The sequence below is a fragment of the Amblyomma maculatum genome, chromosome 9 (assembly GCF_055883805.1).
Source record: "Amblyomma maculatum isolate TAMU_Amacu chromosome 9, ASM5588380v1, whole genome shotgun sequence".
Lineage (NCBI taxonomy): Eukaryota > Metazoa > Arthropoda > Arachnida > Ixodida > Ixodidae > Amblyomma > Amblyomma maculatum.
The window spans coordinates 68,164,299-68,303,543 of NC_139352.1; the positions used below are offsets into that span (position 1 = coordinate 68,164,299).

The following is a 139,245-nucleotide window of genomic DNA, read 5'->3' on the forward strand; positions in this document are numbered from 1 at the left end:
GCACATAAACCACCACCGTAGTAATGGTGCAGGGAGGGTGACCACCGGCGGCGGCTCCGCCCTGCACCAGTAATGAGCCCCGAGAGAAGAGAGAGAAAAAAAAAAAAAAATGCGTCCCGGGTGTTCGTCGTAAACGGGAAAAAAGCGGCACTGCTCTGGCCTCGTAAACAGTGCAGCCTTCGGAAGCTCTGTACCAGCGTCGCTGTAACTTCTGACGCAGTTTACTAAGTTATTTGAGGCATGCCCAGTCACCCGAGAATGCGCAAGAAAAAAAAAAAAAACATGATTTGTTCAATTTCATTTGATTTGTTAAATTTCATTTCATTTACCCTAAGACGGAAGTAAAAGCTTGTAGATTATAGTGAGGTAAAGGAGAAAGAAGAAACGGGAAACAAAAACGAAAAGGCAAAGCTCAAAGCACTACATTTATGCGGACTCCGCTGATGTCTAAGTAGCATATAATTTGATATAACGCTGCATTGTCAACATCGTGTGTGTTAAATAGCCCTCTTAATGGGAGCTTCGAATAATTCCAGCAAATTTTTGAGTATCTAGTGCTGTACAAACAGAAGCGAGACTTATGGTCAGGGTAAGGAAAAAAACAAACTAAGACACTGATATGTTAATTAGCGGCGGGAGGCTTCCGTCTACCTGTGCTAAATAAAGTAGTACAAAATAGCATTCGCATTCAATTAGACTACGTCATTCGGAATAGAAAAAGAGAGCCATCCGCTCTACAGGTGTGCCAAAATGAATTGCCTCATTTGTATACCTTTCGCTATTCATGACTAAACCATTTATTCAGATGGCTTAGTGCAGATGTGTCGTACTAATACTGTAGCCAAGATGGTTCGTTCTTAACGCCTGATTGACTAAATTTCTGACGGACACATCGCGTAGAAGTGCAGTGCAGTGCACTGGCTGAACTGCAATTGGCTTGACAATTTTGATGGCAAAAGCAACCTCGTACACCGCTCGCGATCTGACGCAGTTTTAAGAAATCAAGGTACAAAGTCCGCTTTGTCATCTTTAGTTCTTGATGTCATCAGATGAACATTTAGTCACAAAGGCATAGAGGGTGACAATGCCCGTTGCGTCACTTATGCGTGTTTGTCACGGACAGCTGACTCCGCGGACGACTAGTCTAAAAAGGCAAGTTCACAGTCCCTCCTTCATCCCCATTCGATGACGCCTCCACCGTGCTGCACTTTACTGTAAAGAAGACTGTGACCCTGATGCTGGGCGCCTAGCCTAGTCCGTGAAAAGACGTCCCCCTACCACCACCGACCCTCTTTTCCATTTCTTCTCCCCTTCATTTCAACAGCCATACACCCCGTCCCCTGGAACAGAAACTGCAGTAAACACATTTACGGCCTTTCGCGTTCGCCTTTTTCTCTCTCGCCCGCTCACCATCAGCAAGCAACGCGACCGCATGCAGGCAGGGCATAGGGGCGTTCTTTGGCTGACAACAAACGGACGAGCCTGGGACAGACGCGGGAGCAAAATATCCCATCACCGTTCTCCTCCGCCCTGCTAGGAGGATGTCTCCAGAGCCCACCGGACGACGAAAAATTCCTCGCCGCGGCCGGCGGTCGCAGTTTCCAGATGGCTGAACAAGCATCGCCGCTGCCCTCCGACGCAGCAGCACCCGCCCTGTGCACATGCAGGTACCGTATCGACGCGAATTTAACGCCACCCGCCAGAAACACAGCGTTTGAGAGGAAAAATTTAGTGGAAAAGGAATAAAACGTTCAAGTAGTAAAATAGAATATAGCGTCGAGACAGAGAGAGAGTCGCACGCGTTCAGTCAAAACATTTGCAGAATAACGTTTATGCACTTTCTGGCCCTTCACCAAGTGCGTCGAAGACTAGAAGTTGGCATTGTGTTCAGAGTAGGATTATACGGTTATGAATTAGAAGGTAAAATAGGAGCGGTGTCATATAAACTCAATATCGAAAAACAATGCCCAGAGAACGCCGGACTTTATAATTTTCCTCCTGTGCATCTCTGATTTTTGGTTCATATGTCATTATGAATAATCCCGCCTTCTTTATTATGGCGCTGCGCTATTCTGGCACACCAACATTACGCAGGGTTGATCAAACAAAATAAAAATTTTTAGAAAAATAGATCACCTCGAAATTCCTGAAGCTATTATAGAGAGGCGGTTGCTAATAACGTACATGTCTGTATTAGCGGCGCATAGGCAGTACTGCTCGAACTGGCGTTTCGGTGTGGCGGGTGCCGTTTCTGACGGCTTATTAGCCCCCATCTGTTCAAAACACCCTCTGAGCATGTGTTTTTTAGTTTCGAAGTGTAACTGGTCACAGGCAGGGGTCAAGTGGATGCAGCTAGCACAGAACCGGGTCAATTGGAGAAATGTGGGAGAGGCCTTCGCTCTGCAGTGGGTATAGTCAGGCTGATGATGATGATGAACTGGTCACAGGGGGCAGGTTGAAGTTGGCCTTCATCGTTGTACCGCGATATGACGAAAAAAAAAAAAAAAAGAAGACGCCACTCTTTCCCAGAAAACAGAAACGTTATGAGCTCGAAAGGTTGAAAAATATAATACAAGCGTCGGCATCACATGTCTTTTTATAGCCTGCCAAATAAACACCAGCCCAACTAGAAACACTCCTGGAATATATTTTATTCAGCACAGCTGCTTAGCGATTTTTTTCCGCACGCTGTGCTCACTGTGTAAGCGTTGATACGGTACATTGTCCGGAGTTATGCGTTTTGCCTGCACCATCGGCCACTGACTGTCGATGCCCTTGAGGCAATGGAGATCACCTCTTGCTTCCTTTCGCGAATTTCGTTCAAAATTCCGGCGTTCAAACAATGCGTCGTTAAGCCAGATGTCAGTTGTCTGTGTAGGCTTTTTTTACGGCGGAGAGCCGGGAGAGCGTGAACAAGAGAGCGGGACAGATGGTGCTGCATTCGGTAAGAATTTCCCACCACTTCTTACGGAGAATGCCGCAGTGACGGGAGCAGAAATCCGGCATCGCCGACGCTCGTGTATGTGTTTGCGAAACGGTTCAAGGACTTCATTCTCGTACAGTCCGGGGGGGGGGGGGGGGGGGGGGGGCATCATTGCTACGTGCACGCCTGGACCCTTACGCTCGTGATTCTTGTTTGATACACTCGCACACAAGCCCCCTCCAATTTTTTTTTATTTTTTTTTCGTGGGAAGAATGGAGCGCACTCTTGAAAATAGCGGACACACGCATGACTCCGCCAAAGGAGAGTCGGCTTGAATTTCGTTAGCCCTTAGCAATACACTATGTAGCCACAAGTATTAGTTTCTGCAAACTGAGTCAAGTAGTGAGGCGAAAGCATTTAAAGACTCATGCTGTCGTGGAGAAAATGTGTCCCGCTTTAGCGGCGTTCTGATTGGCCGAGGTCGAGACCATAGAGGTCTCGACCAATCACAGAGCACCACCACAGTATGCGCGAATGCGTGCCTTATATGGCCATTTGATAATCAATGATCAATTACTAAATAATGAATAAATTAATAATTACTAGTTGATGACTAATAATTAATCAATTGTTAGCTAATTAATGATTAAATGATTCCTAAGTAATTATTTATTTGCCTATCCATTTACTATATAGTTAATTAACCGCTTAACTGAATTAATTTGTAAAGAAGATGAAGAAACAACGCTGCGGCATCGCCATCACCATCGCTGGTCTCCGGCGGTGGACTTGAAGTGACTTCGGCATACGTGCGACGCAATACTTGAGGAGGAGCCGGCGCGAATGCTGGAGCGTACGTAGCTCAGTGGCGCAACGCCGGACGATGAAACTGTGGGCGTGGAGAACGGCATTGAAGGTGCGACCGGAGCTGATTGAGGAACAGGATTAGGGAGGACTTCAGATACATGCTGCTGGATTGCATGGCGAAGCTCCGGAACTAGGTCAGTTGTTGACGTCTCCTTAACATATGGCTGCAGGGACAGTTGTCGCGCGACTTCCTGGCGTACAAAAGCCTTGATGTCTTCAGAGAGGCTAGATGACTCCCTCTTCGCGGCTAGTCTAGCAACTGATGTATGAGGCTGGCGAATCAAAACACGCTCCTTCCGGAGCTTGTCGTAGCTTTGACAGAGGTCATAGATTTCCTTGACCGTAGTGGGGCCTTTCGCGATGAGCATGTGGAAAGCGCCGTCATCAATTCCTGCGCGGACATGACGTATTTTAACGGCCTTGGTCATGGTCGGGTCAACGCGACGACACATATCAACAATGTCCTCAATGTAACTGGTGAACGTTTCACCAGGCAGCTGCAGTCGCGACCGAAGACGCTGTTCCGCGCGGAGTTTTCGGACGGCGGGGCGGTCAAAGACATCAGAAAATTTCGTCTTGAAATTCGCCCAGGTGGCAAAGTCCGACTCGTGGTTTCGAAACCACAGATTAGCGACGTCGCTCAAGTAAAAGATGACATTATTGAGCTTACGATTGTCGTCCCAGTTATTGTGACGGCTGACCCGTTCGTAAGTGGTCAGCCAATCGTCGACGTCGTCATCGCTGCTTCCACTGAAGGTAGCCGGGTCCCGTTGAAGCGCACCTGTGCAGGTGACGGGCGGAGGCAGGTGCAATGAAGTCGGCTCCGTCATTGGGGTAGTCAATGTTCTGCTGCGAAGTTCCAGGGCGAGATGGGTACAGGGAACCTCAGATTGACCTCCACCAAGTGAAATGTGGATTTAATGGTTGGTTGGAACGTCTAGCGCTGGCAGTAATTCGGGCACAGCAGGATCGGAATACCAGCCGCAGGGCACAGCTTCAGCGCGAGAGAGATGGGCGCCGGAGACCAGCGATAGTGATGGCGATGCCGCAGCGTTGGTTCTTCTTCATCTTCTTTACAATTGATTAGGTATATAATTACAAGTCAGTGCCTGTTGAGTAGCAGGATGCGGCACTCAGGCTTTCGCCTTTAGTTGTTAAAGTACCTCGTAATTATTCCTGATCTTACTCTAGATTAAGTGTGCAGAGATCCGAGAGCGGAGAGCTTAAAGACTTCAGTATAGGCAACCTGCAAGAAATGCTGTGTCGATCGCCGCGCCTTAACACATATCCTAGCAAGAAGAGCAAATACTTCTGAGGCGGCTTTTCAGGGCGTTTTTACGCCACCTGCATGAGCTGACAGGAATCGTATCGCGCGCTCTGTCGAAGCTTCGCGTGGCGTGTGTCAGATAACTGGGCTACATCCAGAGCGCCTGCGTAAGGACGTTATCTGTCACACGCGTATCTATAATGGTGCTGAACATGCCCGGTCGTTTATCGCGAACCAAGCGGCTAACAGCAGCATTTTTGAGTCACGCTGCGGGACGATTGCAGCGCTACCAATGCAGTGCAGGTTCCCTATACTATTGGAACGATTATTACTAGTCTTATTGTGGACCAGGATCCCACTTACGCTGTCGCTTTACTAAAGTGCCGATGATTTCGTTTAAGCAGGCAGGGTGAATTACACTGTGTAACTGCGGAATTCGAATAAAATTCAAAACGGCTACCGGCTTTCAAGAGAGGGATTTAATTAAACGCAGCGACAGTGTGGAACTTCAAAATGTTATTTTTCTTTCCTTGGGTAAACCTAAATATTACACAGCTTCACCTCAGCTGCTCTGCTAAGGGATGCCTTTCTAAAATTTCGGCATTGCACAGTACAAATGACGTCAATGAACGCAAGACATTGAGAAGGCCACCCGATGGCAAATGGGATACAGACATATGTTATCGACGCGGTACTCATGGGAGCATTGAGCGGATGAGAGGTTGGATATTATTTCCACTAACCTTTGCTGCAGCTGAGGAAACGATGTGCTGAAGGCCACACACACAACACTGAATCAATCTGTCGGGTCTGTCGGTTCTTGCGAAACAGGACGACAGTTCCTTAGGGCACCTAGTGCGGACCACCAAGTCCACACATGACCCACCCCGAAGCACGCGTGGTTGTACAGCTGCTGATCAAAGTGGACGTCTTCTTTCCAGATCATGTCTGCAGCACAGCACCACACACACAACACTAAATCAATCTGTCGGTTCTTGCGAAACAGGACGACAGTTCCTTAGGCATCTTGTGCGGACCACCAAGTCCATGCATGACCCACCCCGAAGCAGGCGTGGTTGTACAGCTGCTGATCAAAGTGAACGTCTTCCTTCCAAACCATGTCTGCAGCACAGCGCTGCACCTTCGGGAACGGGCTCGCTAATATATTATACGACCCCCGATACTGCTGCACGGCGTCCGTATTAGGTGACACTGTCTCCAGAAAAAAAGAAAAAAACAGAATGCGATTATAGCGAGGCGATAACAGTGGACAGCCCAATCCCACTCCCGTCTTGCTGCTTCTGCAGGCAGCAGTTTGCCGGTTATGGAAAGTTGGGCCGTCACGATTAGGCTCCAAGTATGCCCGTCAGCGTTGCTGCCAGTGGCGATGACATTCATAACTCGGATTCCGGAAAGCAGGCACTGGTATGCACTGGTCTAGCAAGCGCCAGTGTCATTCGTGAGAAAGGAGGAGTGCTGCCGTTGACCAGTCTTCTCGTTATCGTCGCGGACCCAGCGGTAGGTGTCCGATCGAAAGCGTGATAACCGCGTGACGCCGCTCGCTCGATGCCGTAGGCCTCTTACGATGTGATGCCTTGATGCCCGCTCGTTGTTCTTTTGCAAGGTACCAATACGAGGTCCCGCGCAGACTGCGCGGACGCCTGTCTGTTGGGATCATGAAGTTCACAATCTTTGCCAGAGACTGTGTTGCTGCTTCCTAAAAGAAACAAACTTTGCGGTTGATGTTTGATTCGTAAGGAATTAGCGTCCCAAAGCGACTGAAGCTGTAAGGGACGCTATAGTGGAGGGCTCCGGGAGGGGTCCGGTTAACTTCGACCAGCGGGGGTTCTTAAACGCGCATTGTTATCGCACAGTGTTTGGGCCCCCTTCCTTTCCCCTCCCCCGAAACGCGGCCCCTGTTGCCGGAATCGAACCTAGGCGTCGCGGTTTAGCCTTGTGTGTAGGCCATTCTTCCACCGTGGTGTAGGCGAACGCCTTTACGACGGAGCTCTTGTGGACAAATAAACTTCTAAGGTGCAACTAGAACCACGCCTTAAAATAAAATGAAAACAACTGAACAACAATTGGGACGCATAGTGAGCTGCTAATAGCACGGTCATATCGCACCTCAGGAACCTGTATGAAGGGCGAGAGGCCACAGTCAGAACTGGGCATGGTCTTACTGATTGGTTTCCGATTGAGAAAGGGGTGAGGCAAGGCTGCATACTGTCGCCCTGCCTATTTAACCTATATGCAGAGTGCATCATGAGGAAGGCCGGTCTGGACGAGTCTTCAGCTGGAGTGAAGATTGCTGGAAAACGTATCAACAACCTTAGATATGCGGATGATACCACTTTAATGGCAGAAAGTGAAGTGGAACTCAAGAGACTTCTGATGCGCGTACAAGAAGAGAGTGAGAAGTTTGGGCTTAAACTGAACATTAAAAAGACGAAGATCATGGCGTCTTGCCCTATCAAGTCCTGGAGCATCAATGGACAAGAAGTGGAAGCTGTGACAGATTTTCTGTTCTTGGGCGCCAAGATTACCTCGGAAGGAGACTGCAGCCATGAAATTAGGAGACGCCTGCTTCTGGGAAAGAGAGCAATGGTTAGCCTTGACCGCCTAGTAAAGAGCAGAGACATTAGTCTGCCAACCAAGATCCGTATAACCCGTGCTATGGTCTTTCCAGTTGTGATGTATGGATGCGAGAGTTGGACTGTGAAAAAGGCTGACCGCCGAAGAATTGACGCGTTTGAATTGTGGTGCTGGCGAAGACTCTTAAGAGTTCCTTGGACTGCCAGAAGATCAAATCAGTCGATATTGTCGACCATAAACCCTGACTGCTCATTGGAGGGTCAAATTCTAAAGTTAAAGCTCAGCTACTTTGGTCCTCTGATGAGAAGAGAGGAGTCGCTGGAGAAAGATTTGATGTTGGGAAAGGTTGAGGGTCGCCGGAGAAGGGGTAGGCAGCGAACGCGATGGTTAGATGGCATTCTCGAGGCATTGCAGATGAAGCTATGTGATGTTAAGAAGATAGTGAGAGACCGGAAAGCGTGGCGTGACATGGTCCATAGGGTCACGAAAAGTCGGACACGACTGAACGCCTGAACTGAACTGATCGCACCTTCGCAATAATAAATAACCACTGAAATATATCATCTCCCTCAAATGAAATCTTTACATGCTAACCCGGCTCTGAATCGTGGGATTGAATCCTAGCTGTCGCGCCTTTAGGCAGAGGTGAAAATACGGCATTGAGCTTCGTGATGCGAGTGCACGTATAATTAATTACTCCCAGGCGGTCGACATTAACCGGGAGCGACCCACTGCAACACGTACCCCTCACAGCTAGAGCAGCTCTGGGTTGTTAAACCCGTGCAGATGACGCATGCCCGATCTTTCTTCTTATGTTCGAGTTTGAACTGGGCTTTTCGCGTTGCGTTTGATGCCAATAATATATCTTCTGGAAAGAGTGGCTAAGTAAAAAAGTAATAAATAAAAAATACTGCAACGCTGGCTAAACATCACTGCCATTGCCGACGTCAATGCAGTTATAGCAAAAAATGAATGCAGCTGTATTAAACAATAAAACAACCTAACAGTGCAAGTCTGGTTGCTCGCAAAAACCTCAAAGGATGATTCTTTTTCCTTACAAGTATACCGATGCAAAAAAAGAAAAAAGAAAAAAAAAAGGGGTAACAGACTATAACAGAAAGATGAGATCTGCTGCGAATTTATTTAAGGCGAAGGTTGGGCCGAGTCCGTAATTTTGGAAATGAGCAGGAAGATTAGCGAAAGAAGCTTGGTTGGTTCGGTGATCACTACACGAGCTTCAGCCAGGGCTTGAGGTATGGGCCACTCTTGTAGGGGGCAGGCCAATGGTCGACTCTTGGTGTTCAGCATGGTTCCCCCGTTAAACTTTCTCTCTTGCGTTTAAATCATAGCGGGGGGGGGAGGGGGGGAGGAGGTTGTCTAACCTTTGCTTATATTTAAGCAAGAAGAATCGTCTTGTTCCTCTATACTACCAAATAAATTTAACTGACGGGAAAGTGTTCCTCTCTGCATATAATTTTTCTAGGTCGGTGTGTTTATCGTGTCACCAGCATACATCACTCTACCAGTAGCAGCTGTCGAAACATGCCGACTTCCGTATGATGCGGACTGCACCTTTCAGCTCAGCACACGTTGTCATACAGAGCAGACAGCATAGATGTATGCAATGTCAGCCCAAACGATGGAGACACATTAAGAACACACAGAAATGACCAGTCAAAAGAAGGCTTTAAGTGTATCCCCTGTTTCCACACAAACAAAAAAGGAAAAACAAGGGAATACCAAAACAGAAACTGGAAGGAGGGCCACCCGGAAATGAACCTGTTAGGGCAAAACATGCGAGTCACGCAGAGGGAACAGCTGGGAAGCGGCGAGGGCCCGCCTGGTAGTAGCAAAAATTAAGAAAAGGTAACATATAGAGAATTCGAAAGACGAAGAGAGAAGGGAAAACAAAGAACATTGAAAAAAGCGGAAGAGGAGAGCCATGCCTCAAACCTTGCCCGCACAAAGATCGCGCTTTATATCCTCTACTCATTGCCTGCTTCCGTCCTTCTCTCTTTCCCCGGAACAGGCGGTTGTTCGGCTGGGATGGTGGGCTGACGTGCCGTCGTTCTTGCGAGCACACTACACTAGAGGCGGGTGAGGGCTCGGAGCTCGGCGTAGGCAGGGAGGGGCTCAACGAAGCGGAGCACGGAAAATCTGGAGATGGGAGATACCGAAGAAATTTTAAGTAATATAACAAAGAAAAAAGATGCGAAAGCGAAAAGACGAACAAAGGGAGAGGGAGGAGCGGGTCCCTTTCTACACTTCGGTCCCGGGTCGTGTCACGACCTCGACGCGTTCCTCTTTAAAAATCCTGTAGTAGTAGTAGAGTTTGCAGTTAGACACCTCCCCCCCCCCCTCCCCCTTCTTCCTCTCCTCCTCCACCTCCGCAAACCCCTGCATCTAGGCTCCAGGCCTTGCCAACTACCCAGATGCTCATCCAAACACTCCTACCTCACTCTCTGCCAGCCTTCTCATTCTGCTCCCCCTCAACCTCCTCGTTACTATTTTTAAACCCCCTCCTGCTCCCTACGACATTGGGGGATAACTGCAGTCGTCGACCGCTGAAAAAAAAAATACATATAATGAATTGGCAGAACAAACATAACTGCTAGGCTTGGGGCGCCAACAAGTGAGCGTACTACTGAAGCACATATGCATGACGAGAAAAAGAAACCAAACAAAAAGAGTAGACACGGGACAGGAGTATGAGAAAACAACTCGCCAGAAAAACACACAAGAGGGCCGCATTCTTGCACCGTGAGACACAACACGTCCACGTGACAGCGCGCTAGGAGGCACGCCAGCTCGTTTTTGTCGCATAGTTGGAAGCCACGCAGCATCCCACCCGGTGTTGTTCCAGGGGAGTCTCAAAGTCATTAGCTATGAAAGGATAACAATAAAAAAGGAGGACAATAGAGCCAATCGTTTAAGCTGAGGGCTGTAGAAGTAACACGGAAGGCGCCTTGCAGTGCAGTAAAAACATAGCCGTTACTATGTTTGCGGTCTCCTATGGGCTGAGACAAATAGTCGACACAGAGTCAGTTCAAGATACCTGCAAACATTTGTTTGCATAACCTATCTTCGGGGGCGATTTTCGTACGCTGAAAATAGGAATATATTGGTTTTCCTTCATTTCTTGCAACGACTATAAGTACATTGTACTCTAACACTTGAAGTGCTCGTGTCGATCTTTATATCCTGAATCAAGCCGTGTTCTCTTAACGGTCGAAGCTTTAAAGCGCTACTAGACAGCATACGAAGTCACTTGTTAGGATGTGTCTTACCAGTGCCCACTACTCAGTCATTGTTTGACTTCAATTCCCTTCAATACAGTTCGAAATTTCAAACTCCGGAAAGAAATGCAAGCTGTTCAACTCAAAAACAACTTTAGTAGCTTCGCCCGAGAAAGCTGCAACAAAGTGGACATGGTGACCTCTCTGTTGTCAAAGTGATGCGCTACAGACATCGACATCGTAAAATTATGCTCCTTTGCCAGCAAACGCCACGAAATATTGTTCCGCCGCCACTGAAAGCCGCTGTTCGTCTCAAGAGGAACACATGGCGGCCGGCACCAAAAGACAGTGTCGTCGACTGTCTCGTAAATTCAGTGGCGCCGTCTGGCGATGGAAGATGGCGTCTGCGAGCAGGCAGCCGAAGATCGACACGCTCCGTGCAAAGTCTGTGACGAAGCGCCTGCTCCGAGACACGTCCTTGCGTGGTACCCACGGTACTAGAACCCACTGCACGGACAGCCTGACAGAGCACGGCGCTGCCCTTGCTTCTGAAGACCTCCAGAGCCGACACCAGGGTTGCGGGCGACGGAGTTGACGCGCCTCTTTCCGGCCTTCTAAGCGACCCGTATCTCCCCACTCAGCCCTCCGTAAAGTACAGAAAATAAGAACGAAAGACTGAAGTGTACGTGTCTTTTCCGAGAAAAACATGGCGGTCCTGCATTATGGCGCTGCTGCTCCCGCTTCCTGTGCCACCGCCTCTTAAACTAAGACAGCCACTGAAGCCCGCAGTCTGTGGCTGCACGCCATATGGGCAAGAGATGGTTTTTAACGATGCGGAGTAAGAGATAGAGGGACGGAAAAGAAGTGAAAGAAATATCAGGACCAAGCGGCGAAAGCGACAGTCATTGAAGGGAAACTTGAAAACAGCCAGGCGTCAGTGGCGTTTTCGGAGTGCCGCCCATTTGATTTTTAATATTTTTTTTTTTATATAATTCTCGTCAGATGAGGCGCTGTTGCGTTCGAAGAAAGACAAGCGCTGTCTTTGGAGGAGGGCTACGGAGAAAAACACGCACGGATACGGTAAAGCAAGCCGACTGTATAAGCGCCTCTCCAGGCGAACTTGTGTGCTATGTATGACGCTTTTAGCGGTGGTCTCGATGCCGCAGGTCCGACAGGCGAACTTGTGTGCTATGTATGACGCTTTTAGCGGTGGTCTCGATGCCGCAGGTCCGTCAGCCCCCAAGGAAAGCAGATGAGGTAGAGCGGGTGATGTCAGTGACGGAGTTACAGAGCGTTGAGGTTTCGAAGGTAATTATGTAAGTCTCGCGCAGAAAACATTGGTTATGAGACATTAATTCGCCAATTTAATGGACGAATAAATGCAACGTCACAGTATCTTTCGCTCAACGAAAATATTGCTAGGAGATTGTTTTTCATCGATGTAGGTTTTTGCTTTATAAACACTGATAGGCACGTCGGTTCTGACCGTGTTAGGCTGTTGTATATAAGGAAATGCTTACATTGTACACGTGACAGTTTTCAGTTACATTAAGCAATTAATTGACTGAATTTAACTAGTCAGCATTTTTATCTTACGTTTAAGGTTCAAGATTATATTACGGAAATGTAAGCAGTTTACATCGTAACCGTTCCCAGAAATTTCTCTAAATTGGCATTGTAACGTGTATTGAAAGTCAAAAACACGATTTTAAAGACCTGTTGAGTTGGCTTTAACGCATTTCCGATTCACAGAAATGAATTGCTCTACTTTTTTACGCAGGTGATATGATTGTGTGTATGTTCTTATGCCGTGGATGAATTTAACGGGGTTTCGGGTACAACACCACCCGCAGCAAGTCATCATATAATTGCGCAGCAAGGGAAAGACAATCTCACGTGATTTCAATACACTGTTTTTGACGCCTAATATTTCAAACCGCGATACCCATTCAGACAGTACAAAATCTGAACGCGTCTTTAAATTTGTCTGTCTTCAAGTTAACAATATATGTTCCTACGTTTTAACGCCGCTAATTCAGTAATTATTTATATAGTGAGTTAATCACATATTAACTGAGCTCTCTCGGATGCATGAGGTGCGCGCCGTGCTGTATGATCTACCTGCATAGATCACACCGCCGTTTTCTAGCTCGTCGACATAAACTTGTTTATTCCTTTCCTCCTCCTCCTCCTCCTCCTCCGCCATTTCAGTTGTCAACTCTTCGCACAAACTGCCACGACAGCCAAAATCATGTTGTTCCCCAGCACGCACGTATCATTCCTGCACCTTCACACTGATTGGAAACTTCAATATAGAAATTAAGTTACAACCCTTTTTGTAATAGCTAGAGGAGTTCAATGCCAGACCCTACCGCGCCCACAGGGTTAACTTCCATTTTATAGCAAGCGTGGATAGACTTTTGCTCCGGAACCACGACCTCATCCAGACATGTAGGCTAGTGCGCATATAAATGCAACTACCCAGCTGGACAACTAATCCGCTCTAACACGCTAATTTATCCTTAATTCTTGACAAAAATACTTCGCGCGACACAGGACTTACCGAAGCTACATGATCCGATCAAAGGAATCAATACTTACCACCGCGCTACAAGTGACTGTCTAGTGTATTGAATCACGCCATATTTCGCTGGATATCGTCTTACTCCAGGCACATTATACCGTCTGTCAACATTTTGCTCATTGAAGAACCGCTCGCGTTCGTCAGTGATATATGAAATTAGCCGAGCTGTGAAGCAATACCGATATATTTAAAAAAAAAAGAAAAAAGAAAGACACACAATTTGGGGGCCCCTATTTGCAGTGCAAAATAGCGAGCCCCTATATATACACTCGAACGCTGTTCGAGCTATGCTCGCGCGCACTGCCCCTCGTTTAAACCCCTATGCCCACAAGGTCACTGTCTTCTGAAGCTTTCTTAATGTGTGCCTAAGCTACAGCATCAGAATGAGTGCCCTCGCTTCTGTTAGTCATTGCAGCGTTCTTCTCCCTCTCTCTCTCTTGCGGACCCTTCGCTTTGATACGTGCGGTTCGCGTCATTGCATGTGGGCGGTCTTTCATCTGTGGAATCCTTATAGATGTCATTGCGCTCAGTTGGGTGTAAATAAGAGCCGGTTTCATGTTCTCGTCAGGAACTAAGAGACTTCGTAGTGTTCCCGCTGAAAAAGCGAAATACACACCCACACTCACGCTACATGCGCGCACACGCACCACTCGCTCTTCGTCGAGTCTCCAACTGACCCCTGGAGTTCACCAGCGCGCGCCTCACTCGCTCGACCATCTGCTCGCGTCTGCGCAGAAAAAAGCTGAATCGCCGACGTTGTAAAGTTCAACGGGAGAGGAGGCCGAGACCTCCATCCACTCCGACGTCGAGGGCAAAAGCAGCAGCGCAGGAAAAGGCCGAACAACAAAGACCGCGACGTTTTTATCGCTGTGGGTTCCCGGCCTCCCTTCGAGGCAGCGCGAGTCCCGTGGTGGTGTCCCACCCGCCGTATTTATGGACGGGTGTGTTTCCAAACCACAGGAGTGGCCTCGTCGGGCACCCCGGGTTCCTGTCGTCGAGTGCTTAAATGCCACACGCGACAGACCCTGACGCTGTAACAGCGCGCTGCAAGCGTGGTTTGGACATCGGATGAAAAGCCACAAGGGCAGCACCGTAGGTCACTGCCAAAAAGAACAAAAAAAAAAAAAAAGAAAAATACAGATGAGAACCATGAGGATGAGTTTGGCGCAGAGGTAGACATAGGTGCGCCCCATTGGCAAAGAGGTCAATAGTAACAACTAGGCAGTTTGGTTGTCTCAAGCTTATCAGATAAGAGGACGAAGTTACAACAAACAAAAACCATATGCCGCACGCTTCCGTGTCTCGTACTATTCCCTGCCTGTGTCTTGACCACTACCCTTTGGTGGATGGTGCAATTTTAAAATCAGGCCATCAACAACAACGTACGCCGCACGTTGACGTCATGGCGGCAAAATCAAGGACATCAATCCTGTGTCTTGACCATTACCCCTTGGTGGATGGGTGCAGTTTTGATATGAGGTCATCGTCATCATCAACAACAACGTATGCCACATGTTGACGTCATGGGGGCAAAATCAAGGACATCAATTTGTACTAAATCTCAGCGGCCCCGTTATGCTACGGTCACTGTAGCGAACTAGTGGTACAGAAGAAAATACTTCCTCACAGGAATGGAACGTTTGCTCGAGGTATGATTCCTGATAAAAAACGTTGTTGGGCTAGTTGGTGCATTGGTTTAAGTAAAAATAATACCATCCAAAGGAAGGTCACGCACACGAAAGTGGGAAGAAGACAGAAAAGAGGCAGCTACCGGCAGCTGTTTATATAACAGATGAGGGGTCAAGTATACAAAGGCTTCGCTTATTTCTGATTTGCGATTATTTATTTGAGCGACAAAGCAAATTGTTGGGCGGGTTGGTGACTATCTTCTATAGCTACAGCGCGACGAATAAGGCAGCAGATAAAGACGAGACACAGCAGTATGTTCTCTCTCGTCCTGCCTGTAACCCTATAACTATAGAAGATTTATTTGAGCCCTGGTCTTTAAAATAAACAGCTAACAGTCCAGCTTCTGTCCTGCCTTTTCCTAGTTCCTGGTGCGTGTCTTCTTTTGGCTGGTATTAATTTTACTTAAAGCATGTTTGCTAAGCAACATGTGTTAAAGCAAAGAGAATTAGTAAATAATGTTCGAGGGTATGGAATTGACACTATGTATCCTAGTCGATTTTTTGAAAGTATGATAGAATTGGCCATGTATAAAAAAATTAGAACATTCTGATGTCCTGAAGTCCAGCAAACTTCTTAACTTGCATTGAAACCAACGTCATAGGTGTTTTGTAGTTAGTAGATATTGTCCGGTACGAAATGTTACTTCAGGCGCTGTTTAATGTTTACGTAAATAACATAATAAGCAAGATTGATTTTGCCGATGACACAAACCTTCATTGTTCTCTGATTAGAGTAATATGTGATCTTGTGCATTCCAGTGGTGTTACTCTAGGAAAACTGCTTCTCTGGACTAAAATAAATGCCCTGGAAAATAACGCAGCCAAAATACAAACCCATAATATTTAGGCCTGTACAAGTCTGACCACGCTTTTTATGCCTTGTAGGTTAGAAACATGCTCCATATCAAATTTTTAAGAAACGCTCGCGAGCGCACGTGTGTGTGTGTGTGTGTGTGTGTGTGTGTGTGTGTGTGTGTGTGTGTGTGTGTGTGTGTGTGTGTGTGTGTGTGTGTGTGTGTGTGTGTGTGTGTGTGTGTGTGTGTGTGTGTGTGTGTGCGTGTGTGTGTGTGTGTGTGTGTGTGTGCGCGCGTGCGTGCGCGTGTGTGTGTGTGTGTGTGCGTGCGTGCGTGCATGCGTGCGTGCGTGTGCGTGCGTGTGCGTGTGCATAACTGAACGGGATTGAGGGAGATTGATATTTATTATGATACACGAAGGAGAGAAGGCAACAGACGGCGAGGCAAAGGAAAGCGCAAGGGATCAACCTATATTAGTACTGTAATTATTTAATGATAAAGATAGTTAAATACAAAGTAAAAAGAAAAACAACGTGCCGATGGTGGCAACCGAACCCACGGCCTCCGAATATGGCGTCCGGTGCTCTTACCAACTGATCTGCATCGGCGGTTGTCCAACCTTCCTTTCTTGGGTATTAATGCTGCCTATAACCGAGCCTTGAGAGCGTTCACTAGTGCCACCGTGGTTCATAGCGGCGCACGTGACACATCCTGTGTTATCGCGAAAGTTACATCGAACGTGATCGACAGGAAACGCGGAAGCTGTGAGAGAACTCTCTTGCGCTGCCTATATAGGTTCAAGACTGCCAGAACAGAGACCCTGGCATTGGTTTAAGGGGCACTAAAGAGAGAAAGGAAGTGGGTTTGCATCGATAAAATGCCAGTTCCTGATTACAAAAAGACCACTCTTACTGAAAACAGAGCTGTTATAAGGTAGTCAAGAAGAATAACAGAAATACAGGTATCGCCACCACAGCCAAACGGCCGAGGCTCGCAACTACAAATCACGTGACACGCTAGGAATCCCGGAGGCTGACAAATGCGAATTACGTTGCATGTTTGAATGCGGTAGTACGTTTTTTCTCAAACATGATAACACGCTTTTATCATGCGTAAACGACGGCGAAAAGACAACTTAAACGTTGCAAGGGAAATACAAAAATATACTTGGAGGGCGCCCACTTCAGTTTTGGTTATGTTTCGGCTCAGGCATTTCGTGCGCACTCGGATAGTTTGTTTGAACCTGCAGCGCCTGAATTACGAGCTTGGAGCAGCAGATGCGCCTTGATGGTTCCCATTTGAGCATTCGGAGGCACGAGCGAGCGAAATCCGCTACCGCCGACACACTCCCTCGTTCACACTTCTGCGCCAACAAATCGCCGCCGTTGCCGCTTCGACTGCGACCTGACCGCTTGACTGCAGCTACGTACGCCACGAAAAGCATACATATGCTAAGTACCGAAGGAAAAACGCATTAACATTGAATTGTTCACTAAATCATGGCACATCTGACCAACATATACTGCGTCAACAAGACCTTCAACGTGCTATTTGCAGGTGAGGCGTCGTAAACAAAAGGGGCATACTTGCCGCTCATACCAAGGAGAGCGTCGATATATTGCGCTCGTCGCCCGGCGAAAAAAAGGGCCTCGGGTAAAAAGTAAAAACTAAAAATAACGAATAAAAAAAAAACAAAAAAAAAAAACGCTAGAAGCGGTATGACTCGAACTCGCTACTGCTTGCTCCGGAACGCTCGGCGCTAACCACTCGGCTACGCCGCGCCACTAGAACCTTAAAAATATTTCTGGTTTTTATGTCATGGCCCCATTTACAATAAAGTGTTTCTGCTGCCGGTCTAAAAATTACAACTTCTTGATCATCGGCGCATGCTGCCTGCTCTCACGTCTTGCAGCTAATGTTCTCGATGCCTATGCTCACTATATTGTGCACTGGATCCATTTTAACATGTGGAATTTCACAGCGCTGGCAAATGCAGTGGCGCCGGCACTTCGGTCATGTTCTGCTACCGTAGACGTAATTTTCGCTGAACACGGAGCTGTAGCACAAACCTTGAAGGAAAAAAGTGCGACGAAGCTTCAAAACTGACAAGCGCAGCAGCGAGGACACTATTTTGCTGGTAACTAAGTCTTATTTGTATGTAAACATGTCAGGAAGCGTTGCGATGACCGAGGGCTCGGTTTGTTTATACACAGTGCAAGAAGGAGCGCAAAAGCTTGAGAAACATGTAAAGTATTGTGCATTACAAGCGCTCTGTTTTTTTTTTTCTTCCTTTATGGGCCCATCGCTCGGTAAATTACTCTCTTCATCGTTTTATTTATTTCGCCTGAGGCCGTCATTGCGAGTACGCTGTTGCCAAGTTTGCCCTTGAGGGATGCGACGCCGCGGGCCGCGCCGGCTCGCTAGCTATCACGGAGTCTCCGCTTACGTCATAGTGTGCGTCACTCAACTCCAACTACGTAGTTGGAGGCCACAGTTCGAATTTGACCGGCGGGAACAAGAAAAAACCTCAACTTCTTATCGCAATATCTCAGCAATTATTCGATTTTTTGCTGCCGGATATGCGGCGACAGTGTCACCAAATGTAGTTTATTAGATTTTCATACCATCTTTGGCTGTCTTTAGTGTCCCTTTAAAAGGGTCTTGGTTCTGTAGCATTGACCTGGCGGAACTGTGACAGCACATGCGTTTTTAACTCTGCCTATGCAGTGACGAGAACATTAAAGGGCTATACTGCATCACTTTTTGAGAATCCCGTGATATTCAAGGATTCAGTTATATAGGCCGAAGTTAATGTATGCAAAGTGTTTTATTTTCATGCGCTAGTACTCAAACTGATGTCGTAAATGACGATTAAATCTCAACCTTCTCCTTACAGCACCGAAGGAATGCGGAGAAGCTCGGTCATCGGCGATAATTCTCATTTACGCTGTCATCGCCCACACCTTGCGGTACCTTATCTGATGGCGCCAAGTAACGCTTCTAGGGCTTTGCGTTCGGCAGCGCAATGACGTCATCATGAACCTCCAAACAACACTACATGCAGAAGCACGCAGAACCAGTTAGTTTACTTACGTCATGTTGTTATCTCGCGAGTTTAAATTGCCCCGACGTTGCCTTCGGTGCAGAGGCAAGCTCATATCCCGCAGGACTGGGATTTACATAACTGTTGTGCATTGTTAATCGCACGTACTGCTACTATTACAAGACTGTAGATGGCACAAACCGCGTGTTAACTGATCCCACCGATCGCAAAATTCGGTCATCATATTTTTTACCGTGACACTTCCCACAGGGCAACGATAGCAAAGAGATTGTCTTTAATTATAGACAATATACTATAAAGGAAATTTATGGCCTAGCTTATGTATATAGAAAATGAAAATATTATGTTTTTATATTACTGCATTTGGTTCTCGCCTTATTGAGAAATACTTGATGAATATTTTGAAATGATTTACTTAATATAACGGCTAATTGTCAAGGTGATATCTTTCCTGAACTCATGGGCAAACGTCTGAACATTCCAAAAGTGGAATTAGTAGGGCAATTGGTTAGATGTACCAATTACCCCGGCTAGTTCCAATCGCAGCACAAAACACGGGACTTTGGTCCCGCTGTTTTACTGTCTGCACATTGCTGCCCCTCGTTTTTCAACTTCGCATATACCAACCAGCATGGTGTTGTATCCGCCCCCCCCCCCCCTCCCCCCCACCCCCGCCTTTTTTTTTTTAAATACGCACTTCTAAAAGCAATTCGCTCTTAGTGCTTTTCTGTTTTGTTCCTCGTAAGGCCTGTTGTACAGCTCAGTAATGTGGCGTCATTGATTATCGTTGTTGGTGTGTTCATGTCATGTAAGAACCTTGTAAACAAATGGCTATGCCCCGTTCATGCTTTGCTTCATTCTTGCTGCTCTTGACCTATACATGCATGTATACCTATATACAGCTACCACTTTATTTTCGTCGCTTGCTTTTTTTTTTTCATGGTAATACTAATACTGTCATTGTTATTATTATTTATTTATTTGCCATTTCATGGGGAGATTATGTTGATTCAACCACAGCACCTCTCTTTTATGCGCTCGTCGTCATTAGTTTACAAAGGCAAACGATTAAACCACCCGATTCACTGAAATTAACTGTGCTACACGGTATGTACCAGATCATTATACGATTTCAAACCTAATTCCAGATTTCCACAATGGCTTTCTGATTTGTTTAGAACAGTACTGACGCTGATGAATCAGTGTTCCTCGAAATATGAAGTTAAAAAGACGAAGCCTGGACTGGAATTAATTGGGCCAATAATATGAAAACTACAGCAGGGTGCTGCTAACCTATCTTTCGGCTCCAAAAGTTGTATTCTCTCGTACACAAGCACTTCGAAAGAATAAGCGTCACTTTTCCTGTCTTAACATCAATATAGACTAATTGAGTATAAATACCATCACATTTGCCTGTGCTCAGAAAACATCTTGGAAGCCAAAGAGGAAACCATTTTTTTTTTAATTATTATTCGAGATGTTTGCCATGAGGCATAGCGGAAAGAGGACGAGGTGGTGTGGGGGAAAGTTAGAAGAAACAGTGTAGACTGGTCTCACTTAAAAATTCGGAGGTTTTTCTAATCACACTTATGCAGCCTGAATACCAAAAATCTAGTTAAGAGAAAAAAAGATCCACTGTTGTGGAAGAGGTCGTGGAACCTCCGGACGTCGGCCCTGGTCACCTCGAAGCACGATGACCCCGTGAGACCCGCGCACGACCTCAGCACATATCCGCCATTCTTCGGCCCCAAAATCTACGTCACCTGCGGCCGATCTTCATGGCTGTCGTGCCATGAATGGCTGCCATACGTTCCGACTTCGCTACCTGCGTCGGCCTTCCCCTCTCTTCCGACACCTTGCCTCTATTCGAGAAAGAAAGGAGGAAAGAGCGAAATATCATCCCTGCTACACCATTCTTCACGCCACGCATACGTTCACACACGCGCGCGCGCACCTTCGGAAGCAAGGGACAGAAAACCGGCGACTCCTGAAAGAACCCGGGGAGGTGCAACTCCGGACCACTCCGCTTATTCATTCTTGAGCAAATGCGGGAGACGTCAAAGCTCGTGGCAGAACAAGCTTTATCATGCCACTTCTTCCGACTTGTGTTCAGACTGTGCTTCCTGCTTACTTTTTACTATCCTTCAGCATTCGGGCACCCTACTTCCTACGTCATCTGCGGGACCCCTCCTTCCTCTTCGCCGTTTCTGGCCTGTTCCGCTTCTGCCTTCCCTGACTAAGCTGGAAGAGGAGGAGGGATGGGGGGGGGGGGGATGAGGTGGCGTAGTTGATAGAATTGGGAGTACATGTGCGTGTGGACGGGGGAGGTGTGTGCGTGTGTGTGGGGGGGGGGGAGGGGTGGGGGGGTGGGTATTGGAATAGCTCTGGCAGGGTCTCGTATCGAAGTGCGCCCCCATTTCATAGGGAGCATAGGTCTGCTCTCTTTAAAGGACCAAGGCGTTGCCTTGAGATACGCACAGTTGTGGTGCTGAGTTTAGGCTAAGTTGTTTTGTGCGTTGTGTTCGTTCCTTCATCTTGTCAACGCAAAAATGCCCGAGCCGCAGTGCGGTACAATGCTGCACAAAGGGCGAAAGAACCAACGCAAGCCGTAAAAACCGACTTCGCTCGTAAAAGAGACCTTAAAAGCGCGCGACGAGCAGAAAACGTAAAAAATAAACATAAGAGAAAGGCAAGTTACGTAAAAGCTAATTCGCTCACGGCACTGGGGTCTTCAAAAAGAGGGGCTCTATACACTGGAGTGGCGTTACAGCTATGGGGCTGCGTTTAAAACGGAAGGTTAATGCTGTTTTATATAACACGTCATATCGTGGTACATACTTTATTTTAATGCTCAGTAGCTCGTCTTGAAGTGTCAAATCTCGTGTGCAGTTGGAATGTGTATAGTTCTTCTTGCTGATTCTGTCAAGACAAGGTAGCCAGCGATGGCGTTAGATAAAATTTCGCCGCGAACATTAGAGAAAAAATATCTCCTTCCAATTCTTTTTCTCACAGTACAAGATTGAGTATATGGCTCGTTCAGTCTAACTTGAGGTCAGTCCGACAGAAAAGAAAAATGAATTTGTCGTTGAGAATATTAGAAATAATCCCCCCTTCCCCCCCCCCCCCCCCCTCAATAAAAAAAAAAATCTTCCCTGCTTCCTATCGACTAAACTCGTAATATCCTCGGCAGAAATCGGCGTCGAAGCGTGCGTTTTGCTTGAGAAATCGGCCAGAAAGAACAACACCTATGTTTCGTTTTCCAGCCTTGTCTTGGCTATAAAATCTCGCTTTCTGAGGAGATTGGTCCCTATACTTGCAATTAGAAAGCAGTATACCCTATCAACACGGTTATATATATATATATATATATATATATATATATATATATATATATATATATATATAAATAGGGAGGTGGTTGAAGCTCGAATGGGTCCGGTAGGTCATAAACTTGAAGTAGGTGACACACGGTGAAAAAAACAACACTTTAATCCGACGTTTCGGCCGGAGTCCGGCCTGTGTCAAGGAATGTAGCAAGGAATGTAGGAATGCTACATTCCTTGACAAAGGCCGGACCCCGGCCGAAACGTCGGATTAAAGTGTTGTTTTTTTCACCGTGTGTCACGTACTTCAAGTTTATGACCTACCGGACCCATTCGAGCTTCAACCCCCTCCCTATATATATATATTCCCTAAATCTCTGTGCACCGCTTCTGTGTCAGCTCAGCGCCGCAACACCAACTCTATTCATTAGGGATTTAGCTTTTCAGAGACGTACTGATCTAGACGCCGCATACCGGTTTAACGGAGTTCTTCTGCCCCACCCCACCCCCGTCACCCGTCCTCCGCCATTGCGCGGATGTAGCCAACGCAGCTGGTTTCCAGGAAACCGCTATACATCTATGTCAGTACGTCTCCGACAAGTTAAATCTCTCCAATGTTAATAACCGTGCAGTCACAATCGCGACTATTAATTTATCCAAGGAAAAAGCAACCGAGAGCAACAGAGGTAAAACGTAGCGATATTTAATTAAATTAGACGTAATAAAGTGGCTGCGACTGACTCAAAAGTACACCTGGATGGATGAAAGGATGTTAAATAATAGCGTCCCCTTTGAAACGAGGCGGTGGCAGTCGCCACCACGCTCGATTTTTTTTCTTTTTTCTTTGCATCTTGAATCTTGTTATTAATTCGTGAAATACTTCGTCATTTCGGTTACTGTTTTTTTATACCCTCCTAACCTTATGTAATTTTTCTACTTTTCGTCTACCAATCTTCCAATCGCTTGTGCTAACACCGCGCAGATTCATTCACGCGACCACTGGTGACTAGGGCCTCATGACTGGATGCATGAACCTGCATGACATCTGGGTGGATACCATCACATTCGAGTATAGGATGTTTAATTGTTTCTTCGGATTTACGGTGACACTGCATCTTCTTGGTCAATTTATTTATTTTATTTTTGTAGCTGTGCATTCTAAGGCACCCAGATCTAGTTTCAAAAAGTAGGGCACTGCCTGTTACCAAAGAAAGATTCCTTCCTGATCAGCCTTTTCCACTTTCGATATACCTCAATGTCATGTGCAGCGCCACAACTTCGATGAAATGGCGCGTCGCAGACACCGCAAAAGGACGCACATCCTTCCCGAGATAGCCTGCCCCCTGCTGCCCTAGATCCACCTGAACGAACTATGCCCCCCCCCCCCCCCCGATAGTCAGCGGAACCACAATGGCCTACTTACCCCCCACCCCACCTCTGCCCCTCCACACACAGACTTGCCCCCACCTCATCAAAAGCGTTTCCCCCGGGCCTCGTCATCATCCGTTGCCCCACTTCGCCCTAGCTACAGGAATAACAGTCCCCCCTGCTCGCCTTAGCCGATGCCCCTCCTGTTATTTAAAAGTAAAACGAATAAAAATGCTGTGAAATCCCTCCGCCACATGCATATCCGGCACCATTCTCTTCTTTCAAATCTAGGTCGCGGCGCCCGACGACTGCTCGGCACGACCTCGGCAGCCTGTTTACTTCCCCACGCGACGAGTGTGGCACCTTAGTAACAGGGAACGGCGAGACCGTCATTACTCCGGAGCAGGATGTGGTGTAATGATGAACGCGACGAAAAACGCAGATAGCCATTGAAGGTATAGTGCAACATGCGGTCTTTGCATGGCTCTCAGTATACCGTCATATTTTCCTTTAACGTCGGCTATCTACAGATCATCGCTGATAACGCGCGCTGTTCAATTTTAAAGCGATATAGCGTTCAGGTTCCTGTGCAGCAGAAATCCCGGCGGCGTTATAATAGTTGTAGTTTATTAGTTCTAGTAGAGCAGTTATGAGCGAAAAATAACGAGAATGCATGCCTGTTTCGCAGGTGACATGGAAGGGCTCTGATTTGTAGCAGGATTGGCCTAGTTGGAAGGAACTACCAACTGCCAACTCGAATATCTTTTTGCATATATGGAAAAATGAGATGGGAATCGCGCACACCAAGACCTTTGCTCTGCTCAACTGACACCCCCCCCCCCCCCCCACCTCTTCCCGCCGTTTGAAGTCTCGAATCATCAAAAACTTCCGAGCACGCATGCTTCTGGCTGACAGGAGGTAGTTGGCAGGTGAAATGGCCTGGCAGTGATTGGAAGGAGGGTCGGAGGCGCTATTTCCTAAGGAAACTGCACCTAAGCACAGAGCGCTTCATCTGTAGCAGTTTTCTAAAAGGAAATAGAAGCACCACAACATATGGTTCTCAGAGGACCATTATTAACTAATCATTTCTTTTTACATCTTTGCGATAACATAGTCATGTATAGCATGTTGCGGAATAATGCTCACGCATGTATGCTGCATGAATTTAATTGATAATATGTGATCATTTTTTTATTATGCGTTGTAGCTGTAATATTAGTTACCGGTTGCAAGGAGGAATAAATTATGGACACCCCAGCGTGGCTAAGCCAAATGCCAGTCAGGTGCCCCAGCACGTCTCTAACCAAGCGACAAATCCGGCGAAGGTGTATAGTGAGCGAAAAATCATAAGCTCAATTGCCTAAGACAGGTGGTACGTATAGCAGCTGGTTCCAGGCATGACCGGGTGCGATGATTGGTCGTAGGGTTTTCTGATGTCACACGACCACGTGACATGGTCGATTTTGCAGAAACCTGTTGCCACACGGGGCTCTAATGTAAAAGATGAGACCCTTCCGGCACACTTGCATTCTTGACGCTACCCATACAGGCCACGCTGTTACGCTCGTTCGGCTTGGTTGGGTCTATTTATATGTCGGGTAGCCTTTCCTATGCTACTGTGTGCTAAAGAACATGTGTGGTATATGAGAAAAACAAACTAAGGATTTAGCAACTGAGGGAGTAGCGTGCACGCGAAGAAGGGTCCGCGAGGACAGTTGGCAGACGGGATTGAGCCATTATAATGCCTTCGCACCATGCACTTTAGGGTGGAGTTTAAGTGTCCAACCAAATTTTTCACGTCGGTTTCAATTCGAGGCTCAGTTTTCAATGTGAAGGAGGCTTCAGACAACGATCGGCGAAATCGGTGACTGAGAAGTTTAGTGGTAGCGCGCTACAATATTTTTGGGCCCGCTTATAGTTGACCCATGAATACAGAAATTGCGATAGTGGTGTAATCCATTCCGTAAGGAGGGAATCCGATGAAAGAAAAAAAAAGATAACAGTTCACTAGAGAAATTGCACTAGGAGAATGAAAGCATTAGCGCTGCCGCTACATTTCTGTAATTTTCACTTTCTTTTACTTTCTTAAATGTGTTTATGTTACAATGAATTATACTTTTTATTCCTTTATTTTTATTTTTTGTTTGTGCTTTTGTTAGCCTTGCGAACTGTTTTTATTTTATTTTTTCTCACTTTTCTTATTGGCCACTACTATTATTACCGGCACCACTAATTATCCTTATCAGTTCAGTTCAGGCGTTCAGTCGTGTCCGACTCTTCGTGACCCTATGGACCATGTCACGCCACGCTTTCCGGTCTCTCACTATCTTCTTAACATCACATAGCTTCATCTGCAATGCCTCGAGAATGCCATCTAACCATCGCGTTCGCTGCCTACCCCTTCTCCGGCGACCCTCAACCTTTCCCAACATCAAATCTTTCTCCAGCGACTCCTCTCTTCTCATCAGATGACCAAAGTAGCTGAGCTTTATCCTTATCCTTATACTTATCCTTATAATCCTTTATCCTTATAATTATCCTTATACTTACCTTTTTACATAGTCTACGCGTTAGTATCAATAAGGAAGGTCACGTGGACACTTGAACCGTAGTGGCTTCCTTTTTTTCGTCCACATTTCGACCTCACCGACATACAGCGCTGCCGAATCGCGCGAAATTTCCCATTTCGTGGGAAATGCAAGCTTCTGAGGGAAAAAGGGGAATTTATTTTCAACCCCACTGAAAAAATTGTATGAGGCAATAACCTCCATTTTCTCACACAGCCTCACTGAATTCTCGTATGAAATCACGTACAAGTCGCATATAATAATAATAATAATAATAATAATAATAATAATAATAATAATAATAATAATAATAATAATAATAATAATAATAATAATAATAATAATAATAATAATAATAATAATAATAATAATAATAATAATGTTTTATTTACACCCAATGTGTACATAGGATGAGGGAGCACAGCAGTAAAAGCAGCAGAGTACAGCAGTAATTGCGTAAGATATCATAGATTCTTGCACATTAACTTAAATAATGGACGATATTTTATGATAATGGTGTGCTCCGTATGAGAGTCTATATAATTTGATGAGATTGTGTGAGGTTATTGCCCGGTAGAACTTTTCGTTTTTCAGTATAGGAAACCCATTGAAAATGTGGGAAATTTCTGCTGTTGCTGGAAACTCCTGTTACCTATACGTTTCCTCGAGAAAATGTGTAGAGACGCAGTGAAAACGCCGAGCTGGCCATTTTTGGGGAGCGGAATTCCGGCCTGTCTTCACTTTCATGCCTGCCCTACTGAAAAACGAAAAGTTCTACGGAGCAATAACCTCACACAATCTCGTCAAATCACATAAACTCTCATACAGTGCACATCATTATCATAAAATACCTTCCATAATTTATGTTGCTGTTTAAGAAACTATGAGATTTCACGCAATTATATGCGACTTGTATGTGATTTCTTACGTGAATTGACTGAGACTGTATGAGAAAATGTGAGGCTAATGTCTCATACAATCTTTTCAGTAGGGTGGCCTTACCTTGGTTGCAAACTCAATGAATTGCAATTGCGCGCACGGCACATCACACAATTAAGCACCCACAGCGTGACATTCCGGATTCACTTTTAGGAAGATCGGAAAGGGACAGCTTTATTTTCACAGAGTAAGCGTGTGATATCTTTCCCCGTACACACTGATCCCCGGAACGGAATCATGCAGACGCATTCTGAACAACTTTCTGTGGCTCTGCAGCAAAGGTCGGGGAAGAAGAACCATTTTTCCCCTTGTGCCGTGGACACGATCAGGCCTCGATTCAAGGGCGCGGAGGGGAGAAGAGGGTAAATAGAGAGTTTTAGCTTACCGTGATCCGCGATCCGCTACCGTGATCCGCCACCGCGCGTTCCACTGCGCATGCCCAGATCCCCTTGACGCCGATAGATGGCGCCACATACTGGATGTCGGCACATAGACCTGCCGCGTCGGGACCAATCAGCTTGTGTGCCCCTCCCACCACGGTAGCGGGTCGCGGTGGCGGATCGAGGATCACGGTAAGCTAAATCTCTCTAATAAGTTGGAGAAAAGGTACGAGGCCTCTAGGGGCAGGGGTTAGCACAGGCCGCTAGAGTCAAAGTTCCTAAACAGTATATCTGGAAACTCTAAGGCTAGTGTCAGCCTTTCGATAGCTTCGGGAAGGCGCCATGAACTATCTCCTTGATCAACATTATGAGTAGCATTTATATTTTTTTTTTTATTGTGCTACTTTTCCAATCAATTTGATTGCAGGTGTTCGCTCTAAAGTTATTCTTTCACGAAAAAAATATTTCGTGGGAAAAAAAGAAAACTTTTTTATTGACATCTGGGAAAATCCACCTGACCAATGTGACAAAACACTGCCGGTATCGTCTATCTATTATTTAAGCACAACGCGAGAGACTAGCGGTTAAGCGCGTGGGATATTCGGTTGCAGCGATGGCGTCTAATGCAGTGGAAAGCGGAGCAGCCTTTGTTGGCGCAGCCTCGTCATCACAATAACGCACTCGCAGCGAAAAAGTGTTTGTGACAAAGTCTGAACAGGATTCTTCGAGGCCGGTGAGGATCTGTTCTCTGCTGCTTCTGTGCTGTTGCTTCGATGCCCTTTGTTTTTGCACATCCGGATAAGGTCTTAAGGGTCACTTTGGCGCAGTCGACAGGACATGGGACAAGTTTGTGACACACTGAGACCGTAGGAGTTCTTAGTGATCATGGTGAGCATTCCCAGCACCGAAGTAATCACGCCCGTTGACTTCGGCGTGTTATCTGCTTAGAATAAGCAACTTTAAATCCGAGACTCTGGACTAATATCTAAATCGAGGATTATAAAAAAAAAAGAACTAAAGTTAATTGCTTTTGAAGAGGATTTCTAGGTGAAAGAAAGCTCATTTATAAAGATGTATCTGCACATGCCAGAAAAAACACGCGAGGATTCAGATGTGAACGAACTGCTAAAAACGAAAGTTTGCCAGTTTACAAGTTTCCCGAGAGAAATATACTGTGAGAAACCCCAGCTCCAGTTATTTTTTATCTCCACTCCACCTTAATCGGTCGAGGCTAGGAAAACTGCGATAACCTCGGTGAATAGCAGACGAAACGCGGAAGGAATAAGTCGCGTGCTTCGAGCAGAGCCGGGATCACAAATGCGACTCGAGGTCATCGTCTACTCTGAGAAAGTAAAAGAAAAAAAAAAAGCTATTCCGGCCCGCCATTTTGCTGTGTTTCTTACTCAAGGATTCCGGCGCCATCTTTTTCTTTCTTTTTTTTTTTTAATTGACAGGAAGCAGCGGCTGTCCACTTTCACGCGACAACCGCGGATATAGATAGCAGGAGCGAAGAGTACACGCAGTAAAGAAACATCCTGGGAAGGACGGAGTCATAGACACGCTTACACGGGAAGGACGCAAAGATAGCGACGCACGGCGAATAGGCAACAAAAAGAGCCGCAAGAAAAACAAAGACAAGACAAGCCCTCACATTAGCCGCATCCGCGACCGGTCAAGAGGGGGCACGCAAAAGGACGATCCAGCCCCAGACCTGTTGCGAATCCGCCCCAGGAAATTTCACAGGCGGCGGAGACCTGTATCACAGGACGCGTGAAAATAAAAGGCAAAACAGAAACAAGAAAGCACGGTTACGGAATGGGCTTCCGTTCCTCGCGATGAATGAATGAATGAACGCATACTCTAAAACCTACTACACCTCCTCCTCATCCTTAGACCTCCGCGTTCCCAGCCCCGCCTCTAGGCTTTGCCCAACACTGACGTCGCGTATCTCGCGCATCTCGTAAATACCGAGCGGAGACGTCGTCGTGACAAACTTCTCACAGGTCTTAAGCATTCCTTCCAAGGCTGGCAGCTTCCCTTGTGAATGTGGATCATGCAAGGTGGCCATCCGCACTCCACGGATGTTACCCTGTACCTCGTCCTCTATTTTCAAATGCTTCTTGAGGGGCATGTTTTTATACCTCTCTCTCATCTCTTTGATTTCCTCTACCGCTACCTCACTATCCCTTTATTTCCGCCGCCTCATTTCAGGTGTTTCATATATCAGATAGCAGATAATGAGGCTGGCAAACATCTTTTCTTTCCGCTTTTGATATCTAATAAATAACCACATAAATAACTATACTACTACTTGAGTGGAGAAGCAGGCTTCATCGCCAGTTTATGGATGGCAGTAAAGCTTATGAACCTAAGCTGTGCAAACTACCAGATTAAGTTTTAGGTTTCGACACTCTGACAGCGTCAAGTCACTTGGAGCGAACAAAAGCTGCTATATAGCTTTAACAACCAGTCTCGTTATCATTGAAGTTCTTGGGATGATAACGGACCAGTTGTAACGAACTTAAGAGTGTCATTCCGTTTACTCAAAACTGCAGCAGCCCAGGTAGCAGCGAGCGTTTATCTAATCCAATCTTATCTTATCTAATGACTCCTCCAATCGTCGATAACAGTGACGCCTATCGTGATAAGAAAACGTTTACGTGCGTGTGCATATGCTAAAGGAAATAATCGTACTTAATTCAATTCAGCGAACATTCACTGCCCCTTTTGCTTCTGCGCACGTTCGATTTATCGAGCATGGAAATAAGCACTCGGTCGAACATTACTATTACAATCAAAACTAGCGTTATTGCAATGTTTGAAGAAAAAAAAATGCTTCTTTTGTATTGCAGGCATAATTTCACTGTTAAATAAACGTTTTCTAATAACCTTCTACATGTCATTATATGTTTCAAATGTCTATAAAGCAAGTGAACATATATTTCAAGCATTGTTTTAATGCTTGCTTCTACCTAATGATTATCGACCGATTGCAATTCTTCCTTTTTTGGACATAATTTTAGAAAAAAACTAATTGAAATAAGGTTGTCAGGGTATAGTGAAAAAAATTAACATATTGACAGATAGTCAACGCTTCTTTCGGCGCGGACTATATACAGATCTACTGCAATAGTTTCTCTCATAGATTATGTTAGGCTGGCTATTGATAAAGAAATTTTCTCAGGAGAAGTATTCAAACATTTCAGTAAAGCATTTGATTCCATCGATCACTCCATCTTGTTTCACAAACCAGAATCATATCGTATCACGGGGACTCCTTAGTGCTCTTGAAGAGCTTTCTTTGTGACCGAGAGTACGTTGTCTCTATTAACAACCACACATCTAACATATACCTTTAATTTCCAAGGGGGTTCCACGGGGTTCTAGTCTAGGCTCTGTATTGTTTATAATCTATATTAATGATTTACCGTCCTGTTTTAGGCATTGCAATAGTATACTATACGCAGATGACTCCGCGATGATACCATTGCACTAGGAGATTAAACAGCTCATATCTAATCTACAAAATGACCTTAATTCTCTTGAGCATTGGTGCCAAATTAAACGCCTGTCTCTAATCATTACGAAGACTTCAAATTTTCCACCCCCTCAGAAGCCATTGCCCACTATACACCACTGCTAAACTTCAATTATGCTGCATTTTCGTCGCAAGACCGAGTTTCTTTTCTGTGTGTTCTCATTGACCCTGTAGCTGAAACCTGCAATAAAATTTGGTATGGGTTACATGCACTAATTAAAGCCCGAAGCTATTTTCCAATGCAACCTTTAGTATCCCTTTATTATGCATTAGTCCACAGCCATCTAAATTATGGAATCTCATCCTGAGTAACGCATATAATGTTCATCTGTTGCCTTTTAATAAAACTGCAAAAACAAGCCATGCGCATCATAACCCGATTCCCTCGAATGTTACCTTCGCGTATTTTGTTCATGGATTTAAACGTTCTACATATCTCGGGCCTTTATTTTTTATAATATTGGTATTCTATTTTTTTTTTTTTATGATTCTTCATCATCAACTCCAGCTAAGAACTTTTCCTCCCGGTACGATCATAAACAACAGCTTCACGCGCTTTGCGATGCGTAACAACCTTTTACTACCTAAGGTGAGAACTAGCTACAGGAAACAATGCCTTTATTTTTCTTCCATAACATTTTGGAATTCATTAAACTTAGACATCAAACAAACTAATACACTTACTTTGTTTAAGTTCAATTTAAATGTTTTCTTTGTTAACACGTGGTTTTATGGTCATTTATTCTATGTATCGCGGCATCCGTGAGTGCATTATTGTACCTTCTGCTTTATATTGCTTGTATTAAAATCTTTCTGTAGCTCACATTACACTATCTATCTATCTATCTATCTATCTATTTCTTCTCTGTGTAGCTGAGTAATATATGTTTTGTGCATTTCTATTTTCTAGCTTATTGAAATTTATTTTCGTGGGTGGTACCATCTTCTGCAAAATAGGTACATAGTGTAATATACATTACAGAAAGATTTTAATGCAAACAATATGAAAAAGTAGGTACAAAAAGCACTCATGGATGCCACGACACATAGAATAAATAACCATGAAAATCACATGTAAACAGGTTGCTTGTAACTATTTTTGGATTCTCTAAAATACTTTCAACTTTCAACCTATATGGCCACAGCTATGAGTAAACTGAATGGCGCGAATTAAGGTCGGTGTTTAGAACAGAAACAGGGTAAGTTGTTTACTAAATTATTTTCCGTGATGTCACGTGGCGATCTAGTGTATTTATACGTCTTTATGATTATAACGTGAGTCTGAGTCGACAGATATGTTTTTAATAAGACAAGACATGAAACTCCTAGGTTGGCTTAGATTCGAGGGTGTGTATGCGTAATTCGTGATACACGACGAGAACTCATTGAAAATAGAAGAACGGCAAGCAGGCGCTGCCCTTATAAAACTCCGCCCGAATTAAGACAGCAGTGTAGCCAGCTAGCCATTACTACTCCTAGTCATAGCCGACGAAAGCACTTACGGAGGTAGCTCTGACTTCATGCATGAATTCTACGGGTCGTGGATATTCGTCCTGCAATGTGACCTGGCAGCCTGTCCTCGATTCTTATTGCGGGAATATGATTGACGGAGTGAAAGCTGCGCTTGTCAAAGCTGGTACAGGCGTCGTGATCACACCTGGCGCCATGGCTACGGCCTCTTGACGCCAGCGTGAACACGGTTTTTAAGGATCGGCTGCGACAGTTTAATGCACTTTCTTGGTGATACGTGCGAGCTAACCGAAACCGGCCGCGTCAAACCCACGTTGCTTGGAGTAGTGGCGAGCTTGGTTGTTGAATTCTTGGATGATATTGGGGAAGGTTTGCTCGCGTACTCATTCTGAAATTTCTGAATTTTGAATTCTTTTTTTTTTTTTTTTTTCCCACCCAGGATGCCCGATCTGTAACAACGAAGATGTCGAGGCCGACATCCACCACTTGCTGTGGGACTGCCCAGCACTCAAGCCAACACGATTCCGGCACCTGAGAGTAGCTGGCCTTTCAGCAACCAATCCTGCCTCATACGTCACTTGGACGCAGGGACCTCATCATCGCTCACTTCTGGACTTCATAAAATCAGCCAACCTTTTTCCATTCATTTAATCACTTATTCATCCTTCATCTCATAACCTACTGATGCCCTGAGGCAATAAATATCGACTTAAAAAAAAAAAAAAATTGAATTCTTAGTGGAACATAAAAGTGTGTACTGCAGTGGTGATGTGATCGGAGCAGGTTCATGGCCAATAAGTGTCATTTCCTTTTTGTAGCTGTATTTCGGATGGCTTTTTCTGTTTGCTTGTTTTTCAGTCATTTAACTTTCCGGTGTCGGCTTCAAATCGAAGTGGGCTGAAGTTCGATCGAGTAAATACAGTATGTTTATTAATGTCCTACAAACCATCCCAAGGAAGAATAATTCCAAATAAATTTTTTGTGGAATGTCCAAGGAGTTTTTAAGGGAGCGAATAAAATGCACCTCATCATTATGGAGAAAATAAAAAGAAAAGGCCTCATAATGTAAGGATCGGGTACTGCAATATTAAGACAGGATTTATATTTTATTTTGACATTGACAACAGCATGTATGGATGGAAGAATGGAATTTAAGAAGGTCCCTTTTGAAACGAGGCGGGGCAGTTGTCATCATGCTTGCCCCCCTCCCCTTCCCCTTAGGTATTGAATTATGTTATAAATCCGTCAACTATATTGCGCCATTTCAGTTACTAAATTTTTATTTCTGCCAGTCTATCCGTTTGTCTTCTGCTTTTAAAACAAGCAGGAAGCATGGATGGATGGATGGAATATAAGAGCGTCTCCTTTGAAACGGGGTGGTAGCAGTAGCTATCATGCTCATTTTTCTACCTATAGTTTAATTATTGATTTAGATTGGTTAACTAAACTATCATTCTATTTATTAAATTTTTGTTTCTACATTACTAACATTATGTCACTTCTCTGCTTTCAAGCCACCAATCTTCCAGTCGTTTTTTGCTAGTTTCCACCACCGGTTTATTCACCCTGCAACTGGTATCCCTAAACCCCAGAGCTTCAGGAATAGTGACTGCGCCTGCATCAACTTCCGGTTGGATACCATTACATTCGAGTATAATATGGTCAATTGTTTCACTGGAGTTACCACATACAGCACATGCGTCATCTTCATTGTTAAATGTCTTTTTGTAGCTGCGTGTTCCAAGGCACCCTGATCTAGCTTCAAAAAGTAGGGCACTGCCTCTTGAGTTATCAAAGAAAGCTTCCTTCCTGATCTGCCTTTTCCAATTTCGGTATAATTCCACACTCTGTTTCTTTTCCAACGAATTTATCAAATTTTTACCTGCTGTGTTTGTCACCTGTTGCTTAACGCTCTATATTTCTTCGTCCTTGTGACCAGCATACTTACTGGTATAGTTTCCTAGTTCTTTTCCTCCATTGTGAGTCAACGCTTTTTAGGTATAGGTATTTAAATACATTCGCTGCCCATCTGTTACTGTCCAATTTCCTCAGGCGTTCCTCATATAATATTTTACTCTGAGCTCTCCGTACTTCGAAAGATGCCCAGCCCATAAGCATAAAACGAGCTGAAGCGCCATCTCACGAAAAAACCTTGCATTATTAAGACGACCCTCTTTTTTATTTCAGAAGCATTATTCACATCTTATTATTATCTCTAGAGTGCTCTCCGAAGCAAAACCACGCTTCCTTTGCACCGCCGAAGTTCCTCTAGCTTAGCAGTAGATGCCACAAGGTTTCGGATTCCTTAGTTGAAGCGGTAATCACGGTTCACTAAAGCTACCATCGACGGCGCGTCCTGCCGCGGCAGTTCTAGATTCGCCCCTCAAACAAACGCTAGATTATGATAAAGCTATCTAATTACTGCCTGGCAGCATGGGACTCAATTAGTGTCTAGTTGGTCCATTCTAACGGCGCGAAGCCGCTACTGCATTCGTTTATCGTGGTTTTCAGATTCGCAATACACAAAAAAACTGTCTGATCCACTAGTAGAACAAATAACCGATCAACATATCAGCTACGGAATCTATAAAAAGGCAGCTGCTGACTCGAGCCTTTTAGTGCGCCGAAATATATGGGTCCTTAAAAACCGGCTCCCGGTGATTTTAACGTCCCACTATCAACTATACATGCAATGTTTAGTGATAGTTGCTAGTCTTCATGAACCGAACAGTCAGAATCTCCTAGGACACCGGTTGAGTGCGCCACACCCGTTTTGACCTACTGGTCAACAGTGGACGCGCAAAGCATCCATCGATATCGGAGCAGCGCCATTCCATTCTTATCGCGTTCCCTCCTTCCAGGTATGTTCCCCGCCGTCCCGCCACAGCGGGTCGCAGTGGACGTTGCCGCCAACCAAGGCGGCTAGGTGGGGTGAGCTGACCGCAAAGTCTGCGGGGCGACGCAGAGGCGGCCGAGCATCCGGTCCGAGCCTGTCTGCGGCGCCGGATCCATGCATCAAAGGCTGCGGTGAACACCGCGGACGGCGATGGCCAGGTCGGGTCAGGGCGAAGCAAGAAAAGCCCGACAGTGTAGAACGAAGTCGAGCAAGAAAGAGCAATGCGGCCTAAGCCGGAGGAGACCTACAGCTGCTCTAAACGCGAAGGGCCCGCTATACTTCCGGGGTGCAGAAGCAAAGAAAACCGGGGGAAAAAAAATCACAGCAAAAGCTGCAGTTGGCCGCTAAAGAGGAGCATAAAATGTTCAAAGGGACATGATAGGTTCGCGAGGTCTCGGTATAGCCTACAGAACGCGTGCATTAGAGAAACAAGGCGTGCGTGACACGACCTTCAGGGACTGTTCAAGAATTGTCAAATATGAATAGAAAAAAAAAACAAAAAAAAAACGAAGTACCCGCTAGACGAGTCTCGATCTTCAGCCGCCATTGTAAACACACGTCCCTTGCGAGCCGCACGCTATACATGAGCTAAATGTGCGCCATGTAAACCTTGATTTGGCTAAAAGAAAAAATAAAATGAAACATGTCCTCTAAGCAGTGTGCACCGTCCTATGGGAGCGCCAGGGTCCAGTATCGACTGCGGCTCCGATATAGAAACTCGGGCACCGCCCTACTCTAGACTATGGGTTAAGCGCATGGGCGGTACCCGGATCACACAGCAGCCGAAGACTTCCGAAATAGGCCCGTCCCAGGATAGTTCCTCATACCAGATGATGAGGATATTGCTGCCTGATCTTAGCTTGCGTTAGATGAATTTCATATATCCAAAATATCAAACTGACGCGCTGTTCCGCAAAGCTATAGGCAGGCTGAGAACGCTGCAAGTGATGTAATCGATTAAGGTGTATAGGTGCCGCATCTTGAGAGAAGGTTCTAAGTCTATCAAAGTCATATGTGTCGACCTTGGGCCTGTGTTCTCAGTTCACTGCAATCTAACTAGAAACGATACACTAAGCTCGCAGTGTACGTACGACCACTCGCCTGCAATCCTGAAAGAGATTTCCGCCCGAACAGGGAAGGTATCAGAGCATTCGTGAAAAAAAAGAACAAGGGGCCAGCAGTGAGAGTACGAAGTTTTCAGGGTGCATCGGGTCTGCTCTCTAAAGCCTCACAGTAGGTCCTGTAGCACATGATATCGTATCCTGCCGACTGAGCCAATATGCTGTATGAAACCCTCCACATATGCTAGTCACCAAAGACCTCTACAGTCCTGTTGCTTGCTACAGGGTGTGTACCTATCATTCAGTCGGTATATAGGAACACTGAACAAGGCTAAAGGGGGTACGCCTCAGTTCGCAGGTCGAGCCAACGTTTCGGCAAGTGAACTTGTCTTCGTTTGGGCACAGCGATCATCACCGGCAGGGGTTTAAATACGCTTTTGCTTCCGAAGAAGAAAAGCTGGGGAGGGGGAAAGTGGGTGAGAAGAAAGTAGGTCAAGGAATAAAAATGTTTCTTCAGTATGGATTTCTCAGCCTGGAACCAGGGATCCTGTGGTCTGCAAAAGAAATAAAAGCGGCAGTACCAGGAAAAACTACAGTGCGGGGTAGATGATTAGTCACTACTTGGTTTGGTTTGGTTTGTGGGGTTTAACGTCCCAAAGCAACTCAGGCTATGAGAGACGCCGTAGTGGAGGACTCCGGAAATTTCGACCACCTGGGGTTCTTTAACGTGCGCTGACATCGCACAGCACACGGACGCCACTTCGTTTCGCCTCCATCGAAACGCAGCCGCCGTGGTCGGGATTCGATCCCGGTAACTCCGGCACAGTAGTCGGGCGTCTTACCACTGCACCACCCCGGCGGGGCTAGTCACTACTTGAGCAGGTTTGTGCAGATACACCTGACAAAGGGATCAGCTTTGCAAAGGGCCCTGATAAGGAATATATCTAACTTCCTGCAAAAAGGGTGGGTAGGGGGGGGGGGGGAGAGTAGGACAAACAGAGTAATAAGTGCACAGTGAACCACAACTGACATGCAAAAAAAAAAAAAAAAAGTTCGAGAGCAAACTCAAGTAACAAGTGATAAGGAGGAAATGTGTTCGGATAAACATCTGCAGCTTATGAAATTGCAGAGGGGAATAGAGTGTACATATGCTGTGAATAAGCTGTACAATTAACGCTATGTGGGATTGTTTTCCCGAATAGTTATGGTGCAGAGGGAATATACTTAAGGGATTCTAACGGTCCTTTAGAGATATTAATTCCTGCTGGTTCCAATTCCTGCTGGTTCAAAGTCGACTTTTAATTGCGACGACTGAGAAGTGAATTTAATGCCACTGCGATTAGTATTAAGATGCGAGACGAACGACTGGAGTGATTCTGATCCATGCTGCCATATCATGAAAATATTGTCAATATAGTGAAGGTATATATATATAAGTGACTTTCCCGCAAATGAATTTAGTATATTCGATTCTAGAACTCCCATGAATATATTCGCGTAAGTCGGCGCGAATGGAGCACCCATGCTGGTTCCAAATATTTGCAATTATTAGGATGGATCGAACTCGAAATATTTTAAAGTTAGGACTAGTTTAAGAAGCGAGAGATAAACTTCGGAGGCATATGCGGATGAGGGTTGTTGATTAATACTTGAGAGAGGGCATCGATACCTTCATCGATAGGAACATTAGTGTAGAGTGCCGCGACGTCAAGTGTTACAAGTATACAATCATCTGCAAGATTGGTGGTGTTATTAATACGCTCAATAATTCGGAGAAAGTGAGGTGTGTCCTGCACAAACGAAGGAAGCTGTGTCGGGAGGTCTGCTAGGTGATGATTTAGGAATATATTATTACATGCATGACCTTTTATTCAATCGTTCTCAATCTAAATTATTCAATAGATAGAGGGCAGGGATATGAAATACATATGAGCTTTTCATGGCTCGTATATTACTGGGTATTCCTCTGTCAAGGGGAACAACCGCAATCCGCTATCTCATTTAACCATCAAGTCTGCAGTGCTCAATTGGGAGTGGGTTCAACTTTTTCTCACTGTGAGCATTTCAAACATCGGGAACACTGTTTTCAAAGAGTGCCTGCACGGAGCACCCCTCCGCTGATGTACCGTGAGGTCTGACTAAACATTTGTCTTGATGAGCCGGTGCTTCGATCGTTCTATCTTCGAGGTACATAACGTCTATTTCGTGAGACGCTAAAGATCACTAACTTTGCCTGCTCCGAGGTTCTGAAAGTAAAACATACATTTGCTAGAGGAAGGCAAAAATAGGCCGAAATCGACCGGAACTTCCCACTTACTCTTTGAGAGCGCCCTTGAACACAAAATACGTATACGCGTTTTGCTTACTAAAGTGTAGTATTATATATGGCATTGCATATATTTTGTTTGTACTGACACCGACTCTAAATTAGTTAATATTTTAATTCACTCGAGAAACAAAGATCCCAGAGTCGACGGTGTTACCACTCAGCGGCGGTTTTCAGTAGACGATATCGTCAATTCGCTGGCGCTCGATTTTTGAGTGCATACAGAATGTGCCAAAAATTTGCTAAATTACCCAGTATCGAGGGGGGGCAGCGGGGTTAAAATACGTTATCATTTTTTACACTGCGCCTACTAAATGATCCATACGAGAGAGAGAGTAGAACTTTTTATTTAAACCAGCTGATGAAGAAGCTCCGGACGCAGGACAGCAGACGGTGTTGGCTGGCGGATAGCTGGAGCCCAGGGTTCGGGCAGCGCAGCCCGGTCTCCCAGAGTTGGGATGTCAGATTTAGGCCCCTCCCGGGAGAAAAGGGACAGTCTAAGATGATGTGCTCAAGGGTCCCTTTCGAGTCGCAGTTTATACCTAATTCTGATCATTCTGCTGGGAGGAGGAGCGGGTGTGGGAATGTCCCAGTCTGGAGGCGGTGCCACGCGCCGACCTGCCTGCAATTTAGGCTAGGAGCTGGCGCAGCAGCCACCAGTATACATAGTCGATAGTGCTTTGGAATTTCGTCACAAGTTTTGCCACCCTCTCCGCTCCAAGCACTCCTCTCTGTCGCCGGCTTGGCGGCCTATCCTTCGAGCCAGGGCATGGACGGATTGGTTACCGGGAACGCCAGTGTGCGCCGGATCGAGTCTAAATCAGCTGTGCAGGTCGCGAGATTGGAAATTAGTGTAATATTCGATTCACATGGGGGGATGAGCCACGGCTGAAATATCGTGTGGAAGTTTTGCTGTTGAAGACCACAAAAGGCCCCTTCTCCTGGGCGCAGGCTAGAGCTACAGCCACTTCCTCAGCTATCTCCGGATATATACAGTATTCAGGGGAACCACGGGGATATATGTCTATTATACTCATAAAGAAGCAATGTCAGTGAAGTGGGGTGCAAAATACTGGTAAATGTGCCGTTCGTACCTCTACTCTAGAAGTATGCAAGGTAAAAACAGCCAACAAAAAAGACGCCCACAGTACAGAAGACTTCACGTACCAAGGCTGTGTACGTGGACTCTTCTGCACTGTGTAGAGCCTTTTTGTTAGCTGTTTTCGCCTTCCATCATCAATCAACTAGCTCCGAAACAAATCGTTCTCTGGAAGTATGTCATGACTATGCTGTAACGTCTTTGGCAAAAGACAACAGGCTGAAGAGTTTGTTTCTCAGCCGTATTTGGAACCCTTGATCTACCCCAAAAGGCAAAAAAAAAAAAAAAAAAAGCCTTCAAAGATAAAGGCGAGTTGCTTTCTTTCCGTACATGTGATCAAAATTTTAAGATGTCCCATAAACGGTGCTCTACAGGGCTAAGGAGCAAACAGCGCAGCCTGGTTACTTTTGGCAAAGACAAAAAGTCTTTAATAATGTACAGCTACAATATTCAACTCATGCACCCGTGGCTGAGAAGTTAAGAGTATTTGCTGCGACGCAGTATTCACAACCTGCACTGTTGCATCTTCTCTAGTCATTTATTACAAAGGGAGCGGAAGGTGACAGTTTTCATCGCAACCCCGACGATTAATGGCGGTAACTTGCCTCTCTCAACATGTATTCGGAACTCTAAAAGAAATGATTAGAAAGACTCCTACGAAGAATATCACGCTCCAAGCGTACAAGGAGTCATGGAGAAGACATCACGTTAAACCGGCTGCTGCGTTATCGTGTTGTCAACTAGCACAGCTGAAAGGAGCACATAAGAGGAAATCGAAGCATGCCTGTATTGATAGATTATCGGGTTCGCAGAACGACGTCCCTTTATTAAAACGAAGCTTTTAAAATTAAATAAGACAAGGAAATGCACCTGCCGCTTCCAGTGCCCGATATTTCATATAAACTGTTTGGGTGTCCACACCGAATTTTGTGTCTGATGTCGAAGGCTAGGTTACGCCGCCCTTCACAAAACGGTGATCACGGAGTTCTTTTCGGCATGAGCGTAACGAGTTTGAATGAAGAGGAGAAAAATAGACAAGTTTTTGTCGACGAAAGAGGGTTATGGCATAGCGCGACTAGCAACCGTAATCCGCTTCTGCAGGTGCCGCTGCGCATGTGCAGAGTATGCTCCGTCCACTAGATGACGCCGCGTGCTGGCTCGCGGTGCGCACGTCTATCGCGCCCAGAGTACTTCGCGCGTGCACTCTTGCGGCGCTCGGTAGCGGATCGCGACCGAGCGATGTTGTGATCTATAGCTTTGTAATATTCACTTGCTCTTCCGCGACCTGAGATGGATGGAAGCCAGTCTACAATTGACTCATAACGCAAGACTAATCAACCAAGCCAAGCTTTAATTTAGGCTAACAGCACTTGAATGCGGGTCATTTGGTGAGGCATTTTGCGCACGAAAAGCGTTCCCGTGTCCTATCATTTCTCTAGCGCGTGCGCAATGCCTTTCAAGCTTCAAATAAGTTAGGGTTGGCTTTGCACTGTTTTCTTTTCAAATTTTCAAACATATACCGCTACAATCCTGCATGATGGGTCAGCGCGCGTGGCCACTGGCTCTCACCGAGCCATGCCACGTCTTCTCGGGATGCGCTCCGGCCACTTCGGGCCGCATTCGCCATGCACGCAAGACTCCTCGTCTTCTTATTTTTCTTGCCCTTCGCAGGTGTGCATAACAGGCGGCGAGTGTATATACTACACAGGACGTCCTGTTGCTGGGAGCAGCGGCCGCAAGTCCAGAGGCGATGGCCGAGGGTGTTCCGGGCGCCCGCCTTCCACCACACCACCGGGCTGGGCAACCTGTTCTTCGAAGGAAGGACGCCCACGCGCGACTCCGGGGAGAACGATTAATCCTGCGCGCCGGTCGCGCTCGCAACGCTCGCTGGGAGGGCGCGTCGATTTCCGCGAAGCTCACGACACCGGCGATTTCGGAAGGCACCGAGTTTTCTGTTTTGCCCCTTTTTGTTTCGTGGAGCGTTGAACTCGGCCTGCCGGTGGGAAGCGAACGAGTGCGTGGATCTCGCTTCGTCCTTTTATCGTTGGTGGCGTAAAACAAAATGTGCGCGACTGCCAAAACAGAAACGTGCTATACTGTTATGCATACCACTCTGCGTCCTTATACCCCAAAATCAAGCTCGTCCCTCCAAAGTGGAGTAACTTAGATGGCGACACCTACAGACAGGTACATACAACCACCAGCCCGTTTAAACAATGCACCCTGGGTCCTGCGACTCGAATGCAAACTTTGTAAGGAGAAGGGAGGCCTGCACCACATGGTATGGACCTGCCCAAACAATCCACCTGATGACCCAAACGCAGTGCCAACGATTGAGGGATGGGGGACTCGATGCCCGAAGAGCCTTCGTGACACGCGCAAGGATCACTGCGGCAGCCGCTGGAGTCCGCACATCCCCCTCCCTTCTCTCTCGATAAATTTACTCAGTCATTCCGAAAGCGGAGTTCCTCCTATGGGTATTTTTCCCTGGATTTTCTTCAAACACAGAGCGAATAGCAAGATTGCACTCAGAAAAAAAAAAGGGGGGGAGGGGGGAGGGGAAGGCGCCAAAAGGCAAACTTCATACAAATAGGGCGTGTTTGCCTCATCTTTGTGCGCCAATTGCATTTTGGCAATCGGCATACGTTGAACAAACTCACCCGCCATATAGGATTAAAGTTGAAATACGGCGACAGACAGCGCATTCCTTTACCGGGTGCACACTGTAAAATGTCCCCCACTGCACTCTGTGTCTGACATAACTTGGGTGCTGACGAAAGATTATCGCACAGTATAAAGAGAAATCGATTTGTATCAGCCATTAAATATAGCCAGAAATCCAAGACTTCTGTTCAGTACAGTCATCTGACAACCACCAGCTTACTCTCGTGATTAGTAATTTGCAATTCATTTTAAAATTTACTTCGGTTAAAATTTCAGACAGACACTGTTAGTGATTAGTCATCTGTAATTTGTTTAAATTTATTGCGTGCACTAAATTTTATTTTTATATCGGTATATCTGTGCACAGATATAAAAGGTGTAAGAAAGGCAGGGATGCTTTAGAAATAGGAATTTTCGCGTCCAGTTAAGGCAGTTTTCGCTCACGGCACATGGAACTGCTGGAACAGGCCCCTGTGCCTTGATGCTGGACATTGTAAGATTAGGAAAGAAGGCAAAAATCATGCGGTCTCTGGGTGGAGCACAGGGGGAACCGAGGGCAGTCTATCCCAGGTGACGGTCTTCGAATCAAAAATTGTCTGGAAATCAGTGTCTAACTGCACATAAGCAAGGAGATGAAAGCTGCTGGAAACCCCAAAAGCGAATACCATGCAGACTATTTTGAACATTCTGAAAGTTGTGAACATCTGCACAGAGTTACGAGAAAAATCGGGCGGCTACGCTTTGACAGAACGCGCGATCTTTCGTATAAAAGCCATTCACGACTCTTCTGACGCACTGCGAAAGCGAAGCGGCAGCGACCACCATTTTCCACTGCCGTTCTGCTGCGAAGCTCAGAAAATTGCGTGCACGCTATCACAGTGGTGTAGGGAAAGTCTCCTAAATTAACAGCTCTGCGAGAAATTCGAGATTTAAAATTCAGATACAGCTTTCTAGGACAAAGCTAATCGTGGGGCACCTGTGGAGTACTAGTAAGATACATTTATGAGCATATTGGTAGAAATGGTCTAAACTTCTGTCGCAGAAAAAAAAAGTTGCTTATGAAGTTTTTCTTTTTTTTTTTAGCTTGACAACTGGTAATTAACACTGCCATAGAAAATCAACAAGGCTCGGATTAAAGAATAGCGAAGAACTAGAAGCCTGCCTAGAGAGGATTTGTTGATATACTCATCGTTATTCTGAAGGTATACAGGATGTAAAAAAGATACATGTTCAAGAACTCTTTCATGGAAAATTTCCGAAATTTCTGGGTATAGACAAGCGTCAGCCCGTGACGTCAGTGGAGATGCGGTGGCGCTGGCGACAGCAGTGACTTTCGTGGTGTAGGCAAAAGCTCTCGGGTCGTCTGCATTGGATGCGCGGCGCTTGCTGTGATTTCGGGCATAATTCCCAATATTCCTGCATGCAGTGGTGTGGTTGGTTGCGCCACGAGGCACAAAAGGAAAATAGCACCTGTTTTCACATGTTTCTTGCGGTCGGACAAGTATGAGAGCGATGGGCAGCAGCGTTGAGCGAAACAGCTTGCTGTGATTTCGGGCATAATTCCCAATATTCCTGCATGCAGTGGTGTGGTTGGTTGCGCCACGAGGCACAAAAGGAAAATAGCACCTGTTTTCACATGTTTCTTGCGGTCGGACAAGTATGAGAGCGATGGGTAGCAGCGTTGAGCGAAACAAGTAGACCTTTCGGCGACTGATTGCCTTCGCGGCTAACGTGCGTTGCACGTCTGCACTGAAATTTGATCAATTCGTTTGCAACTATTAATTGTCGCGACTGTTTTTCGGTCTCACGATGAATAGCGCAATAGCAAATGCCTGCAGCTCGTGCACGTTTTGTTGTATATATTACATCAAGTTAAGAAGCCGCACTGTGACTTACATTCACTTGTGCTCGTGCATATGTTCGTACAGAAAAGGTCACAAAAGTTGCTGGGAAGGTAACTGCTGTTAGTTTGAGCGCTCACTCCAGCGCGACATTGCCGAAACAGGTCTTGTGAAATAGTTTTCTCTAATATCACTTTCGCGAGTTTCAACGAGTGGCTCCATCACCGGCCCTATAGAAAGCAAGTAAATATTGCTAGGATCCGGGCAAATTCACGCAGCGTCAGTTCTCAACACTTTCTTTTTGAAGGTCATCAAGATTGTTACGAACGAATTAAATATCCACGTACAACGTAGCTCTGATTAAGCAAGACATATTTAAGTATGCTATATATGGTACATATAATTTAATGTCTCAGAGTGTAATCGGCTATGAGGGGTGCAAAATAAGCAGATAAGATGACGAACTTTTGGATAAACAGTTTCAGAGTATATTAAAAAAAAACAAAAAGCTTAACAGATCGTGCAAATTTTGCTGCAAGCGATCGTGGAGAACGTTGCATTTCCGTTCATGCACCTTTCCGAAAAAACAAAAAACAAACAGAAATCAAAATGAGAACATTCTTACGGGCCTTCATGTATATATTAACCTGTGAATGACCTTGGTTACGTCTGTACGATGAAACGGACGTCGAACGTCTTTTTATCAAGCAGGATAAAACATATTGGCAGCGCACACTACAGGCGAATATACTACAAAGAATTAAAAGACTAAGTTCTTACTCAGTGAAATTCTGACTTAAGTTGCCCATACACTGAGCTAGAATTATGATTTCTTGTTCACGATAGTTGTCGGAAATATATAGTTTCTTAGTGTCGGGTGCTTGGAGTATAACAGATACTGCGCCTTTAGCTTCCTGTGATCTAATTATTATTACTATCACAGCTGCGACTTGCGACGCCATGATCGACCTACAGCTAAACATGCAATGTAATTTCGCATTTCATGCACTGAAGGCAAGAGTTAGGAATGACTCCCAGGTGGTCGAAATTATTCCGGAGCCCTTGACTACAACAGCTTTCACTCCCTCCTTTCCCTTATGGCACGGTTCAGGTGCCCACCAGGAAGTGTGACGGTACAGCGCCTTGCCTTTGCACCACCCTAGAGGACGGTGGATGGCTGTTCCGTGCACTCAGGGGATGAGAACTATGGGCCTTCACCTTTTGTAGCAGAGGCTCCTTGCCTTGTCAGATGGAGGGGAGGGTGCACTGGGTGCAGCACTCCTGTGAGGGTACAGACCTCAACCAACAACCCTCATCATCCTACGGAAGCCCCGGTGAATCTGTTGTGCATGCCACTATTGCACTCGCCGCCTCTTCAGTGGCGAGCGACGGCTGTTTTTTTTTTTTTTTTTTTTTTTATCTCACCTCTTTCAATTCTCCTTTGCCCGCACGAGACAGCAGTGGTGGCTAAGCCAGAGCTAGTTGGCAGGCACGTACGTCTTAGTGCGTAGCTCTGCTAGTCACAAGCACAGATTTATTTAATGTCTGTCTGAAACCGCTCTCTCTGTGGACAGAAAGAAGGTGGCGACGCGCGGCATAGCAGAGAGGTAGCGGAGCGGCTGCTGCACAGCTGCAGCCGCTCTCTTTCCGACTCTCCGTGAGCATGAAACTATAATGAAGCCTAGAGGGGAGTCAACTTGGGTATGGGGCTGCTGCGCACCTCTGTGCACCAGCGCCCTGTAGGCAAAACTTCCGCGCAGCGCGGCCGCGTCGTGACGAAGGCGCGCGAGCGACACGCACTTGTACAACACCGCCCGGTTACGGCCGCGGCGTCCACAACACTCCCCCGCTCCGTCACTGGGCATCTGTGGCCACTCCGCCTCCTCCGCGGGTAAAATTGTAATTTGTTTTGTAGGAGAGGCACAATATCTGTCGCACTTCGTGTACACCGGGCTCTAAGGGAAGGTGGGTGTGAAAGCGGGAAAAGGTGCTGTAGTGGCGAAGGCTACGGAATAATTTCGACCGCCTGGGAATGCGCAGACATCGCACAGTAGACGGACGTCTCTCCGTTTCGTCTCCATCAAAGTGCAGTTGCTGGCGGTCGGGTTCGAACCCTTCTAGAAATGAAGTATGTCAGTGTGCATTGAAAACCCCCAAGCGCTCAAAATCACTCCGAAGCCCGCCACTACAGCACCGCTGGAACTCCCGCCTTCCTTTACTCCGCGGATCAAGTGTCCAGGGAACAGAGGCAGATATTGAGACTTCCCTATAAACCAATCTAAATCGAAATACTGTACACTTATTTCGCATTAACTACATGGTGCGTTTTCTACTGATTTCATGTACTGTGCATGTCACACGGCGATTGAGCATGAAGAGGGTGTCTCTGCAGTGCAGCCATCAGAAATCGGCTAACTATTTGACAGCACTTCGTAAGATGAAGCCTGTATTCTAAAATGAAGTGTTACTCTACCTGTGCGATGGTTTTCTACTATCACTGCGCCGCGTAAGGAATGCTCTCACAAGCACAGAAAATTTTGCCGTGGTAGCGCATTTATAGCAAAGTTCCATTGCTAAATTCAGATGCGGGAGGAGTGCTTTGAGGGACAAAAGCAGCAAACGGTTTTTAGTTATATCCAACTATAGTTGGTAGCTCAAGAGAAAAGTGCAAAGTAAACATAGAACAAGAGAGGAACTTCAGCTGGCTCCAGCAGTTCTTTATCATGAAAGCTAGGTTGGCAAAAACAAGTAAAGAGCCCAGGCAACACCAAAAAACATGTTTAATGACTAGGATGCAACATGCAAAATACAACAGCACAATCTAGTCAACATCAAATAATTCTTTATATATAAAGGTCAGGCACAGACAACATTGCATATATTTGTGTATTGCACAGTAAAAAACATGGAGCCCAGCAAAATTTTTTTTATCACTTCAAGTCTGCAAGCCGCAGTGAATAACCTCAGCAAAATTCACCGAGGCTTGGCAAGCATGAGCTGCATATAAAAATCTTGGAATATGCACGAAAATGCGCAGACAGACTCATCACGTTTAAACAAGTTTTGTGCAATGGCTGAGCACTTTACAAGTGGAGAAAAAAGAGCTTGCTAGAATGCAGTTTTACAAGTGCTGCACTACAATCCAAGATACACCAGACAACAGCTGTAATAGTCTACTAGCACAGCAGTGATACAAATACCACAGGATTAAATGACTCCAGGAAGGGATTTACTATAAAAACGGTAGTTATAAATGCATCAATGCATTTGGACAGACTAGAGCAGTTGTTACATACTCCTCTCTAAAGTCTTTTGTAAAAGCGCCGACGAGTGCTTCTTTGTGCTGCATGTGTCGTGATTTGTGTCTACATGCCGATTGAGTATTTTCATTTGTACGAGAAGATGCAGGTGGTGTTGCTACAAAAGTGGTATCCACCCCGCGCATGTACAAAAACGCCATTTAAGTTTTACTACTATGCATGTAAAGTGATCAGATTGAAGCTCATGACTGACTGGCTGCAGGAAAGGCGTTGCATGGACGTGCGGTTTATCTGATATAAACGTCCCGACTGGCTGTAGACCGAAAGTCTGAACAAACGCATGAACACTTCAATTCGGGCCGTGCACATTCCAGCAATGCTGGAATGCTAATACTGCATAGTTATATACAGTGCCATTTTGTTTGTTGCAGTAGATTACATGCAAGCTAATCTTGAGACTGCAAAGTGAAACCTAAAAAAATGCAAATAGGTTTGGCCATTATAAATAAAATAAAATAAAGAAAAAATTAACAAGTTCACAAATCTGAATGCTACCTTTTTTCAATGTGACATTGAATAAAAACAGGCCAAAAACGTTAATCATGACATGCTGCCAAACTGGAATAAAAACCACACAAAATTATTCAGTAAAACGAAAATTCCTCAGTATGCACTAGTTCTCGTAGTTTAATACTACACCAAAGCTGAATAGAATGAAAAAAAGAAAAAGAAAGAAAAAAGCAACCAAGTAAAACTGCAAAGGCACGTTGTTCCACATTTCCAATTTAGTCACTGAGTAACGACACTTTGCTGGCAAAAACTTGACCAAACTTACACGTGTCAGTGCAGAATGCGGTTGAATTCCTAGCTACACAATACTGTCACCAAAATTTTAGGCTCTATCGTGAGCTGTGAATTCTCAACACTTCTGTGGGAAGTTGCACAACTTCAATGAAATGCTGCAGTTTCATACAAGCAACAGCTGCTTTGAGAACGTACTGCTAAGGCTGTTGAAAGGCTGGCGTATGCTGTATGTAAATGTTGCCCACATATGTGTGTTAGTGAGCCTAAGCAATACTATCACAGGTGATACTAGTACGCTGCGAGCCTATGAAAAATGCATGCCAAAAATCTTCATTCGTTGCAACCAGAAAGGCACTTAAATATACACATGAGAATGGCAATTTTAAGCGTGCTTTGCACACTGCCATAGAGTTTGGCATAGCCTCTATCGGGTGTAAAGTTCCAAAGGCTACATTGAGAGAATATTTACAGAGCAGAAAAAAAGCAAGGAATATAATGTTTGCATATATATGTTTACTTACATATATTCCCAAACTTAACTGTACAATTTGGTCCATGCTGCAACTTCCATTCTGTGAATGGATTAACCTTGGCAACAGTTAAAGATTGTAGAACTGTCTCTGCCGTTAGTCCCACAACCCTCCGAAAATGTATTCACAAAAAGAGATTACAAAGCATACTACAAGACCAGCTGCGTGATCACGCAGGCAACACCATTACCATGGCAACAAACACTGATGCAACCAGACCGTACAAAATCCTAGTCATATTCTGCTCAGATGTACTGTTGGGATGAACTGTGCACATCCTAACACGACACCCCAAATCCCAATACTCCCTACTAAATGATAACAGTCATAAAAATAACAGTCGAACTAACTAACATGTGGCATGCCAACGAGATGGACCCATATGAAACTGCATTTTCTAACAAACCTCTTTGAGATTCTTGAACGAGGCCCACAGAATGCGGAAATCGTTTCTGCGTAACGCTGCTCACAAGTTAGAAATCGACAGATCACTGGCCGACCCTTTCTTTGGGCCGTGCCGAAACAGGCATCAGGAAAAAGGCCACAGGACAAACACCAGAGCCACCACTAAGCCTATTGCCCCGCCCACACCCACGTCCCACCAAAAATGCATCTGTTCCACTATTCGGGACAGAGAAACAGCCACAGCAGAAGCTATCAGCAAGGCCACGAGGAGGACTCGAGCTGCTGACGGCGCAACAGCGTCACCTCGCCATACGAGGTACCCTACAAGGTAGAAGCCTACATAGCAGCTCGCACTGGAATGACCAGATGGGAATGAGTCGAATGCGCGTGACACGTCCCTTGGAGGCCCACTGCAAACGTAGTCAGTGACCAGGGGCGAAGCAGTTGTGATTGTAGGGAGAACGGCAACCATGGAGGCTGCGTGAAAAAGTTGTGAAGAGCAGCGGTGAGTTTCATGTAGAGGAATACATACCATGACATAAGAGTTGGATTTAATTTTCTGCATTTGGCAACTTGGACGTGAATTATAGATGTAACCATGTTGGCCAATGTTCAGTGACTATGCCAGGTGTTTCAAGAAAGCCCAGCCCTGAAATGTTTAAAATGGGTTTCCTGGCATAGTAATACCAGTGCAGATGGATGCCAGAAACCAACTGAATCATGTTCACTAGTAAGTTAGGTAACTAAATATCAATAGCTAGTTTTTACCTATTACAGATACACATTCGGATGCAATGAGATTTGTAGGTGACCATTAGAAATAAATAGCCAAATAGCCAAAGCTATTTCAAAGAATTTAGGAAATGCGATTACCCTTCGGGATGTGGCTACAAACTTGATCATTACTTGTGCAAGTCAAAAATCACGTGCAGACTCATGCCCACAGAGCTGTTCATGAAATTGCGTTACACGAGTCTCACGCGTCACGTGACCTCTGTCTCACAAGCACTACTTGCATTGCTCCCTCCTCCTGCACAGGTCACGTGGCACATGAGTCACAGAGTGGCATTTACAAGTGAGATACAAGGGGTGGGAGACTTTCGAACTGTGTGAGGAATGGTCGAAATTCATTGACCAACAGCATCGAAACAAATCCCGTTTTCAAAACTTAACTGGGATGGCTATTGCTAATGATCCGCAACAAATCTCATGCAACTTGGTGTCTATCTGTAATAGTTAAAGGTAACTATTACAATTTAGTTAATCATCTTACTAGTCAATGATATTTAAGTGTCCTCCAACACCCACAAAGAATAAGGTTACTATGCTGCAAACTCCATCTTTTTATCGCAAGAGCATACTGTAGGCAGCTTGTGGTGGGATCATTTGAAACACCAGGTATATGTTAGTCCTGCACTACAGTGTTTTTGGCTGCTAGATAGATCTTTCTGTGTTCTATCCCAAGTGCCGCCAGGTACCCACCGTTTTCTATCAGGCACAAGATTTGACCGTCTGGTGTTTGGCTCTCTTGGGGCAAAGTAGTGAGGGAAAAATTACTCCTTCAAAAGTAATAAAGACAAGACGCAAGCATGAAATTGTTACAGGCTCCGTGGCAGCCTTGTGACCTTTGTGGGCGGCTGCATAATTGAGGAGTCTCTGCAGGGGCGAGCAGTCTTCTGGTGTGGCGGATAACTCGTAAAGCGATCACTTTCTGAAAGACTATTCATCAGGCTCCATTGCTGCCGCACATGGAGAATTTAAAACCATGCGAAATTTTGGGGGTCGACCACCTGAATTTGGAATGCAGCCCTGAGTTGGCCATAGTCAAATTAGGCTGGACATCAATTTTCATAGGATTCAGACGAAGTCAAATTTTAGGGGAAGGAGGGGTGGGTGGAGCAAAGTTTTGAGGCGGGCCACCTACATTTGGAGGTCGCAACTTAATTAGTTACACTGAAATTAGGTTAGAGACAGTTTGCAGGCAAATTCGGAATGAGTCAAATTTCAGGGGTCCAAAGGACCAAATTTTGGGGCTGCGGGAGAAGCTTTGTGGGACATATGACAGTCCTGTAAGAGAGCTTAGAGAGTCGAGAACTCATCTCGTTAGACCTCTTTGGGCACTGAAACGGGATCATCCAGGCACCAGATATTGGCTCTTTATTTTGGCTCGAGGTCATCTCACGGCCGCCGACAACAGTGGTTAAAAGCCGCTTAAAATGTTTGGACTCTCTCAGCAGCTGCTGGGTTCTAACCCCAGTGTCGCCGAGTCCAAACGGTGTCATTGGACCAAACGGTTTGGCCCAGGACCATTTCCCCAAGCATTTCCCACCCGAGTAGCCGAACCCAGCACCTCCTGAATGCGAGGCGGATGCTCTACCACAAAGCTACCGCTACATTGCACTGTAGGAAGTTTGAAAAAAGGGCACTAAAATATTGCCCACTTCAGCAGCCTTTCATCGAGACAATGAGACATTAGGCTCAGACTTGAGAACTTAAATGCTTAGAGCCTGCACCTTGGGCTGCTGTTACCTATCCTCCTTGATATGTAGATTTCAACTAATGTAGACAAGGAGACAATGTACTGAGTTATGAATCTAGAACAAAGATAAATAAGAGGACTAAATAGGGCAGGGGCCCAGGGCAACTATCCACTGAAATTACATTATAGCAAGTTATACAAACGATGACACTGTCCTATTCTATTCTTTTCTCTAGCGTTCAAGTTGCCATGCAGTAACAATTGGCTCTATTTTTTGCGATGCTGCCCGTCAGTTGTGTGATCTATCAGACTCCCCCCCAGGGGCGCCTAGGCCCATACGCACACTGGCAGAGGAGCGTGGCGTTCCGTTGGTTGCGGAAGACAGGCTTGCAGGCATCCAAGAAGTATGGCCGTTTCTCGGCCACAATGTCCTTGAGGAGCTGCGTCGCAGTGGTGACCAGCAGCAGACCGATGATATACCGCCGAAGCAGGCGTCCGCTCCAGAAGAAGCGGTCGCGCAGCGGCGCTCCGCTGCGACGGAACTCCAGGATCAGGAGCACGGCCGGCGGCACGGAGACCACAAAGATGACCAGATCGCGGGTGCGGACGCTCTCGGCGAGAAATGGCGACTGCAGGTCCGGGTCGTCACAGCGGAACGCCGGACGCCGCATGCTGGAACTGGAACCGGCCTGCACGCGTGCAAAGCAGTCCCAGAGGTACGCTACTTCCCTGCTCTACAATACCGAGAAAACATTGCAGCGGGCGCACACAGGCTGGGAAAGCTCCCGGAATATTTACAACGCTGCCCAAATGGCAACCCACCCCGGCGGCAGAGTGACTCATTGCAATGCTGAGCTCTTATAGAGGACACGGGTTCAAACCCTGACAGCGGTCATTCCTAAAGTAGGGGTTTAGTTCACACATACATACATAAGACGTTCGTTTTGGGAACAAATATTTTATACGGGCATTGGACGCAGAGGTGAGCGAAACTAAAACAGTGCAACAGTCCGCATAACCACCGTTTTAACCCTGTAACCCTCTCACGCCCAGTGTCCTTCCCAGCTGTTACACGTAGCTACGGCACGTCGCCGTTCCGGAACGCTCAAGTTTCCCCTCGTAAAGTTCCGCATTCTCACCTGGAAGTAGCCTGCGATGGACAGGAACACGTAGAGGGTGAGCGCCACCAGCAACACCTCGGTGGCCAGCTCGGCCAGTGTGCTGGCGGGCACCAGGGCGCGCAGGAAGACGACCAGAAGCGACGCGACCGACCGGCGGGACTTGGTCGAGCACTGAGCATCGTGTAGTGACGACGCGTCCGCGAAGACGCTGTCGCCGCTGCAGTTCTTCTTGAGCAGCTCCTGGTCGGTCGTGTCCAAGGTGTCGGCGGCGGCAGGAGGAGCTTCGGGGTCCGCACAGTTCAGCGTCGCCGCCATGGCCGCCGTTTTTCGCCTGTGCACAAAAAAAGACGGAGAGGCGTGTGAGCGTACGGGGCGGGAAAGAAGAAACGGTGCAGGCGTCGGTGCCCGTGAAACATACCGGGGGCAAAAGGATAAACGAGAGCCTTGTGTCACACTTGCAATAGAGCGAGGGAGTGACCTGGGCCCGTATTCCGAGTTCGCGTCGTTATCGAAGTGTCGCCGCTATCTCACGTTACCTCGAGTCATCTGATTGGCCGATCCAGGTGTTGCCACTACGGAACCGGAAGTGGTGGCAAATCATGTTCCAGCGTTTCGACCAATCAGATGACTCGAGGTCACGTGAGATAGCGACACTTCGATAACGACGCAAACTCGGAATACGGGTCCTGGACGAATAACAAACACAAGGCGCGAATTAAAAAAAAAATTGCGATTCTTATCGGCTTACGTCACATGCTCAGAAGGCAATGCCACGCACCCGTTATCACAGGCAACTGCCACCGAGGATGAAACAGAATTTATCGCAAAGAAGGGTGCGTGATTTGAAACTTCAACTTCAGGATAGGAAATGGCATAGCGATAATTGGCTACATTCTAAAACAGCGCAAAAGAACAGGGACGAGAGAACAAAACGTACAACACGAGCGCTCGTGTTGTACGTTTTGTTCTCTCGTCCCTGTTCTTTTGCGCTGTTTTAGAATGTATACATACCAACTCGCCCAGGCTTCTATTTTGGCGATAATTGGCACTTGCCCGACCGTTTGTATGCACAGCATCTATCTAATCTAAATACGAATATCTAATATCTAGATAACGTATATCTAATCTAGAAAAAAAAAAAAAAGAAGAAAACAGCCCGAACCCGGCGTTACCCAGCACAATGTCCGGTGACAAGGCTGCCAATAAAAATGCGTACGTGCATTGCTTATGCGCCGATGAACGGATGAAAAACAGGTTCTGTGGTTTCCATTGGATGATAGATGATGGATGCCGGCTCATCGAACGTGATGTCCATCACACTAAGCTCGACAACTCCGTTTTTTGCTCGCGGTGCGGAGCTATATCATCTTGATAGCTGACGACACCGGCGTACGCTTTTATGAAGAAAAAAAAAGAGAAAACGTTACGACGGGAACTTAAAACGTATCTCATCGCGGCTTTGTTTTCTTTACTGTCATTTTTTTTCCCACTATCGCTATCACAACTGTTGACTAACTTGCATTGACTATAGGACTAGTGCGTTATTTAAATCATATCTCTGTACCAACTCGCCCAACTTTCTACCTTACTGCAGTTGGCTAATGCGCTCGGCTATGTATCCGAGGGATGGGGGTTCGATTCCCGGTGGAGACAGGTTTTTTATTTTTTCTGATGACGTTAGTTTCAGTTTCGGGTGATGACGTCATTTGACTGACAGCTATAGTGTGAGTGAACGCCAACAGTATGAGCCATTAAAGGCTTTCACCTTAAAGGCATCGATCGATTCGCGCCTGTTACATATAGTATAACACACTCATGTTCGGAGATAAACGTTAGCGCGGCGTCACTGCGAAAGAACTGCGTCGTGGTGACGCTGGCTTGCGGGAGCTTGCAAGGTCATGCGACCATAATGCTACCTCCCGTCAGAGCGGAAACCGTCAGCAAGTAGCCCGGGACAGTAAACTCGAATGCGCCCAGTAATGATCGGTCCACGCGCGACGGTAATATCACAGAAAGCTACCTTAGCAGTGTATTTAGTCGCGCGTTACCATTTTATGGCTTACAGTGTGGTGCTTTAACCACTTCGAAGTCAGCCTGACTTCCCCCACCAGCATTTTCCCAGCTAGAAAAAAGAAACAAACAGCGCCCTCTTCTATCAAAAAACGGCATTTCGACGCCCCCTTTTCCTTTTCTCACACTATCGTTACCCTTTAAAACCGTTTTATTTTATTTCTTTTTACCAATCCGCGCCAGTCACGCCCTTCTCACACATCGAGACGACCACCAAGCACAACAAACGGCCATGAATGGAAGTTTCGCGTTCCCACCCCAAACCGAACCGCTGCGGGCGGCCAGGGGAAAGAAGAAGAAGAAGCTAGTGGCCCCGGCCAAGGCCAGCGTCGTTTTTAGCCGAACCGACGCCACAGCCAAGGCACTCGACCCCTGACGAGCCATCGCGGCCGTCGCATCAGCGTCTCTCCCCTCCTGCCAGAACGACTCCGCAGACACTCACGCGGGCCAGGGATAAAAATGGGCACCCAAGGCGCCTTCAGTTGGGCGGTTTTTCAGCGGAAAACACGCACACACAGAGACAACACGTATCCCCAAACAACAGGCACATTTGTGAAGACGCGATCACTTCGAAAGAGCAGGTGCTTTATGGCTGGTCTCCGCGCAGAGAAGTAGAAAACTGAAAAGCAAAAAACCACAAACCGTCATCCGCCCAACAAACGACTTCTTCACCGTGGCGGCGACGGAGCAGGTGAGCCAACTGCGGCCCATTCAAACTTCCTCCGCTGCCGCCGCCAGCACTAAGCACCCTTTCTTTCGTAAACAGCGTCGGCGGTGACGGCACACAGATCGCGGTGGCGGGGGAGCAATTCGACGGCCACTCATAGCAGCTATGGTCAACGTTCTCTCGTGTATGCGTAGTAATGGGTTTCTCTGCCGGTAACGGCTTTCTTTCGCAGATTCTGGGAAACGGGGGAAGCCCTCCATCTCACACTTTCCATACTCCGATGCAGCCTTGCCCCTCAGATAGTTCCAGCAATCCCCGGCCGCACGATTAGAGCATCCGTTGCTGAGGCCACGGGGAGGCAACGGCAAGTAAAAAGGCGACGGCTGCAGGAGAGAGAGAGAGAGAGATAGAGAGAGAGAAATACGAATGCGCAAACAGGCACATAATGAATAAAAGCAGTCTAAAAGCGATGAACAAGTGATAAATAAGCAAACGTACCAGCCTAACCAGATGGTTGGTTAGTGGCCTCGGTTATCAGGTATCTGAGCCCTCATCCTCACCATAGACTATAAAAGGAGGCTATGTCGTCACTCAAAAGGCGAGTCTCTGATTGCCAGGTTTGTTTCCAAAGAAAAGTAAACAGTTTACTCAGTTAAGATTTCATTTGTAAGGAGCCTTTTTTTTCTTCTTTCTTTTGACAGTGTTCGTCGCGTTGCATCCGTTTCGTCGTATGTAGTCTCAATCGTTTATAAATGGTTACATTGCATCCACTGTTCTCTGGCACGCTGCCCGCGATATCTCAAACCAGACTGCTGAGGGAGGAAAGGGCGGAGGGGGAAATTTCGGAGGAGGGCGGAAACAAGTCAGTTAGCTCAAGCGAATCCAGAACAGTTACACAGTGACGGCGGACAAAGAAACCGTAAAATGTGCCCTCTTCCCCTCGATACACACAGAGCACGGGCTTGTGCTCTATACGTAAACGGCTCCTCTGGGATTGGCCCGAGTCCAAAAGTCGAAGCAGCAGTCAAAGAGCGCGGGAGATTAAAATAACGGCGACGGTACAGCTCCTCGGCCCCTACAGCTACGTGGCCACATTATGGCGTGCTCAGATAAGAACATCAAATCGAGGCGGCCTCACCATTCTTGTTTCCCATGAAACTTTTATGTGTGGTGGGCAAATGTCTAGACACCAAGGAATTGACCTTAGTTTTGCGTGTTACAGAATAGTTTTCTCGAAAAAAAAAAAAATCGTATATGATATTACCAGAGGCGGAAAACGCCATTTTTTTTTTATTTTAAAAAGTTGCAAGTTTGGTGCCCTGCTGCTTGCGGACTAAAATTTTGTCGTGCATTATTTTTTACTCATTAAACGTACGCCCCCTTTACGAGAACAGGTTATTAGAACATTTTTTTCTTGTCGCACTTGCTTAAGTAAAAAATCGCAAACTTTGCTCCAGGAAAAAAAAAAAAGTCATTTTCAATTCTATATTGTGGCACAAAGCATTAAGTTGTCACTAAGACTTTTATGATTATTATTATTATTATTATTATTATTATTATTATTATTATTATGATAGAGCCTACGTTCTTACTTTCAGGCAAAATTTGAGGCTCTAGACAGTTAGATGTTTTCTCCACAACGCCTTAAACTTGGCCGAATTTCGAAAACAGCGAAAAAGACACAACTTTGATTCCAATTAAAAAAAAAAATGTCATCGTCTATTTTTATTAATATGTCCATCAAGAACCCTCAGTACCTCAGAATTATTAGGGATTAAAGGGCGTTGCATTTTTTTCTCTCTCTCAGTTATTTAGGGCCGTTCGTGAATGCTTGTTATTTGGGCATTCAGGGATTGCTGGAAATGAGCTGTGCAGTCAACTCCCCGCGAAGATATTAACCTGGTCACAGCGATTCGCTGGTCCTACCCATCGTTGTGTGACGAGGGTCTTTTGATTAGGAAAGCTATATCGCAGATCTACCCCCCCCCCCCCCCCCCACTCAATACACAAGTAAGACGGTACCTGTACCGTTTCCACTATGATCCGTGCCCCAACTGCCCTGAGCTTTACGCGGATCTTGACACTGCCTCTTCTACTACTTTGTCGCCGCCCAATCTCCTTTCTACCCCCTTCTCTCACTTCGCCCTCGTCTGGCATACCTGCATGGCTTGCTTCGTCTCGCGAAGAGGATCAGTTTGGCCTTGTATGGCAGGCGAATCTCATGTTGAGCAGTTGATTCCTGCTCCGAAATGAAGTGCTTTACAACTACTATAATATTTCGCATTAATATTCCCCAACTTCAATGGAGGTTTTCGTAGCGAGTAGAGATGTGTTTTTGGGCGGTGAAGGCAGACGATCAAATGCTATTACGGAACAAGCGGCTGCCCGTTAAGCAGTCGACTCAGGCTTCTTACGTTGCTTCAAATATTCAGTCATGAGCGGAGCGCTTTCAGTGGATCCGTCAGCGTGTGCTGGCTGACAGATGAAACAGGCAAAGCTGCACGCGATGCCGCGTACTTTAGTAGGACTCCGTGTGTCAGACAATTGTTCACTAGGAATGCCACTGCAGCGCAGCAGCTGATGGATTTGAACGTGGCCCCCCGCTCTGCAGATCAGTCGTTGACGTTGTGAGCGAGGAATCTCTCGCATGCATGTCTCTGGCGTGTATGTAGTATTTGGCAAAGTGACGTGGGCCAGGCATGCCTATGGCATGGCACTGATTGGCCGGACGGTTTTGTGACGTCACGATATCACATGACGTGGCCCATTTGGCAGGAGCCGGGAGAGTGGTGGTGGTGGTGGTAGTGGTTATTTATTGTATATACAAAAGGAAAGAAAAGATGTTTGCCAGCCCCGGTATCTGCTATCTGAAGCACCTGAACTGGGGCGGCGGAAATAAAGGGATAGAGAGGAAAAGGTAGAGGAAATCAATGAGGCGAGCGATAGGGAGAAAGAAAAGGGTAGGTAAAAATAAAAGAAATATATACTCTATGGTACAGTATACAGTAGTTTGCTTGAGGTCCACCCGCAAATGTCTTAGGTCAGTGAGTACTCGGCCCATCGGGCGGGCCTCCGCAATAGCTCTGCGTCCGGGCAACTGTTCACAACGCACGCAGTGGCGCACTGTACAAAACACCGACGGCTGTCGTGAGGTTGGAATCCAGTTGGAATCCAGAATACAGCTTTGTCAGTGTCACGGGTGCTTACACGTGCTCCGTTGCAGTGCCTATCACCAGCGCCCTCCTACATACTGAATACATCGTTGCAAATAACATACTCAAGTGCAAGTTCCTAGGCGCCACATTCACTGGGACTCAAGCTTTCCAGAGGAGAAATACAGCAGAGTTAAACACGAGCCCGTCTCAAACAGAGAGAAATAAACGACTTCCTCGGATGAAGTTTAATCCTTGCTTCTCCCTTGCCACGAATTCTTTTAAAACAAGCATTCAACCGGCAAAGTTTAAGACTACAAAAGAAGGTACAATGCTTCTCGGAAACTGATCGCCGACGGGCTAGAACAACGAGAGGTGAAATGCGAGACGTTTCCAAGAAACAGCGCAGTATTGCACGGGCTGTCCAGGTTTATTCTAAAGGCTCGCGACTCGTCCATAATTAAAGTTTCGCCGGCGAGCGGCGTGCTATACATCCTCGTGAGAAATCCCACACACGAACAGATGCGAAATCATCTGAATCCAGTTAGGCAAACCCGAGACGCGCAAGGAGATGGATGCACGCTATGCGACGCTCCTTGCATTTTCGTATCCAGGCAGCAATGAAGTTCGAAAAACCAAGTTGTTTTTTTTTTTAACCTTTTTTTGCTTCCAGAAAAACAGCGCCTCTAAGTCGAGATTGCTTCTAAATTAAACTACCGTGTGGAGACAAACTACGCGCGTCTCCTCCCATGACGAGTTAGAAAAGGGCCACTCCCACAACGCTGCGAGAAAGGTTTTCCGTTTCCTTTTTTGCTCGCCCGAATATGGAAGACAAGAGTTTCCGATACGACTTCCTGCTTCTTTCACAAAGCACAAGCCGACGTGATACGATGAACCACGAAGAGAAAGTTATGTGCTCAACTTAGCGAGGTACAGACAACAAAGTTTCGAACGTCTTCTTTGTAATGACATGCAATATATTAACAAGGCACGAAACACCGCATGGTTTAAGTTTGGAACTGCACAAACCGTATCAAGTCGAGCGTTTGCTATGACGTCAAAGTTCAGTTAAATCACGCCAGGCATACAAAAACTGCGATGCAGTTACTTCAGCGTTGTCGCCCCAGCTCTTGAGGCAGCTTATGCGGTGCGGTAAATTCAGAAGCTGAATGATATATTATGTGGCATTTTTATCACGACTCACGCGATCGACCTACACTGAATAGCGATGCCACAGTTGTCTTTCGGTTGCTGAAACTAAAACCGCCACCACGATCATCATAATCATCTTGACCCGCTGCAGGGCAAAGAACTCTTCCACATGAACCACATCCATCGACCAGGTCTTTTGCTAACTGCTTCCACTTATAATATCCGCAAAATTCCTGATCACATCCGCCCACCTGTCTTTCTGCCGCCCCTTGCAACGCTTGCTTTCCCTTAAAGGGCCACTGTCCAGGGAAGGCCCCTTTAAGAAAAGGAGCCCAGTGTTTCGATCAGGTACCGGAGATAGTCTGTGCAAAATTCTACAGCGACACGCGCGCCGCAAAGCATCGAAAATACAATTCAAAGCTCCCTCATGCTCTCATTTGAGAAGCCAGCTTCACCGCTTCCTGCGCTGGCCCGACGGGCCCCGATAATGACGTACGTACCGGGAACGACGTCCATTGGTCCGTCTCGCTGACTGACGGGAGAAGGATGGGTGTCTACCGCTCGCAGCGCGCTTTTCCCTCGACACGGCCAGACTGAATCCAGTGGCGCGCGCTCCCTCGACCGTTTTTTTTTTTTCGCGCTTGCGGAGAGCCACGCCCACCCTCCCGCCAAACGCGGAGGAGGAAGGGGAATTTGTATTGCGGAGGCTAGACGACCTCGGGCAGGAGAGTGAAAACCTTTGCGAGGGAACGGAAGGAGAGAGGCAGGATAGAATCGGGTGATTGCGGTGGCTGTAACTGCGTTATTAGTTACTCTTTTCAAAAACATTTTGCGGCCTTGCGTTCCAGGGGCGAAGTCTCACAGTCACCGGGGAAGAAAATATTTTCGACCGGAGGGTGGACAGTGGGCCTTTAAGTGGTACACGGTCTGTTGCCCATAGCGACCCTCCGTTACCCCCTCATGCACGCTTCCTTTCTTAATGTTACACCTGCCATGTTTCGTTCAAAGGCTGTCAGCGCTGTCCTCAATTCAGGTTGTACTCTTTTCGTTAGCATTCACGTTTCTAAACCATGGGCGAGTACCTGTAAGATACAGCTGTTATACATATACTCTCCTCTTGAGGTATACAGGTATACTAGTACCATTCGTGACCCGAGAATGCCATCATAATCGAATAGTTACTTCACTCTCGTAGTCCGGATCAGCAGTCACTACCTGTCCGAAGTTGGCGTTTCCTCACCACTTCCAGCGCCTCGTTACCTATTGTAGACTGGTGCTATACGTTACGCACAGGGTAAAGTGTCGGAACAACAACCCATCATCACCATCATCATCAGCCTGACTATAATACCCACTGCAGGGCGAATGCCTCTCCCATATTCCATTTAACCCGGTCCTGTGCTAGCTGCATTTGCCCTGCGAACTTCTTAACCTCATCCACCCACCTAGCTTCGCACTGTTTGATATGGATAGATACCAACTCGCCCAAATCGTTCTACTTCTATAAAAGCGGATCAATCCACCACGACCATCACTCCATCGCCGTTAACTCCACTGCCGTGTAACTGCATGAATGTACCTATATCTAGCTACGGATTAACTGCAGGTCTTCCCCATCACCTCACAAGAAGCTACGCTCGGAGGAAGCTACGCGCCCCTACAGAAGAGGTCAAACCGACTCCTTTCCCCAACATTACACGCTCAGTAGAGTGTTCCCAAACGATATACGAGCCCACCTGCCCCTGGTGCAGCGACCAAAAGCCTGCATTCTACCATATTTAGCGGTTATGCACGAGGCTACTGAACAGCTTTCACCTTTAAATGGCTTCCTTAGGCAGTGGCCCTTGACCAGAGGGAGGCACACTTGACCAGCAGGCAATACGAGATCCAGGGGGATCTCGTTCAGCAATGTCTGCCGGACAGCCTTAAGGCAAGTAGAAGCTTCTAACCACTACCCACTGAGTTCAAGTCCTAAAAGATTTTGTGGCCAATATTTTTTTTTAATTCTTTCCCCAAGACGCCTAAGCTCGTCGGAAGTGCTCCGGCCTTCTATGCACAACATTTACCGAGCCTATATAGGTCCCTTTCAAATTTTCGCTGGCCCCGCCACGAGAAAAACACGGATCAAACAGCGGCAAGCACCCTTCTGGGCTCCAATTACATAAAGAAAGAGAAATAAGGACGAGAGAGAGAGGGTGCGAAACGCAGAAAAATGATTGAAAGCTCAAACTGCCATCGCTACGTACACAGGGCGAGCACTAGAGCGCACCATGACACGTCTCCACGCGCAATTAACGCGGACGTTATAGTATACTCATGCGGGCGATGACGTTATAAGCATCGCCCCTTTCCAAGCATTGTGTATATGCTTTCTTTACAGTCGTACGATAAAAGAAGCCTACGCGATTTATACGAGGGAGAACAGAAGGGAGGGGTCAGCGGCTTCGTAAGGAGCTACAGAACGCAAACAGTTTCGCAATACCGTTCCCAGAAAGGTCCTTGAGGTCTTAAGGCGGCGCTTGTGTATGTGCTCGTTCGTTCAACGAACATCGCCGCAAGGACGCCGTTACATAAGCGGCATGCGCTGCGGGAAACTTAACGACCAAGGAAAACAGTAATAAACATACAGAGACGCTAAAATAACAGTACACCAATTAAAATGTCGGCTGCGACGACAAACGATAAACAACAACAAATAAAGTACTGCGGACCGCGTTCGATGTGTCCTGTAGTATACGCAGCTGCCCGTTCGCGATTGTTCATGAACACAAGGCTTTAGTTTGTTCAGCTCAGGTCACGCAAGGTCTTATAAGCTTTCTATGTTGTGGAACACGTGCGAGTGAAAATGACAATAGTTACATTGCCTAGCGCCATATATTTCATTTCATTTATTTTCTCCTTAAGGGTCCGAGGGCATTACATACGAGAAAGCGAATTAACATGGTTTATGAACATAGAAAAAGGTGAAGAGAAAAATACAACGCAAGCAAGCAAGAATAAGGAAAACGAAAAATACAGAAAACATGCAGAAATCCATCTAAATGAAATAACAGCAAACAAGCAGGAGCAAGAGAGGCAAAAATTACAGAAATATAGCTATGTTCTAACGCAGCGGCCGCAAAAATTAAATAAATTAATAAATAAAAATAAAAGAAACACACACAAGGCGCCCATGTACTGTGCGATGTCAGTGCACCGCTGTGGCGATCGACATTTCTGGAACCCTTTCCCTCCACTACGGCTCCTCTTTCTGTCTTTCCACTTTCACTCCCGCCTTTCTCCCTTCCCTTACGGCGCGATTCAGGTGTCCACAGAAACAAGTGTGACAGATACTCCGGCTTTCCCTTCCTTTGTTGTTATTATTATTATTATTATTATTATTATTATTGTTATTTACTACGGCCTCACTCATAGCCTGAGTCGGGAGGTCAAACTCCATAAGCCAATACGTTTTTTTTTTTTTTTTTCGTACTACTTCTTTCTGTTGGCGGACCTGGGATTGACGACTTTATGGAGGCGGGTCAAAGTATCAGCTCGAACAGGAAAATGTATTATGTCAGTTTTAATCCACGAAACTCTACGCATTGAAGGGGCTGATACAGCACCATAACCACTGTACTCCGTCTCAGAAGCTGTTTGCAGCACTGGGAAAGGCAGGGACGACTTAGCGCAATCAGGATCATAGGCACTAAAGTAATTGCACTCCTACGCACCTCTCGCGTCGGCGACGGTAGGAGCACAAATTATTCATTATAGCGCGCAGGGGCGAAATGTGTGCAGGAGAACAATTACTTATTACAGCGCGCACGATCCTGAATGGGCCGGGGCGCCCGTGCCCTTTCGCAGTGCTGTAAACAGCTTCTGAGATGGAGTGTGTTTCAAACACCGCTTCCATATATAGCGCACACACCTCGTGAAACGCCCCCACAATAACGAATTGGCCGCAAATAGGTCGTCGTGCCGTTTTGCACTGAAGCAGCGTACACGCTTCCCACGAGGCAAACACAGAGGAACCTGTCAGATACGTCAGGACCACTCTACGCACGCCGAAACGCTCCCTGGTCAGCGCGTGCAACGCACAACAAGCGCGTCGGCGGTTCAATTCATTACTATAATTGGTAACCACCCCTTGAGAGCTCCTTCTATTTCCGGTCCAAGCGCGTAGTGCTCCCAGAACGAGGCGTCGTCACCGGTGTACGTTACGCGCGTACCGTGCTACACGCAGCGATAGGCGTCCTAGCAGGACGACGTCAGCAGCGTTAACGCAGATCATCTAGCCAAAAGAAATCGCTCACGAGCGTGCATCCTTCTTCACGTAGTCGCCGAGGTGTCAACGCCACGGAGCCCGCACGTCGCCGTCGTTACGAAAACAGGGGACGCGGAGCCAGCTGCCGCAAATACGCGCCGCCCCTCACGCAACGGGCGATCGGCTATTCGCAGCTCGCTGAAAATAATGCGTACGGCAGCGACCCCAGCATGCGGCTGCAAAAGAACGCGCTCTAACAATGGAGTCGAGCTTACCATGGAAACGGTCCTTTTGACAATGCGCGCGTGAAAGCGCACTCTCTCGTTGAACAAAAAACACGAAGTGTGATGCCACTGATTCAATGAAATTCTCGCAATTCTTTCCCCTTGTTCACGGTGTAAATTTGTACAATGTAACGGGCTCTGAGTTACTTGCCCGATGCATTACCCCTAATTTCGTCTCTCATGATGTGACTTCTTGTGTATTCCTTTTTTTAATTTTTTTTTTTTTAAGCGAAAGCTTCCCTAGGCTAGCTGCGGTGCGTTTCGCGTACGCCGCAGCTTGACCTTCAACCGACCTTCAGCTGCGTACCTAACGGCGGGCGGCCGCCCGCTTATTCGCACGGTGTGGTGCACAGAGTGAACGGTGCTTCATTCTGCTGCTGCTGCTTCGCTTCTTCTACATCGCACACCTGCTTCTACTTCACACACCGGGCAAACTTCATTCGTACGGGTCTCAGCGGACGATCCGAGAGCCGCGGAGCGGCGCGCGTGACGTCGCCACTTAGCTATGCGCCTCACTGCGCATGCGTGGTGCTCTTCAGCTACTGCGCCGCGGCGGGGAATATAAGCCGCGGAGCAGCCGCTCGCTTTGCGAAGGCGTATGTATATACGCTGAGAATTGCGGCGAGTCTGTAGTCGGATGAGGAAACATCGCTTAGTGTGAGCACTAGCTGCGCTCGCCTACAAGCCGAATCTACACATCCTGTCGACATCGGTCGCCGTGAAGAAGCGGCACGTAGAAAAAATGAAGCCGAGATAGCTGAACGAGCGATGGAAACTCCCGAAGAGCGAGAAGAGGTAGTTGGAAAACGACGACGCAAGGCGGTGGAGAAGGTGCGACAAGAACAACAGAGAAATGATTCAGTCTCAACCACGACTATTGCTGCTTTCGCTCTAAATATCCTGGCTTAGAAGAGTTAAGGCCCGTTCACACTTGCGACTAGCAGCGGTCGCGCGACCGTTTTGGTCGAAAAGCGACAGTCGCAAATGGTCGCATCGGCCGAAAAGCGACTGTCGCGGGCCGATCGGGCACTGCTCGAATTTTCAGTCGCGCGACTACTAGTCGCAAACCATTTCACCAATCAGCGAGGTCCCGGAGTACTCGATCGCGCACCTTCTCAATGCAATTAAAGAATACTCCTACCTTTTCAACAAACGGCACCGCCGAATTCAAAGGCAGGGAGCAGGATATGGCCTGGGAGGAGTTTGAGAAATGGGTTTTTCACGCAGGCGCAACATTTTACATTGACACGTCGGCGTTCTCCTGGAAACACGAGAGCGCGGCATCCGCGCGAGCTCGCCTAAAAATGCTGAAGTGTCTGGCAAGCGGCGGTATACCGACGTTCGCTGTCATCGCCCAGCAGCTCTCCTACTCCCAACTCGTTCGGAACAAGAACAGAACGAGATGGCGACAGTCGCAAGTGTGAACATCGGTAGTGGCGAGCTCCTCTCCTCTGTCGCGCGACTACCAGTCGCGCGACCTCATCTAGTCGCAAGTGTGAATAGACCTTTAAGCGGTTGCTATTCTTTTCGTGCACTCCGTCGAAATGATCAGAACGGGCACTTGAATGTGACGCCGTGTGCTTTCAGCGGTGCCCACATCTTGCCCCTGAAGTAAAAACATGTCATGGCCGGGCGCGAAACTTCCTTTGCTTGCCCCGTCTTGGTAAACACAACCTGCGAATAGGAACAGTAGTGAAAGAACTGCGCGGGGAGTTGGAGCTGTCCAACTCCGAATTTATCAGCAGTCAACAAGTATTTTGATTCCCAAAGAAAAGCCAAAAGGCCAATAGGAAATCGAACTGCATTTTACCCATAACAAATTGCTGATTCATTGCTTGAGGCAGGTATGACACTTCCTGCCAAAAACGAGTCCTCCGTGAGCCTTATTGGTGACGGAGGGGGGGGGGGGGGGTGATATAACAATAACACAAGTATAACAGCCCAATGCGCTATGTCGTTTCTGTCACTCTTTTTTCAGCAACACGTTGTTGCTGCACGGAGGTGGGTAGTCGATCCTAGAACTGCCGACTCCGCCATCAAGCAGGGTAAGCGCCCCATTCTCGCATTACAGAAAGTTTAAAAATGTGGTAAACCACCTTAAACAAGAACAAAAACAAAGTGACGAAAACCATTCTGTCTGGCGTAAAAATCAGCCGCCCTTTTCTCAGCCCCATGTTCATGCGGAATAAAGTTGAATGGTAGTAGAGTAGTTATAGTAAGCCGTTTATAAAAACGAAAAGAAAAACACTACCACCACAATCCCAACTCCTCAACGTAAAAAAAGGAAAAAGTTCTTGCGAGTGCCACTCGTAACGTGGAGTGGTCACGGAACGAAAAGCACACAGGAGCCTGGCATCAACAAACAACTGGCCTCATCACATTCGCGCCGTTTATAGTCACTTCTTTTTGGTTGCGCCATTTCTAGCCCCTCGCAGGCTGCGTGTGGTGTGAGGTTCGTGCTGCTTGATGGCAAGAAGGGCGCCTTGCGTGGCCAAAAGGCCACGCCCGCCGCCCCGTTCGCGGCTCAAAGGCGACCGGCGCGAAAATGCGCCCCCATTCTCCTCAGATAAGACGCCCAAAGAAATCGCGAAGCGCGAACATTCAAGCACAAAATGAGAAAACCACTGCAGAAAAAAAAAAAAAAAAAGACAAGAAGGAGAGCGAAAACTCATATGCCGAAACGTCCTTCGCCGCGAAAGCGGACCAGGGGGAGGACAGCTCCGCGCCGCCGAGCTGAATACAGAAGGGAAATGGAGGGAGGACATCCAATGCCCCAAAGCGAGGGGGGAGGGGGTCGGCTCGAAATAGCATACGAGCTGGTACCACTGCCGCGCCTGCCCCCCTCTCTGTCCCAGCTGTTCCACCCTCTTTGCCCTCTCGCCGCCGGGGCTTGACGCACGCAAAACAAACGCATCGCCTCAACGAGAGCCCTAACGTTAAAAAAAACACGATTCGAACGGATCGAGCCATGGGGGTGCGCCGCCGCTTCGCCCTGCCGACAACGGGGCTTGTCCGGGGGAAGGAGAGTTCACGGACGCCGTATCTCACGTCGGGTCGACAAGCGCGGGCCGGCGGTCGGGCACCACGGCACCATCAGGCGATGCAATGCAGCGGCGGCACCGGCGTGTCGGTGCAACGCAGCGCGGGCCGGATGCTGTCGTGTGGCGGTGCCGAGCTACAGGATAGCCGTGCTGAGTGCGTATTTTGAGCAGCGCACCGAGACTTCACTTTAATACCTTAAAGACCCTCACTACGGTATTACATAAGGGGTGGGGCGCACAGAAATGAAAAACAGAATAGGTAACATATATGTGTAAGTAAGTTACACAAATACAATCTTTTCACTGCGCAAGTACACGTGTGATTTGTTCAAGAAATAAAGATGGACATGTGATAGCAGCAAGTTCTCGGGGAAGGCCGTTCCAGTCGTTGGCAGTCCGGGGAAAGAATGATGAAGAAAATGTAGCGGTGCGGGCGCGAGGTCGGGACACTTGCTGCTGATGACGCGACTTCATGGGCAGGGGCAATTAAGTAAATCGTTCGGCGTTTCGCTCTTCTCATCTCTAGGTACAAGCCCATAAAACGCCAAAAAAATTTGACGGAACGGTTTAAGGCCAGTCAAGTTGCAGTGCGCAACTCTTTCCTTAAATCCCCCATAAATTGTATGTTTATGGAAATAAAGGCAATTCAATTCAAATTGACCTTCAAGCTCAGCCAACGTCAATCAACTGGTGCATGACCACATCACTAACTGACCGCTTTAAAGTTACCCGTCGTAATTAATTACATTTACTTAGTTAATTGTCTCCTGTCGCATTTCAATAAAGTTAGCTTCCTCCCTCATTCTTTGCGTTGGCCTCTTTTTGACGACGCGCTTTAAGAAATGCTAGGTTTAAAAGCGAGACACCAACCACGAGATGATGGTGATGATGATGAACAACATTCAGAGAAGCTCGAAATTAGACGCTTGCAGAACCCAGAGCAGGTGTCGGGTCATAGTTGAGTTTGGACAAACAATCGCGATATCTGCGAGAGATGTTTGAGAGCCAGACTACGGTTACCATGCGGTACAAACTATGCGAACTGTCACACTTGATTACGAAGGTGGACGACTTGTGGTACGGTTGGTCGCTCCAACAGAACTGCTTAAACGAAGCACATAAATCGCCCATAAATCTCATTTGGCAATGATCACAACGCAGTTCCCCTATTCTGCTAAAGTTGGCGGGGAGAGCACGCGCGGCACAGATTTAGCAACAGATCACCTGCTTCAGCCAAGGAGCTGACGACTACGGTGCAGCTGACATCTTATACGGTTCATGTATTGTGGCCAGTAATTTCACGTCTCGCGTTCAGAAGTTTGAGCAGCACCACTTTCGAAACGGTTCGCTTTTGGAACCTAAACGCTTTGATAAATTGGTCGAAATGCAGTTAGATTCAGTTACACAAGTTCAAGAGCACAGACAGGGAGCCCAGCAACACGGCTCGGTATAAATGTTGTAGTCACGCGCTTTAAGGACACAGCTAAGTTTTCCTCCGGATCTTGCGGAGGAAATATGCTGAAGATGATGGTGTAATAAGGGAGTAATTACTTATTGCATCCACCCAAGCGCTGCCATACGGCTACAAAGGAAAGCTATACAGCTTTCTCAGAAACTTCGTGTTAAAGAAAAATTCATCCTGATCCGGGAATCGAACCCGGCACCACCGCCTTTCCGGGGCAGTCGCTCTACCGACTGAGCTAACCAGGACGGTCAGCAGATCAAATGGTAGGGCGAGAGCGAATTTATAACTCGAAGTGGGAATGGTGTTGGTCAAATATTTAGGGGAATCCCCCAAGGTGGAGTAGAATTTGTAATAAGGGAGTAATTACTCATTGAATCCACCCAAGCGCAGCTATACGGCTACAAAGGAAAGCTATACAGCTTTCTCAGAAACTTCATAGTCAAATAAATATTCCCATAGCTTTCCTTTGTAGCCGTATGGCTGCGCTTGGGTGGATGAAATGAGTAATTACTCCCTTATTACAAATTCTACTCCACCTTGGGGGATTCCCCTAAATATTTGACCAAGATGATGGTTTAGGATGCTTGACGTCTTATACAGGTTCGATGTTGCTCAATCACGTTACTCGAGGACACTTCCAGAAAGGTGAACTATATATTAACAACTAATAAACAGACCAAACAAAAGTACAACCAAAGAGAAAACATATTTACATTTAACTGACTCGTTGTCTAACCCGACGAAACCAGCCTCAGGATCTGTAAGTTTCAAGGAAAGTCAACGTCCGAGCCCCATCTAAGGAGGTGTCAACACTCGTAAACTCTCAACATGCAACAGAGACGGATGCAAACGAACGGTTATCCGACTCTCATCATGCACAGTAGTCGGATGTATACACCTGCACACGGATATGAACGCTGCCAGCGCAGCCACTGCCTCATTGAGAGCGCTTTGAAAAGCGGAACTGCAGACGGTAGACAATAGAGAGTTTTAGCACACCGTGATCCGCGATCCGCTACCGTGATCCGCCACCGCGCGTTCTACTGGGCATGCCCAGATCCCCCTTCACGCCGATAGATGGCGCCACATACTGGATGTCGGCACACAGACCTACCGCGTCGGGACCAATCAGCTTGAACGCCCGGCCCACGCGCGGTAAAGAGTCACGGTGGCGGATCGCGGATCACGGTAAGCTAAATCTCTCTAATAGAGAGATTTAGCCCACAGTGATCCGCGATCCGCTACCGTGATCCGCCACCACGCGTTCCACTGCACATGCCCAGATCAATTTGATTCCGATAGATGGCACCACATACAGGATGTCGGCACATAGACCTGCCGCATAGGAACCAATCAGCTTGTACCCCCCCCCCCCCCCCCACACACACACACACAAGCGGTAGAGGGTCACAGTGGCGGATCGCGGATCACGGTATCCTAAATCTCTCTAATGACGCGACACGGATTATAATGGCTCATCACCTCTCTCATACGCCTGCTTTTCAGTGAGTGCATACACAATGGGGTGCAACATGCCGTCTAAGCTACTAGAGGTTGCCCCATTCGATCACATCCGTATTCGCAGAATCCTCCGCTCTCCAACTGCCCGGACACAGCTCGGTAGCGACAGTCAAGTCCCTTCTCTGCTATTGTCCGTAGGGCAAAAAAGCACTGAAGGAGTTCCTTTTCTTCTTTCGGGAGCTCGGATGCGACAAACAGGTAGTAACGCCGGAACGTCACTGAAACTGGTGAGTTATTGAAAAACGACAGACGCTCGCAACCGAACTATGCTGCTAATCAAGACCTGTTCCACTATGGCATTTTCATGGCCCAATTAAATGCGAGGCCTTGACCACGAGGCGGCACGGCAAATGAAAATGCATATGCAAGAACGGAACAAGCGAAATGGCACCGAATGTAGATTCTCGGAAAAAATTTCCCCACCACTTAAACTAGTGCGTGGCGTACAATCTTTGTCAAAAGTGTAGAGCCCGGGGGGGGGGGGGGGGGGTCTGCTTTTGAGCCACTTCCTGGGGCTTGTAATGCATTTCCTGCGTTCCCGAATCTCTTGGTGGTAAGATTTTTTGCCCTACAATCTCCAATGGGAAGAACCTCAACAAAAGCTAAATTAGCACCACTACGGCTCAGAATCGGATCCCCTGGGCTCTAAACTTTTGACAAAGGCTGTACAAGTCAGCTCTATGGAAACTCAGCGCAGCTGATTTCCGAGCTGAAACTGGCTTCTTTTAAACAGGTAACGGACTTATACCCCAGTCAAGCGTGCAAGTTAAAGTGCACTTCCGCGGAGTGCACTTCGCAGCTTGAAAGAGACTTTACGCTACGCAGTGCTAAACGGGAAAGCGAAGTGCACTCGCATAAGCACTGGTTGGTACGAAACTAGCAACTGAAAAACATGTTTTAAAAAAGAAATTGGAACCTCCGGGCGCGAAGTTCAGGGAACTGCTTTTTAAAGTAGTAAAACATTAAAAAAATGCTTAAAATTTGACACCGCGCCATGATTCATAGACCCCTTATCAACGAACACCATGAACAATAACAACCGCCCCCTAACTGAAAATGGCGTAGCCGCAGTGGCGCACCACTCATGTGGAAGTTGCGTATGCGGTTACATCACGTTTTTATTTGATATTTTGTCCGTCGCTATTACAAAACATTTCATCACATGAAAATATGTACAAAACACGTAAAATCAACTTGTATACATATCTTATTACATAATACATTTGTGACGAAGAAATTTCTGCCGGCGAGGCTACGCGCTCAGCCCTCGAAGTCTGTTTTGCGAACGCACTCCGACCTGAGTGCACACTTTGGCAAGTGCACTTATGTTACGCTGTTTAGCAGCACTTTTCGTAAGTGACACTCGCCGTAAGTGCACTTTATTTTGCGCGCTTGACAGGGGTATTAGAAATGAATCATCAACCAGTCACAACAGTTAGCATACGGAATATATCCGCCAAATGTGAGATTTTGCCCAGTGGGCGACGAACAAATGCATAACAAATGCAGATAATTTGAAAACAGCTAAAACGAATGGCGCGAACTGGGTCACATAAGGCGTGCACATTAAAATTCGCTTAGTACAACAATTAGGAAAGAAATTCTATTTTTCGACTATTTCTCTTTTTTGGCAATATTTCTTTATTGCAGAAACGTATATGGCTGTCCCAGAAAGAGCGGAATGCGATACAATAACGACAGCAAAAGCAACACTGCAAGCCACACAATTAAACTCCCACGGTCCCCCCATGATGAAGCTGCAGGCACGCGCCGTTCCCAACGTTCACTCGCTTTCCACCACAGCGCCCCGCGAGAATAATTCGGTGCAGCCCCATAAAGGCTACGGCCACAGAAGACGAAGAGAGACAACCACCACGACTTCAAACAGCCAGCCGCCTGGCGAAACATCTCAACCGGTACCGCCACATTCCAAGAGCACATGGTAGCAGTTCAAATTTGCTTTACAGATTGACTGATACAAACGAAAATGCCTTGCTCGGCTTTTTCTGCACGCACTCAACAGTTTGGGTAACGCTAAGACCAAAACGAAGCAAAGTGTGCCAAGTTTCTACGACGTGCTTGCTCGGAATCAGTATGCGTTCCTACGAGGCCCTTTTTACTCCAGGCATGTTAAAATTTCCAAAATGGTACCACTCTCCGAGACGCCATGGCAGCTACGGAAGCAAAGACAGCGGTGCACGCAATTACGGAACGGTGTGGCAGTATTAGAGAGAGAGAGAGAGAGAGAGAGAGAGAGAGAGAGAGAGAGAGAGAGAGAGTTGTGCCTATGCTCCATGCCGTGCCCCACCATGCCACGGCCGCTCCCCTCGTCACCCTGCCTGCTCAAGCGAGTACACACGGCCGTTGGCAGCGGCAACCTTCCCCCCTCTCCCCACTCGCTGCATTGCCGGCGAAAACGATCGCTGCTCTGCTGCTGCTGCTGCTGTTTCCAAATTTCACCTCCACACCCGACCAGCAGAGCAGGGCGGCTTGATCACCCCTCTTTCCCCTCCTCCTCCCCCTCATCCGTTTTCCCACGGGTGCAAGCACTCCTTCCGAGAGCGGCGGCAACGGAGACGGCAATCTGCCGCCCAAACTGCGCCCAGCCATCTCACCCAGCAAGCCAGGGAGCGCAGAGAAGCAACAGCAACGACATCACAGCAGCACCAACCAAAACTACCACCCGACCCTGGCACACACACACGCACACAAATACGCCGCGCTCTCGCGAGAGTCTCCCAAGCGGCCCCACTTCGTCCGGTCGTTCTTCTTTCGCGATTGAACGACTCTGCGTGACGCAACGTGACCAGCACCAATCCTAGCCCCGGGGACCACCACCGGAGGAGCCGATCGTTTAATCCGGGCACACACACAACCCACTCCCACTTCGTGTCCCTCGCCCTCTATCTCAACAGCCTTCTTATCCTGGGTAACAACTGCTTGCACGCCAGAGTTGTGTTTATAGTACTTTTAACGGCACATCTTCCTGTTCCATCGCGACCGCCCGTTTCCCACGCATCTGCACTGAACGAAGCACAGCTTGCCTCTCGTTACGAAGACCGGCGATGTCATGACATTAATATTCGGAATAGCTCCAACGGCACCCACGAAGAAGGGCGTTATTATTATTATATACGTTGGTTTGTGGGGTTTAACGTCCCAAAGCAACTCAGGCTATGAGAGACGCCGTAGTGGAGGACTCCGGAAATTTCGACCACCTGGGGTTCTTTAACGTGCACTGACAACGCACAGCACACGGGCGCTTTGCTTTTCGCCTCCATCGAAAAGCTGCCGCCGAGGCCGGGATTCTACCCCGCGTCCTTGGGAACAGTAGTCGAGCGCCGTAACCACTGCGCCACCCCGGAGGGTATTATTATATACGTTGGACCTAAACAAGCCCAGGGGGGAGAAGTGAGAGAGAGAGAGAGAGAGAGAGAGATAGAGAGAGAGAGAGAGAGAGAGCAAAAACAAAAACAAAAACGAATTCAATAAAATCGCAAAACAACACCAAGGTAAAGTTTAAAAAAAAAAAGTATTTTGCACTGACCGATTACTAATCCTGAGTTGAGAACCGCAGCAATGCCAATACAAAAGAAAAATATATTAGTTGTGGTTTAGGTCTGGTTAACCCTAGTTGAATTGTGAAAGCAACTGCCGAAGCTTCTTTTGCCTGCTACATTATTCCCCTATCAGGCCCTATCCGTGTAAGGTGCTACATTTATGGGGACACTTAAGCCCATCCTTTAAGGGTATGACGCGAGAGCGTAAGCTACCAGCCCACATATAAAGCTACGCTACAACCAAGCCGTATGGATGTGCCTGCGTGTCGTACGGGTAACGAGAATGCAAACAGTTCTGGCAGGCTGATTCCGATAACACCCTCCCGTATGAAAGAAGCGACCCGAGTTGGCAGCTCCTGCCCATGGCATAGGAGTAAGTGAATTCAAATCTCATAGCCGGCCGATTTTTTTATGAAAAGACCGTAGCTACACCTCTTAACGACGTAGCTGCGGCCACCCGGTTTTGGAAACCTACCGCAGTGTATAGCTTTCACTACAAAAAAAGAAGAAAAAAAAAAGCGTAACTGGGCTACAAACGTCTAAGAACGATACCCCTTCGTTCTTCTCTGCGGCTTAACCGAGGCACTGTACCGAGATGAGAACGACGCGTGCGTGCCTTCCTTCGAGGGAGACGGAATCGGACGTATCGATCGCGTAACGCCATTCTGAAGACTGCGTATTCGTACAGGCATGCATATCATTTTGCGGCGCTGAGGTTAACGATACGAAGACACTGACAGGCAAAAAAGCGTCAACGTCAGAGGGAATCCTAGGATACTGAGTGATATTGCCGCATTATCTCTGTCATTACTGTGACGCTCACGACAAATTCAAAATCATCTCTTTCGACTGGGCACAGCGCGTTCCAATTGCAGATACCTACACCTGCGAAAATGGAGCCTTTTATGAGTTACAATTAACTGACCCGAAGAGCGAAACACGGGCGTTGGATCACTGGCCGATCTTGCAACTAACATGCGCGTGCTTCGGCATCGATATTGTGATGCGGATCACCGGAAGCCGCGCTGTTATATACGCGGCTCGTGCTTTTTGGCATGGACGTCACGGGCTTGAATAGATTCGGGGGAAGATTTTATTGCGATAGGTTTCGGCCCGTCGCGTCGTCCCGGGAAGGGCCACGTTTGACCTTGAGCAGCCGCGAAGAAAGAACAAAAAGAAGAAGAACGCTCGGTCACCCGCAGCTAATGCTTTCGCTCCACATTCGGTTCAGCAGCATTGAACCCTTCTCATTAATATGTAGGCTGGTAGCTTACGCTCTCGCGTCATACCCTTAAAGGCTGAGCTGAAGTGTCCCCAATAATGTAGCACCTTACATTGATAGGGCGTGACAGGGAAGTAAGGTAGCAGGCAAAAGAAGCTTCCGCCGTTGCTATCGCAAATCAACTAGGGTTAACCACAGCTAAACCACAACTAACTTTGTTTTAAGTACAATTGCCTCGGCGATAAATCCGCCTTTTTTTATTTTTATTGCGAAAGCAATACTACTTTAGGTTTCGAGCCTTCCGCGTAGCGCGGCCGGTAGCCACGTCTTACCCACGTGACGCTGTGACCTCACACCCCACGTGACACTAGGGTGAGAGCATGGCTACCAGCTCGAGCGGTCGGCAGGAGCTGCCAACTTGGGTCTGTCGTTTCACATGGGACGGTTGGTTGGTTGGTTTGTGGGGTTTAACATCCCAAAGCGACTCAGGCTATAAGACGCCGTAGTGGAGGACTCCGGAAATTTCGACCACCTGGGGTTCTTTAACGTGCACTGACATCGCACAGCACACGGGCGCCTTGCTTTTCGCCTCCATCGAAAAGCTGCCGCCGAGGCCGGGATTTGATCCCGCGTCCTTGGGAACAGGTTTCACATGGGACGGTTATGTCAGGTGGTGGTGGTGAAAACTATTTCCGTAAAGAAAAAAAAAAAAAAAACATATTCAGCCAGCTAGGACCCTGGCATTGACGTGATAGCAGTGTTAATGGTAACGCTGCATTATTTTTTCCCCAGCAGCTACTATAAGTACGCATGTCGTCTTACACCCCAGCTTAGAGAACTTCCCAGCCCAGCTGCATGAAGTATAACCCAGCTTCTGAGTTCTACCCGTGGTTCTACGTACGTACCCAAGTTTTATCCACGAAATCGGCTTGCTCTGCGACAATCACCACAAGCAATTCGCTCGCGTCTGGTAAATAATTTATCACTGTGCTCCCGCAGCGGCGCTGAGGGTATGACGTCACAGCCAAGGTTGAGGTCCCGCGAAATTCAGAAAACCGGTTGTGTAATTTATATGTTGCTCTTTCTCGCAATGTCATTCCAAGTCACAAGGGAGGCTCCTGGTAAAATAGTCGCAGCGAACTAAAACAGCGATGCAGCGATTGCATCGCGATTTCTGTATGCGTTACACGACCTTGTCCCCAGCTGCGACGGCATGGATACAATTTGACTGCTGAAATCGAAACTACACGATGGGAAAAAATATATAACACAGTATACGCAAGGCGCATCCGAATACCGTGCGGCGATCCATTTTATCGATGCACTCACACACCACTTCAGATAAAATCAAGCACAGCGAAAATTCTGATGATGTTTTCCTAGACTCCCTCAAGACGTCGTGCTTTTCAGCGTGCTCGAATCGACAGAACAAGAAGCCGGCGATCTATGAGGCATTGCGCCGACTGAACGGCACCGATTTCTTCCAAAACAGAAGGAAAAGATCCCTGTTCGCCGCAGAACGATGACTCTGTGCACCATACAAAGTTCTACCAGAGCTATATGTAGTGATTGCGTGAGAAGTGTAAAAATGCATAAAAAATTACGAGGGACTTTAGCTACTAAAGTAGTGAAAGACGAAGCCTGAGTGCCGCATTCTGCTAGGCAACTATTCCAAGCATTGTCTACACAACGTCTAGAAACGTCTAAGTTTAGACCATTAATTACACATTAGCTACTTTAATTACTAATTAAATGCTAATTAATTAATTTAATTAGTCATTAATTAGTACTTGATCATTGACATATGGTCATATAAGGCACACATTCGCGCATCCTGTGATGGTGCTTTGTGATCGGTCGAGACCTCCATGACTTTCTCCCTTCTCGACCAATCATAGCCGCCGCAAAAGGAGCACATTTTCTCCACGACAACGATGAGGCATTAAAGGCTTTCGCCTTAAAAGGGGACTCGGATACAAAATGCCTAACTCGTTCGGGCGCCTCCTTCGCTATCTCTATGCGAAGTCTCGTGTCGTGATGATGTCACCGCGTGATATGGAGGTCTGACGAGGACGATGCAATACTGCGCGAGAAAGAACACAAACACACAAGGAAGTGCCCTTTTTCAGCCGCAACATAGGGCATGAAATTTCTCGAGCACTCGGTCCTGTCGTGGCGTTTCCTATCCACGAACCCCCATCATCGACCGCTCCAAAACTGGCGCCATATTCACGAACTCGAACTAGAATTTGTTCCCCGGGTTCCAAAAACGCCTACGGGCAACAAAAAAAGAAAGTGTATTCTATTTGAGTGAAGAAAAAACTACAGCCCGTAACTATTGTAACGAGACCTAATCCCAGTAAGAAAAAATGTAAGTCCACAACAAACTCTTGGAGAAAGGCACAACAGGGAGTTTACGTTAGTCAAGATACATGCGCAGCGAAAAAGCAAACGCAATAACAAACTAGAAAGTAACGAAGGAAGCACTTTCCACCCTTCTCTAACCGCGGAGTGAGCAAAGGCAGCAGCGAGCGCACGCGTGCGGCCGACGTGGAAGAATCTCTTTTCCCACGGAAACGAGGGCTGCCTTGTCGACGACCAGCGACGACGACGCGAACGCGACGCCGCCACCCTCTTCTGAGCGCGAGCCAAAGAAAACAAAAAGGAAACGCCGACCCTCGGCGGCGCGCGGGCAAGGTCATCGCACCCGGCGATCATGCGTGTCATGCCCGTGTGCGTGCGTGCGTGCGGCGCCACCGCTCCACCAAAATGGAGAGATTCTCCAAGTAGCAGCAGCGACAGACCGGACGACGTTCAGAAGAAAAAGACACCGACCGAGCGAGCGCCAGCGAGAATCGCCGGCAAAAAAGCAGTAGTCGAGATCGATGGCCACATTAACGAACAGAGAAGAGAAGCTCTTGGCAGGCTTCCGCCGCTTCTTGGGCGCTCCGCTCGCTCATCCTGCTTCTACTGCCCCGCTGATGAACGCGGCAGTTAGACCCGCAGTGTGTCTGTAATATCTCCCCACACAGGCCTCGCATTCTGTAAACTCAGAAGCGCACCCAGCGCGTTTCCCTACCACTTACCGCACTCCGTTGCTTGGCGCGAAGGCCGCCAGACAGCGCTCCTCTCCATCAAACTCTCCGAGTGCCCGGCTCAGTAAATCTGCGCCGCGAGGTCGATTGCGGACCCATTATCTGATTCGACGACAATCGACAGGATAAAGCGGTTTCTTTCTTGGACGGCGCCGACGAGTCGCCGTTCCGCCTACAGAGAAGCGTGAGAAATGCACGATCCGGGAGGACACTGGAACTGCCCTTAAAAGCCAATATAAAACCGTGTCCCTGACTGGACCGCATCTGCGCCGGACTCGGATACAGTTAAAAGTAAACAATTAAAATTAATCACCTTAAATAATACTAGTAATAATTGGCTTACAGAAATGGAAATGCGCAATATATCTCCACACTTGGTTCTGTGGAAACTTGAACTTCATCGTAAGGGAAGGGACGAAGGTGGGAGAGCAAAATCGAAAGAGAGAAAAAGGACCCGTAGTGGAGGGCTACGGAGTAGTTTTCGACCACCTGGGGACATTTAACGTGCACTGACGTCGCACTGCACACGGACGACTCTCCGTTTCGCCTCCATCGAAAAGCAGCCGCCGGCGGTCGGAATCTAACCGGGGTGCTCCGGCAACAGTAGTCGGGCATCTTACCCACTGAATCAGCGCGGCGGGGAAACAATTACCTTTCCCACTTTTTTTTTTTTTCGCACGCTGTCTAAATAAAAGAGGCGATAATGGTACTGCGTACCTGCTGGCAGTGGATGCATGTGCGCCTCTTCATGGAAACAAAGAGCACTTCTTTGACTGCATTTAGGATAGAAAAGCCATGAGGGCATTTAAGAAGGCTCCTTAAGCAAGAATGCGATAGCAAACTTGGAGTTATGAGCCGCATTTCATTCATTCATAGTTTCGGGGATGCATTCGTAAGCCCATCACTCGACGCCAATTGGTGGCTGCGGTCAGGTTCCCTACTTTTTCGATTGGTCAAACGGGCAATTTTTGCGCGTTATAGACTTGCTGCGATTATTGATCACACGACCGCCACGACGTCATACCTGTCTTCACCAATCCAAATTTTCGCCTTTGACGGCGGCAGGTTTTCTCAGTGACGGAAGTTTTGTTCGCACCTTACTTTATAAAACTTCGTTATAAAGTCACCAGCGACTGCTCGCTGAGCCAATATGCAAAGGCCAGGTGAGACTTCGAATATTGATGCAGCGTAATTTTAGTCACTCAGTGACGTGTCCACAGTCAACACTTACACGGACACAACTTTCGGCCCCAAAAACAAAAGGGGTGAGATCAGTAATTTAAGGAGAACGCTAACCTTCTTGAAATAACCAAACGGAAACGCATCACATGCGCCCCTGGAAAACGGTGAGTCTCACACCGTTACGGTTGTTTTGAATGCCTTTGAATCGATTGTCATTCGAATCGAATCCGCCGAACTTGCGCTGCTACATAAAGTTTTTGGAAGCAAATCGGCTGAAATGCCATTCGAGTCGAATGAGTTATGTGGAGACACTCGATCATTTCCAATTTGAAATGTTTTCAAAAAGCAAATACAGGTAGCAGCGACCAATAAATAGCAGTCTCCAACGCTTCGCCTCGCCACAGCCGCGCCGTGACGCTTACGGCAACTCGTTAGCGCGACTGCTAACAGTTACTCTTTAAGCATTTACTGCATGGCTGCGAAATTTGCACAACAACCAAACGCCGGTACTGTTGTTTACATCGTTATGTACGAAGCGTTTGCGCGTCATAAAACGCCAGCTGCGATTTCGTGATAATAGTCTCTGTCATATTGGCTGTACTGCTGCTCTTCCACAACGTGCGACAAATGTCTAGGAGGCGCCGACGAGACCGTCCACCCGGAAACCAATTGGGCAGCTGCTGACGTGCCCCGCCGGGGTGGTACAGTGATAAGACGCCCGACTAATGTCCGGATTTCCCAGGTTCGAACCCGACCTCGGCGGCTGCGTTTCGATGGAGGCGAAACGAAGAGGCGTCCGTGTGCTGTGCGATGTCAGCGCACGTTAAAGATCCCCAGGTGGTCGAAATTATTCCGCAGCCCTCCACTACTACGCCTCCTCTTTCTCTCTTTCCACTTTAACTCCCACCTTCCTCCCTTCCCTTACGGCGCGGTTGCGATGTACACAGAAAACAAGTGAGACAGTTACTGCGCCTTTCCCTTCATGTGAACCAATTATTATTATTAGTATTAGCGTGAACACAGAACAACCACGGATAGAAACGCCGCATGCAGGACATGGTTGTCTGTGTTTCCTACCTTAAACATGCTGCACCATCCGGCCCAAATTAATGTTGCAATAAGCGCACACGTACGCGGAATGCAGCTGTCCGTTTTGTTCCTTTTAAAAGCAGACACAAGCACGCCGTCGCCTCGTCAACGTAAAGTTCTCGTGCGGCCGCCGGTCGTGCCGATGGCATGAAGAACACGTCACACTACAAAGACAGGCGGCTGTTAGTCGTGGTGGCGTCGCTGGCGGTTTATACACGGGGACACTTTTTGGATTGATTGACCGATTTATGACTCACCTGTTTTCTGTGGACACCTCAACCGCGCCGTAAGGGAAGAAAGGAAGGTGGGAGTGAAAGTGGAGAGAAATAGAAGCCGTAGTGGAGGGCTACGGAGCAATTTCGACCACCTGGGGATCTTTAACGTGCGCTGAGCACACGGACGCCTCTTCATGTCGCCTCCATCGAAACGCAGCCGCCGAGGTCGGGTTGTTGTTATTGTTGTTGTGGCTGTAGGAAGAAGGAAAAGAAAATGCACGGGCCTGCTACTGGCTCTGTAGTGGTGGTGGTGAACTCTTTTATTGCGCCCAAAAACAGGGCACCAGTCAAATAACCGGTTGCGCTGACTTAGAGGAGGTCGGCGGGGATCCTTTGGGATGCCGCGTCTCCACCGCGCGCTGGATAAGCCAGCCCAGCCCAGCTGAGCCACCTCCACTGCCTCGTGCGGACAGAAGAGAAAATAGAGAAGAAAAAAAAAACAAGAGGGAGAGAGAGACGCGCGCCGCAACAACGGCCTACAACGGATAAAAATTCGGCGGCTGGCTAGCCCCCGCCGCGAGCGGCGTTGGCCCACCGTCCCAACCCCGTAGGGCCAGGACCTCGAGGTCGGGTTCGAACCCGGGTACTCCGGCACAGTAGTCGGGCGTCTTCGGGGACACTTTTTCTTGGCAATGGACGCAGAGGTAGGGAGGCGAGGCGGCGTTTTTAAACGTGTCATTCCGCCATGTAGTTCGGCCACGCGGCTTTCGGTCTTCACAGACATTGCAGATCATTTCCTTCGTTTGCTTCGATAGGCAGCGACTCTCGAACTTGACTCGAAGCTTGTCTGGTGAAAACGCTTCCAACCCTTGCGGAGTTGACGAATCAGAACAACAGGAACGACCAAAACAGGCGGCTGTCGCCATCCTGTCTGGAAAGTTGGGCGTCTCGAAAACGCGTGACAAACATCAGACAAGAACATCCGGTAGAACCAAGAAAAGAGTTTTAGGCATAACACTTAGGCGCCCTGCACAGCATGGGACCCTGCTGCACTCCACCGAGCGAATGTCACCAGTGAAGAAAATATAGCCCCATCTTAGGGAAGCTTTCAAAAAGCACGAATGTGGCAAACGGTTCCTCTCAAGGCTCTGTCGCCAAAGTCGTCAAGCGGGCCATCATGCAAACAATCTGATTAATGCTTTACTACCCGCGACTTCAACTCTTATAACCGTCTCGATAACTCCAGCCGAGCCGTAATGCCACGTTACGACGCCATTCCCCTCAAAAGGGGCGAACACGTGCTTCGCGTTCAGTAAACACGCCACGAGTATGAACCGACTGGCGGGTACATAATTTCCAAACACAATTTTCTTGCCGATCGACGCGCCCTCTGCTACGCCGGACAGACAATTCGCCAGCACGGGACACGAAAGCAGTAATTTTTTAGTGAAAACAATACTATAGCTACAGAGCTATCCGCAGTTTCCTTTTAGTTTTTTTAGTTTTAACAATACAACCTCACTGCGTGGTGTGGCGCGCGCACACACACACACACACACACACACACACACACACACACACACACACACACACACACACACACACACACACACACACACACACACACACACACACACACACACACACACACACACACGCATGCACGCGCGCATGCGGACAACAAATAGAAGCAATGTTATAAAACGGCCATTCACCACGTATTTGGGCACATGCATCTTCAACGTCGACCCCAACTCTGAACAATAAACCGGCTACTGCAAAGCTGCATCACTATAAAGACAAACTGCACGTGAACGTCGAGGGCACCTCGTCTTGCAACTCCACGGCAGCGCGACAAGTATCGGGACATCGCGTCAGACTAGCGGCAGTGAAATGTGGAACCCCATAAACAAAACGAGGAAATAAAATCACCCCTTTCGTCCGAGAAAATAGAAGGAAGAAAATGAAACGACAAAGAATAGAGAGCCAAGAAAGAACACGGTGCAATCGCGCCGCCGTTACCAGCAGAAAAGAGGCAGGAAGCAAAAAACGCAAGAATCTTAAGGAGGCCCAAACCGAAACGCGGCGCAACCCAGAAAAAGATATGCGACGACGGAAAGCAAACGAAAGCGTAAGTAGAGCACGGAAGAAAGTAAAAAGGATGAAAAACGGAAGGAAGCGGGAGAGGGAGGCGGCGGAAAAGGCCACAGGAAGAAAGCGGACTAAAGGAAGAGGGGGGAATAGGAGAGGAGAAAAGTGCTCGGGAAGAATGTCAAGGTCTCTCCGGGACCATCTCGTGACTGAGAAACGACGGAGAAGCCGGTTCCTGCCGCCGGCTGAAAGCCTCATTTTTTCGCTCTCCACCCCGTCTAGTCCTCCTTTCTTGCGTAAGGTGCAAAGGCACAGTGAAGGAAACGGTGCAGTGCGAAGCTGGAACCGGCGCGGGCCTGCCTGTGTGTTAACGACAGGGACACAAAAGGCACCGCCCAACAACTTTGATGGCCTGAGAGTCTTCGGGCAGAAACTCAGAAGCAAGAAGAGGTGGGCAACCTTGTGAGGTTTCAACCTAACCTCATGAGGTTGCCCACCCAGCAATATTGGTACCTGACGTGTGGCATCAACAGAGCCACAGTGAAGGTCTGTCAACCTGCTGCGCGACTGGAGCATTAAGTGGTAGATTAAGAAATGATTCTTAGAGCTACATTTACAGCTGCACATTATCAGCAACTTTGATATAACGTTCAACAAAGGTGGCCAACCACATGAGGTTTCAGTCTGACCTCTGAAGCAAGCAAGACCACGAGGCGGTGGGCTTCGTCATGTTGGTTAACATAAACGAGCACAAAAAAAATGATAGCCCCGCGAACCTGTCGTCCGAACGTCAATGTCGACATAGCGAAATTTCACACTGCGAAAGAAGAGCGATTTGTATGCCCTCTAGAGCGTACTATCAGCATCAAATGGAATGCTTGAAAAAAGGTCTATCTCAGTCTGTCAGCCTGTCATCATCAAGATAGACGGAGCGAGCAGCGCTAGGATGAAAGCAAAATCAAAGTCCCGTAGGTCATCGCGATAAATTCGCTCGCTTCACCCACGCAGCCCACAGCCGCCGGCCTCTCCGACGGTGACAGGCAGAGAAACGTCCCAATCTGGACATTTTACCACGCGCGCTGTTCGAATATTCATGACGTCGATAGGATAGCCGCGGTAAGGCCGATGTAGAAGTGACAGGTTGATGGAATGTGATGAACAGTCTGTCAAAAAATATCCAGCTCCAGGGATACTCTCGAAAGGAAGGGGGGGGGGGGGGGGGAGAGCGCGACCGCTGGAGGTGCGTAGTAAGCCTCCTGAGAATGCTAGCAGCAAACTCCTTGGGCTGTACATTTTTGAGAAATGCTAGATATGAAAGGAGCAAACAACCAAGATCATCCAAACCTAAAACGAGTAATGGAAGCCTGGGAGCTATTGCGTGCATAACCAATTAATATGCCGGATTATAACGCTGCTCTAGGGCGTCAATTGCTAACCAAACACGCTACGCAAATACAAGTAAAGACGTCACAGCAGACTTCGTTTCATCGATATAACCTGTACAACCTTGCACGGTACTAACGCAGGCCTTGCTTTCCCCCTCCCCCCCTTTCCCGCTCCTCAACAGGCTTTTCGTGCACACGAAACGGACGACAACGAGCGGCGAAGAAAAGCGTGAGAGAGAGTGAGAAGACCCAACGAGAAAGCAAAAGAGAGGCCATCCACGGCACGATGATCTACATTGCGGCGCGCCCGTCGTCATCGTTGGGCTCGGCCGGCGGCGCAGCAGGAGACGAGAAAGGCGGCTCACATTTTCTTTTAGTCTTGTTTCCACGTTTTCCTTTCTTTGCCGTCCCAAGGACGCGATTAAAAGGCGAGAAACTCAGCCGCGTGGACGTCGCACGGGCAGTCCACGGGCGGACGCGGACTGCCCACATGGGTCCCGTGGCGGCGCCGCACGCTTTGGACGCAATGTAGTTTGCCTCCTGACGACACTAAAGATGGCGCTCAGATCGCATGTCACTAAGCACGCCATCTGTCGGTGAGAGTACTGACAACAGGTAGTGGCAGGGAGGAAAAACGGCGAGCGAACGTCTGGAAATCTGACACCGCGTGAGTTTGCGACGACAACCCCACTTAACTCGTCGGAGCCAGTCATAGGATGTGCGCTGCCCCGATATGTCTGCTGGATCATGCGGGAGACGGGCACGCTCAATTTGAACGCTCGGGATCACCCAACTACTGGGAGGACGATGCTCGCTTCTGGTAAACATTCAAGAGGGAAGACGTCGTCGGGGCAGAACCGCAAAGTGTAGAACGACCTAATGCGGCTAAAGCATTCCCTTGAATATTAAACTGCTAAGCGCGGAATCGACGTTACGAGTCGGTGAGCATCTCTGTGTAATATATCATAATACCCGCAGCATCGAGATGAAATGACCATCCAGCGATCTTTCCAGCATCCCAAAATGTGTTTTCGGCACGTTGCTTTGCGCAACAATCAGTTACTTTCACATGCAGTGCGATATCAGGCGCCTTTTTTTTTTTTCCTCGGCGCGACCACTGCACAGCGCTGTCTTCAAATACGTATACACGCACAAGATGCCTTATAGACAGACTGAGGTCCGAACGGGATAATATCGCTAGCTGTGAAGAAAAAAAAAAAAAAAAGGCACCCGTGTAAGCTTCGGGAGCGCACTGCCCTTTTCCAGTTTTATCTACTGATCAGCGTTGCTGAGCGTACAGACAAAGTGGCCTCTGAAGAAATGGGGTCCCGAAGGAGGGCAATCACTCGAAAAGTATAAAAATAAATTAACAAAACACGAGGTGACAGAAAGGGCAACGCGCCCCTTTCCCGGAATTACAAGCGACGTAATTGTGCCCAGTAATTGCGGTTTTATTGAGGAAAATCCGGCGGACACGCCGCACATAGCAGGCAGCTGGCAAAGGGTGAGAGAGCTATTTCTGGAGAGCAAACACCGGGAGGGATTAACGACCTCTGGAGTTCGTTCCTGTCACAGCTCACCACGGCGCTCAGGCTCAGCCTCGGTAATTAAAGCAGCAGTGGAAGTTTTGGAGAGAGAGAAAAAAAACGCTACGGCGCGCATTAGTTCATATAGCTTGCAGCCAGAGAGGGAAGAGGAATTCCCGCAATCACCCCTGGAGCAACACGAAAGCGCAGTAATTAGAATAAACGCCACCAAGTTCACATTTCAACATCACGGGCAGTTTTCCTATATCTCATTACAAAGCACGACGATCTAGGCGAGCGGCAAACCAAGCAAACGCATAAAAAATTCAGATTAATTCAGCCGTGTGACACTGCGCCACTGTGTGTGTGCGTGTGTGCGCGTGTGTGCATGCGTGTGCGTGTGTGTGCATCTACTGCCACGTATAACGTCGCATGGGCCTCTGGGGACGTCATAAGGAATATCCATGGAGACATCTAATTACTCCATGAACCGCGCCGAACACCTCTTTTGAATAGAAAGCTGATTGCTAGCCGATGTAGTTAAGGCACCTTTTTGTGTATTTTTAGGGGACCGAACAAAACACACTCTGTCAAGCATGCAGCACTGTTTCGCACTCTGAAGGTCGCACAAGTTACCAGCTATTCTGCGAACTACGTCGGCAGTTCGCAGAAGTGCACACGACTCGGCGCCACATCCAAGTTCACAAAAAGAAAAAAAAACACACACACAAGACAGCGGCAATAAAACGAGCGAGCCTCAGCCACACAAATTATCCTCCACCCTCCCTTTAACATAAAATGTCATACAAGACCTGATAGCACTTCTTTAATCAGCGTAACCCCACCTCCTTTCCAAGGCTACCCACCAGGCTGGGTCAATGACGCATGGGCGGATCGACGGTCCCACAACGGTAGTCGCGGTATATCAGCCCCCAACTCGCCCACAACCACAAGTAGAATCCCATCCTTAATCTCCCGTACACGTCGGCCGCATCCATATCTCGCCCACGCTGTACTACTGCCCGCGCAGATCCGCGCTCGTTTCGTACCGCTTCGGTTCACCTATGTACCCGTTACAGGCTTCGACGGCAGCGTCGCATCCAGGAGGCATACCTTCTAAACAGAGCTACCGATGCTGTCAGCGATGCGACAGTAAGCAACAAAAAAGCGCACCAGATAAGCCAAACGTTATCCGGCCGTTACTACTGGGCGGCAGCTCACATCCCCATTTCAAGGTGCGTCTCCTGTAAGAACAAAAGATAAGGAAAAAAAAAAATCTGAGCGCAACCATTGAGCAGCTCTTATCTTGCATTCTATCGCTAAAACACTGCGTCTATGGAAAAAAATAAATAAATAAGCCCCACTGGAACAGGGTTGGGCAGAGAGGAAAAAGGGGGAGGGGCCAGAATGAACGGCGACGACCGCTGTCGCGCACCAGGTTTTGATTGCGACACAGGCGCACAGCGCTACAGATGCTCGCCCCCGTCGACGGCTGGCCGCCTCTCGCTACACACGGTGACATACGCGAGACCGTGGGGGAAAGAAGCGGGGAGGGGAAACGAGCCACCGCAAAAGGGTGCGGTTCTAGAAAAAAACAAAAACAAAAGACAATCCGGACCATCTGTTGCGCGCGCATGAAATTAATGCGACGTGATGAGAGGAGAACCAAGCAGCGCTGCAGAATGCGGTGCGGAAACAAAGCGATTTTAGCTGAAAAAAAAAAAAAAAAAGGACGAAGAACAAAGTGCGGACAGAAATCGCACGAGAACTGCGAAAATAAACCCCAGGAAACTAGAAAGTGGCTAGACCGAATGGAAAAAAAAATATATAAAGATTCAGAAAGTTTATTGTGAAAAAGAACCAAACAAGGAAGCAAATACATAATAAACTAGAACGGCAGAATAACAAAATCTAGCGCGCAAAAAAAAAAAAAAATCCCGGTCGACACGCACACGCGTACGGCACACGCGCGCAGTGAGAGCGTGAAGCACGTCTGACACGCGCACACGCACACAGACACTACTACGTGGCCAGGTGTTTATTTTCTTTCACGGTCAAGCAGTAGTATAGTGACGCAGGACTTGTACGGTGGTGGCTCCGGGTGGTCGACTCCCCGCGAGGTCAACCCGACAATTAGCGCTGCGGTCGCGAGTTAGCGTGCGTGGCGTGGCAAGGGCAAGGCTAACTGGCCGCGTCGAGCGCAGTGACCGGACAACAGCGCGACAAAACAGGAAAATACAACGGAAAAACACGCCGCACACAATACAGGCGTGCGCGCTCAAACGCGAAACGCCGACGGAATGAAACACACACACACACACAAAAAAAAAAAAACAGGCTCGGGGACAGGCACTGCGGTTCCACGCATGCGCACTCACGCATGCAGAGCGCGATCGTCGTCATCGTCTGCAGTATCGTATTCATAACGAGGCTCGCCAAGTACGACTGACGCTTCGCCCCGTAAGGGCACGTATAGTACTTCCGAGCCAGCGGCTTAACGTGTTCAGATGGACGATAGCGGGACATTTGCAAGCGCTTACACAACTTCCGGCTACGCGACCCGTATCTTCCAAGCGCGTGCGAATCAGGAAAAAAAACAAAACAAAATAAACAAGCTGGAAGAACCTGTTTACACAGCTTGAGCGCTGCATACACAAGACAACAACACTGAAGAACAGACGGTAAGACGATGAAAGATAAGCAGACGGAACCAAATCTGCTCGACGTCCGCGCTGTCTGCTTCGCGCAATGCCCAGTACGTATGCTTTGTGGACGGAGAACGTCAGAAATGAAGTAAAAAAAAAAAAAAAAAAAAAAAAAAAAAATCGACCGAATGCACATCCGGGCTGGAAGCAACGGTAAAAACGGTCTTACCCTTTCAGTGCATAAAATGATCTCGCATGAAAGAGGGCAGACATATCCAACGAAGCTGCAATCGTCAATAATGGGGTTGCGCGCATACCGGGTGGCGTAGTCGTTTTCCCGCCACGGACCGTTGAATTTAAAGCTCAGGCGCAGCTTCTGACCTTGATTTCCATTTTCGCAAGAACGACTTCCTGGTGAAGCGAGCTGTGGGTGGTCTCAGTCCGTGGTAATTTCCCTTGGCCCGCTGAAATTCGTGGTGTTTATGTTCCGCCGCTTTATACTCAAATTTCGACCGGTAAAAATGCGCGTACTGCCAGGGCTAGCCGTTCGGATGCCTGGCCACACACAAACAGAAAAAAAGGTTCAAGCGCAAACAAGCTGCAAGGGAGTTAAGAACACAACGCGTCCCCGAAACTGGAGTCGTCGACTTCGATAAAAGCAAGAAAAAAAAAAAATGTTGCGCGCGACTTCAAAGCAAAACAGACCACTGATTTTAACTGAAGCGCCCGTGAAGGAAGGTGTAAAGCACGACTAGACTGTTTTTCTTCTCCGAAATAAAAAAAAATAAAAATTAAAAGAGGAGCCGCTCTTTCAATCGCTACTTTTGGTTGACTGTGTTATCTCATTTCTCTCGCGCTCAGGTAAGGCAAGCATTTCTGAGCATGGTTGTAGCACGCTCATTTTAAAGCAAACGGCTACAGTTGGGACAATTCAAGTAGAAGTTGGCTCAACTCCAAGCGAAGGCAAGGCGAGGCGAACAGTGTCAGACGTGACAACCATGCACCGTGGAAGCGCCGTGACAAAAACACCTGCACCACGGCTTTGTATATGTAGACACCAGACGAAACAACGAAGCCCTTTCTTCAGGTGCGCATACGTCGAACCAACCGGGCTCACCCTAAACCAGCCTCGCCGCTCTGGAAGAGGAGGAAGAACATTTATTAACCTAAAGGGGGACCAGCATGGTGGCATTGTTATCGAAAACATTGATTTACCAAAAATGATAATAAAAACAGCATGGTTTGATAATAAAAACAGATAATAAAAACAGCACTTCTCGTCGTGGCCTACTGAGCCGGAACGCCCGGCTTCAATCTTGGCGGCGGTGACAGCGTTCCGATCGGAGCTAAACGCAAGCCACCCGTGTACTGCGCGACGTCAGTGCACGTTGAAGAACACAAGGTGGTAGAACTCGCCTGGAAAATTTCACTGTAACGTCCCTGGTAACCTGTTGTTTTTGGATGTTAAGCTTCACAAACCATCCAGCCATGGTACTAAACAGAGACGCGTGAAACAATGGGGTCTTCCAACTCCATGTCAAGGAACGAAGATTCGAAGACCGCGAATCCTCGAATAAGCACTGCAGTTCCTTCCAAAGCAGGCTTCCGAATCAAATAGTGATGTACAAAGTTCCCCCTGTCCTTTCTTCCTATCGCTCCCCTCTACACTCCCCTCGCTATCCTCTCCCTATCCCGTTTTCTTTCCCGCCGGCCGCCGCTCAAGTGCTTCAGTATTTCAGATAGCAGTTGCCGCGGCCGGCAATACTCTTTTCTCTCTTTTTGATTATATATATATATATGAAGGAAAGAAGCCAACAGTCGGCGAGGCCAAGGAAGGCGTTGGGGCTGGTACTTTTATGTCTTATTTTAATGTTTGCTTAGATAATCACAGAAATTAGTAATGTAATCTGTTTAGGGGAAAGATAATTAAACACAAAGTCGAAGAAAAAACAACGTGCCGATGGTGGGAACCGAACCCACGACCTTCGAATATCGCGTCCGGTGCTCTTCCAACTGAGCTACATCGGCCGCTGTCCCCCCTGCTACTTGCTTGGATATTTATGTTGTCTGTATTCTAACCTCGAGAGTGCCCCTTCCTTGGCCTCGCCGACTGTTGGCTTCTTTCCTTCATGTATTATAACGAGCACCCTCATTTCTCCTTAATTGATCTGCTTGTAGCTTACGGGGGTCTCGGTTCCGGCAGTCTTGAAGCCATAGGTAGCGTAAGAGGGTTCTAGCACAGCTTTCGCCCTCGCTCTTGATCACGTTCTACGTGACGTTGGCGGTAACAAAGGACGTTCTACGTCCGCCGCTATGGCTGAGGGTGGCGCTGGTGAACACTCTCAAGGTTCACCTCTCAAGGTTCACCAGGTTATATATATATATATATATATATATATATATATATATATATATATATAAACCACTACCACCTACCACCACCACAACGGCGTGCGCCCAAGAAGACCGGATGAAACAGGAACTCCAAGCAGAATGTAGCTTGATGAGTAAAGCCACTGTTAGGCTTCTTTTTAGCTATCCCACGACACTGTTGTACGCCGTCTGAAAGGCTTTTATATGAGCATGCACTGCTTCAGCATAAGCTAAAAAAAAATGCTCACACGAATGGACGAAGCATAGTAGAGTAGTCAGAGATGAAGCAGTATGTGCTTCCCACAGAAAGAGAGGCACAGAGAGAGTTTCCCATGCTCTGCGTAACGTTTTAAAAACCTAGAAGTGTCTAGTGCTATTGAAACCTGGTGGCTGTAGTGTGTAGCCTAGTGGGCCTAGTCTGCAAGTTTAAATTAGTGATGATACAAACTTCACAACGGCGCTTCTTCAGCGTCCCAATACACATTCCAGAGAAGAAAATCCATTTTACGCTTGAACGCTTTTCCTTATTGGACAATGCGCGAAGCCCTGGGCGAGCGATGTGCGCCGACTGTCGGTCACATGACAATATTGCTCCGAAGGCCACTGAATAAAGCTGCGTAAGCAACGCCTTAGTGCGAACACTGCAACCAGCTGTCTTTCAAGACTATCTACAGCTTCTGAACCGACATTGTGCTCAAAGCAATAGGCTAAAAAAATGGCTAATTAGTCGAGTTGATTAACTGTGAAAAAAATACTGCACACTCGGTCGAAACGATTTTCAAGGGCATCCGGTTGGTTTCGATAGGCCAGGAAACTTCGTCTTTCCGAAAACCTTGACTCAGTTAGCAGCGACACCTTTCATATCAGCCATCAACCAACGAGGCGCTGTTTATTTTTATTTATTTATTTACAAATACTGCAGGCCCTCCTCGGGCCCATGTATGAGTGGATACAAAGGAGACAATAGAGGGGAACAAGTTAGGTACATATATAATACAAAATAACAATCCATCACCCTAGCGGCATTGTGGTGGTTATGATGCCAATTCAGGAAAATGAAAATAGCGAAAATAGACCTCACCCCAGCATGAAGCACGTGGAGCATCTCTCCGAGCATCGCGCGTACATCATGCAGTATTTTTTGTTTGTTTGTTTAATGATTTGGCCACAAACTGCCTCTAATCTCCACCCACCGCGTCTCCACAACCATATGCCAAACAGCAGCACATACGATTCACGACACCGCCGCAAATGCCACGACCGCCGCCAAAACCCTCGACGACCACCAAAACTACAGCCACCGACTCGCCCCGTCCCGACATGCATACTCCCACGCCTCAAGTCACGCGCTATGCAATATCGCTTCCTGCAGGCCGGCCTTCGGCTCTCCCTCGAGGCCCGCACAACCACCCAGCTAAGAAAGCAAACAAAAAACACATCAAACGCAGCAAACACGTAAAAAAAAAAAAAAAAAAAAAAAATGAAAAGAAAAAAAAATCATCGTGCCAGTTCACAGTACGCGGAAAGGGGGATAGAAGCTCGAACACTCGTGTGGAGGAGGGTCATCACGCGTGCCGCTGCGCCTAGCGCACGCGTGGGCAGTGCGCGACCCGCTGCCTAGAGAGCAAATGACCTCGCGGACGACCTTGACTCTCCGGGTACGAGTGGCCCGGCCGTGTAGTACACAAGCATCGACTCAGCGCCGAGGACCCTCCGACGACGACTGACGACGAGGTCGCACACGCATACGCACTTAACCGTCGCCCAAAACTACGCGCATATAACCGCGTGGGGTAGTGGAAGGGGGTGGATACCCCTCCACCGCGACACGGCCGAGTTTTAATGGCGTGGCCCGCCCGATATTACCACCACTTCCAAGGCTGCTCGAGACTTCACAGGGCGTCACATAGCGAGGAGGTGAACCGCGACGTAACGTCATCACCACGAGCTTTCTGTCGGCATGTATAAGAAGAAGAGAGAGAGAGAAAAAAAAGTAACACGCGCTCGTAAAACTTGCCGCTCATGTATTTAGTTGACAATCTGAAGGAAAATGAGTTAACGCGAGCTCATCGGACAGTGCTGATATCGTCCGTGCGAAATGGGCGGCAAAAGGGCGACTTGATCGCTTTCTTAGAGGTACGATTGGGCTCGCATTTTGCTGTCGGTCCAAAGAAATGAGACGGGCCATTCGCGATACAGTTCAAGGCCACGTACAAGTCCTCTCGCACTACCGCTGTAAGAACACCTAAAGAATCTATATCTGCAGCCACCGCCGATTTTAGAATAAATCAATGAGTCTGAAATACCTCTTTCCGGTGGGGAAATACACAAGGAAACATCCGATACTGGCGCAATTTTCGAAAGGCCAGGCGTACAAATGGATCGGACGATGCCTTTTCTGAGCCGTCCGGAACGTTCAAGTCACCACTAGACCATAATTTTGCAGTTGACTGAAACAAGCATGGGCAACAAAGGAAAATCAATGCCTTCAAAAATCTGCTAACCATGGAAACTCGGTTTAACGTGCCTGTTTTCTTTTTTTTCTTCTTCGGGCCAACATCGGCGCAATTAGATTACGAAAGGGGCTCCACAACTGCTGACAAGGAAGTTTAACAGAGGTCGAAGTTAATTTTACTTGATTCTGTCATTATTTTTTCTTTATTTCAATTCAGCGGTATTTAAAAAAAAAAAAAAGAGGCAAGAAATGTGGCAGCCAATCACTGCAGCTCTAAATACTACGTTATGTAACACGTCGCACACTTTCGTGCACCAACCAGGCACAGTCGATAAAAAGAAAAATGGCATTAAGGAAGGGGAAAAAAAATGTGCCGCCCAATGTAGCCACACCATAGTAGCAAGTTTCGTCCTCACTTCGGCTTAAAATGTAAAGCAAAGTTCGCCAGTTGGCTTCTCTTCTCAAGTCCACGCGTCCAGCTGAAATAACTCGGGTGAAAATAGTTGACTGCTGGTTTACTGTAAATACAACTTTGCTGTTACATATGGCACTGAGCAACAGCACCACGATTACGTTTAAAGGTCGGCAAACAGCACTAAACGAGGTCGAGAACGTGTACAGTCTTTGCCAAAAGTAACCAGGCTGCATGTTTTACTTCTCGCTAGCATTATGAAGCCAATAAGATCTCCCAGAGGATCCCAACTCATTAAGGAGTAAGTAGAGGCGCTCGCCTTTACTTTGCAGGGGTCTAAAAATTGAGATATGGTAAGAATTTAGTACCATACGGCCGAGAAGCAGACCCTGTAGCCTGGTTACTTTTTGCAAAGACACGTTGCTAGGAGTGGCAAAAGAAATATGCCAGTCCAGAATGCCGAATAAAACACGAAAATAAAAGCAGATATATCGATGTGATAAATAAAAGAGCCAAAGAATACAGAGCCCGCACGCAAAGTTAGAACATGATGATGATGATGATGTTCACCAAACTAGCACAAATTAGGGCAGCCACGCGGCGTTGCTATCAGGAAGCCAGCCGTGATCCAGAGAAAGGAAAACGGTCGAGACTCTTGCACAATTCGAGCCGCAGCACTCGGGAGATCGAACGTCTAGCTACCGAATCCGTCAATTAGGAGCACCTTTCCCAACTCAGAGAAGAGAAGAAAAGAAAAAAAAAAAAAGAAAAGAAAGAAAGAAAAGCCCCGAGCTTATATACACTTGCGCATGGAGCTCATCTGTCACAATCCTGCAGTGGCGCAACGCTCACAGTTGCGAGATGGAATAGTAGAAAAGTTAAGGATCAAGACCGCGGATACGATTTGCAGAAGAGGACAGTTGGGAAACCAACGAAAGTGTAAAAAAAGAAAACAAAAAGATCGAAGAGGAGGAAGGTATTTGCAGGATGTTCCACGCTTCTGGGGTGAGAGAAGAGCTAGCGGTAAAAAGATAAAGACTCGCGATAAATTTAAATGAGAAAAAGAATTCAGCTAAAGAAGAACCCGATATATAAAACAAGCCCAGTGATAAAAGGGAACGAAAAAAAAAATAAATAAAAAGAGCACTTTCGCAAGACTATCAATATTTCGAGAGACCACGTGCATGACATCGCATTTGCCCTCGACTAAAAACGGCGAAGCGACCAGCTTCCCGGCGGGTCTTCGATGCGTGACTAGCAATTCATTCCGGAGTACAGAAATAGCTACGAAACGGCGAAGAAAATAACATGTGAAATAATGAGGCGACGGCGGAGTGGATACGAAACAGAGAGGCCTCGTAAAAATGGGAGAGGGAAGCCTGCAGAGGAGCTTCGATGAGGGATACAAGGGAAAAAGATTGAGCCAGCCACAGCTCGCGCCGGGCATCCCCAAGCCGCCCTCTTCCTCCCTATTTATCCCTCACCGGTGGACCGGTCCGTTCCCATGGCGACAGCATCCGAACTCCGCCGTGCCCGCGGCAACGTAGGGAGCGCTCGGCGCTGTATCCCCATAGCAACAGTCCTGGCGTGAGAAGAAACCTGCTTCCCTCCCCAATCCTGCCACGCCGTCTTTCGTTGAGGCAAGAGGAGTTCGGGGTATGTGCCAACACCGCCCGTATAACGCAATATGACACGTCTGCGCAGAGCACTTGGGCCTTAGGCTAGTGTCGTGTATAGAGAGGGTCACTTGAGGCGCGAAAGGTGTCTCTGAGGGCCTTTTACTGTCCACGCGTGAAAGGTGGTTAGAGAAAATGGCATGAGTATATCGCGTACGTGGCTTCTTATTAGGAAATCCGGCCACGGAGACAGCAACGCCCTGGCCTCGCCGAGTTCCATGCAGCTCACCAAAGAACTGTCGGACTTCCGCCGAGCAGGTGTAGAGTCGTCTGCTTCGTGTTCCCGGAAAGCAGAAGACGCTGCAGCGGTTTTGAACGCCGCGGAGGAGTCTTACCGCGAGACGGGCTCGCTAAATCCCGCTTCTCATCTAGTTGGGATTACTGGCCTCATACTTCTCACGGGACACATCATTATTATTTTTTTCGCATGAGCTCTAATGGCATTGGTAAAAGCCCAAGAAGAGTAGCACGGGGTTAGAACGGTCGCTACGGTGCGTATCTCTAACCACGTTGAATTTACAGTGCCCCGCAGTTCAGTGCACAACCTCCTTTAGCGGATGCATAATTAACCGCCAAAAAGTCTGCCATTATTTGCTTTTTCCAAACGGGGAGGAGCAAAGCGCGCGGAACTCCGCTGAACACTTAAGAACAGCGCTGACACACACACACACACACACACACACACACACACACACACACACACACACACACACACACACACACACACACACACACACACACACACACACACACACACACACACACACACACACACACACACACACACACACACACACACACACACACACACACACACACACACACACACACACACACACACACACACACACACACACACACACACACACACACACACACACACACACACACACACACACACACACACACACACACACACACAAATCGGCGAGACAGTTACGTGCACCCGAAAGTTCGTCCTCATCCCTCCCCTTACGGCGCGGTTCAGGTGTCCACATAGCAAGTGTGACAGATACAGATTATTTTCACCCATGCCGCGGTCAACGAAAAAAAAAAGAAAATTAGTCGTGGTTTAACTTTGGTTAACCCTAGCTGAATTGCGATAGCAACGGCGGAAGCTTCTTTTGCCTGCTACATTATTCCCCTATCACGCCCTATCAGTGTAATGTGCTACATTATTGGGGACACTTAAGCTCATCCTTTAAGAGTGTGACGCGAGAGCGTAAGCTACCAGCCCACATATAAACGAGAAGGGTTCAATGCTGCTGAACCGAATGTGGAGTGAAAGCATCAGCTGCCGGTGACTGAGTGTTCTTCTCCCCTTCATCTTCTCGGCTGGTCAAGGTCAAACGTGGCCCTTCCCGGGACGACGCGACGGGCCGAAACCTGACGCAGTATTGCTATCGCAATAAAAGCAATAACGATAAGTTCCTGTCTGTAACGGAGCTGTTCTACCACACAGGTTGCAAAACGAAAATCCGACGCTTTAATTAGATCAAAACTCGAAAGATTCGACGGGTAATCGCTCCACTAGCGGTTTCCTGATCAACTCTTCGGACAAGTCGTACTTAATTCCTGAATACATCGGTGATGACGATTAAGTAACAAATTGCGCCATCTGTGAGCGGCCACCAGCTAATAACGCATGCAACTCGATAAGTCACTTGTGAGGAAATCATAGTGCAGTGAGATGCTGCGCGAATAGGTTTGTTGCTGCTGATTTTCACTGAGTGGAAGATGTCGGATAATAAACTGGTTCCGTCATGCCCTCTCACCGAGCACTCGCGACTGCAATAAAATAAATTAACGAGCTTCGCCGAACATTCGAAATCCCCGCGGTACATTCTCAAATGCTTAGCATCATGCGACACGTCGTGGTGGCAGCGCAAACTAGAATCATCATTAGTCCTCCCCCTATACACTTTCAAAGGCCATGTCCAAATCTTGGCAGGGAGCGTCGCAACCAGACACACTACCTCTGCACTTCGCCTGCACAACGGTAAACGTAGCAGCCTGCAGTGACTGAAGTGAATACCACTCCACGGTTTTCCCCAAAGCTGCATCGATCTCAAAAGCCGGTACGGACAGAACACGCTTCATTGGCTCCCAGCCATCCCACTACTTCGCTACAACACCGTCGGCTCGTATCTTTCTCTTCCGTCGCGATACCGCTTCAAGGAAGTTACGAAGCGTGGGATGCAAGGTGGCTGCTGCTACACCCTCCCTTCTTGTCGGCCTCTACTCTTTCCCTTTCCCGGTCTTCCCCTTTTCTTTCCCTCCGGCAGGGAATTTCCAAGTTGCGCAAGGCTCTTTTCGCAACGCCTCCCTTTTACGCGTCTTATTGGCTCCTCGAGCGCACAGTGATTCGCTTTACGAAACTGACGAAAAACACTTTCGTCGTCAGGTGGCCGTAAAAGGGAAAAGTAAGCGCGTAATTAAGAATCGTCGTCGTTTCCGCCTGGAGCGACACCGGGCGGTAGGTAGTCCCCGCGTTCGGCACTAAACGGAAGAACTGACGTAAAGGCCGGTGCGGGTAAACATACAAAAAGAAAAAAAAAAAGAAGTTGGCTTACATCGAATGATTATCCCCATTCGAGTGACATAGAGAACACCGTCACTGTAACTAGAGCTGCAACTATACGCTGGAAAAGGTTCAGTGAAATACGTGCAGGCGTTGCAACGGGCTCATGTCCAGCTATCCTGGACAATCTGCAACTCTCTTCCTCCACGCTGGAATTACGAAACACTTCTTGCCCTGATAGAAACTGCTTTCGATGGCACCGAAAATCATGGAATGTACTGATCATTTGAAATTCCCGCGGTGGTTCGGTGTCTATCTTCAGTGGCTCCGCGCGAGCGGCCAGTACGGAACCACGTCGCTCAGTGAGTACTTGCCTCACATCTCGTCCGTACAGCCCTGAAGACCGATACATAGCGCCTGTTAGATTATATACACGATTTTAGAACCTGTTTAATGCCTCAGAGACGTTCCGATCCCAAGAGCGATATTTTCGCCATTTTTTTTTTTCAAGCTGATATGCAAGAATGGCGGCAGAGCTGCCGGCGCATGTTTACGCGGCCTTCAGTGGTTCCTCTAGCTGTATGAAAATTCGCAGCGACTACGAGCGACCCGATCAAATGCCAAGGACGTGAAGCACTTTCCTGAAGATTTCCGCGAAGGAAATAAATAAATGAATAAATAAATAAACAAACAAACAAAAAACACTCGATCGGTTCTTCCTAATAACTCGCCCACTTTCCGAACCACGGTCACGGTGCAGCCACTGACCAAATTTTCAAAAGAAAGCCCCAGAAGGAAATAAGGAAAATAGCCCTGCTTAACACAATAACCTCCCCACGAAGCCAAGTGCTCTCTCCTCCATACTGCACATGCAGAAAGAAAGAAACAAATGCGTACAAATATAGACTAACCCATACCGACTATCCACAGTCAACACTAAGGGAGATAGACAAACGTGATCTTTCGAACTTGCTGCAGGATCCACGTGACAAAATCCAGAACTTCTATTGGTTTGAAATGTGGTGTTCAGCCAACTGTCACGGCCAGAGCAGAATCAGCTTAGCCCCCCCCCCCCCCCCCCCCCACCTTCCAACTACCGCTTCTTCCCCTCCTCTCACCCCGAAAAAAAAAAAAATGACACGTAGGCAGCCAAGAGAAATGACTGGGCAACCAATGGATGGTACCATCATTTACCCTCAAGAAACTGGCCGACATCACGCTCGCATTTTCAATTCCCAGTTTCGTAACCGGAGACATTAAACAACACTGCCAGTCTGTTCGCACAGCAAGCATTACAGAACGCCGCAGCGATGAAAGGTAAAGAGAAAAAAAAAAAAAACTGGGAGGAGAAAAATTGAATCTTTTTGTTGCCAAACTTTGCTTCTCGTTGGTTTTTAGAAAGTTCCAACTCGGTTCTCGCGGGCCAAAGCGCAACGAAGCTGTTCGTTTACGTCATGGCGTGCATCTAAAGTTTTCACCACCACCACCATCCTCCGAAAAACGGATGACGTAGCGTGCTGCCGCTACGTGGGCACCGACATGAAAAAGCGCGCGTTGCACAACGCATTACGTAATGCATCGCCGAGCCTACAGAGGGCGCCCTCTTCTAACGGATTTCCCGCGCCCGCCCCTGCAAACAGCAGTGGCGACACCAAGCGGTGACTGGGCAAGCAGAACTCGCGCACTGGTTTCCCTTTTGTCTTTTCGTACGGTCTCCCCGTCAGTTACAGCGCCAGGGTTCGCTCCCTCTCTTGTCGATCTTGCTACAACCCAACACGGGCCTTTCATTTCGCCGCTCGCTATTTTGGTCCCGTCAAGCATCTATCTAAATAGAGGCGCCGTCAAGAACAATTCTCGAGAGTAGCAGCAGCACAGTCGCGCTCCGCCGTCGGAGAAACCCTCCATGGGGACGACAGAAGCGCGGGAAATGCGGAAAAGGAGCGAGGAAAGCGAACGACAGCGCCTTATTCGGACATTCCTTATTTTCCTGTTTGTCCCTTTGTACTGCATCACCTCCGCCACCGGAAACAAGGGTTTCCTCTTTATATAGAGGCGCGATCAGGACACTCGAAGCAGGACAAGCGCCGTCACACGTGTCTGCATAGCGATTTTCCCCCTCGTTGATGCAACAGTAAATAAAATTCAGAGTCGATGATCACGGTTCATGTAACGAGGTATGCGCTAGCAATGTACTTATTGCGTGAGTAGAAAACCAATTTCGCCTTCCTCTCATTCCCCTAAAACGAAAGAAAAGGGGAGCTTTCCCTCTACGTTTTGTCACCTGTCATCCGTCGCAGGTGGCACGTGGCTCTTCCATGTACCAACCGTGGCAGGCGGAAGAGACGTCATAACCACGACGCTTACTTGTGGCGGTGAGCACCTTTATTGCTCACATCATAAAAACGCGGTTGTTGAGGTGCGAAAATTGATGAGCTTCTGATTTCCCCTCACCTGACCCAACCCCTTGCACACCAATTTCATAAACGCATCCCGTTGTTGGCGTCTTGCGATTCCACTATAACAAACATGCCGAATAAAATATCCCTGACGGCCAGATGCTAAATTCGGAGGAGTCACTAAAGAGTCAAGCGACAGGTGCCCACCGAAAGAACCTCTCCAATTAATCACACCGATGTACCCTAGCACCTGCTGACATGATGTGTGCTGTGATGTGGGGTGTGGACGTCGTGTTGATCTGATGCTGAAACTTAGTGAACGCTCCGCTGATGTGGTGTTGAACTATGTGATGAATGCGCTCTTGACCTGGTGTTGAACGTACTGCACAATGTTCTGCTTATCTGGTGTTGAAGTGCCTAATAATTGGTCTGTTGATGTGCTGCTGAATTTTCTGCGTAACTTCCTTTTCATCTGCTTTCGAATTTTCCGCTAGTCATACTGTCAAGCTTCATATTGAGATTTCGCTACACGTTTTGCACCAGCCCTCACAAAAGCACAATCTCGTACCATTCGCACGCCATCGCCAGGAGCCTCCTGTTCTACTATTACCGGAACGCCTGCGTCGCAATAGGGCCGCTACTGCAGCTTCGTCCATCCCCACTTTGTCTAGGGGGGTGGCGACACATACAGTGTCTCGCATGTATCGCTCTATTGGTTCATCCCTAACCATAAAAGGCGCGGACTTTGAATGAGAGCACGAGTCCTGCCTCTCCTGTTAGCTCCTCCACAATAGACTTTTAGTTTAGCGCTATCCGCTTACCGCTACCGCGTGAGCATCAGTACGCATGCGCTGATCATCCAATGACGACAGATGGCGCCACATTCCCGTCAAATGCCTGCGGACTAGGCCGCCCACATTCTCTCCCATAACGATGTGAAAAAACCTCAGCTCAAATCATTTGCGCTGAAGTTTTTTCAAGTCGTTATGGACCAACTAGCCAAACAAAAAGTTTTACTTCTCTCCCATCAGCGCACGTCACGACGAGCGGATGAGCGATAAAGGAACAGCCACTGAATCTGCGCGTACAGGCTTGCGTAAAGGGGCGAGGCAACGTGTGACTCGACTCGCTCGCACCTTCATTTGCTAGTATTTTATCGCCATCCACCTGTTGCGACGTAAGCTGCTGGGGTGCGCAGGCCTTGTCAAGATCTCAGCACGCAGGGACTAATCAGCGCGAGCTATGCCGGCGCCGCACGGTAGCGGTAGACGGCTGCGGTAAGCGGCCGCTGTAAACTAAAAGTCTCTATCTGCTGTCTGTTGTAGCGTATCATCCATCTGTCCGTCGCTAGACATGGTGATAAATAGAGTAATGTCGTCCGGGTGAAATTAGTCGCGATATTCCTTCTAACCTCGGCGATCACGGTTAGATAGAAAGGAAAAGGGTGAGTATTGGGAGAGGGAATTTGTGTGGGCAAGCGTAGTTATCGCGCGCCTTTCATCATGTGGAAATCTGAAGGAAGAGACGAACGACGAGGGAAAAATGAAGTCCACAGTAGTTGATGGCCACGGGTTAATTTTGACCGAAGAGGAGAAAGTCCCAGCCGAAAATATACAGAAAACGAACACTCTAGACATGTGGAGAAGTGAACAAAAAGAAGTAGCAAGCAGAAAAAAAAAAGTAACTATAAAATGGCGTAGACGCAACGGCAGGGCACCATTGAAATCATTCGAGACTAACTTTATGAAAAGCGAGGGGAAAACGGTATGGATTTGGACGCGGGACCAGAGCATTGGGTCGCGCGACGGCTGCCGCTTACCGGAGCTTACGCGGCAAGCAGACCCCGCTGCGCTGCCGGCAGCCGCACCTGGAGCCACTCGGGCGGAACGGGCTGCTGCACGTCAGCCCGTTAGGAAACGGGTGGAAACACAAGTTGCCCCAGCCTCTGCCTCCTGCTCCGGCAAGGCGGGCAAAATATAATGTACGTGGAGATGCCTCCTTATATGCAATACGCACATTTCAGTTCGGAAAATTCTGTAATAGGTACAAGTGCCTTTAACGTATGGTCACCTGGTCAGCTCCTATAAGCATCACACACTCGAATACGATATTTTGTTCTAATGAACAGAGAGCAAGGTAAATTGTCGCTAACACCAGGGGGCCACACAGGACCCACCTGCCCTAGTTCACGACATCTGGGGCAAATAAAGTTGCTTCTCTATGTCTCTCTCTCTCTCTACCACTCGAGCTCCATAAGCGAAGAAAATAGTAGCGCGAAAAAGAAGCGAAACGCTCGCTTAACAGTAAACTTTGCTTGGCTAGTTGCTGAAGCACTGTCTAACATTGAAGTAAAACAGCGCCACTTTCTTACAAAGGACCTTTGCGTGAACAAGTAGCGCTGTTGTAGTTTTACATTAGAAAACAAAAGCTCGCGACACAACATTCCAGTTCACCCTCCAGGGATGTATAAATGCCGAGCATTTTTTGCCGTCATCCTCGACACTCCGACGACTCCCAAACTGCACGACGTCGCGTCTTGAGTTCACGCAGCACTTAGACAGGTGCACTGGGCCACAACTGCAACAGAATTTCTCTGAAGAGCCAAAGCACCTGAGATTGTCCCAACAAGACCGCAGATAAAAGGCCCGTTCACACTTGCGGCTCGCAGCGTTCGCGCGACCGTTTTGGTCGAAAAGCGACAGTCGCATCGGTCGGAAAGCGACTGCTGCGGGCCGTTTGGGCACTGCTCGATTTCCAGTCGCGCGACTGCTGGTCGCAAACCGCTAAACCAATCAGCGGCTCAGCTGAGATGAACGTAAGTTAGCTTAACTCTATGTGGTAAACAGTCAAGGAAGATACGGTGTGGAAAGCAACCCGCGAATCGCATTCGCAGCTGTGAACATCGGTTGCTCTCCGGTCGCATGCGACTGCCGGTCGCGCGTCCTTCGCGAGTCGCAAGTGTGAATAGACTTAAAGACTGACGGGCACAAAAGACGACCGCTAACACATGATGAACAGATCGAGTATATGAAAACTGATTTATTTATAAAAAAATATGAACGAGCACTGAACAAAGGTAGACGAGGAGGAGGACGAGGAAGGGGGGTGGGGGGGGTGGTGGTGCTCGACCTGCGAACTGAGGCTTCCCTTCTCTACCCTTGTTCAGTGCCTCTTCTATACCGTGTAGCCATCTTCCTGTCAAGGGTGCTGTAGTCCGCTAGTGAGCGTTTAACTAACACGCCTTGTATTCGCTGATTTGGTCTATGCGGTGCTGCGTCCCTAAACAGCTCACGGATAATTTCGACCACCCGGGGTACCATGCACTGACACCGCACACCACATGGGCGCCTTGCGGTTCGCTTTCATCGAGACTTCCAAGGCCGCCGCGGCCAGCAATGAACCGCGGCCCTCCGACTCCCGAGCCACTGAACCATCGCATCGGGGGACCCTTTACAATAATGTCCAGCCTCTCCGTCTTCAGCAGCACGAGGAGAAAGGTGTAGGCAGGCACTTATATCCCCCCCCCCCCCCCCCAGAAGCGAATGTTAGGCAACCCGCCTAGACAGGGCGGACGCCACATGTTCGAAAGTACAGCACACACACGATGGAGCACAGCAACCGATCTCGAACGCGTCGGGCGACGCGGAAGCAGCGGGTGCAGCCCGATAAAAGGGAAGAGCACAGGGACACGCCCCACTCCAGACAGCATCGAGCACAAGGTCGTTTCGACAAACGGTTTTATCTGGACGACACACACCCACGCGGATGGGGCGCACGGAAAGAAGCAGCCCACCAGCGAGTGGGCGCCAACGCTGGGCACTAAGACTTACTGGGCACAGGTTAAATGCGCCATCTGCCGCACCAGAAAATGCGGGCCATCAAGAAGAGGGTTCGAGCATGGCGCGAAGTACGCGCACAAAGTGGTTCGATATTGCGTAGCACATCATACCGCGCAAACAGCGGCACAGCTGGACGCTTTACCAGTGGCGGAGATTCTTGGATCAGTTTTTGTAGAAGAAAATGCATTCTTCAGCAGGAATTTCGGGTTCCGTAACAGGAAGAAATTCCGCTGGGTAGAAGACGTTCTTGCCTTTGTAGCGGAAACAAAAAATAATCACGGCCAATTTAGCGATATTATTAAACCTACTGCCCCATTAGGTGCGCCTGTAATACGGTTTCAGGTCGGGCATACAGTCGTAACTACCATATTATGCGAAATAACACTTCTACCAAGACGTATGTAGAAAATTCCTCACTTGGAATCCAGCTGTCCCAACGTGGATCCATTGTCATCTCAAAAGTGCTGCCCAAATGGGCAGCTTCCTGCCAACGGCAGCTTTCCTGGTTAACCTCTCTGCCTTCTCTCTCTCTCTCCTGCCAACGGCGTTACTGCTTACTTTAACGCAGAAAAAAACAGACGGTTCAAGGGCAGCAAATGCACATTAGCTTCAACTTCGCATCTAGTATCCGACCACCCGTAGGACACAGATATATGAAGCCCCGCTCTAACCAAGCCGTACAGAACTAGTGCCTGCGTGACATAGGAATTTGCGCGTCTGACTGGGAGTGCAGAGTCCCGCCAGGCTTCCCACGTTGGCAGTTCCTGCCACGTCCGGCTTCGATAACCCGACAAAGAGAGGTCGACGAAACCAGCGAAAGCACTAAGAAAGTTTTAAAGTAATACTGCCCATATGGAGCACATCAAAGGGGGAGAAAGCAGACTTTTGGAGTTGGCAAGTTAAAACTTCCGCACTGATCAGCGTAGATCACGTCATCATCCCATCAAACTTTACACCTTCAGGGCGGGAATACATATATAATCAATGTGGACAACCCCCCTGTAGTATACACGAAGTCGTGAATCTTTTGGCAAATGCAAGGAGAGCTCGTGAGATCAACGAGAAGCGGCATCTCTGGCATCCATGTAAGAGGTAACAGTCTGTACACACTTCCTCGCACTGCTTAGAGTTACTATATAGGCGTTGCTAAAGTTGCGCGAAGGTGCCGCGTAAGCAACCGAGTTGTGCAGCGAAGCCTCGCGTAGTCTTTGTAGAAGCCGATCAGCCAGACTGAAAAGCCGTCGAGAAGTAATTACTTTGTCTGTCCTAATCAAAATAAGTCACCGTCGCTACAGCTCGCACACAACGCGGCACACTGTGCGCACGACGGATGATGCAACGCAGCCGGGGTGCCCGTTAGGTTGGCTTCGCGGTGCTACATGGTTGCTTGGCGGTGAAAGCAAAGGAACGCGGAACTCTGGCAAAGTCTATATAGTGACGCTAGCACTGCTTGCAGAACAACGCTGTCTATAGACCTTTTCAAAATTGCCCAAAGGGTGCTGCCTGAGCTGTGCTCATAACACAGGAAAAACCTGCGGATTTTCCCCCCACGCCTGCTTCACATCCCAGTCAAATCGGTTTCTCCCAGGGTCCGCCGTACTGAGCCCCACGATAGATTCGTAAAAGTGTTGCCACAATTGAAGGACGAACAGCAAACTAAGTTTTGTAGTCCTCTTTCAGCAAACCAATTGTGCGTTCACAGAAACGCCGGACAGGTTCAGTTCCGGGAACCCTGATGCCCTGTTTGAGTTACAATTTGTTATTATCGGCTGCGGCCTAAAGGAACATTGTAAGAGATAAAAATATTCTGAGAAACGCTCAAAGTGCGAGATCAGTCTCCAGGAGACCGGAAATGTTCAATGAGCCGCAGATTCTCCGAAGCCGTAGGAGGCCATTTATTGAATTGCATTGATATGTAAGCTCACACCGAAGAACGATCAAGTCGACAAAGAAGCTGCTTGCCTGCCTGGAAAGGACGAGTGCCCATCAATGCCGCGGCGAGAAGGAGGGGGAGAGAAGAGAAAGGCGATGCGAAGTTTGCTCGTCGAATGTCAAGGAATACGACTTTAAGTCCTAAATTAATGAATCTATACGCCTCTACGCGTCACACCAAGTTCTGCGCGCCTCAGCAGCCTCGTACCACCCAAGCATCGCGTCAGCCCAATCGTATCAATATCGGAAACATGGCGTCCTGAACGACGCGCCAAGTAACCACGGTGTCAACTGCAGATGCTACGCGACACGATACCTCTGTCAGTGAAACCGAAACGCCAGCGACTGTACTGAATGACTGGACACAAGAATGGCGCATTCAAGGCAAGCTGAAACAAGCAATGGACGGTGCGGGGGACTCCACTCGGGAAGCCCGCCATTTTCCACAGGACCCGGCGCCGGGGGACCAAGGGACTTTACGCGCACGTGGCCGCGCGCGCGCACCGCGGAACGGGGAGCGGTAGTGCGCAGAGTCGCCGCTCTCTTCTTCGGCGAAACAATGGCCTTCTCGCGAGGTCACTACAGGTCAAGATCAAGACCCTCCCCTTTCCTCGTAGCCTTGGTCATCCCCCCTCCCTTCCGCCGCTGTCTCCGCCTCAAAGCTAGGAGTGCGCCCTTCGATCGGCGAGACTACAGCCACGCGCGACAGAAGGGATAGCGCGCACTCTGTGGGACGGTGGCGCCACCTGCCGGCGGCCAAGGATACTAGCTGCATTCCCTTCTAAACTAAAAGGGAACGCACACCATGCACCATTCGTTACCACGTTTCTTTTCTGTGATTTAGCATCATTCCTGGATGAAGTTTTATATTATTTTCTGAAGAGTTTTCGTGAGTACAAACTATTAAAACCTACGCAACCGCAAATCATATGAAAAAAAAAAAAAATCGCAAACCATGTTTGAGGTGCTGCGACGAGATGTGAATTTATTAAATATAACCGAAAGCAACAACGTAGCGCGTGCTCTAGCCAAATACCAATTAAGTAATTTATTTCTTCCGGTACCCGACTGGCTCTAACTGGCCGGTCAGGTACCGGTATATCATATGAGAAGGGTTTCAAGTGTATATTTCAAGTGAAGTCACGGCTTTCCCTTCGCCCCTGACCCCACTATGGCCTGTCAGGAACTGATAAGTTCGTGGACAAAACAGCCAAGTGTCGTAAAGAAAGAGCAAACACTGACAACCGGAAATGAAAGCTATTGAGAGCGCGGAAATTGCTACACCACATTTTATATTGCACGTTTGGCCACTCGGGACTCGAAGGGTGAATCGTAAGAGTGATCTCTATTCATGAGTAGCCACACGCTATCGAGGCGATTGCCGCGCGATAGATAGATTTTTTTTTTTTTTTTTTTTATAGGGCGAAAGGCTGAAAATTTCAAGTCAGCGCGAAGTACAACGTACTATATACACCATTATTCAACTCGGTGCTGCAACATCGACAAAAACAGTGTCCACAGTATGCGTTGCGCGAGACAATCCGCACATTCAAAATCAGAAAACCATGCCCACTGCAAAAAATAATTCAAAAGAAATCTGAAGGAGGTGCATGACTCGGTGGTTCGCGTGATGAGCTGCTCAAACTTCATCGACCCGAACAGTTCAAACACTTCGGTGTTTTGTTTTCGAACTGACACGCAGTCAGCCATTTTTTATTTTTTTGCATTCGAGAACAAATCCGGCAACACAATGACTGAGATCTCGACGCTGTGGGACGCCCGAAAAATATATCTCGTGCCAAGACGAGGCTATTCTGGCTTCGGGTTCAACAGCACCGTGCTTTTTATTCTTCGTTTTTTTTCTCCTTCCATTGCTCCATAGCAAAACTTCGTGTCTGGCACGTGCGAAGCGTCGAATGCAAAATAAACAAACCAGCAATGGAGGAAAAGAAATTATATTATGTATATTATATACTATTAAAGTTACATATACATACATATATACAGACACGTACAGACAGACAATGCAGCGCTGTACGCAACAGCAGTTACATACACCGTCGTCATCAGACGCAGGCAGCACGAAGAGGGGGCGACTCGCCACAATGAACTCAGCGCCAGGATTTAAAAATCTACCGTCCCAAACACGGTCGGTCTACCGGATGTGGTTGCCGAACCTGCCAGCTTTTGTCGAGCAGAGACGGTGGCGCCATCTATCGGCGAATAGGCCAACTACCATTATATGCAAGAGCTTTTCCCTTTAGTGTTTTGTAATTGGCTGCGGTCTACCTCCGCCCTCAACCTCACCTAACCCACCCCCTTCCCCTTTAGGCCACAGGTCATCCTCATAAAGGTTTTTGAATGAATGAATGAATTAATTAATTAATGCTTCCCCCCCCCCCTCCTTTTTCCTCTTGCGTTTATCCGCAGTACGCGTGGGACTTCGGCCGGTTTTTCGAAAATGTCAAAACTTTCCTCTTATTGTGATTATGTATTTTTACTCTAGCCACCCCTTATGTAACACCCCTTTTTAGGGGCCTTTAAGGTAATAAAATGAAATGAAATGAATAAACAAATGAACAGAAATACACCACCGAAAACAGACAGGGCGTGCAGCTGAAAGCTCGGCGGAGGAAGGTGACGAAAGAAGGAGGAAGAAGGAGGAGGAGGAAATGTTTCAAATCCCGAGTTTTGATCTACTCGATTCTGCGTTAGAGGGGAGGAAACAAACGAACAAATAGCCCACTAGCAAGGAACCAACACCGACTTGCCCAACAGTCAGTCATTGATACATTGCTCAGATTCGTAGAACACACTAAGTACTAGTCTGCGCACCTTCGTATTTATTACGCTGGGTCAGACAAATCTAGCTGCACTACCGCAGCGCTTTCTCTGCACCGACAAACCTACCGAATTCTTAAGACTGCGCAGATATCAGGATCAGATAATTACACAGATAATATTCGTTGAGTGTTTTCGCTGAGTAGAAAAAAAAAAAAAAAGCGTGCTTAGCCACACCTCTCATCAATCGGTGCTGTCAAGTTAAATGTTATTTTTGATGTACTTCAGCCGTTGAAACACCGCCTTCCAATGAGACCCCCCCCCCCCCGCCCCCTGATAAATGTTCGAAACAGATATCTAAGCTCCAGAAGTTGACAAATCTTGAGAAATCTCCTTCGATAGCCAAGCATATAAAGACGAGACGACTCGTTTCCTTGGTTCGAAATCTGTGAAACGTTTTAAAATGGCCTCGCAGAGGTCGACAGCCCAATTAAGTATGTAGAACCTTGTAGATCTACAGCATTCCACAAGGTGCTGTTCGTGGCTGCCTCGAGATCGACGTACAATATTAGGATGCCTTGCGAATAGGGACCATCCAGATTTTGTGCAACACGAACAGACCTACATATTCGTAGTGAGAGACAAATGCAGCCTGTAGGCTGGCGCTGCCATGAGTTGTTCCGGGAGCTACATGCGTGCCCGAAGCCCATCTTCCCTTGAGCGCCGTAAAAAACCTGAAGTATTTATTTTCAACGCGCACATTTCCGAAGTGGACTGCTGTCAGCACAAGTGAGCTAATACATTTCAATAAGTAAGGCCAACAAGCTGCTACAACTGTGTACGACGTGCGTAAACAAAGATAATAATAATAAAAAAAAGTGCTATAGTTTTTACTGTTTGCAAACTGTGAGAATGATGTTCGCCGACGACCAGCACTTTAGCGGCTGCAACGTAAAACTAGCTGGAAAACGCCGGTTTTCCAATGAGAAAAAAAGAAAAAAAAAAAAAAAACAGTCGGTGCTAACCGATGTAATATATGGATAGACTTTGTCTCAGCTTGTAGTTTTGTTTTATATTAAGGCCAAACAAAGAAGGTAATCCTAAGCTGCAGCGCTTTGCGAACGGTGCTGGAAACTGTGACCTATTATAGCCATTAATGACCAGAGTGCAAACTTTCTTTTACTTCCAGTCTCCTTCCCGTATCTAAACCATTCTCTCACTATGCCCTTCTAGTTCTCTAACGTTTCCTCACACTTGCTTCCACAGTTAGAAAGTTGAGCATGGCCTGGCTGCTCCCAAATGCAAGTAACCCTGGAATCTCTGTAGCACGCAGCAACAGCAGATGACATCCGCAGCGTCAAATATTGCCAGCAGCATTTGACACTATGACATACCGCTACAGGGCGGTCAAAGTGCCAGTATAGGAGAATCCTTTTCCATAGACGTTCTATACAGGATCTAGATACGTTGGTACTGAGAGTACCTGATTTCATAAATGCGGAGCTGGCCATCGAGGCATCCTATCACTCATTTTACAATTCCTCAGACACACGCGCCACCTCTGAGTAAAGGAAGGAGCGGCACAAAAAAACTGCCACCGAACCCCCCAGATGGCGGGAGAAGCGCTGCTCAGTCCGCGCCCTCTGCCGTGTAATGTGTCAAGCGATCACTGCCTCCGAGATCAACTGCGCAAGGAGATGATCTCAGAGGCCATGTGGCGATTGCTAGGAAGCTCTGCAGAGGTCGCGCTTGTCTTTAAGCGCATTTGTGCTTGCTATTTTAGAACACCGCAGTGCTTACTATTCACACTGATCGTATCATGCATAGAAATCAGTGCACTGATCTCTACTCAGACTACATTCTCCTGCTGATCATCCGTCTACCAATTTGTGCGGAAGAATTAATTAAAGTCTAGCTTGGAGACTAGGGAAGCGAAGCGCCGAACATCATCCTTGGGATAGACAAAAGAAAACAAAGGAAGCTAAAAGAAAACAAAATAGGCAAGAAACTACCACAAAGATAGTTAGCTTATGTTACCATTCATCATGAGGCCCTTGACACATCTATAGAAAAAAGCAAGCACAAAGAAAAACCATAAAACGCATAATGCAACGAAAGCACTTCACCATGAGTCGAGCATCCGATTATGATACGCAGCTAGACAGGGTGAAAGGGTGGAATCAACAACTTACACCCCCCCCCCCCCCCCCCTTCGTTCTGTGCGATGTCAGTGCACGTTTAAGAACCCCAGGTGGTGGAAATTTCCAGAGTCCTCCACTACGGCGTCTCTCATAGCCTGAGTCGCTTTAGAACGTTAAACCCCACAAACCAAACCAAGCCATTTTTTTTTTTTTTTTTGGATCGAGTTGCAACTACGGACCATTATCGCTGGCTATGTGACAAAGCAGTAAAACATACTTTCTAGTAAACTGTGGTAAGCTAATGTCAAGGTAAACACCCTTCCGTTCATGTCGCATCATAATATGGCACAATTAATAAACAATCAACCTATTTAATTAAATACAAACTTCATTTAAGGCTACACAATTCATATGTAATCATGTTTAAGTACCCCTGGAACAACGGCAGCAAAGGAACGTATGCCAACAAGCAAACGCGAAGAGCACAGGCTGGCTCGATTGCGAGCACAGCGGAAGCCATCACTAGCATCCTCATCAACACTTCAGGCCCGCCAGCCACCCAGCAGCAAATGAAGCGGCGCGGTTACAAGGACAAGTTTATTGAACAGAGCCGGCCGATAAGCGCACGACGCTCGAACAAGAGCTTGCCGAACACACACCCGACGCGTGGGTTACGAGCGTAACATTTCACAGCTGGTACAAAAATAAAATAAAAATAACAGTAAAAATGACATTGGCTGCGAACAGAGCAGTAATAATTTCAGTTACACTAAACGTTACGAAATGAGAGTTGCGTAACACTTTATGACACGTATGTTACAATCTGCGGTTTTTGAAGAGCCCAGTAGGTCAATGACTCCAGAGAAGCGGCGATTCACAGCGCGCGCGACAGCATCGCGGAGTGCCGCTAGTGACTGACTAGGCGCCAGCAACCACACAAAGCGACAGTTTAAGCGCAATTGAAAGCACTCAAGCCATCACTTGCGTAGTGCGTCACACTAAAAAGGTTTCTTTATGTGTGGCTCAGCTACCGTAACTGTAACAATGAACTCGACATTGAAGACAACGAAAGTCGTCAAGCGCGCGCAACAAGTAGGCGGCAATCGCGGACAAAGACGGGACAAAGCGACGTCCACTCCAGAAGCGATCAACAAGCAAACGACAAAAACGGCGAAAAAACGCAACAGTTACGCATCGAGATGAGGATGCGCAATCGTTCCGGTTGAAACAAAGCGCGCAGAAACAACCACAAACGAAAGGCTTGTTAAGGACGCATCGGATCGCAACAAAGAACTGCTGAAGGCGTTGTTCTGGTAAAGACGCTACGGTGGATGCAAATGAATTACACACCAGTTGCGCCTAAAACGGTTTTTTTTTTTAACACTCCATAACCTAGTCTGGGCGGCAAATCCAATGTGCAAAAACGAGAGCAAGCATGGTTTACACAAAGCCAGCGAGCAAAACCGTGCAAACTAATGCCCGCAGTGTTTGCTCTCCTGACCAGGTGCATCGGAATTTTGAGCCGCTCACCGCTTAATCCTGCCCGCAGCGGCGCGTTCCGACACAAAAGCTTTCTTTCCGCCGCGGGCAGGAAAAAGAAAGACGGGCTTACAAAGCGACCGAGAGAACAAACAGCTTCGGTCCGCGCACGGAGAGAGCGGCAAGACTTTCTTTTTCCTCACTTGAATTTCGGCGCATCCAGCGACGCTTCTTCCGAATGGGTTAATCCGTAATCCCGAGGCACCGACGCGAGCACCGCACACGCGCACCACTTCCGTCAACACAAACCCTTCGCGGGCCGCGGCGCACCATTCAACGAACAAAGGCCGTCACTCACGCTTTTTCCCACATGCCGCCATTGCCTTTGTTGCCGCCTACTTCGGGCATCGCGCGCCGCCGCCAGCCGACGCTCTCTATCTATTTGTTTACTTGTTTTTAGTCACGTGATCCACTCAATCGCAATTCCAGACAGATCTTGCAAAATAATTGTCGTTTACCTTTAGAAACTATAGAATGTATTTTGTAGTACAACTAAAAGGTAAGCTAGCAAAGCCAATGAGCTTATTTTCGAGATGAGTTCTTCGAAATTTCTAGGCGGCGCTGCTGGAAGACTTCTGAGTGCGAGAGTTCTTCCCTTGCATGTAGCCGGCGTGGTGACGTTGCCGCTGCGAAGGATTTGTTTTGGTCAGCGCTTGATTGGATTTTAGGCGCTAATAATCAGGTTTGTGATCCGAAAAATCCAGTAAATGTCCGGTGTTTTCACTTCGATAAAGGTGTTATGCAACTTCTTCGCTTAGTCGCACTAACGACGACGATGTCAACGAGAACGTCGTGTAGGCGACACGTTGCCTACGCTAGCCGCATCGTTGTCGTATCTCTAATCTAATGCATTTCTACTCAATGAAGACATACAGCGTTGTGTGCTTTTGTTTGCAACAAAATTAAGCTTTGACTACTTGCTTCTAATGAAATGGTGGCTGGCGTACTAACTGCTTGACAGCGCTCTGCCGTTAGCTATTTCGTGAAGTTCGTGAAGCGCAAAATTTGGCTTGCGCCCAAGTGAACGCTGCACGTTTGGCGAATATTTCAGCGTGTAAAGAGCATTTAGGTCAATGCACTTGCTGTAGTTTCATTTATATGTTTGGCACCCCTTGCGATTTTTCTGAACTGCTGATAATTTCGCAAGCGTTGATTTGTCGCACTCGTGTGGCTTCATGGTCAGGGAACTGGCCAATGACAAAAAAGCAGTTCTATTTACGGCGAGTCTGCTTTGTATGGCAGAATCCAGGAGCATGTTCGTTCGAGCCAAATTATTTCGTTTTCAGAACTTTATGCTATAGAATGCATGCCAAATACTCCTTGTGTTCATGTACTGCTACTTTATCAAGTTCCCTTTGTGTCCAGTGTCTTCAGAAATCCATGATGTGCGATTTTTTAGTTGCACGCATATTGTAAATATATTCACACTGACCTATATGACATCAGCTAATATTGTCAATAACTAACAAAAAAATGTTCACATGCTGACGCTTTATTCAAGTCAGCATAGCGTATTTATATTCAAGTCTTAATAACTCTATATGTTTGTTATCTTTAGTAGACCTTAGCAATTCATTTAATCTCCTCTTTTTCAGTCAGCTGTTGCTAAGCTCATGTTATTGTGGATCTTGAATAACACATTGCGGGCTAGTTGGTTCATTTCAAGGCAGAACAGCGCAAGCTACACAGGGACAAGAAAGGAAGACGAGACACACAAGAAAAGAAGACGAGACACACACTGCGCTTCGTGTGTCTCGTCTTCCTTTCTTGTCCCTGTGTAGCTTGCGCTGTTCTGCCTTGAGTTTATTGTGGATCATCCATACAAATACGGCGGCCGCTTTTCGATGGAGGCGAAAACTAAGGCGCCCAGGTGGTCGAAATTTCTGGAGCCCTCCACTACGACGCCTCTCATAGCTTGAGTCGCTTTGGGACATTAAATCCTACAAACCATCAACCATACTACTAGAAGCTCTCACATTTTCATTTATCAGCTATGAGACCTCTTTCTGCTGGTGTAATGCAGTGTATTAGTCATTTATTTCAGAAACAATAAATAATCTGATTCCCACCATGATGCGCTGCTCTGTGTGTGCAGGTCACCATGATCACCGACATCCAGCTGGCTGTCTTTGCAAATGCCCTTGGGGTGTCCTTGTTCCTCCTGGTGGTCCTGTACCACTACCTAAGTGTAAACAACCCAAAGAAGGGTGACTAGGTATGTGGCGTAAAACGTAAACCCTCCATTTGCATGGTACTCTTGGGCATGGTACTATGCCCAAGATGAAACGTCAACTCATTCTTTGGCTTACTTGTGGTATATGAGAAGGAAGTTGTCGACAACATTTGTGTAAAGATTTTAAGTGGAGAGTGAGGACAAATTAAAATAAATTAAAAGTACAGTTGCTGCCATCATCAGCCAGTTGCTTCCAGCCAGCTGCTTGTGTTGCATTGATGAAGTTTACCCTCAGGGCCCAAAGGCTAGGCTACACCACCATTTTTAAGATGGTAATCACAGAATCCTTTTTGATTTAGCCATCACAAGTTTGAATTGAGTGACTGCAACATTTTTAATTCAATCTTCTCATTAATAAATGCTCTTCGCTGAGCCAGACAAACATTAGCATTCTCAGAAAGAACCGCGGAATTGTTTTACTGTAAACAGAAGTTGTATGGGATGTTCTCAGTGTCTTAAGGTGGGAGGCCACACTCGAAAAACATTTTTTTTTTTAAATCAGCAGGTGGGCTATAATAACTTTTCTTTCTGATTAAGCACCTTTTATTCAAATTATCTAAGTTACTTAACCTCTTTTGCCAATTAGCATGGGCGAAAAAGGAGGAGGAACAAGAGAAAGTGGCAGAGAAATGGGAAATAAAAAGGCAGATGATCAGAAGACGTGAGGGGAGCACAAATGGCGATCGAGGCTCCGTGATAGATATAGTCGCTTAGATTGACGAGAGTTTGTCCGAGAAAATTGATGGCTCACTTTGATGACAAAGCGCTCATGTATCTGTCTCTTGCTGTTGTCCGTGTGTTTTTTATGCGCTTTCCAGGTTTAACATGTGTAACCAACTCGCCCAAACGTTGCCATTAATGACAAAAGAGACGACCGTGACACACATCTGCGAAGATTTGAGTGCAAAGCTTTTGGGCAAGGTTGGGAGCGCGGTGAATAGGCAACAGCTTTGAGCATGTACGTAATTAATTGGTAAAGCGCTGAATGTGTTTGGTAGGATGCCTGCTTCTGATTCTCTGGATTGCAGCAAAGTCAAAAGGGCCAATGATAGAGGGTTTTCAGTAGAGATTTCGCACTGCAAATCCTGAGGACTCTGGAATTGCTAAGCAGTTTTTTTGTCGCTGGCCAACTATTTCGAAAGATGGCTTGACATGTCAAACACAGAAAAAAAGTTCTAAACGCGTGCTGCGTGACAAGTTAGTGACAGTTCTTAGCATCTTGCAGTTCTAAGTTAGTGGCATTCCTGAAAGAAAAAAATTTAGGTTCCTTAGAAGCGATTGCCGAGAACACAGACCAATTCCTCGACGCTCAAGGGCTAAGAAATATGCGCAAGATGAAGGAGGAAGCTCTGCATGTCTAGTAAAAATGAGAGGGTTCCCCGGTGGTGGGTCCATCAGAGACAAATGACACTTGGTGGAGCAGCTTCTTAATGAACCGGAGAACTTTGTACAGACTATATACAAGAAGTGGTACAAGAGTCAAGACGAATGACAACTAGCCGTGGTCGGCTGCACCGACCGCTAAAGCAGAGAAGCAAGGGACTCCGCGTCCCCGCAGTCGAGCTGGCGCGTCTTGCATGAGCTCCAAAGCAGCCGCTACTTCCAGCGCTCGGCCAGCGTGAGCACCCTATCGCAAGGAGTAGCTTCAGCAAAAGAGAGTTGAGCGCAGTCCCGCGCTCCTGAGATGAGCCGAGCGCATGCCCCTTTCCACAAGTCAAAATAAAAACAGAATCATGGCGACTTCTCTCCAAAACCTTCGCGAAGCGCACCAGACACCCACTATACGTATGCAACACGACGAAAGCCTGGTCCCTCTTGTGGGTTTTATGACCTCCAGCCGCTCCCACTCTGGCGAAGGAACAGCGGGAGACCGCACTAATGAGAGTCTGAGACGAGGCAAAAGGAGTGCTTCTCCCGTCTCCAGTAGCAAAGGGAAAGTAAACTCAGAGGGGGTCCGAAGGAAGTGCTCGCGTTTTAGAGCTAATGCTCTCCTTCGTGGAACTAGAGTACGACATGCAGTTCAACACTGGGACATCCCGGTGAGAAATGTGCATGAAGGTCCGGCACAGAAACTCTCACAAACAATCCAGCAAACGCTGAGGCCGAACAGAGCACGGGCCTCACAGTCTCCGAAGTAAATTCAGCAAAACTATGAACTTATGGCGGGGCATCCAAGCCACAAATAAGATGTTTTTTATGTGACAGTTTGGGACACCGTGGAGCTGACAGTTGATTAGCAGTGCGACCCAAAAGATGCTAGTCATGTGTCAATGTTGTAAGGGGAGGGGACATACTGTAGAATGCTGGCATAGAACGCAGGACTGAGCTGCATGTGTGGTTTACAGGAACAACCTGTCACTTGACTCGAATTTCCACAGCTCAAGGGGGAGCAAACGCCATTGGAGAATGAGGTGTTGGGTGGAACACCCAAGTCAAAAGTAGCAATGCCGGTGGTGGTTGGACAAATAGGGGATCGCCACATACTGATGCTTAGAGACGGCGGAGCCTATGCAGTTTATGTTCAGAGAAGCCTGGTGAGGGATGAGGACCTGACAGGGTCTGCCGTCACCCTCGTGAACAGCACTGTCAGATAACTTCATGAAGCCAGGATTCTAGTGTCTTCACCCTATTACAATGAACAGCTATTAGCAAATTGTGTAGAACAACCAGTCTACAATCTCGTCTTGGGAAACATTGCAGATGTAAAAAGTGTCAGTGACCCTGGTCGTGAGTAGAGGGCGCTCGACGTTGAGAAGCACCAAAACGAGGAAAGGCACACAATAAGTCAGCAGGATGATGCTGCAATTAGAGACTTGAGCAACGCAGCGTCCGCCCTTGACTCCCATCACACAATATTCAAGTTCAACACTGGGCGAAACTGCAATTAAGCAGAAAGAAGACCGAGCTTGGAAGCCTGTTTCAAGAGAGTAGGGGAAATGAAGAAAAGGAAACGGAGTCGTACATCATTTCAGTTTCAATTGGTAGGTGGTCTTCTTCGTAGGAATTGTATATTTAGCTTGGGAAGGCAGGTCTGATTGGTGTTAGCAAAAGATCTGCAAGAAACGGTTTTATGCTTAGGACATGGCACCATCATAACCGGGCACCAAGGTGTTCAGAAAACGGTGTCCAGAATCACCGAAGAGTTCTGGCCAGGCGTCCAGAGCGATGTAAAATGCTCTGTTAGGCCATACAGTTCCAAAGGGCAAAGTTAGACCTGTACCACTGGGCAAGATGCCGACCATCGAACTACCATTTCAGAGAGTGACACTATAATTAGTTTGCACTTACGGCTTGTGAATATGACAAAAAATTAGATGTAAGTGAATTATTAGCAGCATTAAGCAGTAAAGCTTTTGTTGTCTCATGGGTGGCGCCACCACGCCCTAGAACAAACATCAGCTTCCCTGGCCCACTCACAAGAGCACTATGCTGTAACCGCAGCCGACTTTACCTTGTTTAGAACTGCAACACACGCTCGTTCTGTATGGCAAACATGGCCATCTTCATCAAGTTTCAAACATAAAACATTTGCGGTGAGCTATGCACATCATCCTGTTCATGAACTTCAATCTGTGCCGCTCACTCTTTTAACCTAGGTAAATACGCCATACACATACGTCATCTGGATGAGTGTGGGCGAGGTCTGGAAGCACCGGGATGTCTAGTGTCACAGCAGCAGCAACAAAACTCAGGCTTTCGCATTTCTCCAGTGCAGGTTCTGCAGTGCTTTCAAAGGTTTTTCATCCCCTGTACTTAAACACAAACGGCAGCGAACATCTGAAAATTGTTCACAATGCACCCACTGCATGAAATGCTTTTTAAGGTGAAAGGTTTTCGATGCTTATGGTGAAAATCTTGTGTCGGCGGGATTTGTTAGCGAGATTCCATGCGTGACAGATACTGTGCCTTTCCTTTCCTGTAAACCAATTGTATAACGCCAGTGAACTTTGATGCGCTCAGCGGAACACTGTTGTGTTCGACAAGGGGCAGGCAACGTACCGTGTGCAGCAGCAATGTTCAGGCTTTTGCATTTCTCCACTGAAGATCCTGCAGTGCTCTCGGAATTTTTGTACAGACTTAAAAGGATAGAAGGTAGGAATATAGCTAATTATTAATGCAAAATGTGATTATAAACAGTGCACTTCCAGTCGTGTTACTTGCCAAGCAGGGGACAAGTAATTGAGGTGTGCAGCACATTTTTTTAACATTTAGCATGCACTTGAAGAGAAATTGTTGAGGAAGGTGCCCCTAAATTTGTGTCACAGTACATTGAAAGCGGGTGTTGCTTATATAATAACCATGCAAGCAGAGTGGAAAAAAGTAATTCACAGCGCGAACATAACAGCCGGCACAGCTGGCTCTGGTCCCAGGTGTACTTAACCAGCAACCATCGGCGCAGCGTTTGCTTTACACACTGCTTGCAGTTATCACTTTCTTCTTAAAACATGGTGCATCATCATTATTTGTTAACACACGTTTGTTGGAGAAAACTGCCAGCTTTCAGCATCAAAAGTAAATGAAAAAGCTGTTTTCTTGATAACAAATTTTCTTGGCACGTCTGGGTACAAGAAGCTTCAGCAGATGGTGCCAGGCACACCATCTACATCAGGTGTGAAGCCTTTTGATTGCAACAACTGTAATGCAGTTGTTAACGAGTCTTTCAAAAACATTTTCACTGTGCATTCCACAAATTACTCTTGACAACCACCACTGCATGGCGCCACTTCATGGTATTGATAAAAACAGTTTGCTATTGGCCAGTGTGGCAAGCTGTCGGTTCCTGTGGCATATCCTTGCTGCTCGCAAAAGTAAATCGATAGGTTTTCTAGATCTGTTGCTGCCTGCATTCCTTAGCAGCCTCCTTCTCGACTTGTGCTTAGTAGTACTGTGCACCGATATAAAATATGCTAGTGCACTAAAAGAACTGATGAACTGTTTGATTATTTCGACTGCATCCTTCTTTAAAACCATGCAGTCCAGAAGTGTGACCGCTGCTGAGACACTAGGTGTTCAGCAGCTGTATGTTATCGAGTACAGAATGAAAATCCTCGAAACCTACCTTCATATCTCTTCACATCATTGAAGAAGCAAACTGAGCATAAATTCAGTGAGAGGAAAAAGTGATCTTGAAAGGTCTATTAACCCATGGTCAAATTCCCATGTGTGAATGTGTATTGCTCAATTTATTTATGTATAGGCACAATTCTGGGCACTGCTACGTTATACGTGCCAACATATTTCAGATGTCTAGTTTTACCTGTATATAGAAACATAAGGCCACATTTTGTTCAGAACTGACGGTTGATATTACTTGTGCAGTAAAAGTCTTAACACCAAATACGTATATATGCATTAACAGTCCAAACTTAGGATTTTTAATACATAATTTTTTCTCTGCTGCCACACCGAACGTTGGTTTTACCACATGCACTACGCACAAGTTAAAAGTAACCGTTGTTTGTACAATAACTGCATCTAACTGCTTGAAATACACCTAGCCATGGCTTTTTGACTAAAACCAATCAAACCTAGTGTCGAGTCGGGCCCCATTACAGCAGCTTGTTGCGATTACTCTCAATGAGTTAGCTGTGTGTGGGTCAGGTCCACCGAGGGCGTCTTTGTGAGTGCCGTAAGAGACTGCAGAGCATTTTGTTTAAGCACACTGCAGGAAAACATTGGTTTTGTGTGGCATAATTGGTTCTGTAGGGGTCGCAAGGAAATGTAGATCACTTACATACGTGGAGAAACGTTGCACGCTTCAGTTAATAAAATTGAGCAGGAACTTGTACATGCAGTACTTGGAAGCTTATCCGATACATGAAACGAAAATTACTGTCGCTCTCATCACTGATGTTTCGAAGGATGGGATGTTATCTCTTATGCTACCTTGGCCTAAACATAACTACAGTTGTTGGCACTCTACGAATTTGGAGCCTTTTCGCCACTCACACTGACTAAAGCCTTCACTCTGCCCGACAGGTTGGGCTGCTTGGGCTGCTTGGGTTGGTATTGCGTGTGTATGTGACATAATTTTTTTGTCTGTTGCATTAATTCTGAGCTATGGTTCAGTATTGGTATTGTTTAAAAGGCATTCTTTATGTCCTACCTATTGCTGACATTGGCATTGTTGCTATGCAGGGAATGTGTGCAGCTGGCGTGCGGCCATCTGGTTTGCGCTTTCATCTGGTTCGACTGCTTGCAGAATGGGACTTGGCAGACTTCAACTAACCATGGGAGTGTGTGTGCTGTAAATAAATGATGTGCAGTCCTTTTCTTTTACTTTGTGTTTTTGTTTTGTTTTTGCATGGCCCACCATTCTTTTGTATGCAAGGGAAAAGGATGCTGGGCGTGACGGCAGAGGTTCATGAGGTGACATTCAGCCATTATTTGTGCATCATTGTTAAAAATTGTGATTCGAGAAAAAGACCTGTCAGCACTGTGTACGCATGTCACGAAATCGCATAATTGGAGGTCGCGGGTTCGAGTCCTACACCGCGTTGTGAACCAGATACCAGTGGCACTGGAATATGCAGACATGCGCAGCTAAAATGTCAGCGCATGTGTCTGTCGTTCACGTGTTTCGTCTCTCCTAGCGCTGTTTTACTCAATTCTTAAGCTAAAATGTTTTTCTTTTCGCTGTTGCACTAAAAGTGCTGCTTGGCTTGACACCTCAAGTACGCCCATGTACCGAATACTCCTAGGGTACTTCTGTGGCCAGCGAGGCGAGGGCATCGAGGCGTTCTATATACACGCTAAAGCTACTACAGTGCCACCTTCCCAACTTTCTCTCCTGGGCTCATCCACTTCTCTGTTGCTCGAATTTAGTTGAGTGATTCTGGTGCTAGAATTTAGTTGTCCTTTTTTTTTTTTTTTCTTTCAATCAACAGGTTACATTTTACAATGCAGGGATCACTGCATTCTATTCGTCTACGAACAGGGCTTCAGGGTGGTCTCCCCCTCTCTCCCCCACCCACACACACAGTGGTATATTAAAAGGTCTGAGGCCCTCCACACTGAAATGTAGGGACTGCATGATTCTGAATAAGCAGGCGGCCACTTTATTTTTATCCTTGTAAGTGGTGGTCGGATCATTTCCTTTCTCTTGTTTCAAGCAATTTCGTCGCAGTTTTAGTAAGGATCATTACATGTTCTATTAAATCGAAGGCGAAGAAAAGTAAAATGTCGCTCGCGCTACACAAGAGGTGGAACAGATTTGCTCTGTGCACGCACCAAATGCTGCCGATTCCGCCAATTATCACAATGCCAAGGCGCTGACTGAACGAATTGTTGACGCTAGTGCCATATTAAATATTTGAGGGCTGTACTTGTCGCTTGTAGTTAATTAGGCCGAACTTCTTGTTCTTATAACGGTTTCCTTTATTTTCAGTTAATTCACTTATGGCGAAAGTTTACTACTATTCTGCTTGCTTCGCTCACTTCTTTAAAACGCGAATTTAGAACTGCACATGTCTACGATGTCGAGAATAACATAGTAATATAATATTACATGCATTACAAATGACGCTTTATTGTTTCACTGCGAGCTTTTTTTACGTCAGATACCGTACACTGGCAAGGCATAGGGATTACTTTTTTTTTTCACCGCTTCCACATAAATTGAACAAAAAGTCACCATTAAAAGTGATTTCTTTCCTTTGTATAAGGCAGTCAGCAGCTTACTGCTCATCTGCGGTGGCTTAGTGTTTAGAGCACTCAACTGCTATGCCCTAGGATGTGGGATCGAATCCTGGCCGTGGTGGCCGCTTTGCGATGGAGGTGAAAAGTAAGGCGCCCATGTGCTGTGCAATGTCAGTGCACATTAAATAATTCCAGGTGGTTGTAATTTCTGGAGTCCTACACTACTTCATCTTTGATAGCCTTTAATTGCTTTGGGATATTAAAGCCCATAAGACTTAAACAAACCTTTTTTTTTCTCTCTCCCTCATTATTTCCCTCTATACCTGTGCTCGAATTGCTACAGATCTGTCGCGATTTGCAGGAGTAGGCCCCCCTTCCCCCTTTTTTGATAGTGCCAGACTTCCCTAGGACGAATAAATAATTTATAGTTGAATTTCTTTCTTGATGCTGTTTCCCAGGTAGCACTGAATTATTAGAGCAATGTTACATTTTTGTTTCAGTCGAACATTATTTTGATGTTGTTAATGTCCTTTTGTTTCTAATGTTTTACCAACGTGACATATAAAGGCTGGTATTAATGTTTAACATAAATTTAACATGCATGCAACATAAATGTAGAGGAACATATTGCACGTGCATGTAGGCCCACCGCTCGTGATGGTATATAGCTTGCACGCTTTGCAAAAACTGCAATGCAGTACAACTCTATCATACAGTACAACTCCTACACTCACCTCTGAACAAATGTCATAGAGTCAAGCCCTACAGCCATGCTACAGCCATGGTGGAAACCCGACCTGTGAGAACCCGACCTTTGCAGGTCATTAGTTGTTCGAAACTTTAAGCCCTCCAAGGAGCACAGCAGGGTTAGCAGAGCCTCCATATTGTTTTATACTAGCACATAAAAAAACCAGCGCAAAAAAAAAAGATATATATATGTATATATATATATATATATATATATATATATATATATATATATATATATATATATATATATATATATATATATATATATATATATTGCGCTGGTTCCATTGTCCCCGAATATATATATATATATATATATATATATATATATGTACGGGGAGAAAGGAACACAAAACGACAGGACGGACAGCGCCCGTCCTGTCGTTTCGTGTTTCTTTGTCCCCGTTTTTTGCGCTGGTCTTTTTACATGCCGCACTACTTTGCTTTTTCTTCATAGTGCACCCGATCTTTCGGAAACAGCGTCGACGCATACGTCCCTCAGGAATCTGCCGCCATCTTGCACGCACGTAATGATAGCGCACGCGTGTTTGCTTGGTGGACCGTCGAAAACGAAAATGCTGCGCCGCGTGTCGTCTGCTGCCAATGACAAAATGGTGGATTACCCAGAATGCATCGCTTCATGCAAGCTCAATGCAGGCTTACACTGTGTGACTGGGAACGACTCGGTAGATGAAAACGAAAGAAAGAATCTATTCAATTGGCCGTAGCCAGATACTGCTCGATACTAACCTCTAACGCATCATTTTAAAAACGCTAGCAAAAATTCGGCCCTTCAAGCAAGGGGACCGTTCACAATTAAGCAAACTAATCTTTACTTGGACCCTGGACTGAGGTCCCCCCCCCCCCCCCCCCCCCCCCGGTGGACAAAATAAATAAAGATGTTTTGTCCTCCTCTCCTCCTCCTCTAGTTTATTCTAGCGGCCCTCATAAAGAAAAAAAAAGAATAAATCTTTCTTTTTCTCCCATGATAACTGTTGTGAAAGTGAGTGCACGAAGGTGGAAAACCTTTGGGTGTCTCAACATTGCGGGGCAGTACACCAAGCAAAAGTTCGTGTAATAGCTTTTCCAGACTATCTGTTCATGTACGCACGCGCACGCACGCACACGTGATCACCAGGAGCAGGAAGTGGAGGGTGTGAGACCCCTCGCCAGGTCGAGACCCTTCGCGCTCTAATGTATGATGACTGTATGAATGAGAAGCAGGCTGTCATTTATTTATCTCAGTTTCGCAGTGACCACCATTAGCGTATTTTCTATAACTGGAGGCAGAGAAGAACAATTTCTCCCACTTGAATAAAAAGTTGTGCGAAGCAGGCCATGAGAAAATGAAAGGAGCAAGGAACCGTTGTGGAAGGTTCCGGGCTGATTACTTTATCCCATCCGGTCTAGCGGGGCAAATTAATCTTGACGATGCAGTGTCGGTAAGTTACGGCATTCTCAAAACATGCTTTTAAATTCTTGAACGCCTTTCGCAACGGTTTCATATTTTAGTGCAGGCGCTATGGCGAGCTTCCAACTCAAGTACATTCGGACTTGATCGTCCTAATGCAGTCCGCAGTGAACGAGAACACAACTTCCTGTACAACGCCTTAAGCGCATCACTTGTTTTGAAGGCAGCAGAGTTTTCTGAAACCATGTACGCACAGCGCTATCGCGATTTGTCTGAGAACTCGTTTACCAAGGCTATACCGACTACGCGGCCGTATGGCATTCGGCACTTGACGTCTGTCTGACCACATCTGAAACGGACGCGGCGAAGTAGTTCTCAAGCCTGATTTCACTTTGTTAACCCTAAACTTCAGCACACTGCCCGAAAACCAAGACAGTTTTATCGTATTCCCTATACTGCGTCTTTCCGCGCTTTGTGAATTCCAGCATAGACACATCTTGTACTTCTATCAGAGTCTTCACAGAAGGTTGAAGAAATAGCATATCTCCTGCCACTGGTGATGGGCGAAGAACCGCCAAAAGTCGAACGACGGTGCAAGATGCGATATACAACCGTCCGGCCTTGCAGGCTACTGAGCGGACATGAGATGGCTTGGGATGGAGATGGCTCGAAAAAGAAGGGAAACAACGCCAACAAACTATTCCGCCTCAAAACGGTTTATTTTTGTCACTCGCCATTTTAAATCCAGTTTGCCATTATCAAGCTCATATCAGTCACTATAGTGCGATAAAGACGATTTTCACAGTTTATGCATTTTTTTTTAGGATAAAAAGAAACACAGGGACCTATAAAGGGCAATATGTCACTCGGGCATACCAGTTCATTTTCTAAAGAGGCATTTACATCGTTACATGACAAAATTTCCGCAGACATGTCTTCAAAAGAGCAGCAGCAGCTGCCAGAAAAATAAAAAGTCGCAAGGCATCTTGCCTTATAAGTTCTGGATACAGTGCCGATATCATGTACTTCTAAGAGTTTCGAGGCAACAAGAGTATGCCCGTAGCAGTTCGAAGCAACTTACGGCCAAAACCACCACGTAGTACTCTAATTTAAATAAATGTCCAAAAGTCCGACTGAAAAGCACATTGACAGGTGATTGGCCGAGACAACTATAGGCAATGCAGCAAGCAGCGCTGTACCAATTAAGATGAAAGTGATTTGTCTCTGAGAAGACATCGAGGCGGTTTCATCATCGGCGCACCAGATGGACACTGGAATGCCATTGCGAAGTCTTCCACGTACGTTGGCGGCAAGTTAATGAAGCGTTCCATAAAACTCGACGCTACCCTCGGGCAGCGGTGGTGGCTGCCGAAAATATAGAAAATTTGTGCGTTCGAAAGGCGCCACGTACCCCAGGCAACCCTAGCAGTGTGCCAATCTGGGCCCTTTAGCGCCGAGGTGACTGACGACAAGCCAAGTGCCGAGATGGTGAACGCTTCCACAGTTTTGGGACTGTCTGTACTGTTGCCGCCCAAGTAGTATCGCTTAAAGCATTCCTTGAAGCGATCAATGTTGGCCAAAGTCTTCGCTTTCCATTCCAATCCATAGAGCACCATTAGCCACAGACCCTCTGCCATAATCCGGCCCAAAAGCGCAGCGTTCGGAACCAGGTTATTGCCGGGACCGGTGTAGATGTAGCCGTACATGGCGGCCGGAAGTAGCAGCCTGGCTTCCCCTACAAACTGCAAGGTGGCGTAGGGGACAACTCCAGCATCATGCTCGCTTTGCTGGCGCTCCCTGGTCACTTCGAAATTGTACGCACGACCTCTAAGCAGATTTTCCGCAAAAATGGGTGACGGTACAGGTACGGTGACCATACTGGCATTACTCGGAGTAACAAGGGATAATTTTTTGAAAAAGGCCTTAAGCCGATCGGCGTCTCCAGCATCGAAGAGCGAGTTGTTCATACAGTCCGAATGCACGGCATTTTTCACGAAGGTGAACATCGCCATAGCCTCGGCGTCTTTTTCTCGGGTGGTAAATACCTCCGACGTGAACTTGTACCAGGCGTTTGGCATATTTCTGACACTCGCCATACACGCGTCAAAGAGAAGCCTGTGAGATGCATCGTAAGCCTTGTAGAACCTTACCGCCGCCCGTGCTACGCTCTGCGACACGAGGAACGCAGTCATCTTCGCAATGCTATCGCTGTCGGCGTCGTTCGTTGCTGCGGCGGAGAGATCGTGGATCAGCCGAATCGCCCAGACATTCAGTATTTCGACAAACTTCACGTGTTGCCGCAGGTTATTCACGGAGCTCAGGCACACTTCGAAGTCGTCGATGTCCCACACTTCTCGGTTGAAGGCCTCGCGTTGCGCGGGCATGGCGTATGTTGCGCGCGTTGTGTACCTTTTCTCGTGACCAAGGGCCCCGGACAATCTCGTGCACACCTCTTGTACCAAATTTGTCACAGCCCGTGGCTCGATTTGTGTCGCCTTTACGTACTCCTTCAATACACTGGTCGTAGCGGCTACAGCGTCATAAGGGGTGCCACTGACGTTGCAGATAGGAATGAACTTGAGCACTATGGCCGACTTGTAGGGCACGAACACCACTGATATGACGGAAGGGAGGCTGTACTTAAATGACACCGTCATAATGTAGCTGAACGCTATTCTGGTGTCAAATTCTCCTGGGCTTTGCCATGCCTTCCGGATGAACGCGGATGCCAAAGTAGTTAAAAACAGCTCACGCTGAGGAATGGTGCCCACGCACGACTTGTAGTAAGCCATGAGGAATCGTCCGGCATCATGCGTCTCCGTGCCCTTGGGAATGAGGCCTGTGGCGAGGGCGTGCAAGAGCTCGGCGTCTCGCTCACGGAGGTTGGAGTATCCGTATCTGATGACGTTGGAGCACACGTACGCAAAGAAATTCTTGCAAGGTTTGATGCTGGTGTTGACGTATTCGTTTAGTTCTGCGGCTTGAATGGGGCAGCAGAAGGTACCTCGCGTTTCATCTCTGTTTGTCATTCGCCGGTTGATGAGGTAGACACCGACGGTAAAAACGACGGCCGCGACCGCCGCTGTGACTGCTCCTGCGGTTACCAGGAACAACAGCTGACGTGCTGCGTATTTACTGCGCGGGGAAACGGGCGTCTCCCTAGGAGGAACTGTAGGTGCCACTTCTCTGTCCAAGAATCGAGGCCTGCTAGCGACGTTCTCCATTTTTGTTCTTCTTCTTTGTCACTTCTAAAATCAACGATCTTGCGTCGTATTCCAGAGAGGATGCCCTGCTTCCCACACAAAACTGACGAACCAGCGAGGAGCGGTCACCCGGGCGAGGCATGAAGCAGAGGCCTGATGGATCCTGGACATGTAGGAGCCCTAGCTCCCAGTATGTATGAGCCATTGTTTTTGTCAATAAACCTTATTTCTCCGCCTCCTTTTGTCACAAAATTGAGATCTCGGTGTTTTCAAAGCCAATTAAGTAATTTGGGCCCGATATGCCACCTCGGAACTGGCACACACAGTCAGGTGTTTCAAAGTGTTCAATGTGGTATCGACAAGCTGACAGCCTATTAGAGTTGTAGGGAATTTTAAATGCATTCAGCTCAAATGACATTCGTGTACATGGAACGCAGCGAGTATGTATGAATCATGCTAAAGTTACCGCAGCAGTTCAATCCTACTGATTAGAAATTTATAGACACGGTCAGCGCGCAAAGGAGATTATTACAATTGCGACCACACTCGGAGATGCCCTGTATGTTAACATGAACTATCTCTAATAGCCTGAGTCGCTTTGGGGCGTTACACCCCATAACCTAACCTAAACTATATGTATCGTAATTTAGTAAATAGGACTCAAGAAAGATAGCAGCGCAGCAATACTTCACTTCAGCCGTTTTGTATTTCCCGCTTCCTCCGTACTGTCTCGCGTGCGCGCGTGCATCGCGCCTACAGCACTTCGTCTTTATCCTCCCATCCTTCCTGAATATCCCATCGCATTCTCCTCGTCAAAATGTCATCATCGTCAGCCGGATTATGCCCGCTGCAGGGCGAAAGCCTCCCCCATATTCCTCCAACTAACCCGGTCCTGTGCTAGCTGCATCCATTTGACCCGACCTTGCGAACTTGCTAACCTAATCGACCCGTTTATCTTTTTGCCGCCCCCTGCTACGCTATCCTTCCCTTGGAATCCAATTTTTTACCCTTAGCGATCATTGTTATCCTCTCTTCGCACTACATGTCCTGCCTAAGCCTGCACTTCTAGATTTCAACTATATGCAACGTCATTTGCTCGAGATATTTCTCCGACCCACTGTGCACGCTACCTATCTCTCAACACCTACCATTTTTCGTTTCATAGCTCTCTTCGTTTCCCCAAATTTAAGTAGAACCTTTTTAGATAGCTCCACCCGCTGTTCCTTCCCGAGGTTGTTGAATGTTATCTTAGCCTTTTGCATATTACTTATATAGGCTATACCTTTCTGCTTCTCCTCTCTAGGTCACCAATCATTCTCTGCAATTCTTTCCCTGAAGTTACTTAGGAAGGCAGTGTCACTAGCAAATCGCAGATTACCGAGGTATTATCCATCAACCCTTATCTCTAACTGCTCCCATCCCAAGTCTCAGAATACTTTAGGCAAGCTGTGAATAGTACTGGGGAGGCCGTGCCTGTTTGCCTAACACCGTTCTTAATGGGAACTTCATTACTTTCTTTATGGAGAATTATGGATGCTGTGCAGCCGCTATAAATATCTTCCAGTGCTTTTACATATGACTCATTTACACCCTAACATCGCAATGCCTGCATGACTGCTCAGGTTTCAACAGTGAAATGCTTTCTCGTAATCAATTAATGCAATGCTGGTTATATTCCGAGCATTTTTCTATCACCTGGTTGATAGTAAAGATATGCTCAATGGTAGCTTTTCCGAAAACCTTCTTGGTCATTTGGTTGATTAATGTCTAAGGTTGTCTTGATTCTTTTAGCGATGACGTTAGTAAATGCCTTGTACGTAACGAGTAGCAAGCTGATTGGTCTATAATTTTGCAAATCCTTAGCGTCCCCCTTCTGATGTGTTAAGATAAAGTTAGCGTTGTTCCAAGATTCCGGTATCGTCGACGCCATAACAGACATTGCGTTTACAAGGTTGCTAGTGTTTCTAGCACGATATCCCTCCGTCCTTCAACATATCTCTAGCTACCCTTACCGAGCGATGGGAGACCTTGCTAACCAGCCCCGCCGTAGAAGACCAGCTCGTCCTGATCTCCAGGGGCCAGGCGGCCAGGGATGCATATGGGTCCCGTGAAGAGGGAACCACTCCCATCGACGGCGTCTTAGCAGACGTCGTATTTAGCTCGAGCAAATAAAGTTGTTTCTCTCTCTCTCTCTCTCTAGCTACCTGATCTCCAGCTGCTTTCCCCCTTTTTCTTAACCTCGTCCTTCGTTACTAGCGGAACGTCTGATTGTTCTCCATTACTGAATGACATTATTTACCTGAATACTTCGGCAACTGTATATTTCAGTACAGAACTGTTCAGTTACTTTGACTCTCTTGTCCATGTTAGTAATGGCATTGCTTGCTTTGTCCTTAGCGCATACATCTGATTTCTGTCTATGCCTAATTTCCTCTTGACTACTTTAAGGCTAACATCATTGTTTACAGCATGCTCGACTTTATTTATATTATACTTCCGTTTGTAGGACAATTTATGCATATTTATTACTGCTGATAGGTGAGCCAGTTCTGTCTGTTGAGTTGCGCAGGGTTGAACGATAACTTCAGATACATCGTTCATCTAAGCAGACGGAAAGTATGAAAGCCAGAATTTGTCGTTCTGCACATAAAACTCAAGAAAGACCGCGACGAAGCAATCGGCTTCACTCTATAGCTGTTCCGTATTTTCGTCTTCCTCCGCTCTCTATCTCGCGTGCGCGCCTATACAACACCTCAACTTTATCACAAACACGCCTATTTGAAAGTTCAAATTGGAGCGCTGGACAAAGTCCGAAATATTTAAGCCTGTTTTCTCTTTTAGTTACAAATGACATCCTGAGTTCCTTACCGTGCACTGCATTATACGGCAACATACCATATCATATACTGCACCATACCACACCATGTCATCATTATAGACAATAACTGCATAGCATGCATACCATACTGCGCTGTAACGTGCCGTAGTAACCGTACCATACTACACAACACCGTGTCATACCGCGCCATCTTAATTAATGATAGCATTAATTACCCATGACCCTCAAAACAGAACAACACAGTTTCAGAGCTGTCTAAGAAAAGGAAATAGACGTGCGAAGCTCTATGCTCCATGCGACATCATGTACCGTCGAAGAGGAAGAAGAACTACGTTAGCGTGCTGTCCGAGAAATGCGCTTGTCTCGAAGAATGCTGAAAGGGTGCAAAATCTGCCTGGTTGGTACCGTCCTGTGCTTGATGGTTGGCGTCGCTCTCTTCAAGTAAGCGGACACGGGCTGCAGATGTTATTTGCCTTCGTTCAGCGCCCTTTGCTGCATGTTTTACATGTAAGAACTAATAATGCCATCAGTCTGGCCATTCGCATCCTTGTGTAAAATGCGCAGACCGTACGTGCCCGCACGACCTTGAGAACTCTGAAAGTAAGGCGGCAATTGAGACTAGTTTGGTTACGATTATACATAGTGAGAGTAGGGTGGCTTTAAATAAACGTTTTCATCATCATCATCATCATCATCATCATACTGGAAACCAATTATTATTTCAGCGCACGTTAAAGATCCCTAGATGGACGAAATTATTCTGGAGCCCTCCACAACGGTAGTTCTATCACTTTCTTTTGCTCCTACCTTCGCCCATTCCCTGACGTCACTGATCGGGCATCCGCCAAGGAATGAAAAGGCTATTTGTGTCATTGTTTTCCACTATATAGACCAGGGAGGAGGGTGGCTGCTCCTGGCGCTACGGGGCTGGGACGTACTGGTAGTCCCCGCTGTTAGAGGCGGGGGCTAGCCTGCCACCTCAGGTTGTACCTGTTGTAGGCCGTCACTGCACCCGTCGCCGCTTTGGTGGCGGACGAGCTGCTGTTGCGACGCGCGTCTTTATCTCTTTTATTTTTCTTTTTCTGTTCTCCATTTTCTCCTCTATCCTCACGAAGAAGCGGAGATGGCTCAGCTACAGAGTCAGTAGCAGGCCCGTGCATTTTCTTTTCCCTTTGCCTACAGTCACAACAACAATAGACCAATTTCACGATCAGAGAACTGCATCATACGCCTAGGATTTATTCTACCTTGCGGCCAAAAAGCAGTTTAAATCACATAGTTTCGGATTCTAGTCGCGAGTGCTTTCTGAACCGACCTTGCTATAATTCGACCGTGATGACATTACAGATGGGCTTGCTTGGTATATCTTGACGTTCCGCAGTGTCTTATACCAACGGAGTTGGTCTTCAGGATTCTCTCCACAGCAGTGCCAGGCCGCACGCAACGTGGTCTTCCTGAAGATGCACAAGTGCGCCGGCTCGTCCGTCTTCAACCTGCTGCTGCGACGGGCCGAGAAAGAGAACCTCACCCTCGCCCTGCCGAAGAGCTCGCAAAATCACCTGATGGGCTACCCGCAGATCTTCTCGCCGCAAGAGCACCTCCTCAACTACTCTCAGTGCGGCCTGCGACCAAACCTCATGGCGCTCCACATGCGCTATAACGAGACCGGAATCAAGGAGGTAAACAATCTACAGCGTATGTTCAACCGAGCGGGGCATGGTGTACATTTCTGCTTTGCATGCTCTAGACTATTTTGCATATTTAAAGCAATTATCTGTGCCCTGAATTTTACAGCATCGAATATTAAATTGAACTTGCACTGGTTTCCCAACTCGAAGAACTGCAAAGGTTGGTTGGTTTATGAAATTTAACGCCCCGAAGCGACTCAGGCTTGAGGGACGCCTTGTAGTGGAGGTCTCCGAAAATTTCGACCACCTGGGTTTCTTTAACGTGAACTGACATCGCAAAGTACACGGGCGCCTTGCTTGCCGCCTCAACCCAGTCCCGCGTTCTTGGGCTTAGCAGTCAAGTGCCTTAGCCACCAATCCACCGAGGCCAGACAAATACCTTCAAAGATTCGGTTTAAAGCTTCTATGTTTATGCATGAAAAATATTTTGACGATAGCGTTTAAATCAAGGGCGCGACGTTAATCGTTCCTTGAAACAAAACTGCTCCCTACTACTGCTCCACTGCTCCCAAGGAAGACTACTGCTTCCAAGGAAGCGGGATCGAATCCCGGCCTCGGCGGTCGCTTTTCGATGGGGGTGAAAAGCAAGGCGCCCGTGTGCTGTGCGATCTCAGTGCACGTTAAAGAACCCCAGTGGTCGAAATTTCCGGAATCCTCCAGTACGACGTCTCTCATAGCCTGAGTCGCTTTGGGACGTAAACGCCACAAATCAAACCAAACCTTGAAACAATGAGGCGCACCAACCGGTCCAGATAACTGCATGGCAGTCCTCCTTGTACTGCGCACGCAGGTAATGCCATCCGACACCGTGTACGTGACGATAATGCGGCGGCCGACGGACCTGTTCTCCTCGCTCTTCTACTACTTCAGCATGGACCAGATCTACGACGCGGACCTCACAGCCTTTCTCAGGCAGCCGTACTACCTCCAGGTCAAACCAGCGCAGGCGTTTTACAGCAAATGTTAAGAAACTAGGGGCGCGCTTAAGCTCCACCATAGGGTTATGACGCGATGGCGGCCTGTGGTCCACCGGTGTATTTCCTCTTTGAGAAATCGACGTAGATTCGCAGTTTGCACTCAGAAAGCTCCTTTAAAAAAAGCTGAGGCGGCATCTTTTGTGGCAACGACTTATCATGTCACAGTTAGTTTCGGTGGCAGCCGTAGGGCGGCGCCTAATTTTCTGATGCGTTTCTTTTTCGATCGAAGCAGCTGTGTATGCGCTATTGTGTAGAATATACGGGCCACGAAGTTTGGTGGAGAGCCACGTTGAGGATATTTTGTATAGAATGCCCGAATCTCAACTCGAGAGCTAGGTAATGACGATTGCTTCCCTTGCCCTCCAATTCATTCGAGAGCGGTATAAATTAATGACGTTGGATTTTATTGACGCAAAATCAGCTTTAGCCAAAAAAGCTCCACTGCGCAAGCTATTTTCGCCGTTTAAAGGTGGAGACGGGGCTCATTTTTCATGCATTTCATCCCAAACGAAGCGAGCACTAGTGCAGGGGAAAGCTTGTAACCACCGGGGGGCACCTGGCAACACTGGAGTTCAAAACCGACAGCTGACATACGACAGGCGGATGATCAAAACACTGTACCACCACTACGGTGAACCCATGGAGAGTTAGTTGCGCAAACAACCTCGGTAGTCGGTGTATACGGCGTGTTGCGCCAAAAATCCGGCTTTGGTTTCGGGGATGTGTGCGAAAAATCACATGCGTGGCGCTGGCAGGCGGTAGCTGACAGCTGAAATGGCCGAGCCCTGATTCTTCGATGGTTTGTGCGACGTAAGGAGGCCATATGATATGGCAAAGTTGGTAGGAGCTGCCAGCTCTGCTCATTTGAGGTGGGAAGCTGGAAGAAGAATCAACCTTTCAGTGTTCCTGGATGACGAGCCAGGCACGCTACTCCTAGACCACGCAGGCACATTTATGCGGCTTGGTTAAAGCGTGGCTTTATATATGTTCGCTGGTCGCCTAAGCTATTGAGTCATACCCTTAAAGGCGGAGCTTAAGTGTCCCCCATAATTTCTGCACAAAATCTGTGTAGAGTCGTATAGATTTAGGTGGCGTTTTGAAGCGATGGTAAGCAATGGTACAGGGCAGTATTCCTGCGAGTTCAAGTGGACTAGATTTTTGGGACGACGGAAGTAGCTGGAATTTCTTGACATTGATAGTTGCACAGGGCTTCCGTACTGAGGTATAAAACGCCCACGTTGACGTGCTGGTCTATAAAGATGTCATTCATGTGTGGCTGGTGAGTGGACGACTTCTAACGCAGGCTTTTCGTGTGTGAGACGATGGGTGTGGCCCATGTAGGATACTGCTATGGGAGGTGGAAAGAGTGGTATTCAGTCAAGCCAGCATGGTGGAGCGAAAAGTAAACTTGATTTAGACAGGTCATCTAAGTTTATGATTAAGGTGGAACGCAATAAGCGTGATGGACAAGTTCTTCTTGGTCAACTGCAATCTTTGACAACTCCGAGATGATTTTGAACATTTACAGTTCGTAATCCCGCCTCATTTATTAAAATCTATTCTCTCCGGTACAATACAATCGTTTTTGAAGATACCGAGCAGAAGTAATTTAAAAAAAGCAGAAACGATGAAATCGAAACCGAAAGAAGGTTTGAGCCAAAGACGTCGACACTTGCACAATTTTTTCCTGCATCAAACGTAGGGCGATATAGCAACCAGTTATGTAACGCTTCCAATGTTGCTCGTAGAAATCTTCCCGACTGATGCCATGAATTTGAAATATGTTAAATTCATTTGCAGCTTTGCGAAATTTGGCACAAATGAACAGGAAACTCAGGAGAAAACCTATACCGTGAAGATTACATGAAAACCCCGAACCCTTTAAGGCGCATCACGCTTCTTTTTTATCTCTCAGATCCTTCGCAACTCACGGCTGCACGCCTCCATGGGCTTCAACCAGATGACCTTCGACCTGGGAGCCGACGGCGATGAGATCCTTAGTGGCGGTGGCCAAGGCGAAAAGCTTGACCCTCGCTCCGCTGTATCTCAGTTCGTGAAGTCCGTCGATCGCAACTTCCATCTTGTGATGATCGCCGAGCGCTTCACCGAGTCGCTGGTTCTGTTGCGCCAGCTGCTCTGTTGGGACATGGACGACATGGTCGTCTTCAAACACAATGTGCGTGCACGGCACCATCCACCCCCAGCGCAAGACGCCGCCAGGTATAGCAACTATGGACTTGACAAAGTTGTACGAGCGTGCCTGACTCCAAGAGCTTTGGAAGGAATCAATTGATTCCAAGTTTCAAATCCCGCCTTCCAATTTCAAAGGTTTTACCAGAGTTGGCAGCTCGTCCCTTTGTTATCTCATGTGGTCTCGTGGGAGAATCGGCGCTCGTTCGCATCCCCGCCCAACTTGTCGTCCTGTGTGTCTCTGTTGTCCTCATTTCAATCGCCAAAGCCTCCTTCTAAACGTCTTACCAACTGGCCTAACCAAACCAAACCAAACCAAACCAATTACCGCCTGCAGCGCCATGACCGTGACCTTTCGCTCACAACGCCGGTTGTTCTGCAGAACGGATCGAAACAGTATATGTCCTTAAGAGTTGAGATAACGTTGCCGTATGCACTGTAATGAACTTAAGGACTTGCTTTAATGGCTAACAATTGTGGGATATATCGTAATGCTATAATCGTTAAAATTTCTGAGCAATTGTCTAGTTAAAAGTGCTATACCGAGGTAGGCTTTTTAGTATATTGCTAACTGGTGGTTATAATTTTAATGCGATAGTGTTAAGGATCCCATGTCGCAGAAAATTCGGCGTCGCTGGTCGCGATCGAAAAACGTGATCATGATGCCACAGTCACATGTCATCGCCTGGGAATTTCAAACGCCCCACGACGCTCACATTAAACGCGACGTCCGTCACGCGCGGAATAAATTGAATTAAAGGCCGTCCATGTCTTCAGCGATTTAACTTTATAAAGTAATTGATTTTACTTCAGGAGAATTTTCAGGCAAGATTCGAACCCACGACCGTTGGATTCCGAGCTAGGCACGCTACCGACAGGCACGCTTGTACGGCACTTTGAAAAAGCGGGCTGTATATGTCTTGTGACCTTTCACGTAAAGTGGTACCTTACGACTGTATGTTAATCTGCATGTGCGTACGTGTAATCAGCAGGACATCCCTAGTGAAAAAGCTCTATGAGTTACAATAACCTTATACAGGTGTCTCATACTAAACTCGTACAAATCTCATACCATCTCATACAAATATCATTCAACGCATGAGAAATATATGATATTGTATGAGATTTGTATGGGCTTAGTATGAGAAATCTGCATGAGGTTATTGTGACTCATACGGTTTTTTTCGCTATGGATTACCGTGTGGTAACCCTTAATGCGTAAATCTTAAGGAAATGTTGATGGAGATCAAAGTGTGGTTAGTAGTATAGTATACGGATTCGTCCCACCGCCGCTTGCAGGATCCTGGAGGAAGCTAACCGCGTCGACGAAGCATTGTACAGCCACTTCGTGGCCAAGCTGGACCGCGCGGTTGAGGCGTTCGGCCGAAGCCGCATGGAGACCGAGGTGGCTGCGCTCGAGAGTCGCATCGCCTTCTGGTACCGGCGCTGTGTCGGCTCTGTCAGCCTCGAGAAATTCCCGGGCGTCTACCAGTACTCACCACGCAGCAACATATCGCGAGGCGAGAGCCACATGTGCGAACTCCTCACCTTGCCGGAGCAGGCATTCGTCAATCGGACTCGCGAACGCCTCATCGCCATCTGCCCACAAGTGTCGCAACTCATGACGACACCAGAAGTTGTGGTTCGCGGACCGAGGTGACGAGCTGCGGACACTAGTCACGGACGGTGCACTACTAACGCATACGCCACCGCGTTCTTTTTTCTTTTGTTTAGTACAATACAAAGCTGAAGAAGGCTTCCGAAAAAAAAAAAAAGATTTTCTTATTGGCGGTATGGGCAGGGGGAGGCTTGATAGTGATAAAAAATAGCTGTGGCTTAGCTAAGGTTAAGCCTGGATATCTCGAAGCGAAAAGCCGCTCGTTTAGCTTTGCGCTTTTCATATCTTCGCTGCATTTTAGCCAACTCCAAGCTACCCCTTCTGGAACGGTGTTTCTGCGCCGTCCGACTGTTGCTTCTCCTTCCATGGTGAGTGTCAGCGCCTGCTCTATATCGTAGTCAGAGGCGTCTGTGTACACCACCACATCGCGATTTAGGTATTTTCTGTTTAGGGCTCTAGCTCTATAGCTTTTCTCCCATCTTCATGAAAGGAGGGATGCATTTTTTAGGTAAAACGCCTAACAAGCGCGCGAACAGAGTGAGACCTTGCGCACGACAGGGGACAAACCAGCACACCGATTTGTGGTCTGAATACTAGTCAGATATGCCTTGCCTGCCCACCAGGTTCGGGGCGTGCGTCGTAGGCAGTGCTTAAAGTCTGGCTCCATATCGGAGGGGGTCTCTATAATGATTCCAGAACATGTGGAAAGGGAAATAGGGAAAGAGAAAGAAAGCGACCGGTGGCCTGCTTCGCACGTCATTTTGTACAAAGGGGAGAAATTGTTTTTCTCCGCCATGGGTCTTAGAAGATATATTAATGGTCTGTATTAAAACGGCGAAAATGAAGAAGCAATAGAGAGGTTCTGAAAACCACTGACAAAAATTTGGAGGACGCTTAAGCTTCGCCTTCAAGAGTGGAACGCGATAGCATTATTGCACCTCGTCGAGAAAACTTATTAAACGCAAGGGTATTGGGGCATCCTCGCACCGGTACCCGCGCGGCCCGAAGGGGAGAAGCGGGTGAGCGAAGATAGTGATCTAAAGAAAGGAAAGACGCTTGATTCTACAACCCGTGAGGGTGCAAGGCGAAACGTCAGGGGCGCGCCACGTGTCGGGGCAGCGCCGCACATTGCGAGGAGGGGTTCTTCTGTGTTTGCCGCAAGATGGCTCTGCATGTGCGCAGAGCGCAGAAGATGTGTAGCGGAAACGTATTTCGCTACTCGTGTAACTGCGACTTCTGTAAGTAACATGCTCATAATTACCGATATACACCGCAGTATAACGTTCTACGGCACGTTTCTAAGGCAACACCGCATTCACTAGAAGCGCTTTTGCACCGCTTTCAAGCATTGAACTCGTGGCTTATAGACACTGTGATGTCGATGCACGATTTGTATGCGATTATTTTGTTGAACAAGTGTATAAACTAAAAGAAATTTTGAAGCAGCAAGATACTGCGGAGGAGGTCTTGAGTCTGATGGGCGAACTTGTGGTAATGAAAGTCCATTAGACACGATTGTCAGCCAAGGGGCATCGCAATCACGATCTTTTACTGATGTGTTTGTACCAATTCATCCAATAAAAAAAAAAAACTCGTGGCTGAGTGGTAGCGTCTCCGTCTCACACTCCGGAGACCCTGGTTCGATTCCCACCCAGCCCATCTTGGAAGTTTCTTTTTATTTATGAAGTGCATGTTTATTTATGAAGTGCATGCCGGGATTTATCGCTCACGGCCAACGCCGCCGACGACACCGGCTTTTCTGCGACAGGAGCTCCTTAACGCTACCGCGTTAAAAATAAAACCTGGCACGCGTGCCTGATTCGTGTTCATGCAGTCCTTATACTTTCAGGCGCAGGGGGGGAGAGGGGTATCAGACCCCTCTTAAATACTGGTGGGGGTCTCAGACCCCCGATACCCCCATGACCTTAAGCCCTGG

General features: G+C 47.4%; 3 protein-coding genes, 1 long non-coding RNA gene and 1 other non-coding gene across 7 annotated transcripts in view; 2 read left to right on the forward strand and 3 right to left on the reverse strand.

Moving 5' to 3' along the window:
* Positions 1–6,252, reverse strand: part of LOC146179297 (uncharacterized) — a 625,697-nt gene extending 619,445 nt beyond the window's left edge. Inside the window, exon 1 of the long non-coding RNA XR_014700917.1 lies at positions 5,801–6,252. This is a non-coding gene — a long non-coding RNA (uncharacterized LOC146179297). The remainder of the gene's footprint in view (positions 1–5,800) is intronic.
* A 41,063-nt stretch (positions 6,253–47,315) lies between these two features.
* Positions 47,316–113,179, reverse strand: LOC146179302 (putative phosphatidate phosphatase). Of its 3 annotated transcripts, none has more exons than XM_084578956.1 (4): positions 113,061–113,179; positions 53,108–53,420; positions 52,312–52,657; positions 47,316–49,966 (listed from the first exon to the last, which is right to left on the reverse strand). In XM_084578956.1, exons 1-4 carry the CDS (start codon positions 113,108–113,110, stop codon positions 49,614–49,616), a joined length of 1,062 nt encoding a protein of 353 aa, XP_084435082.1. In that variant the 5' UTR covers positions 113,111–113,179; the 3' UTR covers positions 47,316–49,613. The 3 variants fall into 3 exon arrangements, with proteins under 3 accessions (XP_084435082.1, XP_084435085.1, XP_084435084.1); XM_084578959.1 differs by lacking the exon at positions 113,061–113,179 and adding an exon at positions 112,906–113,054; XM_084578958.1 differs by lacking the exon at positions 113,061–113,179 and adding an exon at positions 53,508–53,674.
* TRNAS-GGA (transfer RNA serine (anticodon GGA)) lies at positions 69,338–69,411 on the reverse strand. Its single transcript has one exon. It is a non-coding gene; the product is annotated as a tRNA-Ser (tRNA).
* A 126-nt stretch (positions 113,180–113,305) lies between the features above and the next one.
* On the forward strand, positions 113,306–121,274 carry LOC146179304 (dolichyl-diphosphooligosaccharide--protein glycosyltransferase subunit 4). Its single transcript, XM_084578960.1, has 3 exons — positions 113,306–113,444; positions 114,858–114,977; positions 121,134–121,274. The coding sequence occupies exon 2, from the start codon at positions 114,864–114,866 to the stop codon at positions 114,975–114,977; it is 114 nt and encodes a 37-aa protein (XP_084435086.1). The 5' UTR covers positions 113,306–113,444; positions 114,858–114,863; the 3' UTR covers positions 121,134–121,274.
* A 14,145-nt stretch (positions 121,275–135,419) lies between these two features.
* On the forward strand, positions 135,420–137,505 carry LOC146179305 (galactosylceramide sulfotransferase-like). The gene is made up of 2 exons (XM_084579863.1): positions 135,420–135,721; positions 136,991–137,505. Exons 1-2 carry the CDS (start codon positions 135,447–135,449, stop codon positions 137,349–137,351), a joined length of 636 nt encoding a protein of 211 aa, XP_084435989.1. The 5' UTR covers positions 135,420–135,446; the 3' UTR covers positions 137,352–137,505.
* The last annotated feature ends 1,740 nt before the right edge of the window (positions 137,506–139,245 follow it).

What these genes read in the sequence shown, in the direction of transcription:
- LOC146179302 (XM_084578956.1), bottom strand. Translation starts at nt 113,110, where the DNA reads ATGCCCGAAGTAGGCGGCAACAAAGGCAATGGCGGCATGTGGGAAAAA. An exon ending in GGCGGCATGTGGGAAAAAGC is followed by an intron (nt 53,421 to 113,060) that starts GTGAGTGACGGC and finishes TTTTGTGCACAG; the next exon opens with GCGAAAAACGGCGGCCATGG. An exon ending in CGCCACGCTCCTCTGCCAGT is followed by an intron (nt 49,967 to 52,311) that starts GTGCGTATGGGC and finishes TTTTTCACGCAG; the next exon opens with CCTCCATGGTTGCCGTTCTC.
- LOC146179304 (XM_084578960.1), top strand. Translation starts at nt 114,864, where the DNA reads ATGATCACCGACATCCAGCTGGCTGTCTTTGCAAATGCCCTTGGGGTG.
- LOC146179305 (XM_084579863.1), top strand. Translation starts at nt 135,447, where the DNA reads ATGGGCTTCAACCAGATGACCTTCGACCTGGGAGCCGACGGCGATGAG. An exon ending in CCAGCGCAAGACGCCGCCAG is followed by an intron (nt 135,722 to 136,990) that starts GTATAGCAACTA and finishes CGCCGCTTGCAG; the next exon opens with GATCCTGGAGGAAGCTAACC.